The 143,355-nt window shown below is 34.5% G+C and overlaps 9 protein-coding genes, 1 non-coding gene and 1 pseudogene across 12 annotated transcripts in view; 1 reads left to right on the top strand and 10 right to left on the bottom strand.

Annotated features, from left to right (window-relative positions):
- Positions 1 to 2,710: 2,710 nt before the first annotated feature.
- LOC146935452 (small nucleolar RNA R71) lies at positions 2,711 to 2,817 on the bottom strand. Its single transcript, XR_015033656.1, has one exon. It is a non-coding gene; the product is annotated as a small nucleolar RNA R71 (small nucleolar RNA).
- A 36,644-nt stretch (positions 2,818 to 39,461) lies between these two features.
- Positions 39,462 to 44,238, bottom strand: LOC146935451 (disease resistance protein RPM1-like). The gene is made up of 2 exons (XM_085750639.1): positions 41,165 to 44,238; positions 39,462 to 39,830 (listed from the first exon to the last, which is right to left on the bottom strand). The coding sequence occupies exon 1, from the start codon at positions 44,045 to 44,047 to the stop codon at positions 41,210 to 41,212; it is 2,838 nt and encodes a 945-aa protein (XP_085606765.1). The 5' UTR covers positions 44,048 to 44,238; the 3' UTR covers positions 39,462 to 39,830; positions 41,165 to 41,209.
- A 1,821-nt stretch (positions 44,239 to 46,059) lies between these two features.
- LOC146935450 (peptidyl-prolyl cis-trans isomerase FKBP62 pseudogene) lies at positions 46,060 to 47,220 on the bottom strand (annotated as a pseudogene).
- A 13,512-nt stretch (positions 47,221 to 60,732) lies between these two features.
- Positions 60,733 to 64,882, top strand: LOC146935449 (histone-lysine N-methyltransferase, H3 lysine-9 specific SUVH1-like). The gene is made up of 3 exons (XM_085750640.1): positions 60,733 to 60,861; positions 61,356 to 63,503; positions 64,481 to 64,882. Exon 2 carries the CDS (start codon positions 61,484 to 61,486, stop codon positions 63,461 to 63,463), a length of 1,980 nt encoding a protein of 659 aa, XP_085606766.1. The 5' UTR covers positions 60,733 to 60,861; positions 61,356 to 61,483; the 3' UTR covers positions 63,464 to 63,503; positions 64,481 to 64,882.
- Positions 64,883 to 68,223: 3,341 nt separating this feature from the next.
- LOC146935448 (disease resistance protein RPM1-like) lies at positions 68,224 to 71,627 on the bottom strand. The gene is made up of 2 exons (XM_085750635.1): positions 68,729 to 71,627; positions 68,224 to 68,556 (listed from the first exon to the last, which is right to left on the bottom strand). Exon 1 carries the CDS (start codon positions 71,604 to 71,606, stop codon positions 68,766 to 68,768), a length of 2,841 nt encoding a protein of 946 aa, XP_085606761.1. The 5' UTR covers positions 71,607 to 71,627; the 3' UTR covers positions 68,224 to 68,556; positions 68,729 to 68,765.
- On the bottom strand, positions 68,224 to 124,288 carry LOC146935444 (disease resistance protein RPM1-like). 3 transcript variants are annotated; one of them, XM_085750637.1, is made up of 2 exons: positions 121,336 to 124,288; positions 68,224 to 68,556 (listed from the first exon to the last, which is right to left on the bottom strand). In XM_085750637.1, exon 1 carries the CDS (start codon positions 124,220 to 124,222, stop codon positions 121,382 to 121,384), a length of 2,841 nt encoding a protein of 946 aa, XP_085606763.1. In that variant the 5' UTR covers positions 124,223 to 124,288; the 3' UTR covers positions 68,224 to 68,556; positions 121,336 to 121,381. The 3 variants fall into 3 exon arrangements, with proteins under 3 accessions (XP_085606763.1, XP_085606764.1, XP_085606762.1); XM_085750638.1 differs by lacking the exon at positions 68,224 to 68,556 and adding an exon at positions 96,508 to 96,872; XM_085750636.1 differs by lacking the exon at positions 68,224 to 68,556 and adding an exon at positions 120,875 to 121,243.
- LOC146935447 (histone H3.3-like) lies at positions 89,576 to 91,098 on the bottom strand. The gene is made up of 3 exons (XM_085750641.1): positions 90,098 to 91,098; positions 89,863 to 89,956; positions 89,576 to 89,761 (listed from the first exon to the last, which is right to left on the bottom strand). The coding sequence occupies exons 1-3, from the start codon at positions 90,214 to 90,216 to the stop codon at positions 89,591 to 89,593; spliced, it is 384 nt and encodes a 127-aa protein (XP_085606767.1). The 5' UTR covers positions 90,217 to 91,098; the 3' UTR covers positions 89,576 to 89,590.
- On the bottom strand, positions 93,406 to 94,491 carry LOC146935446 (uncharacterized). Its single transcript, XM_085749055.1, has 2 exons — positions 94,062 to 94,491; positions 93,406 to 93,938 (listed from the first exon to the last, which is right to left on the bottom strand). Exons 1-2 carry the CDS (start codon positions 94,489 to 94,491, stop codon positions 93,406 to 93,408), a joined length of 963 nt encoding a protein of 320 aa, XP_085605181.1.
- On the bottom strand, positions 96,508 to 100,151 carry LOC146935445 (disease resistance protein RPM1-like). The gene is made up of 2 exons (XM_085750632.1): positions 97,050 to 100,151; positions 96,508 to 96,872 (listed from the first exon to the last, which is right to left on the bottom strand). The coding sequence occupies exon 1, from the start codon at positions 99,940 to 99,942 to the stop codon at positions 97,096 to 97,098; it is 2,847 nt and encodes a 948-aa protein (XP_085606758.1). The 5' UTR covers positions 99,943 to 100,151; the 3' UTR covers positions 96,508 to 96,872; positions 97,050 to 97,095.
- Positions 124,289 to 124,968: 680 nt separating the features above from the next.
- LOC146935443 (disease resistance protein RPM1-like) lies at positions 124,969 to 130,566 on the bottom strand. Its single transcript, XM_085750629.1, has 2 exons — positions 127,425 to 130,566; positions 124,969 to 125,816 (listed from the first exon to the last, which is right to left on the bottom strand). Exon 1 carries the CDS (start codon positions 130,306 to 130,308, stop codon positions 127,444 to 127,446), a length of 2,865 nt encoding a protein of 954 aa, XP_085606755.1. The 5' UTR covers positions 130,309 to 130,566; the 3' UTR covers positions 124,969 to 125,816; positions 127,425 to 127,443.
- A 12,176-nt stretch (positions 130,567 to 142,742) lies between these two features.
- The window catches only part of LOC146935442 (uncharacterized), a 1,535-nt gene continuing 922 nt past the window's right edge, over positions 142,743 to 143,355 (bottom strand). The window contains exon 2 of the mRNA XM_085750631.1: positions 142,743 to 143,355. This exon is cut by the window's right edge and continues 469 nt beyond it. Within this exon, the coding sequence (XP_085606757.1) occupies positions 143,013 to 143,355 (343 nt within the window). The 3' untranslated portion in view covers positions 142,743 to 143,012.

Below are 143,355 nucleotides of genomic sequence, written 5' to 3'. Positions count from 1 at the left end.
AAAATGCCCCTAGGGACTAAAACGACTCAAATGCAATTTTAAAATGGATTTTATCATGAAATTAAAGCAAGAGTTTATTCAGACAAATTGAAAAAGACTCAGAGACAATTTTTAGAAATTAAACAGAGTTTTAACACATGAAAAGACTAAAATGCCCCTAGGGGCTAAACTGACTCAAAATGACTTCAAATGTGATTTTTGAAATGGATTTTGACATGGAATTGAAATAGGGACTTATTCAAAGCAATTGAAAAGACTCAAACAATTTTTAAAGGACTAAAATGAGTTTGGATACAGGAAATGACTAAAATACCCTTTTTCATGAATTTTGCAAACAATATTGAAATAAGATGCAGAGGAATGTGCAATTGATCAGAGACATATTCAAATGACTTGAAATGCAAGAAAAGAAGAATTGAGCTAGTATTTTTAGGTCCAAAATTAGGGTATAACAGCTGCCCCTATTTAAGTTTCTTTGTCCGGAGAGTCAAGAGACGAAGTCTTTGATTTGACGGGACGAAGATACTTAAATATTAACATTTGCACTGTTTTTGGACGTAAAAATACGCTCTCAGATTTTTAAAATATGAATGCCATGCAACATTTTGATTATGAATGCAAGACAAACGAACTGGAGTCTACAGAGCATGTCATATCATTGGGGATTTAGGTAGACATTGTCAGGGTAGACAAACCAGGGGACAAAAGAAAGGTACAAGCTGTTCTTTGGATCGAACTAGCCACTTGACCATGAGACACAAGCAAGAGGTGAGTACAAGCTGTTCTTTGGATCGAACTTGCTGCTTGACTGGGAATAGAAATACAAGACAGGTACAAGCTGTTCTTTGGATCGAACTTGGCACTTGACCGGAAACATAGACATATAGGAAAATACAAGCTTGATGAGTCATAGATAGTCTAATTTAATGCTTTATTTAGTTTAGTTTTATTTAAGATTTGATTTAATTATATTGCATTTTATTTCCTTTTAGAATATTTTACTTTAAATTGTCTTTTATTTTATTTTAGGAACGAATATATGGTGGAAGGTGTCTTGGAGGAAAAGAAAGAGGACTGGAGCAAATACAGTGCGAAAATACAAAGATACGGAACAAAAATATGTTCCCACCAAGTCAGAAGCTTGGCACGGCCAGTGCCAACATGTGGCACGGCCGTGCCACCTCCAGAAGCCCCTTTTGCTGCTTTTTCTTCGGGCCCAAGTTACCCTGTTGCAGTTTTACTGTTTTACCCTTTTAGTTGCTTAGTTTCTAAGTCGATTGTAAAGCTATAAATAGAGTAGCTCTCCACCATAAACATTCACCTTTTACTTTGTTTATTTCAAGTATTATTTCAATAAAAAGTCTTTATTTCCTTTTTACTATCTTTGCAATTTATTTTACTGTTTATCTCTCTTCTTCCCCCATGTCTACGATGAACATGAGTGAGTAGACTTCTTCGTCTTGGGATTGTTGGGGAGTCTAATGACTCAATCCTAAACAAAACAAGCCTAAACCCTAATTTCTATGTAACCCTAATTTCTAATCTAGATTCACCGTCTTAACGTGGATTAACAATTATCAAACTGTGGAAGCGAAAGCGGAGGGTTTGATAATCGTTAATCCATCATCCCAAACATCAATTCATAAAGCGAGAGCGGAGTCTTGATGTTGGAACAAGTGAATCTAGACAATAATTGCAAAACAGTGAAATAGTCTTTGCAATTATTGAGACAAAGAGTAGTTTCAATCCTCTATGCATCTTCTAGTAATCATGTCAGCGAAATAGGCTTGGTTGCTAGAAGTAAACTCTCACCGGTTTCATCGGAAAGGTGAGGGGCTAAGGGAAACCGGTCTTTAGAAATTAGTGTGTAAACCATGAAATTAGATGTTTAGGTCTTGTCTAGTGAAGGATTTGTTATTATGATAAACCAATGGTCCCGAGGCCCCTTTATTATTATTGTTTTTACCTTCAGCAATAAAACTCCCTTTTTCTAACTTTCTCTCCTCTAATCATTCACTAAAAGTTAATTAAATTGAACAACTCCCTAGCGGAACGATACTCTTACTTACTACTATTACTTCGATAGGCCGTGCACTTGCGGTTTGGCCCTATCAAGTTTTTGGCGCCGTTGCCGGGGAGTTAACTAATTTAATTAGCTTTTTCTTAGTGATTAGAATTCTCTCTTCTTTCTCTTTTCTTTTTATTTTTAACTTTTTATTTTTCTGTTATCTTTAACTTCTTGGGTTCTCAACCTTTTATGCGAAGAACTAGAAATCAAGCGGTATTCATACCCGAGATCGAAAGGTTCTTACATAGAAGAAGGAGAGCAGCACAAAATAACATCGCCATGGCCAATCGCACTCTCAAAGAGTATGCAACGCCGTCTACGGCTGAGCCACAAGCTGTTATTGTGTACCCAACGGTTGAGGATGACAATTTTGAAATTAAGCCTGCCCTCCTTAACTTGGTGCAGCAAAACCAATTCTCGGGATCCCCCACTGAGGATCCCAATCTTCACATCTCTGTTTTCCTACGAATTAGTGGAACCATGAAGGAGAACCAAGAAGCCGTAAGACTTCATCTCTTTCCCTTTTCCTTAAGGGATAGAGCTAGCGCTTGGTTCCATTCCCTCGAAGTCGGTTCCATTACTTCATGGGATCAGATGAGGCAAGCATTCCTTGCCCGTTTCTTTCCACCATCTAAAACCGCTAAACTTAGAGACCAAATTACGCGGTTCAACCAAAAAGATGGGGAATCTCTCTATGATGCGTGGGAGCATTTCAAAGAAATGCTAAGACTTTGTCCCCACCATGGCCTAGAGAAGTGGCTTATAGTCCACACTTTTTATAATGGCTTGTCTTATACCACTAAGATGTCTGTTGATGCAGCTGCAGGTGGAGCACTTATGAATAAGAACTACACAGAGGCGTATGCCTTGATTGAAGACATGGCTCAAAATCATTACAAATGGACCGACGAGAGAGCCACCACTAGTTCTTCATCCTCCAAAAAGGAGGCAGGTATGTACGAAGTCTCTAACTATGACCACCTCGCTTCTAAAATTGATACACTAACCGAAAAACTTAAAAAACTCAATGTTAGTGCTATCAATTCTGCTTCTACTCCTTCTTGTGAAATATGTGGTATAACCGGTCATGCTGGTGTTGATTGCCAACTAGGTAGTGCTATTAATGGTGTTGAGCAAATGAATTATGCTCAATACAACCAAGGGATGCGACAAAATCAAAATTTTTATAAAAACCAAAATCCCTATGGACAAGAAGCACCACCCGGTTATGCAAACAACCAAAGATTCACTCAGAAATCCAATTTGGAAATTTTGTTGGAAAACTCTGTTGCCAACCAAAACAAACAACTTCAAGAACTTAAAAACCAAACTGGATTTCTGAATGATTCTCTTTCCAAGCTCAATACCAAGGTTGATTCTATTGCTACTCACTCTAAAATGCTTGAAACTCAAATCGCTCAAATAGCCCGACAAGCGGCTACCTTTTCCCAAACACCGGGAGTCTTTCCAGGTCAAACCGAAGCCAATCCCAAAGCCCAAGTTAATGTTATATCTTTTGGGGGTAGTAAGTTAGGCAAAACTTTTGCTAAGGTTAAAAACATTGGGAAAGAAAATGTCAAGCCCTTAGGTGATAAAGTTGTGATAGAAGAAGCAAAACCACTTGAAGAAAACAAAACTCCATCCCCCTTAAATCCTGAAAAGCTTAAACTAGAGGGTAAGTTTGAAAAATTTGTTAACATACTTAGGAAGATTTGCATTAAACTTCCCTTTGCTGAAGCTTTGTCTAGGATGCCTCTATATGCCAAGTTTTTAAAGGAAATTTTTTCAAAGAAAAGGGCTATAGAGCATAATGAGACAATAGCCTTGGCTAAGGAAACTAGTGCAATCATCCAAGAAGCACCCCCTAAGCTTAGAGATCCAGGTAGCTTTGCCATACCGTGTGAAATTGGGAATGAAACCATAAACAAAGCCTTATGTGACTTAGGAGCTAGTGTTAGTTTGCTGCCTTTGTCTCTTCTTAAAAGGATAGGGATAGGAGAGTTGAAACCTACCGAAATGGAATTAAAGTTAGCTGACCGTTCTACCATGAAACTTGTAGGATTTGTCGAGGACATACCTGTTAAGATAGAGGGGATATACATCCCCACTGATTTTGTAGTCGTTGACATTGAAGAGGACGATGACGTCCCTATAATCCTAGGTAGACCTTTCCTCGCAACTGCGGGAGCTCTCATTGATGTTAAACTTGGTAGGATAGTCTTTCAAGTGAGTGATCAAATGGTAGGATACGAGTTGGAAAATGTTATGAAGGGTCCCGCTCTTTACTCTTGTTGCATGCTTAACGATCATGTTGTGAAAGAACGTTTTATAGCGTCATCTACACAATATGATATCTTTGATCCATTCTAAGGACTCTTTCTAACCGTCAAGCTAATGACATTAAAAGAGCGCTTCGTGGGAGGCAACCCACGCATTTAATTGCTTTTGTTTTGTTTTTCTTTGTTTTAAGTGTTTTTGTAGGTAATTGTCCAAGTTGATTCGGAAAAAAATGGAAAAATTTTGAAGCCCCAGGACCAGAAAGGTGGCACGGCCCGTGCTAGGAATGGCACGGCCGTGCCAAGTTTTTAAAGCAAAAATTGGCCATGAAGTCAGAAAGATGGCACGGCCCGTGCCAATAGGTGGCACGGCCGTGTCCGACCTCTACACCCCATATATCCACAAATTTTTCTTTCTTCTTCCTCGTTCACAAACAACAACCCTCTTTCATCTTTCAAACTTCTCTCTCAACCTCCATAACCTTCAAACCTTCAAACCCTCATATCTCCCTCAAATCTTAACCAAATCACTCAATTCTTTCACCAATCAACCACAAACTTTATCCAAAACAAAAACCACCAATCAAAAACATCTTTCATCCATCCAAGCCCATAATTCACCAAAACCCTAATCTTTCACAACCTAACCCAAACACCACAAAACCTTAACCAATCTCCACATCCAAACCAACAAACCTTCCTTAAACATCAACCCCAACCTTAAACCAATCCTTTCCACCAAAAAATCTTCTCACACCCTAAACCTTCAAAACCAATTCCAACAAGGGTCAATGGCTTCAAGAAGAAGTGGTAAAGAACCAGCAAGCTCTCAAGGAGGACCTCCCCCAAAGAAGCAAGCCCAAGTGAAGAATCATGGGATCCAGTTCAAAAACAACAAGCAAAGGGACAGGTATAAAAATCTCATCTCTAAACACTTGCATCCTTCTCGTTATCCTGATCCCAATACTTTGGATGTGCTAGAGCTTTTTGATGATGTTTCTAGGCTGATAGAAAAGTTAGGATGGACTGATTTGCTGAAACCTATGCGGGGTTATGAAAATTTCACTTATGAATTCTTGAGCTCAATAGATTTTACCAAAGATAAGTTGGATTATGATAACCCTAACCATAGAGTTGTTTTCCGGTTAATGAATATTGATTATGACATGTCACTTCAGCACTTTTGTGAGGCCTTAGAATTTGCAAATGAAGGATATATTCATGATCATTGGGATCCTAGTCTAAAACCGGCTAACTATGACCCAGCTGCCTTTTGGAAACAAATCACCGGTCTTAACAAATACGTCCCTAGGGCAAACAAAGCTAGCAACATTCACAACCCCGTACTTAGGTACCTTCAGAGGGTAATGGCTTGCACTATTTGGGGTAGAACCGAGCTAGGAAACACTAGAACCGATGAGTTGTTCATGTTATGGGCAATGCTCTACAACCACCCCATTAATACTTGTTTTTATTTGATTGATCACCTAGACTTTGTCGGTACTAGACCGGCCGGTAGAGGAGACATAGTGGTGGGTGGCATCATTACATATATAGCTAGGTGTTTTGGAGTGGGTGAAGATGAGGGGATCAAACCAATTGAGGGAAACAATAGGCTTAACATAGAAACCCTTATTGCTATGAATTTCATCAAACATCGTCCACCCCTCCATTACCAACTTAAGCTAAATGTGCCAATCATGTTTTTATTGCCTAACCCATCTCGGACTACCACCGAGGTGGAAGAAAATTGGTTGTATGTTAATGATGTGCAGGTTCTTGGTGAGCAAGATGATGATGAGGGAGAAGGTGCTAACTTGCACCATGAAGAGGGGCACCATGGCCATGAAGCCAGCGAGCTTAATGAAAATCAAAGATGGACATGGATTCACAATGAAATCGAGAGGATGAGCACCGAGCAACAAAGGCAAGGTGTTGAGATCTCCGGCCTTCGCAATGAAGTTCAAAGGGGCAACCGTGTCAATGATGAAAATAATGAGATGCACCGTCCGATGATGCAACACCTCCAACTTCAAGGTGTAACGCCCTCCTTTTTATTTAATTATTTTAATTAGTTTTAGAATATATTTATATGATTGGTATGATTTACATGATTTATGTGATATTTTCTTATGTTATATGTTGGTATTTACTAGCATAATATAATTGTTATTTGGTGTAGAAATATATTTGTTATTTGTTATAGATATATTTGTTATTTGGTGTAGAAATATATTTGTTATTTGTTATAGATATATTTGTTATTTGGTGTAGAAATATATTTGTTATTTGTTAGAGATATATTTGTTATTGGTGTATTATTATTATTAAGTGGGGGAGAGATATATTTAATTTAGAAATAAATAAGATTATGAGGAATAGAGTAGTTTTGAGGTGTAAGAGAAATAAGAATGGGGTTAGAATAGAAAGAAGAATAAGTTGTTGGGCCAAAATAGATTTAGGAAGAGCGTTTAGTATTATAAATAGAGAAGCTTAGGTTAGAAAGAGTTTACCGGAAACCGCTTTTTGGAAAAGAGGAGAACAAGAAAGAAGAGAAGAGGAGAGAAAAGTCAAGAGAAGAGGAGAAGACCTTAGGAAAGAAGAACGCTGCCGCTGATTCAAGAATTAATCTAAGGTGAGGGTGAGACTATCTTGCATTAATATTAAGTTGTTAAATCATTAGATTACATCTAACAAGTTGGGGAGAGTTTGTGAGAATTTGAGAATTAGGGTTTTGAGAGAGTTCTGATGATTAGATGATGAAAATTTGTTGAATTGATGTAGAAATTGTGTAGAGACCTTAGATAATCCATAGGATGATTATTGGAAGTAGTTTTGAAGTTAGAACCATGAGATTAGGTGAAACTTGGAGAAAAATCTGCATTCAGCCCGAATTTTGATATTAAAACTGATATTGATTGGTGCGGAATTGGTCTTAGGTGTAAACACGAAAGTTGTAGGTATGGATGTTAGCTTTCTAATGCCGTTGGTCTCACGTCAATAGGATTTATAGAACTTGAGTTATGGTCAAATTACTGCACGTAGGTCACAGTGAATTTTTATGGACTTTCAGCACAACTTTTCCGAATTTAAAATAAAAACTGGTACTGATCGGTACAGAATTGGTCTTAGGCGTAAACATGAAAGTTTTAGATAATTTTGTTAGCTTTCTAGTGGCTTTGGTTTGACGTGAAAATGATGTTTGGTCTTTGAGTTATGATGAAAATACTACAGGGAGGTCTTAACAAAATTGTACGGTGACAGCATTCTCTGTTTCATGTTTTTGCGTTTTGTTCATATGTTTCTGTTTTGAATTGATCTTTTTTCTAAACATGAAAGTTGTTGATATTTGTGATATCTTTCCAGTAGCTTTGGTTTGACATGAAAATTTGTTGTGGATAATTTATTATGTTTTTACAAAGATACATAGTGAATTATTGTCGATGTTTAAATACGATGTTATATGAAGTTGTTTATGATTGATGAATATGATGTTTTAAGATGTTGTTTATTATCATTTGATATTGTTATATTATGATATGACATGAATTATTTATGTGATCCATATGTTATCAAGATGTTAAGATGTTAAGACGTTAAGATGATAAGAGTTGTTAAGTCGTTGAGTCGTTATGAAGTCATCAAGTTGTTAAGATGTTATGTTGTCAAGATATCAAGATGTTAGGATGTCATAGATGTTCATAAAGTTTCTAAGACGTAAGATGTTGAGTCCATGCATACTCATTTAAAGATGAGGGCTCATGCCCTGGAGCTTTTGCTCAACCACGACGATGGAGCTTTTGCTCAACCACGACGATGGAGCTTTTTGCTCAACCACGACGATGGAGCTTTTGCTCAACCACGACGATGAGGGCTTATGCCCTAGGAGTATATTTATGCTCAACCACGATGATGAGGGCTTATGCCCTAAAATGGTACCACATGCATTTGCATTTTCATGATGATCAAAGATGGTTTAAGAGTTGCATAGTCGAGTCTAGATGCATTGTCAGGTCAAGTTGTTAAGATGTCAAGTTATCGAGATGTTAAGATGTTAAGATGTCAAGTTGATGAGCTATTAATGAAGTGCTTTATGAATGATTATGATGCTTAAGATGATGAATGATTATGATGTGTATGATGATTGATTACGAAGTTGCTTATGATGATTGATTATGAAGTTGTTTATGATAAGATGCTATGTGATTTATGATAAGATGCTATGTGATTTATGGTATGATGCTATGTGATTTATGATATGATGCTACATGTTTACTAATGATGATATGTGATAATGTATGTGATATTATTGATAATATAAGATGAAGTATATGACTAATATAGGAAGAATAGTGACACTAGTTAAGAAAGAATAGTGACTAATTATAAGATGTTTAAGTTGTTGAATGTACTTTATATGATTTATATGCTTTATATTATTGTTTGAGAAATCTCACCCCTCTGCTTGGAAATGTTGCTCTTCGTATGGGTAACTTGCAGGTAACCAGGATTAGTTGTGGTCGTGAGTGGACTCCTCACAAGTGTGTCTTAGGTGCTCTGATACGTAACGGGATGGGATTATGTCTTCTATTTCTATTCCTTACGTATTACTTATGGATTTTTATGAATAAATGTTGAACAAGACTTATGAGATTTTTATGTTGAGGCCTGCGTGCCAAAGATTATATTTATTGTTGAACTAATTTCCGCTGCGAAGTTTTGAATTACTTATGTTAAATGATTTTGAAGAATAAATTGTTATTTATTCTGTTTATGAATTTTTAAGAAGTGTAGCATTCCGTTTAAAGTTGAAAAACTCTGATTTATTTATGAAATTTTTACGTTGGGAAAACGGGGTGTTACAATTGGTATCAGAGCAGGTCGGTCCGTTCGGCCAAGTAGAAGAGTCGTTGTGTCGTGTCGTCATGTTTTCTAGTTAGTAGTTATGTTTTATTATGCGATCATGTTTAACTGACTAACATTGATGTGGTTTTGTGATTTGTTTGAAGAAACAATAATTAAATTTATTTTCTCTTGTGCTTAAATTTCGAGGACGAAATTCTTTTAAGTTGGGGAGAGTTGTAACGCCCTCCTTTTTATTTAATTATTTTAATTAGTTTTAGAATATATTTATATGATTGGTATGATTTACATGATTTATGTGATATTTTCTTATGTTATATGTTGGTATTTACTAGCATAATATAATTGTTATTTGGTGTAGAAATATATTTGTTATTTGTTATAGATATATTTGTTATTTGGTGTAGAAATATATTTGTTGTTTGTTATAGATATATTTGTTATTTGGTGTAGAAATATATTTGTTATTTGTTAGAGATATATTTGTTATTGGTGTATTATTATTATTAAGTGGGGGAGAGATATATTTAATTTAGAAATAAATAAGATTATGAGGAATAGAGTAGTTTTGAGGTGTAAGAGAAATAAGAATGGGGTTAGAATAGAAAGAAGAATAAGTTGTTGGGCCAAAATAGATTTAGGAAGAGCGTTTAGTATTATAAATAGAGAAGCTTAGGTTAGAAAGAGTTTACCGGAAACCGCTTTTTGGAAAAGAGGAGAACAAGAAAGAAGAGAAGAGGAGAGAAAAGTCAAGAGAAGAGGAGAAGACCTTAGGAAAGAAGAACGCTGCCGCTGATTCAAGAATTAATCTAAGGTGAGGGTGAGACTATCTTGCATTAATATTAAGTTGTTAAATCATTAGATTACATCTAACAAGTTGGGGAGAGTTTGTGAGAATTTGAGAATTAGGGTTTTGAGAGAGTTCTGATGATTAGATGATGAAAATTTGTTGAATTGATGTAGAAATTGTGTAGAGACCTTAGATAATCCATAGGATGATTATTGGAAGTAGTTTTGAAGTTAGAACCATGAGATTAGGTGAAACTTGGAGAAAAATCTGCATTCAGCCCGAATTTTGATATTAAAACTGATATTGATTGGTGCGGAATTGGTCTTAGGTGTAAACACGAAAGTTGTAGGTATGGATGTTAGCTTTCTAATGCCGTTGGTCTCACGTCAATAGGATTTATAGAACTTGAGTTATGGTCAAATTACTGCACGTAGGTCACAGTGAATTTTTATGGACTTTCAGCACAACTTTTCCGAATTTAAAATAAAAACTGGTACTGATCGGTACAGAATTGGTCTTAGGCGTAAACATGAAAGTTTTAGATAATTTTGTTAGCTTTCTAGTGGCTTTGGTTTGACGTGAAAATGATGTTTGGTCTTTGAGTTATGATGAAAATACTACAGGGAGGTCTTAACAAAATTGTACGGTGACAGCATTCTCTGTTTCATGTTTTTGCGTTTTGTTCATATGTTTCTGTTTTGAATTGATCTTTTTTCTAAACATGAAAGTTGTTGATATTTGTGATATCTTTCCAGTAGCTTTGGTTTGACATGAAAATTTGTTGTGGATAATTTATTATGTTTTTACAAAGATACATAGTGAATTATTGTCGATGTTTAAATACGATGTTATATGAAGTTGTTTATGATTGATGAATATGATGTTTTAAGATGTTGTTTATTATCATTTGATATTGTTATATTATGATATGACATGAATTATTTATGTGATCCATATGTTGTCAAGATGTTAAGATGTTAAGACGTTAAGATGATAAGAGTTGTTAAGTCGTTGAGTCGTTATGAAGTCATCAAGTTGTTAAGATGTTATGTTGTCAAGATATCAAGATGTTAGGATGTCATAGATGTTCATAAAGTTTCTAAGACGTAAGATGTTGAGTCCATGCATACTCATTTAAAGATGAGGGCTCATGCCCTGGAGCTTTTGCTCAACCACGACGATGGAGCTTTTGCTCAACCACGACGATGGAGCTTTTTGCTCAACCACGACGATGGAGCTTTTGCTCAACCACGACGATGAGGGCTTATGCCCTAGGAGTATATTTATGCTCAACCACGATGATGAGGGCTTATGCCCTAAAATGGTACCACATGCATTTGCATTTTCATGATGATCAAAGATGGTTTAAGAGTTGCATAGTCGAGTCTAGATGCATTGTCAGGTCAAGTTGTTAAGATGTCAAGTTATCGAGATGTTAAGATGTTAAGATGTCAAGTTGATGAGCTATTAATGAAGTGCTTTATGAATGATTATGATGCTTAAGATGATGAATGATTATGATGTGTATGATGATTGATTACGAAGTTGCTTATGATGATTGATTATGAAGTTGTTTATGATAAGATGCTATGTGATTTATGATAAGATGCTATGTGATTTATGGTATGATGCTATGTGATTTATGATATGATGCTACATGTTTACTAATGATGATATGTGATAATGTATGTGATATTATTGATAATATAAGATGAAGTATATGACTAATATAGGAAGAATAGTGACACTAGTTAAGAAAGAATAGTGACTAATTATAAGATGTTTAAGTTGTTGAATGTACTTTATATGATTTATATGCTTTATATTATTGTTTGAGAAATCTCACCCCTCTGCTTGGAAATGTTGCTCTTCGTATGGGTAACTTGCAGGTAACCAGGATTAGTTGTGGTCGTGAGTGGACTCCTCACAAGTGTGTCTTAGGTGCTCTGATACGTAACGGGATGGGATTATGTCTTCTATTTCTATTCCTTACGTATTACTTATGGATTTTTATGAATAAATGTTGAACAAGACTTATGAGATTTTTATGTTGAGGCCTGCGTGCCAAAGATTATATTTATTGTTGAACTAATTTCCGCTGCGAAGTTTTGAATTACTTATGTTAAATGATTTTGAAGAATAAATTGTTATTTATTCTGTTTATGAATTTTTAAGAAGTGTAGCATTCCGTTTAAAGTTGAAAAACTCTGATTTATTTATGAAATTTTTACGTTGGGAAAACGGGGTGTTACACAAGGTCCTCCTTACGGACCTCAATAAACAAATGTGAGCTTTCCTCTTCCTCTCTTTCCTCCTTCTTCTTCCCTCTCCCTAATTCTTCTTCTACTCTTCTCCTTCTTTCTTATTCTTTGTAACATCTCAGACTGCTTTCAGAATTGCCGACTAACCCCACAAATCAACACGAGTCTTTTCAGCATGCTTTGTCCTCACTCACATGCTTACCGGGAAACTTCCCGGTAGGTCACCCATCCTAGTACTACTCCAAGCCAAGCACGCTTAACTGTGGAGTTCTTATGGAATGAGCTACCGAAAAGAAGATGCATCTTGTTGATATGGGTAGTACCTAACAATTCTTATAAGCCTTCCTTCAACCATGTAGTCCCATACCTACACGGCCTCCGGATCCCTCTCATTCCGATGTGATTCGGTTCCTCTTATTATCGTGGGGTCATCCTTACGGATAGTGCCCGTTCCAACTGGCGGGAACCTTTCGTATCCAACTGGCGGGATATCGAAAGCCACGACGTGGGTGTTACATTCTTCTTCTTCTTCTTCTTTTAATTTCTTTTTCTTTTGAATCATTGAGGACAATGCTTCCCCTAAGTGTGGGGGGGGGGGGGGGGGGGGGGGGGGGGGGGGCTAATAAAGTGTCTAGAGTCGTAGTGTTCCCAAACTCCCTTGAACTTTATTCTTTTGTTTTGTTTTTATAGCAAGAGGCATGACTAGTAGCTTGTTTTTAATGTAAAAAAAATGGCATGAAAATTTTTGTTTTGTCTCTTTCTTAAAGGTTGCCTCTTGTACATAAAAGTAGTTTCTTGTGTTTCTTATGTTCTTGCTATACCCATATCATGTTTTATTGTGAAATTCTCCAATGAGAAAAGCATTCGGTTGCAATCCTTGAGCAAATGTATGAATAGGTATTTTAAGGAACACGTTCTATCTTTAGTGTTAACTTAGACCCTTTAAAGTCTTAAGAGTAAAAGTAGTATAAGTTTGTGTGGGAAATTAATCTATGTTCTTAATTGTTATATCCTTAATTGTTAAAGTTAAAATGGGGCTGGAGAATGACACCAACATGTGGGGGAAAGGACAATCCCTAACTTCCTAATTGTGGTGGTGACTCCCTAATTTGAACTTAAATTAAAACAAATTCATCAATGCTAGGGGGAAAGGACAATTACATCCAAAAAGACTTCCTACGCGGAGATGAAATAAAATAAAATTTTGCAGCACTGCTTAGGGTGATTTTGAATCTAGGGGGAAAGGACAATTACATCCGAGAAGACTTCCTACGAGGATAGATAGCCCCTAAGCATCTGCAGCCCCTTGTGCTTAATTGTTAATCTAATCTAATTTTACCTTAAAATTCCCATCACTCTTATATGAAATGAAGAAAGGACTTTTCTCGGTTACTTTAGCACTAAGGATAGAACCTATTCCTCATAATATCTGTCTTATACAGGAGCAAGAAAAGGGTTGGACTGCACACACACACTCACTTGAGACTTGATGTTGGGTAGAATAGGTTCATGAGAAGTATTTGAAATTGTAATTAGTGTACTTGAAGCAAAGCCTTTCTTTTGAGACATGTGTTCTTAATATTGCCATAATAATCTTTTGTTGCTGCTATGTCTATTGCCTTTTGCTTGAGGACAAGCAAAGATTCAAGTGTGGGGGAGTTTGATGAGTCATAGATAGTCTAATTTAATGGTTTATTTAGTTTAGTTTTATTTAAGATTTGATTTAATTATATTGCATTTTATTTCCTTTTAGAATATTTTACTTTAAATTGTCTTTTATTTTATTTTAGGAACGAATATATGGTGGAAGGTGTCTTGGAGGAAAAGAAAGAGGACTGGAGCAAATACAGTGCGAAAATACAAAGATACGGAACAAAAATATGTTCCCACCAAGTCAGAAGCTTGGCACGGCCAGTGCCAACATGTGGCACGGCCGTGCCACCTCCAGAAGCCCCTTTTGCTGCTTTTTCTTCGGGCCCAAGTTACCCTGTTGCAGCTTTACTGTTTTACCCTTTTAGTTGCTTAGTTTCTAAGTCGATTGTAAAGCTATAAATAGAGTAGCTCTCCACCATAAACATTCACCTTTTACTTTGTTTATTTCAATTATTATTTCAATAAAAAGTCTTTATTTCCTTTTTACTTTCTTTGCAATTTATTTTACTGTTTATCTCTCTTCTTCCCCCATGTCTACGATGAACATGAGTGAGTAGACTTCTTCGTCTTGGGATTGTTGGGGAGTCTAATGACTCAATCCTAAACAAAACAAGCCTAAACCCTAATTTCTATGTAACCCTAATTTCTAATCTAGAGTCACCGTCTTAACGTGGATTAACAATTATCAAACTGTGGAAGCGAAAGCGGAGGGTTTGATAATCGTTAATCCATCATCCCAAACATCAATTCATAAAGCGAGAGCGGAGTCTTGATGTTGGAACAAGTGAATCTAGACAATAATTGCAAAACAGTGAAATAGTCTTTGCAATTATTGAGACAAAGAGTAGTTTCAATCCTCTATGCATCTTCTAGTAATCATGTCAGCGAAATAGGCTTGGTTGCTAGAAGTAAACTCTCACCGGACTTTCATCGGAAAGGTGAGGGGCTAAGGGAAACCGGTCTTTAGAAATTAGTGTGTAAACCATGAAATTAGATGTTTAGGTCTTGTCTAGTGAAGGATTTGTTATTATGATAAACCAATGGTCCCGAGGCCCCTTTATTATTATTGTTTTTACCTTCAGCAATAAAACTCCTTTTTTCTAACTTTCTCTCCTCTAATCATTCACTAAAAGTTAATTAAATTGAACAACTCCCTAGCGGAACGATACTCTTACTTACTACTATTACTTCGATAGGCCGTGCACTTGCGGTTTGGCCCTATCAAAGCTGTTCTTTGGATCGAACTTGTCACTTGATGGAGAATGTAAACAGATAGGCAGGTACAAACTGCTCTTTGGATCGAACTTGCTATTTGACCTGGAGGTATAGACAAAAGGATGATACAGGCTGTTCTTTGGATCGAACTTGCGGCTTGATCAATATCACAACATTTAAGTTGGTGCATACTGTTCTTTGGATCGAACTTGTCGTTTGACCGATAACAAAACATAAGCAAGGTACAAACTGTTCTTCGGATCGAACTTGCCGTTTGACTGGAAACATAGGCATATGAGCAGGTACAAGCTGTTCTTTGGATCGAACTAGCCACTTGACCAATAATCAAGATATTAATTGGAAGTTTGATTTGAAAAGATACAAATTGAGAGTAAGTTGACATTGATTTGATTTGAAAATAGACATGACCATTATTGTTGGCCCAAAAGCAAATTGAGAGTGAGACATTGAATTGAATTGAAAGTTGATATTGAAAGAGACATTGAAAATTGAAAACAATCAGGGACATAGACAAAAACATTGAATTGAGAGTTGAAATTGGATTGAATTGGAGTTTGAAATTGGATTGAATTTGGAAATTGAGATTGAATTGAATTTGAAATTGAGTTGAATTGGAAATTGAAACTGAGTTAAATTGACATTGAGATTGGATTGAAAATTGAGATTGAATTGAATTTGACAGTGGAAATTGAATTGAATTGGAATTGAGATTGGATTGCAATTGGAGATTGGATTGAAATTGGAGATTGGATTGAAATTGGAGATTGGATTGAAATTGGAGATTGGGTTGAAATTGGGATTTGAGTTAAATTTGACAGTGAAGATTGGAAATGCAACATGTATGTATGGTGTAACAGGATTACTAAATGTATGAGCACATAAAATGCATGATTATGCATGTATGAATGCTTGGAAATGCATGATTGGTTTACAATTTGGCAAGAAAGTTTCACAGAGATAGACAAAACATTGGAAGATTGGGCACGTAGTGACTTGAGCTACAACATACGCACTCGGCTATCTTCAAAGGGGATGACGTCGTTGAAAGACGTATCAAAACTGATGACATGCTGTCATTACGTAATTTTTAGGACTTATTGTGACATTTTGGTAGAGTTCTCATGCAAATTATACTGTTCTGGAGTGCAAAAAGCTGAAATATTGAAGTCTGTTTGAAGCAAATCGCGCCACGTCAATTTCCAGGCTTGCCGCGATTTAAGAAGCAAAATTTCAACATCTCTGTTTGAAGGAAATCGCGGCGCGATTATTAACACGGTGCGGCGCGATTTTGCAACTTCAGGCCCAAAACTCTATAAATACTGCACTAATCCTGAAGAACAAGGGTTACGATTTTGGAGAGAAAAGTGCGATTTTGAGACATCGGAGACGGCTAGAAGGGCGATTTCTTCAACCTTTTACCAATTCATGTATGTTTTAATTATTTCATTGATTATGCTATTTGTAAACTCGATTATGAGTAGCTAAATCTCTTAGAGATTAGATCTGAGATGAATCTTTGTAACCCTAATTGACACATGTTGCTGTGAAACTCTATTTTGTTTATGAATTCAATTCTAGTTTATTCAATTCAATTGTTCTTAATGCTTTTTATATCTTGATCACATATAACTTGATTTCATGAGAACGAATGACCACTGACCATGGCTTTCGACTTAGACCTAATTGAATTGTTCTAATAAACAGGGTTAGTCTAGGAATAGATAATCGTTTGTTAGTGATAATAGGTTAACGTTCGGTAAAACCTTCAAGAATTATTAGACCACCTAAGGAATTAGGGGCTGTAGTTTAAGAAGAGGGTCCTAACTCAAGGGATTGATTAGGGCTATTTTGTTAATCATCGTAAATTAGAAGAGGATTCATAACAAATAGGTGCAGTAGACCAATTAGGGGAACTTAGAGGATTCGAAGGATCTGATCTCATCACTCTCTCCATATTTTCTTAATCAAATCTTTATTTTCTGTTACTTGATTTAATTAAAATCAAACCAAATCTTCTGCCTAGTGGCAAACTAAAAATAAACTTTACACATCCTATTTCTATAACGCAATTGAATTATTGAAGTTAAAAACAGTCCTCGTGGGATCGATATTTTTACTACTTCGATAGTATTTGGTGCACTTGTCAAACGTCTATCAAGTTTTTGGAGCCGTTGCCGGGGACTGTTGATTTATTTCAACAAGGCAATTACGTTATAATTTAGGATTTCTGTCATTTATATTTTTGTATATATATTTATAAAAAAAGAAAAAAATATTATGCTCTTTGTTTTCTTCTCATTGTATTGTGCTACTGAAAAGTTTATCCAAGTTTTGCAGATATGATAGACAAGTTACTCCTCTATGACACAGAAGAGATTGCTAAGTTGCAGTATGAAAAATATATGCTATCTTTTAAGATCAAAATTTTGGACAACAAAATCTCGAGTTGTGGTCATTATGAGGCGAATCAACCAGGTAGTGATGGTGAAGGGAAGAAAGAGGTGATCAACATCGATTACAATACTCAACTTCAGAATATTTTAGATGATTTCTTGGTGTCAAATCAAGTTTTATTTGAAAAGTTTGATGTTCAGTGTGGTGATCTTGTTGAGAAAGCACATGAGTCTCAGAGGAAGCTGGTTCAGATGGAGATTGAGTGTCACAAGGTTGTGGTGGAAGAAAATCCAAGAGTGAGGAGTGCTGACATTTTCCCGAAGTCTGAACAAACAGGGGTTAAGGAAATCACTCGTGTGCAGATGGTTGTTTGTCCTTCTCTAAGGTGGGAGAGCTTAAATTCCAAAGGTTTAACTGTGAGTGCATGGGAGCATCTACTTCTTTGTTGCAAATTCATGGAATTCCTACCAAACAAGAGGAAGAAGAAGGATGATGTGTTCTTTCTGACATATTTGCCACCCTAACAGTGGTTGAAGCGTCAAGCTCAATGACGTAAAAGAAAGCGCTGGGTGGGAGGCAACCCACTGTTTAATTTTCAGGTATGATTTTATTGCTTTCAAAAAAAAAACACAAAAATATTTTTCTTTTCTTTTAATACAAGGCAGGAAAGTTTAAAAATTTGTTCAAAATATACCTCTTGCCAAAAAAATCATGCAAGGTACTGATGTCTTGCATAATTCTCTCCTCAAAAGCTTTTCAAAAATTCAATGAACTCAGGCATTTTTCAAGAAAACAAAATTTTTTGGCCTGAGGAAGCAAAACACACTCCCTGTTTCATCAAAATCGCGCCGCTCTGTGTATTTTGGCGTGCCGCGATTTTGTGGAACAGAAGAACACTTCCCCTATTTTAATGAAATTGCGACGCGCCTTGTATTTGGCTGCAGCGCGATTTTGCTTGGAAACTGCCCATATGTTTCAAAAACTAGCCGTTACAAACCCACCATTTCCCAACCGTTGTAAAACTAGCCGTTACTAGCCGTTTCAACACAAAATCGTGCCGCGCCTTGCATTTTGGCGTGCCGCGATTTTCACCAAACAGGCCTATAAAACCAGCCTTTTTCACCATTCTTCCCATTCCCATTTTCCCACCGTTACTCTGTCAAAATTTCCCTAGAAACATAACCACGAAATTCCTTCATTATCATCATCTTTTTCACTTCCTAAACATCATATACCCATAATCATATCACAAATTCATCAATCCAAACCACCATCAAACCACCATCATTCCCAACTTTCCCAAACTTCACAAAACTTCCCTTTCACCATCTTCCCAAACCACAAATGGCCTCCAACCAAAGAAATACCCGCTCAAAGAAAACCACCAACCCCAAATCATCCACAAGCAAATCCAAACGCCCTCGTGCCGCATCCAAACCACCCGAAAACGCCATCCATTTCATCAATGACCAAGCCCAAGAGTTTCATCAATCTATGAAGAGTTTCGAAGTCATAGGGGAGAGGAAGTTTGATTTCACAAAGCTTGTGAAGTATCCTTTGTTTGAGTCTGAATTACGAAGGAGGGGGTGGACGAGGTTGAATGAGATGATCGACGAAGCAAACAACAAAACGGTGATCGTCGAATTCTTTGCAAATGCAAGGGTGTCCGATACACCCTTTCAATCTTTTGTTCGAGGCAAGTATATTGATTTCAGCCCGGATGCTCTCAATGCATGGCTGAATGTTCAAGCACCGGAGGAGTGTTGGGTTGAAAAATTGAGGAAGGAGAGATTTGGCATTACGGAGGATACTTTTGATGAGATCATTACAACTATGTGTAGGCCTGGGTCAACTTGGAAAAAGTCCCGGATGCTTACCTATGCGGAGATGTTGTCGATACCCAAGGCGTGGGTATCCTATTTGGTCCAGACTCTTGAGAGTGCATCTTGCACTTCTGAAATTCCTCTCAAGAGGGTGCTTGCTGCCTATGCCATCATCAAGGAGCACCCTATAGATATTGGCTGCCTCTTGGCCAATAGTCTTCATGATCTAGCAACCGGAAACACCACACAATTGGGGCATGGAAGTCTAATTAATTGGTTGTGTGAGCAAGAGTTTGTGCCGGCTTATGATAGTGATCTCAACACCAGCAATATGAAGCCAATCACCGACTCGGTAATGGATGGATTTGTGAAGAAATATGAGGGATATATGAAGGAGAGAGAGAGGGAGGCAGCAAGGCAACAACAAATGGAGCAAGGAGGGAGTAGTAGCCAAGGGGGTTATGCTCCTCTTCACCCAAAGCTTGAGGAATTCATACATGTGCAAGCTAATTGGATGAATGAGACTTCGGACCAGCTGTGGGTGAACCGTCCTAGGTTCTCAGCTGCGTTTGTTGCGGAGGCTCAATTGCATATGGGTCCGATTAGTGGGTCTTATGAGAGGTTTGGAGGCTCCCGTGAGCGCATGGAGCAATATTTTACACATCAAGAAGAGTATGGTCTGCGCATGAGGAGGGAAATCACTGATGATTTCAATGCCACCGAGCAAGATCAAGGGGATGGCATCTTTGAAGGATTGAGGACACCGGGGGCTGGACACTCGGATGATGATGTGAACATGGGCTGATCTACTGATGGATTAGCATTTTCTGCTTTGTATTTTATTTTCAGTTATTTTTCTTTTTGATGTACTTTCTTTATTTTCTTTTAATGTCGAAGTCCATTCAACTTATTTTCCCTATTGTAATTGCTCCTGCACTTGTTTAATTAATGAATTTGTTTTGTTTCATGTGACCTATTCCAGTTTAGTAACAGTTGTTTGATGAAACGGTATTCCAAAAGTTCTAAAGGAGGGGTGACTTGATTCAAAGGCGAAGTGTACGGCGTTGCTAGGTAGTCACATACTCCCAGAAATCTCAGCCATAAGGTTCATTGCCAAATTTTGTTTTTCAATTTACTTATATTTAGATTAGTTTTCCATGCAACTACATTTCTAGAACTTGCATTGTTTCTCTATTATTGATTGGTCTTTGTTAATTACACACTGAGGCAAAAGTGCTTGGTCCTGTGAGCCTTTTTGAAGCCTACCCTGTTTTAATTTGTTGAATTTATCCTTTCTTAACCAATTGTGAGCCGGTAGGATTAGAACTTTTTGTTCGGTGACAAACTACATTACAAGCCTAGAGACTTTTAGGACTTGTCCCTTAATGTATTTTCTGAGTTAAGGCATTGTAGAATGTTGCTAAAGATTAAGTTTGGGGTTGCTATTGGAATTTGCAACCAACTAAGTTTAGGGTGGGGGTACTAGAGAATAAGAGAACAAAAATGAAAGAAATATGAAATTGACATGCAAAATACACACAAAAATGGTGTATCAAAAAAAAAAGAAATTGAATGATGAAAAAGGGACAAAACATTTAAAATCCGAGTAACTTCAAACTTGATTGTCCCTAAATGTTAAAAATATTCTCTAGTACCTTTGCATTGATTGTATTTCCACAAGGTGAATGATTAAAGGATTGAATTTTGTGCTCTAACTTCCGTAGGAATGCCTAACTCAAATTTTGTGTAGCCTACTTATCCAAATATATCCCACCTTTCACCTAAGCCCCATTATAACCCTAAAAACCTCAAAAGTGTGTAATGATATTGACTTTGATTGATGTTTAGAAACTTTTCAAGCGTATGGTAATATGTAGACCTGCATGTCGACTAGTAGAACCCTATTTCAAATTGATGTGTGGAGTTGTGAATTGGTGGATGTGAACAAGTCAAACTAGCTCATCTTTAGCTAGAAGGAGAATGAACTTTTGGGTACTATCGTTTTGTCAGGTAACTGTTATTTTACTGTCATTTGTCACTGTTGCAAGCAAATTCCTTGAGGACAAGGAATGGTTTAAGTTTGGGGTTGTGATGACATGCTGTCATTACGTAATTATTAGGACTTATTGTGACATTTTGGTAGAGTTCTCATGCAAATTATACTGTTCTGAAGTGCAAAAAGCTGAAATATTGAAGTCTGTTTGAAGCAAATCGCGCCGCGTCAATTTCCAGCCTTGCCGCGATTTAAGAAGCAAAATTTCAACATCTCTGTTTGAAGGAAATCGCGGCGCGATTATTAACACGGCGCGGCGCGATTTTTCAACTTCAGGCCCAAAACTCTATAAATACTGCACTAATCCTGAAGAACAAGGGTTACGATTTTGGAGAGAAAAGTGCGATTTTGAGACATCGGAGACGGCTAGAAGGGAGATTTCTTCAACCTTTTACCAATTCATGTATGTTTTAATTATTTCATTGATTATGCTATTTGTAAACTCGATTATGAGTAGCTAAATCTCTTAGAGATTAGATCCGAGATGAATCTTTGTAACCCTAATTGACACATGTTGCTGTGAAACTCTATTTTGTTTATGAATTCAATTCTAGTTTATTCAATTCAATTGTTCTTAATGCTTTTTATATCTTGATCACATATAACTTGATTTCATGAGAACGAATGAGCACTGACCATGGCTTTCGACTTAGACCTAATTGAATTGTTCTAATAAACAGGGTTAGTCTAGGAATAGATAATCGTTTGTTAGTGATAATAGGTTAACGTTCGGTAAAACCTTCAAGAATTATTAGACCACCTAAGGAATTAGGGGCTGTAGTTTAAGAAAAGGGTCCTAACTCAAGGGATTGATTAGGGCTATTTTGTTAATCATCGTAAATTAGAAGAGGATTCATAACAAATAGGTGCAGTAGACCAATTAGGGGAACTTAGAGGATTCGAAGGATCTGATCTCATCACTCTCTCCATATTTTCTTAATCAAATCTTTATTTTCTGTTACTTGATTTAATTAAAATCAAACCAAATCTTCTGCCTAGTGGCAAACTAAAAATAAAATTTACACATCCTATTTCTATAACGCAATTGAATTATTGAAGTTAAAAACAGTCCTCGTGGGATCGATATTTTTACTACTTCGATAGTATTTGGTGCACTTGCCAAACGTCTATCAAAAACCATAACTGAGAGAGCCTGATCATATCATACTTGCAATAGTACATGCTTCTTGGGGGAAGCCATTTGATCAAAATCTTGGTAGAAGTCGCAAGCTGGATAAACTTTGAAAATTGCCCCTGAAAATTCTTCGAACAAACTCGGGCAGAAGTCAACATTTTTCAGGAATTAGTAATGGATATACATTGGATGTTTCACATGGAAGTCCTTTAGACAAGGCTTTGGCAGAGGTCGCCAGTTCTCCAGAGCCAGTGTTAGATAGACTTTGAATGTCGCACCTGTGGTCAATGCTTTCATTTTCATTTTTCATTATTTCATTTTTCAATCCCATTTTTGCCTGAACCGCCCTTTCGGGTTTTCGATTCACCGGGAATAAATTCTTTTCATTGCCCCATTTTTGCCTGAATTGCCTTCATAGATTGTCAATCAGCGGGGTGCTCATTTTTGCCTAAGCCGCCCTTTCGGGTTTTCAACTTAGCGAGCTTTTTATTTGCATTTTTTTTACTTTCATTCTGTTTTTTCATTCTTGCCATTGACCACAGTTTGTCCTGGAGAGATTGTATGTTCATATTGCATGTTGAGATGGATGTTGATGCATGTTTCACCTGTTCATAAGTTCAAAGATAGTGCATGTTTGTTGTTTGCATAAAAAGATTTTTTTTAAAAAAAAGATTTTTTTGAAATTTTGCTTTAAGTATTAGCATCACAAATAGAAGAAATTTTGCAAGTAGAAGAAGTGAGAGTTCCAAATAAATGGGCACAGGCTCAAATGGATGTAGAAGAGTGGTAACCGACCGAGGGCGCAGCTCCACAGATCTAAAAAGTTTGGAAGATGGTAATCATATTTGAAAGGATACATTGAACACAATAACATTGTTCTCACTGGCAACTTTGAATTCCTTTGTTCGAACGCTTGAATGGTAGACACTTCCGGATTGCAGATGCTTTAAAACACAGATGTTTTGGAGTTGTAAGTACGTTGAACTGGAGATGCTTTGAATTTACAGATACATTGAACCACAGAGACTTTGCATTGGAGATGTCTTGAATTTGATATGCCTTGCATAGCAGAGACTTTATATTAGAGGTATTTCAAACTGGAGTCCTCTGATAGATGACGTTTTGAATCGGGGTCCTTTGATAGCTGAGATGCCCCAAGTGAGTCGTGACTGACTGATACAGTTACTTGTCTTTTCGTTTCAATCTCATTTTTGCATGAACCGCCCTTTCAGGTTTTCGGCTCATCGAGACGCTCATTCTTGCCTGAGTTGCGTACAATCTCAGCGAGCTTTTTCATATTCATTTTTTGTCCCTAATTTTTGCCTGGATCGCCGTTGCGGGTTTTCGATCCACCGGGAAGCGCATTTTGCCTAGGCCGCCCTTTCGGGTTTTCGACCTACCACGCTGTTCTTTTCATATATCTAGACAAAGTATTTCTTAACTGCATCAGTGTTCACAGGATGAGGAAGTTCAACATCATTCATGATTGTAAGAGTCATTGCACCACTGGAGAAAAACATCTTGACAATACATGGGCCTTCATAGCTCAGCATCCACTTGCCCCTGGAGTGGGCTTGAAAATATAAGACCATACTTGAACATGAGATCTCTTTCTTGAAAAGCACCGGGATGGACTTTCTTGTCGAAAGTTTGATCCATCCTCCTCTTGATATAGTTGACCATGGCACAAAGCATTAACATTCAAATCCAACAGATCACATTTGTTTGAGCATCATTTAAACACAGACAAACTCGATTTCCATGAGAATTTTCACTGACATGATCATGACTTCCACCGGGAGTACTGATTCCATTCCATATACCAGAGATAAAAGGATTGCCCCAGGTGAATCTTGTCGGACCCGATGCAGTTGCTTTGTCATAAATCCTTAATTTTTGCATAGATCGCCCTTGCGGGTCTTCGATCTATCAGGATACACTTTTTGTGTCTCTAACTTTTGCATGGACTGCTTTAGTCCATCGAGACGCTCTTTTTTGCCCAAGCCACCTTTTAGGTGTGTGACTTGTCGAGCCTTTTGAAATTTTTTTTTTATTTTTCTTTTTTTTTTTTTTGACAAAGCGTTCATTGACTGCATTGGGGTTCATAGACATGCAAACCTGTCATTATCATTTGGAATTAGGCATGCCTTTGCCCTTGTTGATGTGTATTGAAGTACGATATCCATACCAGACTAGTGGTAGCTCCCTGAATCAGTTTTTTGTAAGCAAATGTCCCTGCGGGACAATCTTCTTGATGCTCATATTTGCAGCTCAGATGACTAGAATGTTCTAGTGGACGAGAGATCTTATTGGAAAACTTCTCATCTCCAGCTCCTTCAGCTTCGAACATAGGAACTCAAAGTCGAGAGAGAGCACAGTGTTACAGTGTTCAATGGGTTTATCAATGCATGCTTTGATTTTGAATAGAAATTATGATTATGCAGGTATTCAGAAATGATCAAAGTGAAAAAAAAATTACGGTTTTTTGGTATTACCATTCTTTCCAAAGAAAGCACAATGTAAAAAAACAAAGCCGCGATAGAAACGACTTTTTATTAGTGATACAAACACATGAAGCAAAGTGCCCTAAATAAGTTCACTTTCGTCTTCGGGCGAGACGAAAGGTTTTTTTTTTTTTGAAAAACAGCAAACAAACACAATTATCAAACAAACAACCAGTAGAAAACATCAACAAAACATCTCAGTTGCGGCTGAATATCCCATGTATCAGCAGTAGGCGCCATGCCCCTGGTTCCAAATTGACTTCCATATATGGACAGAAAGATGTTATCCTCAATCAATTTCTGGACTTCCATCTTCATAGAAAAAACAATGCTCGAGCTCAAGGCTTCGTGCCCCTTGGTGCAAGGTATAGTAATGGTCGTGTCTTGCCAACAACAGGTGCATGATTTGAAAGAGAATTGTCTCGGACATTAGAAGTATTATTTTCAAAAGTTAACTCTCCCTTGTCTATCAGCTTCTTCACAATATACCTCATAGCATAGCATCCCTCAACATCATGGCCCCTAGCACCTTGGTGAAAAACACACCTGAGATCGGTACGAAATTCGGGATGCATAGGATTGGGTGGAGGCTTGCCCTTCCTAGTCTGACAATGCCCTTTAGCAATAAGAAATGGGAGCAGTGTAGCATATTGCATTGGTATAGGAGGAAAGATTTGTTTAGGTTGGGGACCCTGATGTTGCCGTTGAGGCTGTTGAGATTGTCGGAGATTCTGTTGTCCTCGATGCTGGTAAAGTTGAAACTGGGTCTGATAACTGGGACTTTGAGCAACTTTGATTACAGGTGTAACAGTAGCAACATGTTTCTGAGCAGCATGGAAGACAGGTATCACAGTTGCAGTAGATTGATGACCCAGGTTTTGGGCAGCCTTGATAATAGGTATAACAGTACCAGCATTGAAGTTCACCATACCCGCTCTTTGTTCTTTCTCTTCAGGACCATCAGTGGGATCACTTCTTCTGACCAGGTGCGTAGGCATTGGAACCTCAGAGACATGGGGAAGAGGTACTTCATCAAGACCATAAAGCACAGGCATATGTTGGGGAGTATTGGCAACCTTCGTCAGAATCAGAACAGTAACATCAGGTATTTGGGCTTGAAAGCTGGCTGGTGATGAGAGTGTCGGCTGACCCTGTGCGGCTACCAATATTGTCACCAAGGCGCTTAACCTCTCCACCTCCCCACGGAGTGTTGTTACTTCTTCGTGAAGCTCCTGGATTTCTTGTTCAAATGGACTCATTCTGATTTCTTGTTTAGCCCGAGCGTTTTGCAGTTGTAGCTTGACTTTAGGCGGCAGAGACGACCCTTTTGTAGGAAAGAGAACACGTGAGACACGGACGAGAAACTATGAATGTAAAATGATGCATGATATGTACAGATGCATATGCAAAAGACTCTTTTTGTGTTATCGAAGGGTTTTAGATAAATTAGAGCTTTTGTAAACATTATTAGGAATAAAAAAGTTCCGGATTGTAGTTGATTCCACCCCGGGTACCAAGAAGAGGTACATTAAGAAACTTTCCACCACCAAAGATAATTTCTTTGACTCTAGCAGCGGGAGTGAGCCAAACCACTTCATTAGGAGTAAGAGCCATGATCCTCTGTGAAATAGTCCAATTCTCTGGATTATCATGGAAAGACTTTGGAAGGTGCGAAATAAACCACCTATAGAGGAGAGGTACACAGCAGAGAATGTATCCACGACCCTTGCCGGATCGATCATGAATAGCGTGGTATGTGTCAGCCAACAAAGTAGGGACCGGATTCTTGGAACGGAAGATCATGATAGCATTCATATCCACGAAGTTGTCAAGATTTGGAAAGAGAATAAGCCCATAGATGAGTAGTGCAATAATAGCCTCAAGAGTGTCCTGACAAGTGGTCTTGAGGTTGGCTTTCTCAAGTAGATACTTTGAAGTGAACCCCCGGATGTGAGCCTTAGTGACAAGATTCTTGGAGACATCGGTGGTCTTGAGATAGAGATCTTTAGCAATAACCAACGGAGTAGGAGGATTCTCAAGTCCCGCGAAGGGTACCCCCTTAGCAATAGATAGATCCGTCAAGCACGAATAAGCCTCGAGTGTGGGCACTAACTGAAAGTCGGGAAAAGTGAAGCACCGATAGTCCCGATCATAGAATTGCACTAGAGTGTGTACAAGCTTCTCACCCACATTAGTCCGGAGAATGGTAAGTAAATCCCCATAACGGTGTCGGAAACCAATCGGATCCTTGATCTTGAGTGCCAAATCTCTCAAACTAGCCAAATCCACTTCCTTGAACTTGTAGGACTTAGTCTTCCCCATTCCTACAATGTTTACAAATTCAATTCGTCTAAGCCCTTCGATAAATGCATGAAGAAAGAGTTTATGCATGTATGCATGTATGCATGATTATGTTCAAGTTCGGAGAAAACATGGTGGGTTGAAATTCATAGTCAAGGAGTCATGGGTGGATACGGTGTCCGGTGAAACTAGGGCTTTGGATAATAGTAACCGGGTTCTAAAAAGGTTCCCAAGTCACAACCTCTCCGACGTATATCACGGTGTCACGAGACAACACTCGCTCCATGATTATCCGTAAGAAGGTCTAACTTGAGTGTAGTATCGCGTGACGACTAAAATTCGAGACAACACTCGGTTTAGCCTCCACACTACATCCTAGAAAATGGCCATGGATGGGTTTGGTTATCTACGGTTCATAGCGTCATGGAACAATTAGAAGCAAAGTGCCTAAACGCAACAACACGCGCCGACAACATCACCCCCAAAATGTCTCAGCTATGTGGGATTGATCGCATAATCCAAAACACGAGGCAACCCCCGGAATGAATTGTCGATTATATCCCCCCTAAATCCTAAGTTCACTCAGCCCGGGTGTAGGACTTTTGATATTCTCACCCCACACGTTTGCAAGAATTTAAACATTTATTCACATAAGAAAGCAAGTAAAAGAAGCAAGTAAAACGAAAGCGCAAGCGTGGAAATAAAGACTAGGCGTAACTCTCGAATCTCCCCAGTGAAGTCGCCAGCTATTTTATCTTGGTTTTTGGGTGTCAAACATTGATTAAGTTTGAACCTTTTTAACCGGTGATATCTCATTTTTTTCTGGGAAGGGAAAAAATAAGCAAAACCCTTGAGAATCGAGGTCCGGGAGTTGTTTTCGCAACGGGAAGGTGTTAGGCACCCATAACGACTACAGTATCCTATAGGAACCGTCTTTACTTTCAACGCGCGCGCTTTATTTTTAAATGCTATTTTGAAAGTGTTTATTTAAACCTAAGAGTTTTCTAAGTGAAGAATTGGAGGGAGAAGAAGATGTTTGAATTTTGTTTTATTTGAATTGAAGGAATTTTGATTCCTTGCCTACGTACCCGTTTAAGGGATCAAATCCACCGTAGTTCTCTTCCAAAAAAGGTTTTTGTTTTTGTTGGTTGATTTTAAGTTTGAAAATTGGATTTTGAAGAATGAGAGAGAGAGGCCTCAAGGGCATATGATTGTGAAATTACGAAGTTGAATTAGTTATTTTGGAAAAGAAGTCAAGTATGATTAATTTTCGTTGAAATTTGATTAAGAAAATAAAAGGGAAAATACAATGGGATTTTGATCCCAAGGTTTATTTTGAAAATGGTTTGAATGATATTGTTCATATTTATTTGAAAAATGATTTTTTTCTAAGTATAAATCCTAGGCATTCATCTAAACATTCAATCCTAATCATACATCTAAACATGCATAACCTAAGCATACATCTAAAGATATCTATGTGATGTGTGTGTGTGTGTGTCGGTGCTTGTGTCGGTGTACATCATTAGAGTCCATTATCCTTTACATCATGCCCTAGATACATGCTATGGTCTTGCAAGAATTAAAAATTGCATGAAGTAAAATACACCACCCTAAGTTTTTACATGCTAAGCCTTGGTAAAAATTAAAGTGCAAGAAATTAAAGTGCAAGAAATAAGAGGTGAAAATATGATGTGAGATGCTATGGAAATGAGACATGAAACAAAAGGGGTTAGTAGCACAAATGATATAGAAACTAGTATCAAAATGCATAGTAAAACTATTGTAACTTGCAAGAAAAGTAAACCAACAAGCTTGACAAAAAGTGATAAAAGAACTTGAAATTTAATGCGAAACTAAAACAAGATTAAAGCCTTGATTCTCATAATATTGGAGAAATTTTGAATGACTTGTTTCAAGACAAAAAACATGAGAATCAAAGAATTTAACCATGCCAAAATTTATAAGGTTTTTAAGTTCTTTATGCACTTTTATTTCTCAAGCTTATTTCATATTATTCACAACATAAAGGATCCACAAAAATCTAATTCAAAACAGCAAGCATACACCACATTAAGAGGCAAATTTACATATGGCATTTCACACATCTTGGAAGCAAGAATTTCAGCCAAGTCATAGAACAAGAAAATTGCAATTAAGCACATGTTTGAAGCATTTTTTAAGGCAAGAGAAGTACCAAAACATAGGGTAGAAAAAATTCCATCATAACACACATTTAGAATCATTTTCAAGTGCAAGAAAAATTAACCAAACCACAAGTAAAAGATAGAACAAATTTACAAGGCATGACACCTATTTTTTGGAGCATTTCGCAAGGACAAGGAAGATAAAAAAATGCAAAAAAATGAATATAACCACATGCTTAAACTAAATCATCATGAATATTGTAAAATATTGATCCAATGGTCCTAGTATCATAACAAATTCCCTAAGTCATGATACAAGGATCAAAAGAATCAATATATCACAATACTCGTAATAATTCACATGAGCATACTCATCGTATTCATCTCTACATTTTTAATCAACAATTAAGAACAAATATCCAAGAAACAAAAAAACCCTAACAAATATATTCTTTTTATGTTTTTCCAGAGGTAAAATAACGAGTAAAAGATCAGGAATATTCGCAAGAACATCGAAAAAACTCATGGAGATTTTTAGGAAATTTTTTACATAAACAACAAGTACACAGGGGGGTACAGCAAGCATACTGGGGGGTGAACCAGCAAAAACATAGTGAAATAGCAGAAATGTAAACGCAGCCTGGGCTTTGCAAAATTCAGTTATGGGATGGGTTCATGGGTAGTAAAAACGGGTCAAAACCATGGGTTAAGCATATAAAATTGAAGGAAGTATGTATATACGTTTCCTTCCTGAAGAAAACAAACACACATAATGCTCCTTCTTCTTTTTAGAAAACAATTGTTCACTTCTCTCTACACTATTACAGCGCCACCTATCATCATCTTCTCCGGCGAGATTGTGTTTTCTGGCGCGGTGGCCGGTGGCGGCACCACCGCGTCGGAGTTCAATATTGCTCCGATTTCAAAAATAACTGCACATTTAGGTATCCTTTTTCTCATAGAACTCAAATCCGGACTCATAATTTTGAAAACCAGTCCATATCATTCCAGATCTAAGCATAACAGACACAAAAGAAACGAATAAACGGATATTACCTTCACTGCTCCTTGGGCTCGGACTCGTTTGCTTCTTCTTTTCTTGCTAACGTTTCGAATTGTTCCACCGGTCTGATCCGTTTCTGCTTCAGTTCGATTCGAATTCACTCTCTCCTTCCCGTTTTCGCGAGCTCTTCCCTCCGGTCTCGGCTTCTTCGTTGCGGTTCTGCTACGGTTGAAACCACTCGGTCCTTTTGGTATATTGCTTCGAAAATCAAAGTATGGTTGTTGTTCAAATGTTGACTGTAACGCCCGTCTTAATTATTCGATTATTTAAAAATATATTTATATATATGATTTACGTGATTTTCATGATTGATATGTGTGAATTTTATGATCCATGAAGTTGAGTGGGTTATATGATTTATAACTGAATTATGTGGAGTATTTTGTTGTGGTGAAGTTGTTATGTTGTTATGACTTATGTTATTATTAAATAAAATAAGATATGAGAAATAAAATAAAAATATTAAAAATTGGGCTGTGTTGTGAGATGAGCAATTAGTAGTGAGAAGAGTAAAAAGGAGAGATAAATAGACAGACATAAGTTAGGAAAAATAGTACGTACGTTTTTGGAGAAAAAGGGAGAAAAGTCAGAAAGAGAGAAGAACCAAGGGAGGGCTGCGATTCTGCTATTATCAGGTAAGGGTGAGACTAATTTTCAATATTATTAAGGGTATAATTCTGTAGAATGAATTTAGCATGATTAGGTTAAGTTTTGGTGAGAATTTAAGAATTAGGGTTTTGAGGATGTTATAGATTATTGATAGTATAGAAGTTGTTAAAACTATGTATAGATTTTACAATTCATAGATTAATCCTATAACAATGTTCTAATCAGTATTTTGGGATTTGGGTAGATGAATTCGGGATTTCCATGTGAAATATTGATGTTAAGCGTTTTTGAGAATAAGTGACTAAGTGGGGTTTTGGAAAACGATTTTTTTGAGTGGGTTAAACTTGAATTTTTCTATAGAATATGATAGAGCTTAGTGTCAGGAGCGCGTAGGCGAAAACGGCATCGAAAATGGATTAACGGTTTAGGTTTTATGCACAAAAACGTGAAAGGTAGAAAATCTGATGTTGTCTGTCGAACTAAGAACGTGCCACGATGGAGGTCCAACGTGCCACGATTTTTCCAGAAACAAAACCATTTTTAGACTGTCCAAACGTGCCACGATGGTACCTCAACGTGCCACGATGAAGTGTTGACTTAGACTATTTTTGATCTATTTTCATATCTCTAAAGGGGTCCTAAGATGTATAGTAAGACCCCAAATCAATAACCTTAATGAGAGGGATTGTAATTAAGGGTTATAGTAGTAGTTTCTTTTGCCATAATGTGGTATTGTTATATGAGTATTATGTGGATTATATAAGACGTTTAAGATGTTTTAGATTATCATTGTTACTGTTATATTGTGATGTGGTTTCTGTGCTGCCATGTTGATGTCACTTACTGAATTAAGCTGTATGAGTCTATCCAAGATGTTGTCCTAAATGTTGGTTATTAATGTCATGAGGTTCTATATGTTGGTCTAAGTTGTAAGTTGTAAGAAGTTGTCCATGATTATGAGTCGTATGAGTTGTTCATGTTGTTGTCTAAGTTGTTGGAAGTTTGAGTTCATTGCATACTCATTAAAGTTGGGGGCTTTAGGCCCGGCAGCCTTTGTGCTCATTAAAGTTGGGGGCTTTAGGCCCGGCAGCCTTTGTGCTCATTAAAGTTGGGGGCTTTAGGCCCGGCAGCCTTTGTGCTCACACGTTGAGGAGCCTATTATGCTCATTATATTGTTGATTGGTACCACATGCATTTGCATATCAAGAAGTTTCATGATGTTTAAGATTGTCAAGTTGTTGTTGAGTTGATAGAGTTGCATGGTCTAAGATGAGTTGTGTTGTCAAGTTGTTGTTGAGTTGATAGAGTTGCTTGGTAAATGGTGAGTTGTGTCGTCAAGTTGAGTGTTAAGTTGATTATGATTTGTGATGAAAATTAGTAATGGTATTAGATGATTGTATTTGTTATGAAATGAAAAATATGCTAATTGTTAATTGTTGATATGTTGTTAATGTTTAAGTTGTTAAATGCATTTTATTGGATTATATGCTTAATGTATTGATTATGAAATCTCACCCCTTCTGCGTATATGTTGCCTCAACCGTGGGTAATGTGCAGGTAATAAAGATTAGAGGCGTTCGTGAGTGGACTCCTCACTTGGTGTCTAGGTGCTCTGATACGTAACGGGATGGGGGCTTGCTTTTACTTCTATTCCTTACGTGTCTCTTTTATGAACTAATTTATGAGATTTTCCAATAAGGCATGCGTGCCAAGACTTTTAAATGTTGAACTATTTTCCGCTGCAACAGTTTTAAGATTTGCATGATGTTGAATTTGAAGGATAATTATTATTATTATCTGTTTTTAAGATTTTAAGTAGTGTGTGACATTCCGTTATGAATTAAATACTCTGATTTAAATGAAATTTTTATGTTGGGAAAACGGGGTGTTACATTGACGAGATTCGAAGCTTCTTGTTATTGTGATGCTTGTGTAAACCGATTTGTTCCAGTGTGTTTGATAGTGATTTCGAAAACAGAATTGTGTTTGTGGATGATGATATTGGATGGAGGTTAGCTCGTTGGAGGAGATGAAGATGATGATGCCGCCATGTCCATGGTGATGAGCACGTTCTTGACAAAGAAGAGGAATTAAAGGGATTTGGATATTGTTATTGTCATTAGAAATGGAATGAAATGAAAAGAGTGTGGTGGTTATGGAAATTGTGGTGGTGGTTATGGAGGATATAGAAGGTGGTGGAAAATTAGTTATGGTGGTTGAAGGTTGTTGTGGTGGTTGAAGGTAGGGGAAGAAGTTAGTTATGGTGGTGGAAAGTTAGTTAGAGGTGAAGATGGAGGTGGTTAGAGTTTGTTAGGGTGGTGATGGAGGTTGTTGAAGATGAAAGTGGGAGGGAAAAATTTGAGAGAAAAAGCTTTGTGTTTTTTTTGTGAAAATGATTGAAAAATAATTAGTGATCTTGACCTTGACCATGACCTTGACTTTTATAGGTGATGAAAGGGATGCTTGCCCAATGATGTGATGCCATGTGACACTTGGACCCTAACTAACTTTGACCAACTTTGACCTGCAAAATAACAAACTACAAAGGACCAAAATGCAAATAACAAGACTTTGAGGACTAAAATGCAATTAAAACTAAAATTGATTAAAAAGGTAAATTGAAAATTAACGTAAAGTGAAACTAAAAATAGAACCAACAAAATTACTAAAATGAACCAATTACTTAAATGAGGTACTTTAAAGTAACCTCTCTCTGTCAAAATTTCGTGTGAAAAGACCAAAATGCCCCTAGGGACTAAAACGACTCAAAACGACTCAAATGCAATTTTAAAATGGATTTTATCATGAAATTAAAGCAAGAGTTTATTCAGTCAAATTGAAAAAGACTCAGAGACAATTTTTAGAAATTAAACAGAGTTTTAACACATGAAAAGACTAAAATGCCCCTAGGGGCTAAACTGACTCAAAATGACTTCAAATGTGATTTTTGAAATGGATTTTGACATGGAATTGAAATAGGGACTTATTCAAACCAATTGAAAAGACTCAAACAATTTTTAAAGGACTAAAATGAGTTTGGATACAGGAAATGACTAAAATACCCTTTTTCATGAATTTTGCAAACAATATTGAAATATGATGCAGAGGAAGGTGCAATTGATCAGAGACATATTCAAATGACTTGAAATGCAAGAAAAGAAGAATTGAGCTAGTATTTTTAGGTCCAAAATTAGGGTATAACAAGTTCCAAGGTTCGCTGCAACGTAATTCTAAGAGGCATAGACTAATTTGCCTTTTTGTTTGGTATATACAGTATAATTACTTAAAAACTCTTTAAATTAATAATTATTAATTTATCGATAAATTAATAACTCTCTAAATTAATAAATTTCTCCGGTCCTGACATTATTAATTTATAGAGTTTTAACTGTAGTTTCAATTTCACAATAGATCCCTGTCGCGTCATTGACCCGCTTTTGATTTCACGACTGAACATTTAATTCTTTTCAAAAGAAAGTGGAAAAAGGTTCAAATACCACATTTTTAGGGATTAAGGGTTCGGGGGTTAGTTATATTTAGGGAAGGTGTTAAGCACCCTAAATATTCGTAGTACTCTACGAGAACCTCTTGATTTTATTTAACTTTTGTGCTATAAACTTGCTTGCTTTAAAAATGGAATTTGAAATGATAAAAGAAAACAGAGACCTAATTTATCTACATTTTTATTGATTTGGAAAGACGCATGTCCTTTGCCTACGTACCCGTGAGGGATCAAAACCTCGTAGTTCGGGGTAGAAATTGACGTTTGATTTGTTTTGTGTTTTTAATAGCTTTTGAAAAAAGGTTTTAAAATGAAAAGCCAAAATGGCAAGAGGGCTAGGCCGAGGGCTAGGCCGCAGCCGAAGAAGCCACGGAGGGGATTTGGTGGGTCTGGATGGAGTAAAGGTAGAGAAGAGGAGGATGAGGAGGAGGAAGAGAATGATAGGATTGGTGCGGAGCGGTTTGAGGAAGATAATTGGGCTTCTGTGGTGGATGATGGTGCTGATGAGAGGCTGTTAGGGAGGAATGGGAATGAGGGTGAGGGTTTGGGTGATAAGAAGAGGAAGAAGAAAAAAGGGAAGAGAACTGGGTATTTTAGTGATGAGAGTGATCATGAGGATGATGATTGATCGTAAATGATGGATTTTTTTTATCGAGGTATGTGTAATTTATTAGCACGGATACTTCAGATTGAAAGTGTGTTCGGAGGCACTGTAACAATATCGACGCATATGGTCACATTAATGTTGGTGTCATGTATTAAGATTAATGTCGGTGCAATGCATGCGTCAGAGCTTTATAGGGTGTAATTGATGAAATTATATATATATATATATATATATATATATATATATATATGGTTTGGTTTCATAGGAAAATGGTTTTGAGCATTAACAGATTTTAATTTTTAATGTATTTATTGCAGTAGTGTTAGATATTGTGATAAACTGATAATGATAAGTGATAATGGTGAAGTAGTGATGAGCATTTTTGTGTTTGCCATATTTTGATAGCTCATGAACGATGATTGATTAGTCTTTTATTCATCTGCTTAATATCCTGTTTGTTATAAAATGGAGTAAAATATTCTGTTTGTTATGTTTTTTTGTTCTGCTAAAAATTGGAATTACAATGTATCAGTTTGTTTACTTTATGCTCATCTTGTTATATAAACTAGGTTTTTAAACTACAATTGTGATCGTACAACAATATTTGATATCTTGAAATTGTAGTTAGATATAGCTGATGCAAATGCAACTGTGGATTTGATGTAGTTGTTGAGATCTTGAAAAGCATTAAGTTGTAGCCACAATTATGGTTGCGGTCTTTGTGGAAAGCAACTTAAAAACTATTACAGTATAATAAACTCTCTAAAATAATAAATTTGTCCGGTCCCGACTTGGGCCAATGTAAAAAATTGAAAAACTCGATAAAATAATAAAATAATAATTTTTCGGGAGATCCCTTTATAATTTTCGGTCCCAAGAAAATCATAAATTAATAATTCATAGAAACTGAAAAAATATATATTAAGAATACATTGAACACATTTGTTCCTCTTGTTTACATTTACTGTACTTCAAAAGTCATTATTGATTTCCAATGCATATGAACACAGTAGTTACCAATTTACGTTGAGTCTCAAGGTTCGCTGCAACGTAATTCTAAGAGGCATAGACTAATTTGCCTTTTTGTTTGGTATGTACAGTGTAATTACTTAAAAACTCTTTAAATTAATAATTATTAATTTGTCGATAAATTAATAACTCTCTAAATTAATAAATTTCTCCGGTCCTGACGTTATTAATTTATAGAGTTTTAACTGTATACTGCTAAATGTAGAACATAACTCTTTATGTCATGCTCTGTTCCTTACTAGCGTATGTCCCAAATTCTATCTAGTTAGCATGGTCTACTAGCTGTGCCTGAGAAGTAATTGAGCAGATAATATATCATATGTTTCAACATTGACTGCAAATGCTACATGAACATAATGTCTGAGTCCACCATGAATCCATGTGTATCCACCATTGGCCTCCTTCCAATAGGGAGACTTCATAGGACATACTCTTCATGGTTCACACCCTGACTTAGCAAAACCAAGTTTATTAGGGACGGTATTTACATCAAAATCCTTTGGTCACATGCACCATTTCTGTACATGGGGCATTGATGGATCTCACATTGGTAACTGTTCCTCTAATTACCTATGCTCTTTGATGTATATTATGTATTTTGTTTGATAGGATCTCAATAGTGTTCTTTGGGCAACTGAAACTTCTGTTATAGTTATACATTAGTCTTATGGTTTTCTTGAATAATCATAATAACAAAGGAATATGAGGTAGTCTTCTGCATCTGTAAAGATTAAATTGGGGCCGGGAGTTTTGAGTGGATTAATGTTCACAGCTCTTGTTTCATTTGGGTTGGCAAAGCAATCTATATTGTTTGGTAAGAGGTTTCCACATGGTATTGTATGTTGTAGCTGAAGAATTGAAAGAAAGAAAAAAAAAACCGTGGCATAAGTATTATTCATAATTCTGCTTGTGCTGACAAATCTGCCATGTTTTTTTAGGTAAACCAATATGTGAGGTGAGGTGAAGTATAGCATTAGCTATCATTGGATAAACATTCAATAAAGTTTTGAACTTGGTGGTTTGTGAAGTCTTCCAAGTCTATCAATTTTAATTTTTGTTCTTAGAGGGTTACTTGAGTTTTTCAATCAAATCCAAGTTCCTATCAAAATATTAACATTTGATGTATGCTATAGAATTGTTAAATCACATCAATCTAAAGAACTTTATCTTGGAAACAGTTCTGATAGTGAATAAGTCTATGTAGACATGAAATGTTTCAGATTGCTGCATCTGTTTTTCCCAAGAAAATGAATTTTAATGACTGATAGAAGAGGGTATTTGTAAAATTTACTTAATGGAGTAAAAATTTTGATGTGAGCTTGAAAAAAGTTCTTTCTGGATGTGGATGCTTTTGTGAGTTATTGATTGCTAACAATTATTCTGCATATTTGGTTTATGTCAGCATTTTGTTACATGACTAGTCCTTACCTGATCAATTTTGGCTGCTATACTAGAGCTTTTTAAAATCTGTCGTGCCGTCCTGTGCCAAGCTTTCTTGAAACAATTTAATCAGATGCTGTCTTATTAGGGCTGTCATAGTTGTTGGGTGGTTTATAAGGCCTTTAACCGTTAAAACCCTTACAAGTTACTTACTATTGCTGTTTTTTTGGAACTGAATGCCAGGCATGGTTGATATCTGATGTATTTGGTTTTAGATGTGGTGTGAATTCTGATGTATTTGGTTGCTATTTGTATTGGGAACTTTGTATCTTAACTGATTAGAATTGTAACTTCTGCTGTGATCTGCTGAACTTATGGCGGTTATCTAGTTTGAAAGAATATGCAAGGAATCAAAAGCCCAAATAACATATGTCAAAATGGTTTCTATGTTGTTCCAGCATGTGCATGAGGCGAACTCGTTCTTCCACATTGATAAGGCATGCTCATCCATTTAATTTTGGACCTCAAATTTGGTTTGGTATATTATGTTCTTTTTTGTTTGGGGTATTATATGTTATTCTGTGTTGTGTATCATAATTCATTGGTGTTGAGTTTTTGCACACAATGCTTCCATCAAATGCTTCATACATAGAATCTTCTCATGACGATGAAAAATATGCAATGCTGTCTTCTCAATCTTGAAATTGCCGCTATCATGTACTTCACTGATGTTGGTAAGGTATTTTCAAGAACCACAATCGTAACAATTTACATACACCTCCGTCCCTAAGTTCCAAAATAAGCGACCATTTTACACAGATTAAGAAAAGAAGATACGCTAAAGTGTGTAACTCATAATCATTATGTTTTTTTAATGTTGGTTTATTTTTTCTTGATACATTTTGGATGCTAGTTAAAAGAAAGATAGATTATAGATTTTGTTGTTAGTATTGTATTTTTGCTATCAATGTTGCAGTTAGAAGAAATTTGTTGCTTATTATCCTTCCATATGTTCCTCTTTTTTCTTAAAAGTATTCCTCCCAATTTGTTGCTTAAACGACAAAATGCGACATTCAATGTTACCGTTGTCATCGATGGAACTCCTCTCCCATCTTCCTATCTCTTGTTTTTCCCTTTTGAAAGAGGTATAATATAACGGCTGCCTGGAAGTTAATAGATAAACAAAATCCAATCTTACGTTCTTAACGAACACAATGCCTCCGAAAGGTATTGGAAGCTTAGAATCCGCCATGGTAGTGATGCTAAGTTTAGAAGAGTGTGGTGGAAGTAGGAACGATTTCTTATAAGTGAGTTGATGGACCATGATCCTTTAGAGCATGTGGCAGTAAGTGATTTCATGAACTGTTGCAGAATTTCGAGTCATTCCACATGAGCAGCTGATCTATTAGAAAATATCCAATGATAAAACCTGATGCGTAGTCGAAGGCGAAGTGTCTGACTTTGAATTTATAAATAAATAGTTGGCGAGGAAGTCACATAGAGCTGAAATCAGGCCCGATGCGGGCAGCCAATTTAGTCAGTACAAGACTTTTTTTTGCCTTCAAAAAGATAGTAGCATCGATCTTGGTTAGCAAAATAAAGGATAGTAGAGCGAAGTGTCTGACTTTGAATTTTTAGATAAATAGTTGGTGAGGAAATGATGGATGGATGAAACCGGTTGGCTGAGACGCATACATGTCGTCCAGATTTACTTTAAATCAACTAGGCATTTAAATTTACAGCTACATAACGGTAGTAGCATCGATCTTGGTTAGCAAAATACAAATCTTCATTCATATGAAGTGGTTTTGATTATTATTATTACAAGGATTGAAGGAAAGCTCCCACCAATCTTAAACACTAGAAATGGAAAAAGTAGGAAAGAAATGTCAAACAAAAGAGGTCTGATTGTCTGAATGGAGTCCAGATATAATTCTTGGTTACAAGGTTTTGAATCAAAGTTTCCACAACAATAGTATAAAACACCAAATGACAAATAAAACAGAAAAGCCAAAGTCACGTAGCGAATGGAATCCACATTTTCCTTGATTTGTACAGGCTGAGGAGAAAATGTGTTATTTAGAATTGAAGCACCATATAAACACCTTTGAGCTGTATCATGGAGAACCCGAATTTCTGTCCACATTAACACAAGAATTAATCTAGTCAGTTATCAGTTATCTTATACAGTTGCAATTTAATTAATCATGTTAAATGAAAGCGTCCTTATAAAATTGGATGTCACTGCGAAATTGCTTTATATGATATGATAGCACATCAAAGTTTAAATCCATAAAATTACAATAAAAGTTATAACCAGTATCATTCATGAAAAGCATGTTAAGTTATTTCACAAGATATTTGTTTTTCGGATAGATAAATGTTAATAAAGTTAGTGGCTAACTGGATATGTTAGTCTCTAGAATTTGAATCATGTACCTCCCTTTTAAAACTCTTTCCATGTCTCTTAGCTCACCAGCCAAATTACATAAGTGTGATATTTGAATATTTTATGCAGAATTTCACCACAAAAATTATGAAACTTTCCGTATTTTTTAAATTATTAAACGTTCTAATTAATTTCCCTTTCCTTCAGAAAAGTCAAACGCGGCTGCCCGTATAAGTGGCAAAACTCATCAGGTTCCCTTTTGCAACCAGTTTTACCACCTGATGAGCCTACTCAGTGTTACAATGCATTCACACTCAGGCCAGAAAATGGTGTTATTGAATAATGAATTTGGTGTTTCATTCATGTGCATTTACTCTCCTATTAAATTATATATATTTTCCATTTGCATGACTCCAATTTTAGTATTTACTATGTATGCATTGTTTAGTTTAGGTTGAAACATTTGAAATCTCTGTTTTGAGTAGTATAATTTATGGAAGAGTATCAGAAATAGATTCTGTAGACTAATTTAAACAGTATCTCACTATAATTTAGACGCTTTTTGTTTTAACCATCCGGTTCCTAAGGGAAGGGTACTCCGATAATCCGGAATTCGGCCAGTAGGTAAGTAAATCTTAGAAAAAACATGTTCCACCTTAGGGGAGTTCAGTAACCACTTGAGCCCTATTACTTGGTTCACTATGTCATTTTGTGAGTGATATGCATTTGTTTTCTTTTGTCAATCTCTGAGATTTTGTTTGGATATATACTAAGGGCGAGTCGGGTTTTGGAGGGAAAAACATATTTTTCATTTCTAAATTAAACAAATTATAAGATGCTTTTAAAATTGATTGAAAATTGAAATATTATATGATTATCTATCATGTTATTCTTTATTTTATTTTTAAATCTCAAATATACATCAAGAAAGAAAGTGAGAGATGTGATGAGCAACGTCAACTTGACAAGAAATTAGATAAAGGAAAAGATGTTAAAAACATATACAAGAGAAAGAATAGTGAAAATGTCAAGCATATTAAAGATAAATAAGAGAAGCATGGCGCGATCAGAGGAGAGGTACCTTCTTATTTTGAAGCTGTCTAGATACCATAGCATTCTCTTTTGCTCAGGACTCCTTGGAGGATGATTTTATAGTGTGAATCTCATAATCATAGAATTTTGGGCCAACCCAACGACGAAAGAAAACAAGAGGAACATGCTTGATAATCCAATAGCTGTGTCCTTTGTCTGGTTCAATGCTGTTAACAAATTTATCTGGCATATCAGATAATTCAAAAATTTTGAGTTTATCCAAGTGTTTGATGCCAGAGGGTACCTCCTTCAGTTGGAGGATCTTTTCCAATCTTATATACTCAAGAGAAATCAAAGCTCCTTTCTCTATAAGAATAGAATTTGGTCTATTCAAGTAACTGAGAACCAGTTCTTTCAATTTTTGAAAACCTCCATTTTGAAAATGCAAAATTTCACCATCGTAAGCATCGTCCCACACAGATAGCTTCAGTAAATTTGGCAAGTTTTTTAGTGACTGCATTGGATCATCTTTCAGCTTGGATAAAGCCAGCTTTATCTCAACAAGATACTCCAATTTTGGGATCCATTCAGGCAATGTATCTAGTTTAGCTTTCAAATGAAGCCGCCTAAGTTTTGGTGGAGTTGACGCAAAGTTTAAGTCAATAATTTCATCCTCTGCTATTGCAGTGATATTAAGTGATTCAAGGTGTTGCATCTCTTCTACTGCAGCACTTATGGCCTCCCCATGTTCTCTTCTTACATGCCTTAAACCTAACCTTCTTAACTGCCTTAACATTTTCATCTCTTGAATGAGATCTACCCCCCCATGATCGACCTCCACATAATATAGGTTTTGAAGGGAAGTCAAGTTTTTAATACCTTTTTTCACCAACACACCAGTTGTAAATCCGAAAAGAGAATACTTTGCATCATAATTATGATGGAAAGCAAGAAGGTGCCGTAGCTTTGTAAGCTTGTTTATTTCACTTGGCATCTCATGAACAGATGTGTCTCTTAAGTCCAATGTCTCTAAGTTCTGTAGTTCACCAATAGATTTAGGAAGAACCTTTACTTTTGTATTCCTTAGGTTTAAGTACCTTAAGTGAAAAAGATTCCCAAAATTATTAGGAATATAATTCAAAGACGTACCTTGAATGTCAAGTACCTTCAATATCCTAGACTGCGAACACAGTTTCCCCATCAAATGCTCCAATGATCCATCTTTTTCAAAAACATGAATAGCACGAAAATGTGAATTGTTTGCTCTCATCAACACATTATTGGAATGAGAAGCTATTGATAGGCGTCTAGATATTCCAATTGCGACAGATTCACCTTCATGCACAAAATGACAGAAACTTAAATTCTTCATTTTTGTAATGATCACTTCCCGCAATAAATCATGGACTTGACATGTTTTAACTTTCCCTTCAAAGCCAACATTTGAGACCTGAATCAGACTTCTGTGAATCAATTCTGACAAGTATTCCTCAGCCACTTGCTCCAAAGTTCTTCTCTCATCAGATTTGACAAACCCCTCAGCTATCCATTGCCTAGTTAGTGTCCTATGATTAATGGAGTAATCCTCTGGATATATACCAAAATACAAAATGCATGGTTTTAAATAGTACGGCAGGCTGTCATAACTGAGAGATAAAATCTTTGTTAGACTAGTTAAATGGGCATTACGTCCCAATTCCAGTCTCATATTTTCACTCACGTTTTGCCATTCAATCATTGTTTTAGATTTTGTTGAAAGTAGACCACCAATGGCTACAATTGCCAGAGGTAGCTGCTTGCATTTTTGAACAATTTCTTTTGACACAGCTTCAAGCTCCGGTGGACAATGCCCACCAGGTTCAAATCTAAATACTTTCTTACAGAAGAGTTCCCATGCTTTGTTTGGAGGCAAAAGTTGCAGGTTGTGAATATGAGTTAGAAAGGATTTCTTGAAAAATTCTGCAACATGCATCATTCTAGTAGTGATTATGATCCTACTACCTTTATTGTTATTAGGCATGGCAAATTCAACCTGGTCGGAAAAATCTTCTTGCCAAACATCATCAAAGAATACCAAATACCTCTTACGTTGCAGGTATTGCCTTACTTCTATAATCAGTGACTGGTCATCCATTTTTTGCAACATCTGTGGAAGAGGGTCTTCAGTTCCTCGACAAAATTGCTCCATCATGTTTATCAACAAACCTCTCACAGTGTATGATTGAGAAACTGTGATGCAAGCACGACAATCAAAGTTTGTTGTTACCTTTTGGCTGTCAAAAATTAGCTTGGCAAGAGTAGTTTTTCCTAGACCTCCCATTCCAACCACTGAAATCACTGTGCGCTCAGATATATCTTCCAATAACCAACCAGACAATTCTTCTTTTGGGCCTTCAATGCCTACAACTTCTGTTTCTTCAATGAAAAGGGAAGACAGTCGAGGATCACGCCATCTTCCATTTTCTGTCTCTCCACTGCGGTTTCTTTGGCTTGAGGATCCTTGTTCGTGCGAAATTTGAAAGTTATACCTCTCGCTTCTTTCCTTGATTCCACGAATTGACAACTTGATGTCCTGAATCTCTGATGCAATTTTATGATGGGGAATCAAAGTTTTGATTCGGCTAGTAACCTTGTTGACTAAAGATCCACGTCCATGAGGATTGGCCCTATGTATCAACCGAAGGTATTCATCAATGACATCTTCAATGCGAAATGATACTTCTCTCAGCTGCTTCACCCAAGTTCTAACTCCATCATTTGTATCTGCTTCATCTGCTGCTCTTCTGTCTGCATCTTTGAGGAAGACTTGAATGCTCTCAAGTTCATCTTTTATGTATAAAAAATCTCTGTGTACACCACTCAGAAGCTTTGTTTCTTCTTTTAGGAATTTGAACACTTCCCCCAGGGCAAACAATACTGCAGTCTCTGCCATTTAACTCTCATATCATATTGCTAGCTGCTACCTTACAATTATGCTATTGGGATTATTGTGTATTTTTTCTCTTCTTTTTTTTCAATATGGGTACAGTAACTTTACGCGGCTGTATACAGGCCACATAAATCATAGATAAGCAAAGCAACCGAGTATGTAAGTCTAGATTCTTTTGACAAAATGTCAAGTCAAGATTATTATTAAGACCACATCCTAGAAGACCAATTTTCTCTTTTTTATAATAACTGGTGAATGTAAGCTTCTAAATAACCTTGTCAAGGGTAGGTAAGCGTGTTAGACCATAAATAAATATATCACGAGTCAATGGAATTAAGCCTTTTAGCTCCAACTCCAACTTTATCATGAATAATCAGTTATACTGTATAATTTGTGTAAAATTTGAGTTGGGAATGGCTATATCATATGTTTGTGTTTTATCTCTGGTATACTCCCTCGGTCGCAAAATAAATGTTTTTAGTTTTTTAATGCAATTTTAATTTCTTTTTTCCAATTGTAAGTGTTGTTTAAAATTGTTTCACATAGATTAAAAAAAAAATGTATAAATTTAATAACTTAACAAAGTTGCCCCTATATTGTCATAGCAATTTAGTGTACACAATATTAATTAAGGAATAAAGTTGGACTAAATTAATCAATGTTACATTAAAAGGTAAAACCACACTTATTTTGAGAGGTTTTTTTTTTGTTGACAAAGCGACACTTATTCTGAGATAGAGGGAGTATGTGTGCATAACTCTCACTTTATTATTCTCTCACTTTGCATCTTTGCATTTATGATAATTAAAATACATAAATGGTTATTAAAGGATAGAGGAATGCTATCAACACACATGAAAAACACACATTTTCATGTAGTAGTAAAAAGGATAGACAGGCAACAAAAACATAGAGAACGCACACGTACATTTATTCTAGAATACAAATCACACGACTTAGCATCCACGTCTTGTTGTCATACTCACATGTTCAACACCTTTCGGCCCCAATTTATTGTCTCATGAATCCAACTTTTTATTTCGCATTTCTTCTTATAAATATACATTTCGATGTCAGTCACTTCCGCTGCATCCATCTTAGGCTTCATATTACTCAGCATAAAGTTTTTGCGTCTAAGCTCTGGTGTTTCTGCCTCATCAATCAATTTCCAGTATTTTTTATGATTCTTCAAAAGCAACTGGCATGCTGCATTTGATAAAATACAAGAAAACTTCAAGTCCCATGCACTTTCCTTCTCCACATCACTAAAGGAAATATAAGACTCTACTAGACTGTTGACCCGTGCGCCGCACGAGTTTTCTCGACTATAATAAAGACCAATAAATAATCTTTAACCCGTAAGATCATTGATATGGTAGAAAATATTTTCTTCAAAAAAAAAAAGGCAAAAGGATAAGAATGAAATTGGTGTGCAATGCATTTTTTTAGATGGAATTTGATAAGTTAAAAGTTGCTGCAGACGTAATAAAATTAATAATAAGGATGTCAAAAACAAAAGACATGAAATTAAAAAAAATCCAAAAAAAAAGTATAAAATAGAAGGATCATACGCGATAATTGATATGGTGGAAAATATTTTCTTAAAAAAAAAAGGCAAGAGGATAAGAATGAAATTGGTGTGCAATGCATTTTTTTAGATGGAATTTGTTAGGTTAAATAATTGCAAACCTAATAAAGCAAATGAGCGGGAAAAAATTAGGTTAACTTGCTGCAGACGTAACAAATTTAATAAATAAGGATAAGGATGTCAAAAACAAAAGGCATGAAATTAAAAAAAAATCCAAAAAAAAAAAGTGTAAAATTCTTGACCAAAAAAAAAGTATAAAATAGAAGGATCATACGTGATCATTGATATGGTAGAAAATATTTTCTTCAAAAAAAAAAAGGCAAGAAGATAAGAATGAAATTAGTGTGCAATGCATTTTTTTTAGATGGAATTTGTTAGGTTAAATAATTGCAAACCTAATAAAGCAAATGAGCGGGAGAAAATTAGGTTAACTTGCTGCAGACGTAACAAAATTAATAAATAAGGATGAATTTACAGCCTGCTCTTATCTTTTAGAAGCTCTTGCATATTTCTTAGCATTGAATAGTGCATTCCCTTCTTCTTGCTTCTTACGAGCAGTTTCTATCTTTTCTTCGTTGTTCATTTCCGAGGACTCCTTATCCTTTTTGAATGATACTAGCTCAACCTCATAATACAAGGTAGAGTTAGGAGGAACCATCGCCAATTCCTGTTGCGACTCTGATGAACCAAATGCATATTGAGGTGGAATAGTCAACATTGCTACCTCACCCTTCTTCATGGTCATTACACCTCTATCAAGCCCATCAATCACTTGCTCCTCGTCAGTTTTAAATTCAAACAGTTCCGCTTCATCATCATCGTGGCCCTTCTTCAAAAATATAGTGCCATCATGGAGCATACCAATTAGTTTCAATTTCACAATAGATCCCTCATTTGGAAACTCATATCCTTCTCCTTCCTTGACAACCTCTTTCGTAAAATCAATTACTTCGGAAACAATCTTCTTCCAAGAAACTAACTCGAGAGTAATCTGCAATGTTGCATTAGGGGGAACCGAACCTTCATCACTGTGACCTAGCTTGCCCGTCTCACCAAATCCATATCGTGGCTTCACGGTCAAATCCGCTCTCTCTCCAGTCTTCATGGTCTTGACAACATTTGACAATGCAGGACAAAAATGACCATCCTTGACTGTGAACTCCACTTCATTCGATGTTTTTACAAATGTTCCATCATCAAGACATGCTTCATAATTAACTAAAACAACATCAGGATCCTTAGGGTTAGGGTTTCCTCCTTCCACCACAGTACCATACTTCAGTATCTTCTTTAACAAACAACCATCATTACATATATCAATCACAACAATTGGAAGATAACTATATATTCGATTAAGAAACTCGGGCGGGAAGATGAAAGGCTGCTACTTGATGGGCAAGTTTGAAAAACCACAACCCCATCGTGAAATAGGTAGCCCTCCTGGTCCGCACACATGCGGGTGAAGATCTATCATGGGCTCATAATTACGATGGTGAAGCCACGTCATCCCAGCAGGGCGAACATCGTCGTAGAGAAGGCGATTGTCGTTGGTCATGGGCACAGCCGCGGAGAACATTTCGAAATCCATCGTCGTTTAGAAATCTGAGAGATGAGCTATGGGGAGAAGGAGTATGATTGATTTGTTTCGATGAGGGAGATGAGCTATGGGGAGAAGGAATACGATTGAAATCTTCGGCAACGACGAGAGAGAGAGAAATAATAATAAAGGGAAACTAGGGTTAGAGAGGAAAATAATAATAAAGGGAAACTAGGGTTTCTTTCGCTTAATTTTAGTATTTGCAGCATTTCATTTCATTATGAATGAACATATAATAGTATTAAACTATATTATTAAAAAATTACAATTTTTTTTAATAGGTTGGATTTGTGGGTTCATGCAGTACCTGAGCCAAACTACTTTGAATTTAAATGGGTTAGTTCAGGTTGGATCCAAACTTGGGCGAGTTTGAATAAAATGTTTGTTCGTTTGGGTTGGATGACAGGGTCACCTGGACCTGTAACTACCCATATAAAAGATTGTGCATCAAAATAGTGAGCTTTATTATAGGGTCCCATAATATACTAAATCAAAACATTTAAAATAATATTAACAACACTCTCTTTTGAACATCCTCTCTGATACACACTCTCATTGGTTTAAATTAGAGCAAATAGTCACATTGGTCCCTGACTTTGCACCTCGCTGTCACTTTAGTCCCTGACTCAGGCTAAAATGCAAAATAGTCCCTGAATATGTATTTTTGTTATCAGTTTAGTCCTTACCGTTAAAAATTCTGTTAACTAATGATGTGTCAATCATAGGGACCAAATTGAAAGTGAAAAACTAATTGTTTTTTATTAATGATAAAAACCCAAAAAAAATAATATTCATCATCTTCATCTCTAAATCTATCTATCTTCATCATAAAGATGTTGTTCTTTTGAGTTTAAAGATGAAAAGCCATATAAGTTAATCATCAAAAACAAGTCGCAGCACATAACCAATCAGCCAAGACAACCGAATCACTACAAGCACAACAGTAAAACCACAGCAGAGACCATCTTGCTACCCATTCTTGGCTTTTTTGTTTCTGTTAACAGTTTATAAATAATCATATGTCATTGTGTATATGGATAAAAAGGTAACTCTAATTGAACATTTCAAAAAGAGACACAACTTTAAAATTAAGATGTTTAGCAACAAGAAATGATTACTACATGGAAGTGAGCCAAAACACTTGATGTACACAGCATTTATGTTATTATATTTTTCAATCACAAATAAGTCATTTTGAACAATATTAAGTAGTAATCACTATATAAACAGTGATTCATTTTCCATATGGTATGAGCAGCAGGTTGATAACAAGACACCTGATACTGATTCAATCTCATTTCTGCTCTATAGTAATTTTTAATTCAAAATTATACAGTCTAAAAAAAATAAAAATTAGGCAATAAAGCAATCTTAAAACTACTTTTAGATTATGTTGTTCTTTTGGGTTTAAAGATGAAGATAGAGATGGAGATTATGAATATTCTTTTTTGTTTTTGTTTTTATCATTAATAAAAAATAATTATTTTTTTACTTTCAATTTAGTCCCGATGATTGACACACCATCAATTAACAGAATTTTTAACAGTAAGGACTAAATTGATAACAGAGATCCACATTCAAGGACTATTTTGTATTTAATCTTGAGTCAGTGACTAAAGTGACACCGAGGTGCAAAGTCAGGGACCAATGTGACTATTTATTCGTTTAAATTATTGTGAGTCTACACTTTGAAAATTGAATCCACACAAAGTGATGGAACATACATTGATTTTATCCATTAAAAAAGTGAATGCTAGAGAGAGTGTTGAAAATTGAATGTTGCTAATAAATACAAGAGTATATTTATCTGTATATTTAACACTAGAAATGCTACTTAAAGAAAATTGTCAACGAATATGTTTCGTCAAAGGATGAATATACTCCCTCCGTTTCAAAATACATGTCCAATTTTTGCAATGTGCACTATTCACTTGACTTACTTTGACCATATTTTTTAACTAATGTATAAATACAAATATTAGCATGTAAGATGTTGTTGGATTCATCTCGACAAATATTTTCAAAATATTAAATTTTATAATTTTTTACTTTAGATAATTAAAGATATTGACGATCAAAATTGTGCATTGGCATATGTGAAGTGGTTGACTTGGACATGTATTTTGAAACGGAGGGAGTATTTATTTATTTTGAAAACATAATGCTAGAATCAAGATTATTGAATAGGAAATATAGGGTGGGGGGTGGATGTCTTAAGAGCCGGTGCCACAAATCAAAATGGGAAAAGAGTATTACTTTTCCCACCCTACTGCCTTCTCGCGCGCCCTGTAAAAATTCCAAAAATACCTCTGGTTCGGATTATGTTTTCCGAACCAGATTGTTAGTTACTTCCGGAACATAAAATTCGGACCAGATGTTGTGCGCTTTTTTGTGTCTTTCTTTGATGTCAAGGGTCTCTGTTGACCGTTATATGAACCTCACACAAGCTGAAATGTTATTGCAGGGTTCATATGAACGGTCAACAATGACCATGACACCACCGACACCCCTAAAAAACTAAAAACATTTGAAGAAATTTGAAGAAAAGAGATGAAGAGATTTCCGGAAAATTAAATCCGAACAGAAACGATATGAATATTTTGTGTTTTTCTTTGATGTCAAGGGTCTCTGTTGACCGTTATATGAACCCCACACAAGCTGCAATGCAATTGCAGGGTTCATAGGAACGGTCAACAATGACCATGACACCACAAACACTCCTACAAAACTTAAAAAATTTGAAGAGAATGGAAGAAAAGAGGTAGAGTGAAGAATGAAGGTATTTGTTGAAGATGGAAGCCTATTTATAGCCTAAAAAAAGTCCTAGGTCATTAATACAGTCAATGAAAACGTGTTAGTGGTTGTAACCGTCCAAACCCACATTGATGGCTCTCTTTCAAAAGTGCTGAATCATTCCGGATTATACATTCCGGAATGTCCTTAGCCCTACAAAGAAGTGCCAACTTTTCCCTCGTTCACCATAATCGCATTAATCCAGAAAGTATATTCTGGAAACCAAAGGTGCATTCCGGATTTTATATTCCGGAACACCTCAGTGCCATGGCCGGTGGTCTGCACCACACGTTTTTGACAGTGGTCAAGTCAAAAAAACGTGTTTTACCACGTTTTTTGACTGCATTTATGGCTTCCCAACCATTTTTCACCCACCCCTCCCTATAAATACCCTTCCAAACCCCACCATTTCTCACACCATCCCTCTCCTCTTCTTCTTCCTTCTACAACCATGGTTTTCCATCGTTGACCTTTCATAGATAAGGGCCTCGTTGAAAACTTTCAGGGTTTGTATGAACGGTCAATGACGATGGAACCGCGCTGCAACGAAGGGCGGTTCATCTGAGGGTCATGTGGGCCAGTGTGGTTATTAGCTTCGCCTGTATTGGCGTAAGTCTGAGCACCCCCACCTCCCTCAGGGGCATTGGTTTCTTCTTCCCGCCCTCCTCTACCCCCCCTCCTCCGGTTTTCCTCCAATAGCCAAGCTACTGCTATGTCCTATCACATAGCAGTGGTTAGGCTCTTAGGAGATTAGAATTAGGCTCTTAGGAGATTAGAAATAGATTTAGGATCTTATGTAATAAGCTTAAAAAGCTTGAAAATTATTGTAAAGTATTGTTCATATATTAATAAAATGAGTTGTTTTTATGTTTGTGTCTTTTTATTTCTGTTTTTTATTTTATTCGCATTTTATTTTACGAATTGTAGAGCTTAAAATTGCAAAAGTTATGCTAAAATACTATTCCGGATTTTAAAATCCGGAAACCACTGAAGAATACTAACAATCCATTTCGGAATACGAAATCCGGACCAGGGGTAAAATTGGAAAAAAAAATAGGGCGCGCGAGGAAAGACATAGGGTGGGAAAAGTAATACTCATGGGAAAATGATAGTAGGGTGGTGGTCCATGAGATAAAGGCCCACGTGTTGCTCATCCATCACAAAAGTCTTCTTCGTCCTCTAGCAGTGTCAAATACGTGAAATGGAAGTAAGACCGATAGATGAGTTAGTATCACAACTTACAAGGCAATTTGCTAACATATAAAAGATTAAATTGAAATAAGGGAACATGTAAATTATGTGGAATTAAAAGATCATATTTTAAATAAATGGAACCAATATGATATAGTGGAACAAGTTTATTGTCAAATAATTTAACAGAACATGAGACTTTGGTGTTTGAATGAAGTAAATTATGTGGAATTAAAAGATCAGATTTTAAATAAATGGAACCAATATGATATAGTGGAACAAGTTTATTGTCAAATAATTTAACTGAACATGAGACTTTGGTGTTTGAATGAAGGAAGAAAAAAAGACCAGATAACGTATGAGGAGTTGCGCCATAATCTAAAATCCAAAGAGAAGAATAGGGTCAAAAAGACGCAAAAATATTGAAAAGAGATGCCTATCACTTACCCTATCAACATTTTGAGTAAATTCATCCATGCTCCGTGTCAGGGCTCGAAATGAGTCGAACTCTTTTGTACTCGACTCGATAAAAATTGGTTAACTCGAAACACGACTCAAGTTGGATACAAACTCTTATTTTTGCTCAAGTTCAACTCGTCCAAAATTCATGAACAATTTGATTCAGCTCATTAGGTTTAGTTCATTTCCTAAAATCCATAATCTAAAAATCAATGGTTGAATTAAAATAAAAGTTATCACAAGCATGGCCTCTGTAAATTATAGAAACAAATACAAAGTTCACACCAATATGAATATATAGATAAATATAGAAAACTAAAAACATAATCAACTACGAAACCCCAAAACAAAAATACAAAAGCATATAATATTTTGACAAAACCAAGAAAATTTTACAACTAAAATTTAGAATATCCTCAAAATACTCTTCCACTTTCAAACTTCAATATATATAGCTCAAATTCATCTAATTAAATTTTTTTTTTAAGAAATCAAAATGAAATATATACCACACCAAACAGTAGACCCCAAGCACAAGATGGGCCTAGGATACCACTAAAAGTTACAAGAGTTCCGAATCAAAAAGGACAGAGATTACACAAGTTAGCCAATGCCCAGACAAAACAAATGGCTTGACCACCACCTCTGCGTACCATAGACAAACACAACATTTTTAGCTTTCAGCCACTGTAAAGATAACAATTTAACCTTATCTAACAGACGAGGAATTATAGTAACAATATTTTTGAACAACCGGTTATTACGTTCAGTCCACACTACCCAAGAACACAAAAGCCAAATAAGTTGCATGAACGAACGTTTAGCTTTACCAACACCTGTCAAATGAGTAAACTGCACCAGATGATCTGCAATAATATTAGAGTCGACTCCAACAATACTAATCCAATCGCGCACCTGCTGCCATAAAAATGCAAACGTAGAACATGATAAAAATAGATGCTCGGCCGTCTCCACGTGACCGCACCCAGAACACAAAAGATATCATCCGCGGGAATAACACCACGAAGAGCCAGGTTAGCTTTCGTTGGTAGTCGATCCTGAATAAGCCGCCACGCAAAGACCGAGACCTTCAAAGGAACCTGATGATGCCACACCAACTCAAAAGGTAATCCCAACTGAGAATCATCACCGTTTGTTAACAAATCATAGGCACCTCTCACGGAATACCCCTCTGCAGTATCAGGAAGCCACTCCCATATATCTGAAACATTAGGAACCAAAGAGACATCAAACAGTAATGCCCTACACTCCTCTAACAAAGCCTCCTCCCAAGCCCACAACCTACGCCTCCACCTCCACCCCTCCCCACCCAGGTCCATCCCCATAGAGTACAAAGAAGCCACAGTAATGGTTTTGTTCTCAGCTAAATCAAATAAACGGGGAAACTGCTAACAAAGCGGGGAACCTCCAATCCACCTATGTGACCAGAACAAAGTCTCAGCACCATCACCCACCCTCCGTCTAACACTATCACCAAACCACCCTCCACCAATGTCACCGTCACCATCACGAATCCTACCTACCTCCCGCCACCACGAGGAAACACTCCGGGCCCCCACCTCCAACCTCCCACCTACTTCGCCATAACGGGCGACTAAAACATGATACCACAACCCTTCTCTATCAACTAACATCCTCCAACACCATTTACCTAGTAAAGCAACATTAAACTCCTTCAACTTCCTAACCCCCAAACCTCCATGCTCCTTTTTAGAACACAAGGTCTTCCAACCTATCCAAGTAATTTTTCTACAATCCTCACTCCCACCCCAAAAAAATTATTCAATAAAGATTCAATGGATGAGATTATACCTGATGGAGCTTTGAAGAAGGAAAGAGCATAGATAGGCAGAGAAGTCAAAACTGATTTGAGGAGAATCAAGCGGCCACCGAAAGAAAGAAATCAACTATTCCAACCCGACAGTCTAGATTTAATGCGATTCATGATTGGTTCCCAAAACTTTAGTCTCCGCGGATTACCACCTATAGGCAGGCCTAGGTACATAAAAGGAATTTTTCCCACTTTACAACTCAACACCGTCGCAGCCTCATACAACCAAGAATCAGAAATATTAATTCCCACCAACAGGCTTTTATTAAAATTCACTTTCAAACCAGACAAAGATTCAAATATAATAAGAGCTGCTCGGAGGGCCCACACATTAGCCCAACTTTTATTTCCTAATAACAAAGTATCATCAGCAAATTGAAGATGAGAAACCACTACCTGATTCACCACACCAACCACATACCCTGAAAATAAATTATTGTCAACCATAGCTTTCATCAAAACGTTAAGACCTTCAGCCGCAATCAGAAACAAAAAAGGAGACAGGGGATCCCCCTGACGTAAACCTCTCTGTAAATGAAACTCATCAGTAGGGCTACCATTGACAAGAACAGCAGCTGTGGCAGTACTCACACATTCTCGAATCCACTTTCACCACAGAACCGGAAAAGACATACCTTTCATGACCGAATCCAAATAGCCCCAATCAACGGAATCATAGGCTTTTTCAAAATCCACTTTAAATAACATAAGCTCCTTCTTCAGATTACGAGCCTCATCAACTACTTCATTAGCTATAAGAATACCGTCTAGAATTTGTCGATTCTTAACAAAAGCAGACTGCGTCTCAGCTACCACACTATTCATCACCAACCTCAACCTGTCAGCTAACAATTTTGCTAAAATTTTATACATGCTTCCCACCAAGGAAATTGGTCGAAAATCATTTAACCGCTGAGGATTATCCACCTTCGGAATTAGCACTATGAATGTAGCATTGATACCTTTAGCCAACTTACCATTTCTGTGAAACTCGGAAACAAACCTCATCACATCATCTTTCAACTCAGTCTAGAATTCTTTAAGCTCATTTGATTCATGAACCTAATTCAACGAGTTAATTCTTGAGTCGAACTTCAACATATATTTGAATTGGTTCAGTTTATTGTCAGTCCTACTCCTCGCCATCAGGGTCGGTCCTATGCATATGCTGAGGGTGCGACAACCTAAGGCCAAGATTTGTATGGGCTCAATTTTTGTAGGGGGTGTATGTAGCTAAGTTTATTTTATAGGTGGGTGTGTATAGAAACTTGTACCAGTGGACCCAAATCTAAATCCTGCTCTTGGCCCATGATGACAATTCTGACATTTTTCCATAAAAAAAACCCTTTATGACATTTTTGTCTGCAATTGGAAAGCCATAAACATAGAACTGAAGGGTCAAAACGTCGGATCCTATCGACAAATTAAGACGACCAAACAAAATCTAAATCAATGATGCAGAAACTCTAATCAATTCATCGATTTTCAAATCCCTAATCGAATCCTTGAATGATTTCGTATGATACAACGATTTTTTGTGTTAACTATTAATTAACCTTCAATCTTTCATCTGTGCCTCACAAGTTTTTGGTCTTTCATCTATTAAGTATCTTTCATTTGTTAACGATTTTTTGGGTTAACTATTGTCTATTAACCTTTAAACTATTAGTCGTCTTTAATCTTTCATCTTCAATGACAAATAAGTAATAAGAATATTTAATAGGATTAGTAATAGTTTGTTTCACATGTTTGCAATTGGAAAGACATTGATATAACAATTTCACCTTTGTCCAAATTCCAATTATGCATAGAAGAAACTATTTAAGTTGTTCCTCGAGTGGCTTTTGGTTTGTTGATTTGTGTCATGTTATGTATTGTGTTTATTTCAGTTGTTAGGTTTGTCTCTAAGTCTGTGTTTGCTCGATTTATTCAATAAAAATGTGAGGCAATTTCTTATAATAAGTGTGAGAAAATTATTGATATAAGTGATTAAGTCTACTAAAATTTAATTAAGTGTTGATATACTTTTACTTTTTTGGTGCCATTATTCCCAGATGCTAAAATTTCAGTCGACTTCCTAGGTGTTATTGTTCTCTACTTCTAAGGTTTTTTTTGTTTGTTTTGGTTTCTATTGAGTACTTGATTTATTTTAAGGTGTCTCCCCTAAAAAACATTTATCTAGTAGTGAAAAACTTTTCAAAAGAAAATGAAATGAAGAGCTAATAAAATCACAACAACAATCTCTTAATAGATTTTATTTTTTATATTAATAATATATAATTTGAGGTGTATTTGACACACGATGTTTTTGGATGCCAACATAGCTGGAATGTCAAAATTTTGTATTATGATAACTTCGTGTGGCATCATAGCTGCAATGTCAACCTCTATAACTAGTGCATATCTCATTCATCGTTTATCAAATGATTTTCATCTATTATGCAAGGGGCATTTTCATCACCATCCACCCATGAATGTTGCTGCATGCTTATCTTCTTCACTATCTTAAGTCAACTCCAAGCCAAGATCTTTTTTTCCTTTCGGATCCAGACCTTTTCTTTCAAGGCTACTGTGATTCAGATTGAGTTAGTTGTGCAACCACTCGATGATCCAATACTGGTTATTACATTTGTCTGGGTTCTAGCATATTCTCTTGGAAGGCAAAGAAACAAAGAATGGTATGTCGTTTCTCCGTTGAAGCAAAATATAGAGCAATGACCAATGCAACATGTGAAGTTACTTGACTCTCTTATCTTGGGAAAGATATTGATCGCTCTCCTTCTACACCAATACCTTTGTTTTTTTGATGACTTTTCATCATATTGCCTTAAGTTCGATATATCACGAATGAGAGAAAGTCTTAAATCGATACAAACATAAATAAAATTATTTGGGCACACATACAACAATGAAGAAAAATTAAATAATTAATAAATTAGTCACATCATTCAACATTATTAAACCAATTTTATCTTAAAAAAAAAGTATATGCGTGAGTATGCCCAAACTTTTTACAATTGGGTTTATCTCTAAGTAAGTATTTCTCCACGTATGAACTAAACACATCGAAACTGATTGTCATGTTGTATGTTAAAAATTTCCACTGCCTTGCTACTACCATGAAACCAATTATGCAAATCAAATTATCGATTTACTTGCATCTCCTTAAGAAAAATCAATTCATGCAACTAAATGTAAGATGAGTTTATCCAACTTGCACTCTGATACTAAGGAGGCGTGTTATCAATAAAAATATCTTTCAATTAATAGGATATAAGTTAATAAGATTTGCTTTTTATTTATTTATGCTCTATTAGAATTAATAAGATATCTTTCTTTTAAGGGAAATGTTAACGAGTGCCCTCGGGCACTCTTTAAGCACTTTAAATAGTACTACCTCCGTCCTAGTTTAATTGACACAATTTTGTTTTTCACACATATTAAGAAAAATGTATAAATAAAGGGGAAAGTGAAATATATTGTATTGGAAATGATAAAAGTAGTATTATTTAGTGTTATATTGTATTGGGAATGATGAAAGTTGTATTGAAAATTGAAATGAGTCAGTTATTTTGGGACACTTTTTTTTAGAAAATGGGTCAGTTATTCCGGGACGGAGGGAGTAAGTTTTTTATAAAAAGTTGGGTAATCAATGCATTGGAAATTGTAATGGTTGACTTTTTAAATGAAGGCTTAAATATGGTATTGGTCCCTGTAAAATAGGTCAGTTTTGGTTTTAGTCCCTGCAATTTTTTTTTATAGTTTTTGGTCCCTGCAAAAATAGGCCAGTTTTGGTTTTAGTCCCTGCAAAATTTTTGTTTTTGGAAATAGTCCCTGACCCCAATTATATAATAAAAAAATTTAAAAAATATATTAAAAAATTCTGGAAAATGAAAAATTAATAAAAAATTGAAAAAAAATATTAAAAAATTTTGGAAAAATGAAAAATTAATAAAAAAATTGAAAAAAATATTAAAAAATTCTGGAAAATTGAAAAATTAATAAAAAATTTTAAAAAATTCTGAAAAAATGAAAAATTAATAAAAAAATTGAAAAAAATATTAAAAAATTCTGGAAAATTGAAAAATTAATAAAAATGAAAAAATTTTTAAAAAATAAGGAAAAAATTTAAAAATTCTGGAAAAATTAATAAAAATAAAAAATGATTAAAAAAATAAAATAATCTAATAAAATGAAAAATAATGATAAATTCTAAAAAAAATAAAAAAGATTAAAAAATTCTGAAAAAATAAAATTTCGAAATTTTCTGGAAAAAATTAAAATTCTGGAAAAATGAAATTTTCGAAATTTTAATAAAAATTCTAGAAAATTTCATTAGTATATATGTCGAGCTTAAGTTTTTTCAGTGTATTTATTTCCAAAAAAATTTCCGGGAATTTTGTGTATTTATAAACCGAGAATAAGGGAAAAAATATGTGTATTTATAAACCGAGCTTAGGTTTTTTGTGTATTTTTCGAAATTTCGAAATTTTCATTAGTATTTTTTCCGGGAATTTTTGTGTATTTATAAACCGGGAACTTTTGTGTATTTATAAATCGAGAATAAGGGAAATTTCGAATATATACTAATCAAAATTTCAAAAAATACTAATGAAAATTTCAAAAATTTCATTTTTTTAAAAATGATTAATCTTTTTAATTTTTTTCGAAAATTTCGAAATTTTTTAGATATTTTCCAGAATTTTTATTTTCATTAAAATTTTATTTAGAATTTTTCCAGAATTTTTATTATAATTTCGAAAATTTTAATTAAAATTTTTCATTAAAATTTCGAAAATTTAATTTTTCCAGAATTTTAACTTTTTTTAGAAAATTTCAAAATTTTATTTTTTCAGAATTTAGCATTATTTTTCATTTTATTAGATTATTTTATTTTTTTAATCGTTTTTTATTTTTATTAATTTTTCCAGAATTTTTAATTTTTTTTCCTTATTTTTTTAAATTTTTTTTCATTTTTATAAAATTTTCAATTTTCCAGAATTTTTTAATATTTTTTTCAATTTTTTTATTAATTTTTCATTTTTCCAGAATTTTTTAATATTTTTTAAATTTTTTTATTAATTTTTCAATTTTCCAGAATTTTTTAATATTTTTTTCATTTTTTTATTAATTTTTCATTTTTCCAGAATTTTTTTATTTTTTTATTAATTTTTCATTTTCCCAGAATTTTTGCAAGGACCAAAAACTATAAAAAAAAAATTTGCGGGGACTAAAACCAAAACTGACCTATTTTTGCAGGGATCAAAAACTATAAAAAAAATTTGCAGGGACTAAAACCAAAACTTACCTATTTTTGCAGGGACTAAAAACTATAAAAAAATTTTGCAGGGACTAAAACCAAAACTGACCTATTTTGCAGGGACCAATACCATATTTAAGCCTTAAATGAATAACTGCTAAATTGAGGATGCTTAAAGAATGCCCCGGAGGCATTCGTTAACAAGACCCTTCTTTTAATTATGATTGAATGACAATAGGAGTATAATTCTATTTATTCTGAATCTTTTGTAATTCTTTTTTACGAAATCATTTGTAATTTTTATATATTAAAGTCAACTTTTTTTACTTGAAGTAAAAAGTACTGTAAATGTGTTTTCAATATATGAAGTACATTCAAGTGGCAATGTGACATCAAATTTCACTTCTAACTATCAAAAAGGGTTTGCCCTTATTGGTAAAAGATCTTGTGTCGGAATCTAATTACATTGGTGCTGTTGTCACATTTTCACTTACCCTGTATAACGGGACACGAGCACAGACAGTCTTACTTTATTACACCACGTGTCCTATCCTAGTTGTACGACATTAGAACATGGTATGTAAGTAAAATAATCTTTTCAATGTACCTCTGAAGCACCAATACTTCAAGGATGACGTATCGTATCACCTGTGTATCCTGTACTGATACTTGTCTCATACTTTTCGATACGTATCAAAAGATTATCCGAAGATTAAATTTTATTTTTTAAAAAATAATTATCCGATACTTCCCGATAGGGATCAGGAGAGTATCCGATAATTATCTTACACCGATACCTGCCCCGATAGTTCCCAATTAATGTTAACTAAAATAACTTAACTCTTGAGTACTAATGTGTTCTTTTTTGGATATAGTGCTTTTTTTTTGGATCGATATAGTATAGTACTAATAATGTTCCTTTTGGATATAGTATAACATTGATGATACTCTTTTTATGATATATTGTGTATGTAATTGACTAATCATCACTCTCTTAATCGTCAATATTATTTATATTTATGTTAATGTGCTACGAGCTTATGACTGGTTTCTTTTGTTAATATAACGTATCTCATCCGTATCGTATCTTGATTTTTGAATTTTTTTCGTATCGACGTATCGATGCAGTATCGTATCCGTATCGTATATCGTATCCGGGCTTCACAGGTTCTCAGCTGTTCTATTTATAACAAACATTTGAATCGATAAAAGTTGATATATTTGATTAAAAATTGCATTATATAGATTAATTTTTGCTGACTAAAATATCTTTGATAAATAGGATTGAAGATAATATACTCCCTCCGTCCTATATAAGCAAAAAAAAAATATCACACTTATTAAGAAAACTAAAATATAGTAGTTTGTAATATAGTTTTTTATGTTATCTTTAAAATAAGTTTTATAGGAAGATGTAAAAACAATTTTCATTGATAGTTGATTATAGAGAAAATGAAAAAGAGAGCAAATTGAATGCACTTTGCATTTAATTTTCCTTTAGAAAAGATATTTTTTTGAAAAAACATAATTAAATATGATAAAAATTGATTTTTTTTCTTATAATTTGGGACAAAGAAAATGAGTTTTTTTTTGCTTATAATTTAGGACGGATGGAGTATAATATATGACATTGTTAAAGTCTTTTTATTTATCTTGGGGAAGACATTTATTAAGAAGTTTAAAGTCAAAATTTTATCTTAAAAATTATATATTGAAAATATTAAAACACCAAAAAGTAGTTTTTTCTATCTAAAATTTATCACTTATTTCTATTTTTGAATCCATAAAATATGTCATTATTTATTATTTTTTTGTTAAATGAGACACATCTTATATGCAAAGAAGTAGAATGTTCGGGGTTGAAAACCCAACCTAAAATAATACATTGTTTCTGTCAACTGAGTTAGGCTCCTAGAGAGAATATGTTTGTTAATCAATGATAATAATTATTATTAACCATTTCACTCAGTACACAGTTCACAAAACCTCACTCCAATTTTCTCCCTCTTTCTCACTTCACCTTCTTCCATTACATCCGTGTTTTTTCCAATCTTCAGCAATTAAGCACTTCCACAAGGTAACACATCAATTTTTCTTCAAATGCATACTCATTGTGTTGTTTTATGAATCCTGTACTTTGTGTTAATCTCTTAGGGTTTATCAATTTTATGTAAAAATCCTGGCTTGATCTCATTTTCATTTTGGGTTTTTTCTATAAAAAATGATTTTTTTTCTTGATTGTATGACCCTTTTGTCTTATTCTGCAGAAAATGATGAATTTTCAATTTTAGGTTTTGAAATGAAGTAGGAAAAGTGAAATTAAAGTTTTTTATAGTTTTTGTTTGAGGTGAAAAAGAGTGGAATTTTTAACAAAATAGGGAAAATATTAGCTACTGAAAGTTGATTGTAAAGGGTTATAATTTAGCAAATTTTAGGTTTTATCTATTTTAAGCAAAATTCCTTGCATGCCCCTTTTTTACAAATTTTAGGGTTTATTTGTAAAATATCAATTTTTTTTTCCTTTCTGAAAGCATCTTCAACATTGCATGACCTTTTTGTGTTTTTCTGCAGAAAATGATGGTTTTGAAATGAAGTAGGTAAAGAGAAATTAAAGGTTATTTGAGGTGAAAAAAGAGTGGGATTTGTAAGAAAAAGGGAAAATTTCAGCTAGTGAAGGTTGATTTTGTGTGAATTGTATAATGGAAGAAGGGTTAGGTCAACACTCAGTTCCTCCCCCGGGTTCCATTGACAAGTATAAGATTTTGGATATTAAGCCTATAAGAAGTTTGATACCTGTTTTTTCAAGGAATCCTCAAGGTCAATCTTCAGGTCAGTATCCTTCTGGGTTTTCTCCGTTTTTCCCATTTGGTGGACCTCATGATACTTCAACCGCAAAGCCAAGTAGAGCGATGCCGACTCCACTTCAAGCATTTAGGAGCCCTTTTGGAGAGGATGAGGATCTCAATGACAATGATGGTTTTAGCAACAAAAGAAGTGCGGCAGCATCACATTCAAGCCGGGTCAGATTGAAGAAGCATAAGGTATATAATGATGTTCATGTTGATATGAGTGGTTTAGTTGGTATAAGCCCAGGTCAAAGAGACAATGGTAACCGTGAAGTTGTTAATATTGTGCTCATGACATTTGATGCGCTAAGACGAAGGCTATCTCAACTTGTAGATGCCAAGGAATGGAACACAGGTTCGATCAAACGTACCGATTTAAAAGCTGGCAATATTTGTATGACCAAAGGAATTCGAACAAACACAGCGAAGAGGGTAGGATCAGTACCTGGAGTTGAGATTGGGGACATTTTCTTTTTCCGAATGGAAATGTGTGTTATCGGTTTGCATGCTCAATCGATGGGGGGGATTGATGCCTTGCATATCCAGGGTGACCGCGGGGAAGATACTTTGGCTGTTAGCATTGTTTCGTCAGGAGAATACGACGATGAAGCTGAGGATGGTGATGTTATAATTTATACCGGTCAGGGTGGGAATTTCAACAAGAAAGATAAGCATGTGTCAGATCAGAAGCTTCATAAGGGTAATCTTGCTTTGGATAGAAGTTCACGAACACACAATGAAATAAGAGTCATCCGAGGCATCAAAGATGCTGTGACTCCAGGTGCAAAAATCTATGTCTATGATGGTCTGTATAAAATTCAAGATTCATGGGTTGAAAAAGCAAAAGGAGGCGGTGGCTTGTTTAAGTATAAGTTGATAAGAGTGCCTGGACAACCTAGTGCCTTTGCCGTTTGGAAATCTGTTCAGAAGTGGAAAGCTGGTTTCCCTGCAAGGACTGGACTTATTCTTGCTGACCTCTCCTCGGGAGCCGAGAGTCTTCCAGTATCACTTGTCAATGAAGTCGATAACGTTAAGTCACCTGCCTTTTTCACATATTTCCACTCTCTTAGACATCCGAAATCATTCAGTTTAATGCAGCCTTCACATAGTTGCAGCTGTAGTGGTAAAAAAGCATGTGTCCCTGGCGATTTGGACTGCTCATGCATTCGGAGAAACGAAGGTGATTTTCCTTATATTATCAATGGAGTTCTGGCGAATCGGAAGCCGTTGGTTCATGAATGTGGCCCCACATGTCAGTGTTTTCCTAACTGCAAAAATCGAGTATCCCAAACCGGTTTGAAGCACCAAATGGAAGTCTTCAAAACAAAGGATAAAGGTTGGGGTCTTCGGTCATGGGATCCTATCCGTGCTGGTGCTTTTATTTGCGAGTATGCAGGAGAAGTTATCGATAAAGCTAGGTTAAGTCAGCTTGTACAAGAAGGAGATACTGATGAGTATGTTTTCGATACAACCCGTATTTATGAATCTTTCAAGTGGAATTATGAGCCTAAGTTACTAGAAGAAGCGACCACAAACGAGTCTAGTGAGGATTATGCTTTGCCACACCCTCTTATTATAAATGCTAAGAATGTTGGAAATGTGGCTAGATTCATGAATCATAGTTGCTCTCCAAATGTTTTCTGGCAGCCTGTCTTATATGAAGAGAACAACCAATCCTTTCTCCATGTTGCATTTTTTGCATTGAGACATATCCCACCAATGCATGAGTTAACATATGATTATGGTTCCGATCACACCGAGGGTAGCAGTGCACGCAAAGGTAGAAAGAAATGCTTATGTGGATCATCAAACTGCCGCGGTTCTTTTACTTGACATTTTGTCAGTTTCCGCAAATGCATTCATGGCTTAAAAGGTTTTAAGATCTCAATCCTCTTTCTCGCTCTATATTAGTCTTCATTTTCAAATAATATTAGTTTCTTTGTTTTTTGTTTTTATCTTAAAATTGATCCTAAATAAGAAAGTTTTTGGTTTCCAAGAGAAAATGTATGTCATACTGTCTAGATGGCAAAACAAAAGCATTAAGCTAGAGGAATTGAATTTAGTAATGTATGAATTCATGCATCATGTTTCATTGTCAACTTTTATAATTCCTCCCATATTCTGGAAAGTTGCACAAGTACCCATTCAACAACTCTTCAAGCTCATAAAAGGTGGGAAAAAATATATAAATGTTCCCTTCCACACTATGATCTTGTTTGGATAGACCTATTTGAACTTATTTACTAGCATAGACAATTTTGAGACTTTTTGAGAGAGCTTATAGAAACAACTTATGTTCATAAACTACTTTAAGCTTATTTTTATAAGCTCTCCAAGATAGCTTATGAAAACAACTTATAGCTTATATTAAAACTTTTGACTTTATTTTATCTTCTTCTATCGGAATCGCTTAAACATAAGCACTTATATGCTCTAGTTAACTTGATTATCCAAATAGCGTCTATATTCAATTCAGTTTTTTATATTGTTGCCCTTGGGATGTTGGCATGTTAGCATTTCCTGATTAACTTAAAATCAACTATGCACCTATTTTCAGATGCCATCGTAATTCACTATATTATGACATTTTGCGTATAGTATATGTTGATTACTAGTAACTATTCATTGTCTTTCTACTTTTTTCCTTACACAAGTTTGTGTGTTGATAGAAGTCTACTATAATGTCATTTTGGTTTATGAAACTTACCAAAAGTTTTAGAGTTTCAGGACTCAAAAAGTATTGGGATTTTTTTTTTTTTTACTAATTCTGATTTTTATCCTGAAACTTGCATATTATCTATCCTAGGGAATCTAATTGTATTTTCCATTTATCTTATTCTGATTTAACAGATGGATGGTAGCGTTCTGTTTGAAGATACAGATCCAGTTTAGAAGTTTCTTTAGTTGATGTAAGCTTCCAAATATCCATGCCAAGGGTAGGTAGGTTTGTGTTTGACCATAAATAAATCATGTGTGACCTGGCCCTTATTTTTGCTCCAACTTTATCATAAGTAATCAGCGAGGCTGTGTAATTTGTGTAAATTTTGAGCTGGTAATGGCCATGATATACTCACAGAAAGTGCATAACTAGTGATATCTGACTTTGTCCTCTTGGCATGGATTTGTTGAGCAGTAACTGTTGTTGCATGTAGTATCATTTGTATTATTAGATCTTTTACATTTGGGATTGTAGGAGTTAAGTTATGAAACCCTGGCATAAATCACATTTTATGCTAATTGCACTGGTTTAAACTCGTTTTTGATTCTTGTTTTGCTTCAGTTGTCGCTGTTATGACATACAATTGAGTTGTGCGAACTCAGTTCTAGTTATGTTGTTTATTAGCGAGACGCCAAGACCTAACTATATGTGCAATGATGAAGAATACTAGCAACACTCATTTTACTCTTGGTACTTATTGAGTAAAATTGATGTTGGTCCTACATTTTGGGAATGGGTCCCACATAAAGTGGTTAAAGTGAGTGCGGATAGCACTTTTTCATGCAGTGATTATTAGTTGACTGATAGATATGGAAACTCCATGTATCCATGTTTGATTTCTGCTGCCAAGAACATTTCCCTTTTACTTGATTATCGTGTTTTGGCGAGTTAAGTGGTAGATTTGGCAGAAATTTGTTACTGTTAGTGTCAAGATACCAATATTATTAGAAAATATCAAACGTCTACATTGGCCAAAAAGGTCAGACCTAAATAAAGCATATCAATAAAATGTAGACAATCTCCATCCTATACCTTGATTTTATAGGTTGAGTTAGATCCAAAACTTAATTGTATAAAAATTAAAAATATTAGATTTGTTATTAGGCCATCCCTATTTATACATAGGCTTGATCGCTCCGTGCGTGAGAGGATGTATCTGAAAAGATAAGTCTAGATAGAGACTGATAAAAGTCTAGATAATCTTCATCTTACAGGCCGATTTTATTTTGTTAAGGGCTAAGAGATCTCGTTGCCGAAACCACCAACTCTATTCAAACATACAAGAAACAAGATAGGGAAGAAAAGTGATACACAAAAATAGTCATGCCCTCAAACTATCTATAGCTAGCTTCTAAATGAGCTCGTTGATAATTTAACCAACTATGCTACTATGAACGGTCCTACTGGCAGTGTTGTTGCAATTCCTTAACTTTAAATTTAAATAATTTTTAATATAATTATTTTATTGTCTTTTTTTTTATTATTTTTTTTTAAATGAAGTTCTGTCCAATTGAGGTATTCTAACTTCAAATGCGTTGCCGGTCACTTAACTAGCTATTATTTTAATTTATACAAAATTAAGGATTTTGCCAGCATGCAAAAATAGCGAATTAAGAAAGGATGGATGGATGGATAGTAACATACACGTCCTCCTAATTAACTAAAATCAACTAAAGCATTAGCATCTATTCTTCAAAAGAAGAGGTTTTGATTATTACAAGGGTTATAGAAAAACTCCCACAAAAATTAGATGCTTTGTTGTTGCCAACATGAGGATTAGTCTTATAGTATGTCCAAATAACATAAGTTATAGGGATACTTCAAAGAGTCTTTTTTTGGTGGTGGTCGGGGTTTGAACCCCAGACCTTATATATAGAAGCGGATGTAGTGCTTTTTTGCTTATTTATTAATTTATTACCCGTTACAACTATGATTGAACTACGACTAGGAGATTTCATTGATTCGATCTCTGATCTAATTTTTTAAACATTAGTATGAATGATAAATTACTCTTGTAAAAAAGGGATTCATGAGAATATGTGCATCATTTGTAAGAGGATTTATAAAAAAAATGGTTAATGAGAAATTATTATTAATAATAGTGATGTTAATGATTAATTTATAACTGTTCTTTAAAGTTACAATGTCAAACTCTTACCACCGAACAAATATACAAACATGGATGCTAGGATTCAAAGCCATTACACACATTTGTAAGAGGATTTGATGGTAACATATCTCAACACACAAAAACAATTGGCGTGAAATAAACCGTGAAAAGTCAATAAACAAAAATGTATGGAAGTAGTTACAATTAAAGTCAGCATGAGAATTTTGTTTGATAACTATGTTATTGATGTGAAGTATCTACCATATTTTTCCATCGACGATACTTGAATTCGAGACTTTGGTTAAGGAATCGGAGTCTACTTTCACTAGGAGCAATGTAAACTTGATGTAATCCACCTCAATCAGAAGAAGGTGATTGCTACCAGTTTCCACCACCATGATCCACCTGTCAGAAGAAGAAGGTGAGTTTAAATAATGTATTTGGTGCACCATTCATATCGATTCATTCTGTGATCAAGTTATACGTATTTTCCATCTGTTAGAAGTTTGGAATCTCAGCTCTGAGTAGTATAACTTTTGAATGATCTCACGATTCAGGAACTGATTTTATAATATATTTTTCTCTAATTATCTCTTGGAAATTGATATAGTAAGTGATATGCTGCATTTGTTTTTATCTGTATAGAAATTTTAATGAGGAATGGAACAACGGTCATGGTACCGTGGTGGTGAAGTTATTTGTAGAAATAGAAAATGTTTTGTATTAAATTGTTTCAAAGTAATATTGGTCATGTGAATATATAGAAATTGTAAAAGTAAGACATAGAGAGATAACAAATCGATAAAAAAGTTCCAATCTTAACGAACAGATAGGATTTTGAAAATAAATAAACTTATAAGATTGAAACTAACTAACAAAACCAGATGCGATGACTCAAATCTTCGCTGACAGTAATTCACCTACAAAATGATAATCTATGGTAAAGTGTTTCACGCAGGAATGGAATGCGGGTTTAGAGCACATATAAGTTGCACCTGTGTTGTGTTAGTAGATTGTAGGTGCATCAATTGGAACACCTAGTTTAGAGTAACTGTTGGAGCGCATGTATCTATTGTTAGGATTCTTTGCATCAATGAAATGAAATCCATGTCACATGGTTGATTTGAGAAAATATAGAATAGGATTCAATGCTTACATTGCATATGTACTGAAGTTGGAGATTGCATATGCTGAAAAAAATTTGCTGACAGGAAAGTTAACATCCGGGTGAGCGATAATAGATAATGCAAGGAACCAACCGTACTTTGAAGTAAGCTATATTGTCACATGTTGTTTGAGTCTAGTGTAGCAGCCGAAATGATAAGCTATATTGTAACCTGATGAGTAGATGAAGATTGAAGTGTACGATTTTGGATTTATAAATAAATAGTCGGTGAGAGGAAGTCGCAGAGAGCTTAAACTAGTCCCAGGGGCAAGTTTAGACCATACCAGACCTTTGTTGAAGTTGTGGGATTTTAGATAAAAGAATGAGATAAAATAATAAGAACCTTCAATGTTACTGATACTGACTTGATTGTAGCTTGATACAAAGACTAATCACTAGTCCCTATTTATAGGGATAGACAAATTCAACCTTAAATCAAAAACAAATAATAATAAGATATAAAATCTAATCCTAAAAGGTTATAAACTAATCACAGGAAATAACTTCAGACACATAAATGTCCTCCTGATTAACATCAAATCAACTAGGTGTCTAAATTTACAGCACAACAATGATAGCAGCATTAATATCAATCTTGATTAGCAGAATAAACACATTCATTCAAATGAAGTGGTTTTGATTATTATTACAACAGATGAAGTAAAGTTCCCACCAATCTTAAAAACAGTAAAAGACTAGAAATGGCAAAACTAGGAAATAAATGTCAAAAACACGTCTGAATGGAGTCCAGATATACCTCTCGATAACAAGATTTTGAGTCAAAGCTTCTCCGACTAAATTATACAACAGCACAAATGACAAAAAGAAAAAAGAAGCCAGGGTTGCTCAGTGAACGGGATCTAGTTTTTGCTGATTATTGCAGGATGAGAGGAAATATTTTACTTTGAGCTGTATCGTGGAGAACCAAATTTCTGTCCGCATTGACACAAGAAACAATTAAGTCAGTCAGTTATCTCATACAATTATCAACTTAATTAAACACACTAAATCTTTTTCAAAAGAAAACGAAACACATAAAATAAAACGTCGTTATAAAACTGAATGCTTTATAAGAGAAGCATTTCATGATCAGAGGAAAGGTACCTTCATATTTTGAAGCTTGCAAGGCACCAAAACATTCTCAGCTTGCAAAACAATGATCAGATGAGGTAATAGTGCAGATCTCATCATCATTGAATTTTGGGTCACTCGTGTGATGAAAGGATACAAGAGGAACATGCTTGATAATCCAGTTTCCTTTGACTGTTTCAATACTCTCAACAAATTCATACGGCATTTCATTGAAGTTAATAGCTTTGAGTTTATCCAAGGACTTGATGCCTGAGGGTACCGCTATCAGTTTGGGAATTCTGTTCATGGTAAGAAATTCAAGAGAAATCAAAGTTCCTTCGTCTATAAGGACAGTTTTTACTCTATCCAAGCGACTGAGGTTCAGTCTCTTCAATTTTAGAAACCCTCCAATTTGAAAATGCAAAACTTTACCATTGTAAGCATTGTCCCATAGACCAAACTTCAGCAGATTTGGCAAGTTTTTCAGTGACTGTAGCGGATCATTTTTCAACTTAGATAAAGCAAGCTTTATCTCAACAAGATACTCAAGTTTTGGAATCCAAGCAGGCAACGTATCTAGTTTAGCTTTCAAATGAAGCCGCTGAAGTTGAGGTGGAGATGAGACAAAATTCAAGTTAATGGTTTCACCCTCACCAATTGTAGTGATGTTAAGATCTTCAAGGTGTTTCAATTCTACTACAACAGCACTTAAGGCATCTCCATGTTCTCTTCTTACACGCCTTAAAGCTAACTTCCTTAACTGCTTTAACATTTTCATCTCGTAAATGAGATCGACTCCCCTATGTTTTACATCCACATAATAAAGTATCTGCAATGAAGCCATGTTTTTAATACCTCTTTCCATCTGCACACCGGATGTAAAGCCCAACAGAGAATAATTTTCTTCATAGTTACGATGTAATGCAAGAAGGTGACGTAGCTTTGTGAGCTTGTTTATCTCACTTGGTATCTCACGCACAAGTGTGTATCTTATATCGAGTGTCTCTAAGTTCTGTAGTTCACCAATAGATTTAGGAAGAGCATGTATTTTTGTATTCTTTAGGTTTAAGTACCTTAAGTGTAAAAGACTCCCCAAATTTTTAGGCACATGATTCAATGATGTACCTTGAATGTCAAGTACCTTCAAAATCCGAGACTTTGAACCCAGTTTGCCCACGAAATGCTCCCACGACCCAGCTTTATCAAAGACATGAATAGCACGCAAATGTGAAATGTTAGTGCTCTTCAACACATCGTTGTCACTAGTGGTTATAGATAGGCGTCTAGTTTTTCCATTCGTGAGTAACTCACCATCTTCATGCACACAAAGACAAAAACTTAAATCCTTCATTTTTGTAATGATCACTTCCCGCAATAAATCATGGACTTGACATTTATCAACTTTCCCTTCAAAGTCCACATCTGAGACTTGAACCAGACTTCTCTGAATCAATTCAGACAAGTACTCCTCTGCAACATGCTCTGGAGTTCTTCTCCCATCAGATTTAACAAACCCTTCAGCTATCCATTGTCGAGTTATTCTCCCATGACTAATAGCATAGTCCTCTGGGTATAAACCAAAATACAAAATGCATGGCTTCAGGTAGTGAGGGAGGGCATCATAACTAAGAGACAAAATCTTTGTTAGACTCGTTAAATGGGTATTATGTTCCAACTCCAGGCTCAAATTTTGACACACCTTTTGCCATTCGATCATGGTTTTAGATTTTGCTGAAAGAAGACCACCGATGGCTACAATTGCCAGAGGTAATTGCTTGAATTTTTGAACAATTTCTTTTGCCACAACCTCAAGTTCCGGTGGACAACAACCGCCAAGCTCAGATCTAAATACTTTATTGCAGAAGAGTTCCCATGCTTTGTTTGGAGTCAAAAGTTGCAAGTTGTGAACATGAACTTGAAAGGATTTCTTGAAAAAATCAGCAACTTGCATCATTCTAGTGGTGATTATGATCCTACTACCTTTATTGTTGTTTGGCATAGCAAATTGAACCTGGTCCGCAAAATCTTCTTGCCATACATCATCAAAGAATATCAAATACCTCTTATGTTCTAGGTATTTCCTTACCTCTATAATCAGTGACCTGTCATCTAACTTGCGTAACTTCTTTGGAAGAGGGTCTTCAGTTTCGTGACAAAATTGCTCCATCATTTTTATCAGTAGTTCTCTCACAGTGTATGATTGAGAAACTATGATGCAAGCTCGACAATCAAACTGTGTTGTCACCTTTTGGCTGTCAAAAACTTGCTTGGCAAGAGTGGTTTTGCCTAGACCCCCCATTCCTACCACTGAAATCACAGTGCGCTCAGCTGCACCCTCCAATAACCAACCATATAGTTCTTCTCTCGGGCCTTCAAATCCTACGATTTCTGTTTCTTCAATGAAAAGAGAAGACAGTCGAGGATCACGCCATCTTCCTGTTTCTGACTCTCCATATCCGTTGCTTTGGCATGAGGATCCTTGTTCATGCGAAATTTGGAAGTTATACCTCTCGCTTCTTTCCTTGATTCCACGAATTGACAACTTGATGTCCTGAATCTCTGATGCAATTTTATGACGGGGAATCAAAGTTTTGATTAGGCTTGTAATCTTGTTGAATACATATCCACGTCCAGGAGGATTGGCCGTATGGATCAGCCGAAGGTATTCATCAATGACATCTTCAATGCGAAATGATGCTTCTCTCAGCTGCTTCACCCAAGTTTTTATTCCATCACTGGCATGCGCTTCATCTGCTGCCCTTCTATCTGCATCTTTGAGGAATACTTGAATGCTTTCTAGTTCATCTTTGATGTCTAAAAAATCTCTGTGAACACCACTCAGAAGATTTGTTTCTTCTTTTAGGAACTGAAACACTTCCGACAAGGCTGATGATACTGCAATTTCTGCCATTTCACTTGCAGAGTTGCAGTTATCCCCCAACTATGAATGGTGTGATTATTTTATCCAGTTGGTGATGCAGGCAGGCCATGCATTTTATTTTTATCAGAAAATATTTATTATTCCGTAATTCCAAAACCACACGTTATCATGCTTGATAACAAAAAAAAAAAAAAATGCTTGATCCAATTATTGACTATAAATGTGTAGATTAAGATCCTACAAGACCATTTGTCTGTTTTTTATTATAACTAATGGGTGTTAGGTAGGCGTCTTTTGACTATAAATAAACGACGAGTCTCTGGAACTGGCCCACTTTTGTCTCTAACTCCAACTTTAACATAAATAATCAAGTGAAGTTTCTTAGAAATGGTTAATGCAAAATCGACTTCTAAAATGGAAATTATCCCCACTTCTCAAGCTCAATTAACGAAAATCTTTGGACATAAATGGTTGGTGGCTGATAGCAGGTGTCCCAATGAATCTTGGAGGAGGCTCTAATACCATCTTAAAAATCGTGGTTGAGCCTAACTCAACTCCACAAATCCGGCTTATGAGGTGAGGATTGCCCCCACTTATAAACAAATTGTCAGACTATCTCCTATTCGATGTAAGACTCTTAACAAAACTGAATAATTTAGAATGGTTATATGATACACACAAGAAATTACACAACTATATGATACCCGATGAATAGACTTTTATGTTTTTAAGAAAATGACACTTACAATTATACATATTAGATATAAGGCTGTGCGTTGTGCGGATATCTTGAAATGTTTAGTTCGTGAAAAATTTAAAGAATAAATAACTATTAATTATTCACATAGTGGTGAAGTAGTTGATAGCATATGAAATCAAATATAAGAAGAGGAATGATATTTTGACAACCAATTTTCAACAATAATGGTTGAACAACATCTAATCTGATAAAAAAAATCATGTATGTAAGTTGAACAACATTTCATGAATTTGAAAGTTTTTTAGCATGTGAAACACATAGGATTGGTCATAATTTATGATTTCTATTTCTGCCTCTTTCAAAAAAAAAAAAATTGGTTCAATATGGTCACCAATTAACAAGAAAAGTTAAACTCTTATAATTTGTTGCATAGGACTGATAATATTAACTTTATCAGTGCATTATGTCACCCAATTGATTCGCTTATGATCTTAACCTATATTCTGAGAAAAAATGCATCAACATTGTTGAAACAAATGGAAATTAACATCTCTGTAAAAAGTTGCTGAAACAAGATACATACATTAAAAGATAAAAATGTTTATAGCGTTCTATGGAAGCACATTTGTAGAAACAATGAGGTTACACACTACAAAATATAACTTTCATGCAATGACACCTAATCTTAATCATCGAAAAGCATGAGAATGTTTACTATATAGTTGCACCAGTTTCTCTTGATCAGAATAAAAGAGACACTTTTTATGCAGCAAAGCTTTACAATGCTTTGTGTTAGCCCTTTAAAGAGTAGAATAAAAAGGTGCTACATAGTCGTCGAGGGCAGTTTCAGAACATGTCTTTGGCAAAATCGGAAGTATAGAATTCAAGCAATTATGCATTTATAAAATATAGCGCATTGCGTCTAAAAAAAAATCACATCAGTAAACATATATTTGAATTAATCGGTTAACAACATATTTACTTATTCAAACATATAACAAAGATTTTCAAAATAATAGTGTTCAACCCGTGCGAAGCACATATTTTTAACTAGTTTGCATATAAAAGATAATGATTTTGGGATAAGAATATTACTTATACTTCATGAGATAAGAATGTTAACCTATGATAAGAACGGGTCTGGTTATGATGCATAAGGATTTTCCTTATGCACCCTGCATAAAGATTGCTAATATGGCCCATTAATCTGTAGCCCAACAAATTTGCTTCCTACACCCCCAAAACCGAAAACAAAGAAAATTGGCAAAACAAAATTTCTCAAAAGTCACCGTCATTTCTCAAACTTCCACCACCGGAATCACATCGGAAACAACCTCCACCACCGGAAACAACAGAATCGCCGTCGTTCTTCATCATCAACACCGTCTTTCTTCATCATCAACACCGTCCTACGATTTCGATTTTGATTTCTTCGAAGATCTCTTCATTCTCACAACAACGAGTCGCTAAGATCCAAACCCTTTCGAAGAAGAAGAGACTCATGTCAATCCTTTTGCGGTTACTTCCTTTTTCACTTTCACTTTTCCGCATAATTCATTCTCAATAATCGCTTTTCGTTTTCTTGTTTTACTTCCATTCAATTTTGAAATGCTGATTATTTTTCAGTGATGAATAGTTGCGAATGTTTGTTTGAATAAGTGTTCATAATTTGTTCTGTGAAAACCAATATGCTAGAATTTGCCTCTCTTATGCTGAATTTGCCTTTAGAATTTGCGTCTCTTATGTTTGAATAAGCTTAAATGGCCTTATACTTGTTGTACCTTAATTGTTTATTCGTAGTATATCAGCTAAAATTTGCCTCTCTTATGCTGAATTTGCCTTTAGAGAGTAAAGGTTCACTTGGGCTAACATCTTTTGTCATGTCATTTGAAGTTAGATGTTACTTACTTTTGTCCATTTAAGCTCTTTTTGAGTTTATGAGTACACAAGTCTCGTTATTTAATCATTCTGTTAGAATTGATTTCTTGAGGATTTAGCTATATGCTTTTGACTGATGCATGAGTTTTAATTAGAACTAATTTCTTGAGTATTTAGTTGTTATTTTGGTAGTCTATGTAAATGGTGATCAGAACAGTGTAATTTGTTAGCTATATAAATGTTTTTGAGTGCCACTGCGAGTGTATAATATGATCAATAATTTTCTTTATTCAGTCCTTATGTATTATTTTCTATATTCAATTTTGAAATGCTGATTATTTTTCAGTGATGAATAGTTGTGATTGTTTGTTTGAATAAGTGGTCATAATTTGTTCTGTGAAAACCAATATGTTGTGTAAATGGTTTTTGGAAGTTTTACTCTAAAATCATTTTGCTGTGGAAATGGTTTCAGAGTATCTCTTGAAAAATGGGACTGAAGATTTCAAGAGATAGGTTGAGAATGTTCTCAAGAACAAAAAAGTGTTGCCAGAAGACTAGAGCATTATTAGTTTAAGTTAAGTTAGTGCATTTTGTTTTTTTTTGTTAATTGCGAGTCAAGAGTTGATGAAAGTTTTGGTTTTAAGAAACAAAAAAATGTAACTCTTCATGGATGTGCATGCTTAAACTTTTACCCATCTATTTGTGTCTCTATTATAGTCCTCACAGTTATTGTTTAATTATTTATTAGTAACATTTTATCATATTAGGGAAAAAATTGCCTATGTGTGCCTTTGTGGAAAAAATTGCCTATGTGTGCCTTTGTGGATTAGTTTTAACATGTGTAAGTAGATGTGTTAGTCTTGCCTTTCTCTTAATTTCACTTCAGATTTTTGTTATTGCATTCTTGATTTTCAATGTCTGCATCTAGGGTCTAGTTTCCTAAATAAGAGCCTTTTAGTTTTGTTTCTTAGGTCATTTGGCAACATTTACTTACCAAAAAGATATGGTAGAACATCAATCTTAGTAAATGCATAATATTAGTTTTGTTTCTTACCACATTGTACGGTATACCAGAGATATTGAAATAAGCTTATGTCGGCTTCACGTCACGTTGGCAACATACAAAAGCATGTTAGCATTTTTTCATATGCATTTTTGCCGTAATTTTCATCAAACGTCATACAAAACAAACACTTAAAATGAATGCAGTGTTAACATGTTTAAAAACCAAAAACCAACTACAAACAAATAAGTGTCCAACTAGCTCATATAGATGGGATGTGGCTCACTGTCATCCATTACATAAACCAAACATCAGTCATTCTTTTAAAAATGCTCTTCTAATTAGGGGAAAAAGTTTTTTTTTTCATGTATGATAATAGTGTATATTTCTTGATTGATTTGAAAAAGCATGTTAGAGGGTAATTTCCAATTTGTAAGTGGAAGAAGGTAATCTTCAGCAGGATTAGAACCCAAACTCAAAAGTTTGGAGATCATTTGTGTGTGCGCGTGCGCGCGCGAGCAGTAGGCAGTAGCTACAATGCAATCTGCCACACTGTCATAGTGTTTGGAGATCATTTGTTTTACAACATGTTGCAATTTTGTAAAATGGCAGTATGGATTGAAATCTTCATCTTGCTTGTGTTATGTGTTGTGCTGTATAAATCAATGATTTTTTTTTCTTTTGATTTATTTCACTTAAATGGCAGTATGAATTGAGATCATTTCACTTACTTGCTCCGTCCTTATGGTCTTAAAATATCAGCTGAGACAATATTTTCCTGCACTGTGTTTGTGATTTGAAACGGCTCTATTGGTCCATCTCTGCTAGCTATATATGTGCTCTGACCAAAATCAATGGTTGTTTTATTTCATTGGTTTTGCCGCATTTCACTTACTTGCTCCATCCTTATGACACTAATATATTTGGTTTTATTGTATGTGTGTGTGAATTATTTTGAATATAACAAAAAATTCATTATTGTTATTTTTGTTACGAAAAAACAAACAAGAGCCAGAAATATAAGTGAAAATAAGACGTAATATGGACATAGAGATTTAGAAGCCATACACCACAATGCACTTTGTTAGAACTTTGTTAAACTCTAAAAACTATGCAAAAACCATTGTGCTGTGGAAATGGTTTTGGTCAGTTGTACTCCAAAACCATTAGATGTATTTAATGGTTTTCTTTGATCATGCATGTGAAAAAAACTAAAGAGCTAGAGTCATTGCCATCATTCAGTTTTGGGCTAACACAAATGGAGGAGGAGGAAAGCATTGACACAGCTTCATCATCTGATGGTGGTAAAAATAAGGAGCAGAAAACAAGAAAATCTAAGGGTAAAGAAAAGAAGCATCAAAAAAAGAAACAACAAAATGTTGCACAAGATTCTGATGAAGAAAGTTCAGATGATGAAAATTATGGGAAGAATGACAAGGCTGCAAAAACTATGGATTTGAGAATTGGAATCTGTTCATCAATATTAAGCGACTAAAGCAATTACAAAAGTAACTATGTGGAGAAGGCAGCAACTTCATACTATGAAGAATTGATTCAAAAGCTAACACGTTAATGTTTTTTTTATTGAATTTCTGGATTTCTAGATTAGTGTTAAATTTCTTGTTAATGTTTGTATCAAGTTTTTGAATTTCTGGATTTGTATCAAGTTTATGGTGAAACAAACTTAGGGGTATGGAATACTGAAACCATAAGTATGGTTTAATGGTTTTGATAGTTAGGTGTGTCTTTTTATAGTATCTATCATATTATATTGTTCATCTTATTTAATTTTTGGCCCAATAATGTTCAATTTAATTTAATATTACTAAAATTAGGGGTATGGAATACTGAAACCATAAGTACGGTTAAATGGTTTTGATAGTGTTCTATGTGAAACCAAAATAACTGCCTAATGGTTTTAAATGAAATTATTAATTTGTTTTAAACAATTTATCTTCTAGAAAAAGAAAACATACTTTTGCTTTATTTTATGTTTGTTTTTCGTGTTAAACCTCTCGAGTTTCTACGAGAAGTGACATAATCAGTTGGTTGTGTCTTTTTATAGTATCTATCATAGTATACCGTTCATTTTATTTAATTTTTGGCCCAAGAATGTTCAATTTTATTAAAATTAGTTTTCAAAGTAACCACTTAATAGTACACATTTTGATAGTTTTCAATGTGAAACCAAAATAATTGTCTAATGGTTTTGTAATAAAAAAAATGTGATAAACATTAAAATCATTATTAAGTAACCACTTAATAGTACACACTTATAACCTATTAAATAATTGTCAAATGGTAAATAAAATAAAAGAATAGTGAAAATTATTATTGATAAATGGTTTTAAATAAAAACTATTACTGAAACCATAAGTATGGTTCAATGGTTCTGATAGTGTTCTATGCGAAACCAAAATAACTGCCTAATGGTTTTAAATGAAATTATTAATTTGTTTTAAACAATTTATCTTCTAGAAAAAGAAAACATACTTTTGCATTATTTTATGTTTGTTTTTCGTGTTAAACCTCTCGAGTTTCTACGAAAAGTGACATAATCAGTTGGTTGTGTCTAATGGTTTTGTAACAACCTATAATCATGAATACATAACAACAAAGAATGTGAATGTTATAATTTCCAATAACAAGTGCTCCACAACAAGTGCTCCTAAAAGAATAATGAAAATCATTATTGATAAATGATTTTAAATAAAAACTATTGTTGAAACCATAAGTATGGTTTAATGGTTTTGATAGTGTTCTTTGTGAAACCAAACTAATTGTCTAATGGTTTTGTAACAACCTATAACCATCAATATCAAAATGAAGAATGTTATAAAGAATGTGAAATGTATAATTTTCATTACATCATATCAAAATAATCCCAATAAAATCTAGTACAAACTTATAATAGTACAAACTAATCATAATCCAAAATATGTCTGTTGTTAAAAATTGAACATTATAAGTTCAAAACTATACAACGCATAAAAGAAAATTCAATTCATAAAACCCTAAATCCTTCCAAAATACTAATCCGCCATAACCCTAAAAGTGTAACACCCCGTTTTCCCAACGTAAAAATTTCATAATTAAAAATCAGAGTAATTCAACTTTAAACGGAATGCTACACTTCTTAAAAATTCATAAACTGAATAAATAACAATTTATTCTTCAAAATCATTTAACATAAGTAATTCAAAACTTCGCAGAGTTCATTCAACATAAAAAGTCTTTGCCACGCAGGCCTCATCAGAAAATCTCATAAGTCTTAGTTCAATATTTATTCATAAAAGTTCATAAACAATACGTAAGGAATAGAAGTAAAGTCAAGTCCCATCCCGTTACGTATCAGAGCACCTAGACACACATGTGAGGAGTCCACTCACGACGCCTCTAATCTTGATTACCTGCAAGTTACCCATACGAAGAGCAACATTTCCAAGCAGAGGGGTGAAATTTCTCAAACAATAATATAAAGCATATAAATCATGTAAAGTACATTCAACAACTTAAACATCCTATAATTCATTAATCATATCTAGCAACTTAAACTTCCTTAACTAGTATCATTATTCTTCCTACATTAGTCATATACTTCATATTATATCATCATATAAATATCATCACATATCTACAAATATTAGTCATAAGCATTATCATATATCCTTTTAATCATAGCATCTTAATCATAGACATAAACATCATCATATAACATCAAGTACTAATCATAACCATCTCATAACATTATATATCAACCATAAACATAATCACAAACAATCCATCTTAAATATAATCACGAGGAATCATCATACATCATCATTAGTAAACGTATAACATCTTATCATATTCACATATCAGCATATCATAAATCACATAGCATCTTATCATAACAACTTCATATTCAACCATCATAAACAAATCATATTCAACATCATCATCAATCCTAAACAACATCATCGTCAAACATGAACAACATCATCGTCAAACATCATCATCATCAAAATCAAACATCATCATCAAACATGAACAACATCATCGTCAAACATCAACATCATAATCAAACATCATCATCAAACATAAACAACATTCTTAATCAAACTCATCATTCACTTCATATTCAATCTTAAACAACTTCATAGTCGACTCGACACTTGACTTGACAATGCGACTCAACTTGACGATGCAACTCTTAACAACTTACCTCATCGTAAACTTCTTGATATGCAAATGCATGTGGTACCATTCAGCAACATATATGAGCGTAATTAGGCTCTTCATTAAGTGAGCATAAAGCTGCCGGGCCTAAAGCCCCCAACGTAGTTTGAGCATAAAGCTGTCGGGCCTAAAGCCCCCAACGTAGTTTGAGCATTAAGCTGCCGGGCCTCAAGCCCCTATCTTTAATGAGTATGCAATGGACTCAATCTCCCTACAACTTGACAACTTAAACAACATCATGAACATCTATGACATCCTAACATCTTGACATCTTGACAACATAACATCTTAACAACTTGATGACTTCATAACGACTCGACGACTTAACAACTCTTATCATCTTAACGTCTTAACATCTTAGCATCTTGACAACATATGGATCACATAAATAATTCATGTCATATCATAATATAACAATATCAAATGATAATAAACAACATCTTAAAACATCATATTCATCAATCATAAACAACTTCATATAACATCGTATTTAAACATCGACAATAATTCACTAAGTATCTTTGTAAAAACATAATAAATTATCCACAACATATTTTCATGTCAAACCAAAGCTACTGGAAATGTATTACAAATATCAACAACTTTCATGTTTACAACAAAGATCAATTCAAAACAGAAACATATGAACAAAACGCAAAAACATGAAACAGAGAATGCTGTCACCGTACAATTTTGCTAAGACCTCACTGTAGTATTTTCATCATAACTAACAGACCAAACATCATTTTCACGTCAAACCAAAGCCACTAGAAAGCTAACAAAATTATCTAAAACTTTCATGTTTACGCCTAAGACCAATTCTGTACCGATCAATACCAGTTTTCATTTTAAATTCGGAAAAGTTGTGCTGAAAGTCCATAAAAATTTACTATGACTTATGTGCAGTAATTTGACCATAACTCAAGTTCTATATATCGTTTTGACGTGAGACCAACGACATTAGAAAGCTAACATCCATACCTACAACTTTCGTGTTTACACCTAAGACCAATTTGGCACCGATCAATTCCAGTTTTAATATCAAAATTCGGGCTGAATGCAGATTTTCTCCAAGTTTCACCTAATCTCATGGTGCTAACCTCAAAACTGATTCTAATTATCATCCTAATGATTATCTAAGGTTTGTACACAATTTCTACATCAATTCAACAATTTTTCATCATCTAATCATCAAATCTCTCTCAAAACCCTAATTCTCAAATTCTCACAAACTCTCCCCAACTTGTTAGATGTAATCTAATGATTTAACAACTTAATATTAATGCAAGATAGTCTCACCCTCACCTTAGATTAATTCCTGAATCAGCAGCAGCGTTCTTCTTTCCTAAGGTATTCTCCTCTTCTCTTGACTTTTCTTTTCTCTTCTCTTCTTTCTTGTTCTCCTCTTTTCCAAAAAGCGGTTTAACGTAAAACTCTTTCTAACCTAAGCTTCTCTATTTATAATACTAAACGCTCTTCCTAGATCTATTTTGGCCCAACAACTTATTCTTCTTTCTATTCTATCCCCCTTCTTATTTCTCTTACACCTCAAAACTACTCTATTCCTCATAATCTTATTTATTTCTAAATTAAATATATCTCTCCCCCACTTAATAATAATAATACACCAATAACAAATATATCTCTAACAAATAACAAATATATTTCTACACCAAATAACAAATATATCTATAACAAATAACAAATATATTTCTACACCAAATAACAAATATATCTATAACAAATAACAAATATATTTCTACACCAAATAACAATTATATTATGCTAGTAAATACTGTGACACCCTAAATCCCAAAAATAATTATTACTATTATTTAATTAAAATTAGAGTTTGATTCGCAGCGGAAAATGTCAAATAAAAACTTCTCTAATGATATAGGAATTCTTCCACAAAATTTAGGATATCACATTGACTCATAACAAACATAATTCATATTTCACAATAATAATACACCAATAACAAATATATCTCTAACAAATAACAAATATATTTCTACACCAAATAACAAATATATCTATAACAAATAACAAATATATTTCTACACCAAATAACAAATATATCTATAACAAATAACAAATATATTTCTACACCAAATAACAATTATATTATGCTAGTAAATACTGTGACACCCTAAATCCCAAAAATAATTATTACTATTATTTAATTAAAATTAGAGTTTGATTCGCAGCGGAAAATGTCAAATAAAAACTTCTCTAATGATATAGGAATTCTTCCACAAAATTTAGGATATCACATTGACTCATAACACACATAATTCATATTTCACTTCATTAAAAATTATAGTAATAATAACATCGAAACTTTTTCTTTTGAAAATATTTCATTTTACATCATAGACAATGGTTTTCTTGCACAAAATTAAATAAGTAAGCATATCCCTTTTCCCGTGTCACTATCAGAGCGGTGCTTTTCCCCAAAATAACCGACGACACAAGACAAGTCCTCACGAAAAGCATGCACTTGACTCCAAGACTCATAACCTATATAACTACGGTTTCGCAACCGCAGGGCCAAGCCAGCAAACACAAACAACGAAGGGGTGAGTTCCGAGAACATGTAATAGTATAAAAAAAAATGAGAAGAACACGTAAGCAATTAAGTCAAAGTCGTTTCACATCAAAAACATAATATTCAGAACCTTGAAGAATATACTATATCATCTCAATCTATATTAGTAGAAAATATCATTACAACTTAAGAACCAAAAAAAAAAAGCTTCACAAACACATTGTCACAATTCAATTCCAACTAGTCACAACACATGTAGCCACCAATAACCATCTTCATAAGAACATCAACATTAATCACCTTCATCGTCTCACACAATTACATTAATAGACATCACAAAGTAATTCGTTAAAACATCACAACTTAACAACTTGACTCGACAACACGACTCAACTTGACAATGCACTCTTAACAACTTAACAACTTAAATCATCGTGAAACTTCTTGATATGCAAATGCATGTGGTACCATTCAGCAACGTAAATGAGCGTAATTAGGCTCTCGACATGTGAGCACAAAGGCTGCCGGGCCTAAAGCCCCCAACTTTAATGAGCACAAAGGCTGCCGGGCCTAAAGCCCCCAACTTTAATGAGCACAAAGGCTGCCGGGCCTAAAGCCCCCAACTTTAATGAGTATGCAATGGACTCAATCTTCCTACAACTTAGACAACAACGTGAACATCTTATACAATTCCATAATCATGGACAACTTCTTAATTCTTGCAACTTAGACCGACTCATGCAACTTCAAACTTTTAAATGATCAACATCATTAAACAGCACATATTAATTCATAGCATATCAACATCATAATATAACAGTATCAAATGATAATCAATCAACATTTAAGAATATCAAAAAGACATTTAGCAAAATACATATCATTCACACATGACCATTTAGAAGCACATCATTGAATATCACATCTTTAAATCACACATAATCATATTCCAATAGTTATCATATACATGTAGTATACCAATAATTACATTCAAATACATAACATCACATCTATATCAATCATTAAATAAGTCATCAATCTAAATAGTTGCAGCAATTCAAGCATAAGCACCCACAAATTTATCCATGACTTCAAGTACCACATATTCACATAATTTAAATCAAGCAACACCTTAATAATGTTTCTAATTCTTCTTTTAACCTCCCACATCTAAATTTGCACATTAATTAATTATTCTCTCAAAGGGCTACAACCATCGCGGTGAGCCCCGAATGAACTTTGGGAAATACGGCTTTCTCGTTCATCTCAATTAATTTACACTCATGATCTCGAACTCGTCTCTCTCACCCCATACCTAGATTGAAGCTTTCACAATACTCAAGAGAATAAATAGGACTCAACGGTGACAATGAACTCGAACAACCGGTTGATATGCGTCTCATCTTCATCAATTACAAATAAAATAAACACAAATCAATACAAAATAATTCATTTTATTTATCATTGATATTATGGTCTAAACTCTAAAGCCTATTTTATAATACGAATATTACGTACAGACTGATATAGATTTAGTCAAAGCAACTTTAATTGGTTTCATGCCTATTTCATCAATTGCATAACCTATAATTTAATCGATACATTTTTTTATAATTAAAATACAAATAGGTCAAAAATAGTAAAATAACCATTATAGGACAAGTACTTTATTTTGAAGGAAACCTAAAATCAAACATAGTCATAGCCACAAAAAGATATTGCCGTCAACTACCATTAAATCTTTAAAAAAAAGCATTCCTAGCTGAAAACATTCATCATATTTATATCTTTATAGCTTAATGGAATCTTAGGAAGAATGTGAATTACTTACCCTATGAAACATAGAAATTGCGTGATGCCTTTTTCCTCTCAGTGCTATACTAACGTTTCACTAGTATATCCCGTGATAGTTTCTCTCCTCTATGTTTACCAATTCGTCTTCTCGGTTCTCACGCAGTAACGACGCTAATTTACTTTCAATTTTCTTCTCACTGCTAGGTTAGGGTTTTTAAGTCTCTCTTAACCTAAATACATTGTATAATGACCAATCAACTTTAACACTGATTGGTTCATATCTTCTCTTCTACTAATTACGCCCACTCGACTATATACACCCATTCATTTATTCTCTTCACCCACTAATGGTATAAACTTTTATTTTACTCACTCATAACTAATATTATCCCCAAAAATACTCATAGTACACTACTATCTTTTTTTTTTTAAATGATTAAAATAATAAATCTATAAATAAAATATAACATTTTATATTATTTATAAATCAAATAAATACGTATAACATTATCACATCATAGCAACTACGCATATAAGGAAAAATAATCAAAATACTACTAAGACACCAAGATAATTATTTATAAAATAAATAATTAAATAAAATGATAGTTAAAAATAGTTAAAATAAAATATGCACACAATTCTTATTAATTCACACGATGTCCCAATAATAAGCATCATACATGTCAAATTAAAACCGCTTAAAATAATAAAAAGAGAATGAACATATAGAATATATATTATAAAAAATTTAGGGTGTTACAACTCTACCCCCCTTAAAAGAATTTCGTCCTCGAAATTCAGAACACAAGAAAAAATGAATATAATTATTTCTTATATATCTTAAACTATAAATTATTTCAAACACCAACTCACCATAAGCCTCACAATAATATAACAAAATATCAAAACTAGTTTTTCCCCAAAGACTCCCATCAACGAAAGAAGAACTTCAAAATAAATCAACCATAAAGCCCCAACACCAAGCTCAAAAAAAAAAAAAAATCATGACAATAGCAAACAAGTAATTGAAAATAAGAATTATCAACCCGTCATAGTTCCACTCATAACAACATAGGCTATAACCCAAATATAAATTATGAATTTCAACAAATAAAGAACCAACACCAATAACTCACTTTCTACATTGAAGTAAATCGTGACACATAGACTCCTAATACTAAATTATGGAGAGAGAACAATACATATTTACACCTTAATTAAGATAGACACTCATAAGATAAAATTGATTGATACTCACACTAATTTTTATTTTATTTTTCGAACAAATATATTTGACAAAAATAAAATGTTATTTCATTTTAACACATGTAACGTGCATTGTATGTATATTCATGGCAGCACAAGGATCAAACAAGGAAATATCACACAATAAAAACAAAATCATTATTACCTTTTGAACATGGCTAGCACAAAGTCAAGTATACTAGTTCAAGCAGCATTTTTTTTTTTATTCTAAACATTATAACCAATTTCTTCTCAAAATAGGAGGTGATCAAATACCAATTTAAGAAACTAAAATATTCAAAATAAACAAGTGTAGGAGGGGGAAAAACAATATAGATGTTCCAGTTATTCAAAAATATAGATGTTCCAGTTGGAAGGTTCTACACAAAAGGACGAAGAGTATGTTGATAGTGGAAAGAGGAACCAAATATCGTTTTTTTTTTTCTTTGAAGGAAAATGTCATTATTTATTTATTTTTATTTTTTTAACACCCAACATACTCATATATATAGAGGAGATACCATTACAAAGAATTGAGTACCTACTCTTATAGAGATCACATAAGTACAATAATAATCAATTCACGGGTCACCAAGACATGAAGTTCGCACAAGCATATTTGTTGCACAATAACATTACGTTAACACATACATATCATGCCCTTACTTTAATTATCAGGTAGGTCCATCAATTAATCAAGTTCAAATCATCATCCTGAGAAATTTTATAGACTAAAAAGAAAAAAAAAATCTCCAAAGCAACAAGAATGGTGTAAGTTAAATTACACAGGGTCAGATAGTAACTATGACATAAAATTCACTCAAGGGAGAGCTAAACTCGGTACTAATCTAGTAACAAAACAAAATACGCAAATCATAGAAAACTTAACATAGTACACACGAGAATAAGCAGAATACACACGACTGACACAAGATCCACACGATCTATTTGGACTACCTTAGATTTTTTTTTGGACATACTCGTATTAGTTTCTTAGTCTTCAATGACAACACAATGGAAGGAAAATGAAACTAAATTTTTTTTTACTATTTGCTGTTCTTTACTTGCAGTTCTTTAATGATCTGAAGAGTTGACTAAAACATTAATTTACTACAACTTAAAATTAAAATGAAAAAGATAACTCTAAGGGACTAATTAATTGCAATTTTATCACAGTAGCCTCACATGAACGAGGCAAGAAGAGCTAGCACTTATCATTCAACTATGCAACAAGTCAGCAACAAAGCAGAAACATGGATCAATACAAAAATACATTATCACAATTCACTTAGTCAGTCAAAACACAATCTTTGAGTGGGAAATAAAAGCAAAAATAAAGAAACAAGACTCGCTAGTCACTGGGCTAAAGGACAAACTGAGATAATCATAAAAAAAGTAACTCAAAGAGCACATGAAGACTAAATCAATACCAATGTAACATCTTAATAAATTGTATGTCAAGAGCCAAATGATCAAATAAAATAAAACAAATATGACAGATAAAACTGACACCTTAGTGACACTGCACCCCTCGGCCTGATTGGACAGACCTGCTCTGATACCACTAATGTGACACCCTAAATCCCAAAAATAATTATTACTATTATTTAATTAAAATTAGAGTTTGATTCGCAGCGGAAAATGTCAAATAAAAACTTCTCTAATGATATAGGAATTCTTCCACAAAATTTAGGATATCACATTGACTCATAACAAACATAATTCATATTTCACTTCATTAAAAATTATAGTAATAATAACATCGAAACTTTTTCTTTTGAAAATATTTCATTTTACATCATAGACAATGGTTTTCTTGCACAAAATTAAATAAGTAAGCATATCCCTTTTCCCGTGTCACTATCAGAGCGGTGCTTTTCCCCAAAATAACCGACGACACAAGACAAGTCCTCACGAAAAGCATGCACTTGACTCCAAGACTCATAACCTATATAACTACGGTTTCGCAACCGCAAGGCCAAGCCAGCAAACACAAACAACGAAGGGGTGAGTTCCGAGAACATGTAATAGTATAAAAAAAATGAGAAGAACACGTAAGCAATTAAGTCAAAGTCGTTTCACATCAAAAACATAATATTCAGAACCTTGAAGAATATACTATATCATCTCAATCTATATTAGTAGAAAATATCATTACAACTTAAGAACCAAAAAAAAAAAGCTTCACAAACACATTGTCACAATTCAATTCCAACTAGTCACAACACATGTAGCCACCAATAACCATCTTCATAAGAACATCAACATTAATCACCTTCATCGTCTCACACAATTACATTAATAGACATCACAAAGTAATTCGTTAAAACATCACAACTTAACAACTTGACTCGACAACACGACTCAACTTGACAATGCACTCTTAACAACTTAACAACTTAAATCATCGTGAAACTTCTTGATATGCAAATGCATGTGGTACCATTCAGCAACGTAAATGAGCGTAATTAGGCTCTCGACATGTGAGCACAAAGGCTGCCGGGCCTAAAGCCCCCAACTTTAATGAGCACAAAGGCTGCCGGGCCTAAAGCCCCCAACTTTAATGAGTATGCAATGGACTCAATCTTCCTACAACTTAGACAACAACGTGAACATCTTATACAATTCCATAATCATGGACAACTTCTTAATTCTTGCAACTTAGACCGACTCATGCAACTTCAAACTTTTAAATGATCAACATCATTAAACAGCACATATTAATTCATAGCATATCAACATCATAATATAACAGTATCAAATGATAATCAATCAACATTTAAGAATATCAAAAAGACATTTAGCAAAATACATATCATTCACACATGACCATTTAGAAGCACATCATTGAATATCACATCTTTAAATCACACATAATCATATTCCAATAGTTATCATATACATGTAGTATACCAATAATTACATTCAAATACATAACATCACATCTATATCAATCATTAAATAAGTCATCAATCTAAATAGTTGCAGCAATTCAAGCATAAGCACCCACAAATTTATCCATGACTTCAAGTACCACATATTCACATAATTTAAATCAAGCAACACCTTAATAATGTTTCTAATTCTTCTTTTAACCTCCCACATCTAAATTTGCACATTAATTAATTATTCTCTCAAAGGGCTACAACCATCGCGGTGAGCCCCGAATGAACTTTGGGAAATACGGCTTTCTCGTTCATCTCAATTAATTTACACTCATGATCTCGAACTCGTCTCTCTCACCCCATACCTAGATTGAAGCTTTCACAATACTCAAGAGAATAAATAGGACTCAACGGTGACAATGAACTCGAACAACCGGTTGATATGCGTCTCATCTTCATCAATTACAAATAAAATAAACACAAATCAATACAAAATAATTCATTTTATTTATCATTGATATTATGGTCTAAACTCTAAAGCCTATTTTATAATACGAATATTACGTACAGACTGATATAGATTTAGTCAAAGCAACTTTAATTGGTTTCATGCCTATTTCATCAATTGCATAACCTATAATTTAATCGATACATTTTTTTATAATTAAAATACAAATAGGTCAAAAATAGTAAAATAACCATTATAGGACAAGTACTTTATTTTGAAGGAAACCTAAAATCAAACATAGTCATAGCCACAAAAAGATATTGCCGTCAACTACCATTAAATCTTTAAAAAAAAGCATTCCTAGCTGAAAACATTCATCATATTTATATCTTTATAGCTTAATGGAATCTTAGGAAGAATGTGAATTACTTACCCTATGAAACATAGAAATTGCGTGATGCCTTTTTCCTCTCAGTGCTATACTAACGTTTCACTAGTATATCCCGTGATAGTTTCTCTCCTCTATGTTTACCAATTCGTCTTCTCGGTTCTCACGCAGTAACGACGCTAATTTACTTTCAATTTTCTTCTCACTGCTAGGTTAGGGTTTTTAAGTCTCTCTTAACCTAAATACATTGTATAATGACCAATCAACTTTAACACTGATTGGTTCATATCTTCTCTTCTACTAATTACGCCCACTCGACTATATACACCCATTCATTTATTCTCTTCACCCACTAATGGTATAAACTTTTATTTTACTCACTCATAACTAATATTATCCCCAAAAATACTCATAGTACACTACTATCTTTTTTTTTTAAATGATTAAAATAATAAATCTATAAATAAAATATAACATTTTATATTATTTATAAATCAAATAAATACGTATTACATTATCACATCATAGCAACTACGCATATAAGGAAAAATAATCAAAATACTACTAAGACACCAAGATAATTATTTATAAAATAAATAATTAAATAAAATGATAGTTAAAAATAGTTAAAATAAAATATGCACACAATTCTTATTAATTCACACGATGTCCCAATAATAAGCATCATACATGTCAAATTAAAACCGCTTAAAATAATAAAAAGAGAATGAACATATAGAATATATATTATAAAAAATTTAGGGTGTTACAAATACCAACATATAACATAACAAAATATCACATAAATCATGTAAATCATACCAATCATATAAATATATTCTAAAACTAATTAAAATAATTAAATAAAAAGGAGGGCGTTACAAAAAGCACCTTCACCACCCTAAGCACGTTCACCGCGAATGCGACGAGAAAGCTGAATGTCCTTTGGCATAATTGTCACCCTCTTAGCATGAATTGCACACAGATTGGTGTCCTCAAACAATCCAACCAGGTAAGCCTCAGCTGCTTCCTGGAGTGCAAGAACTGCATGGCTCTGGAATTTCAGATCTGTCTATAACAACAATATCAAAAACAAAAATTACAAATTAAATAAACCAAAGAGGAACAAGATTTCACACAAACTCGATTATGAAACTAATTAACAATATTTACCTTGAAATCTTGAGCAATTTCACGGACAAGACGCTGAAATGGAAGCTTGCGGATCAAAAGCTCAGTACTCTTCTGGTAGTACTTACGGATCTCACTGTAAATAACATCAATCGAAAATTAACAACAACGAAAACCTAAAAATCATAAACCACAAATTCAAAATTCCTAAAAATTATGAATCCAAAATTCAAATTCAAAATTGAAAACCTAAAAAATTAGGGGAAAACGAAATTACCGAAGTGCGACTGTTCCAGGACGGTAACAGTGAGGTTTTTTGACTCCTCTAGTAGTAGGAGCAGATTTCCTGCTTGTCCTCAAGGTTGTAAAATGGCAGCCAATACTTCCAGTTCTCATATGCTTTGACAACAATACTCCACTCCTGCCATAGAACTAATAAAACAACATTTTGACCTTGCAAACAACAATTGAATAGATCAAGGCAAGGAGCTATGGCCATCAAACTTGATTTTGGATAGGATAGAGGGAAATAGACATATCTAGCACAATTGATTGAAAGTACAGATGACAAGTAATGAAATTTGAAGAAATTGCAGCCATAATTAATCCAAGCAAATGAAGTTCTCTTGACAATTGTTAGACAAAGCACAAGCAACCAACAAGAAATTACAATGGATAATGCAGCTCCCACATGTCCAAGTTTCTGAGGCAAGATGAAGCAATACACTTTTTGAATAGGGGAATATGTCAAAACACTATCATGAGCCATAAAAGTAACAAGATGGTCATATATGTGAGAACTTCCTTTAACCCCATTGATGTGTATGAGTCTATTAGCAGTAAGGGCATGAATGATAACGATTGCTAGAAAGTATAGAATGGATGAAAACCATATAAGTGACACTTTCACCAAGCACTTGAACTCTTTCACTTGTTGCATGTTGCAAAGACTCCATAGATAAGCTGTTGAACCACTTGGATTTATTTTGGCTTTGTTCAATATCTTGAATTGATATGTGCAAGGAAGCTTTGAATTAACAAACTTGGGTTGCAAGAAATCAGAGAGTGAAAGGATTGGATGCTGAGCAGGTAGCACAAGTCTTAATTTCTTGACTACAACCACAAAGACTTGAACAATACTACTGATGGGGCTACCACTTGATTTAACTTTAACATGTGAATTAGCCCCCATGAAAACCCCACACCTGACATGAACCACAAAGCAGCATGAATTCCCAAACCAATTGCTAACACCCAACAAGTAAAATCAATGGAAAATGTAGCTTTAATGTGAACTAGTCTCAATTGAAATCTCAGAACCCAACAAATAAGAACATCCATACATGTGGTGGGTGGGTTAAAAATCAAGTAAAACAGCATACTTTGATTATGGAAGTGGTGAATCACAGAGTGAAGGATTGCATGGTCAAATAGCTCAATAATAAGATAGATGCAGTACTCATAATCCTCAAGAATAGTGATCACAATATTCACACTAGCACACTCAAACTCTAGCTTGCAGTTAAAAGTTGAAAAAGTCTCATGAAAATTGACACAACAAACTATAGTTTTTTTCTCTAAACCTTTGTAAACCTTCCAACCAATGGAATAATAATTCCTCTTTGCAAACAATTTTCCACATACATATTCCAACCAATACCTCAAACTTTTCATAATTTTCAGAACATGAAATCCATAACCAATAGAATTCCCATGAAGGGATTGCTTGCAATGATAGTTTGACGGGGTAGTCAAGATCCCCATGCTTAGTCATCGACGAAAACCCCTTCATCTCTATTGAAGATGTTCGAATGGTGGAGATGAAAGCCAATAATGATGACTTTATCGCTGATTCTGATTCCAGCAGTGGTGGCACAGGTAGATATGTGACCGTGTTTTGTGGTTCCGGCGAGGTCGTCGTGAAACATGAATCTGGAGGTTTTGGTGGTGGAATTGTGATCGGAGGTGGAGGCTGAGAATGTGATAGTGAGGCTGACGGCGTGGGAAGTGAATCTGTGTGATTTTCTTCTCCCACCGAGTTGAAATCAATCGAAAAATTCGAATCGAAGAAAATGAAACCCTAACATCGAGAAAACGGAAAACAAATCAGTTACGGCGGTGAACGGTGGTTACCTTGGTGGCGAGCTGCTTCCTTGGAGTCGGCGCAATCCCGCCGTGAATCAATCGAAAAACGACGTCGGAGTTACGCGCGCGAGCAAGGGTTAGTCGTATGAGGTAGGAGAAGATTGTGGGGACTGATTGTGGGGTCTGAGGTGAGAACCATGGGATCATTACAAGTGTCCAATTATCTGATGGTTGTGATTAACTTATGCATGGTGCATAAGTTATGGCTTATGCACCATAACTTTTGCCGATAAGAACACACAATAATGACCTAATTAATTGTTCGGATAAAAACGAAAGAGACATATGCTAAATAATGACCTATTTTTGACTATGATACAACGAGAACAATTAACAATGACCTAAAACACGAAAATAGAGGTTAAGATGGTTAGAGCATGGTTCTTAAATTGACTATCTCTGTTAAAAACAGACACGGTCTTTGTGCTGCTACCATTTAGATTATATAATTTGAACTGATTTTTTTCTTAAATTCTTGGTGAAAGAGGAGATATATGAGGTGTTCGAATATTATAATCCCGAAAAATAAAGAAACACGCCCTATACATGGGGTGTTTCAGATTATGAAATTTGAACTACTTATTGTGTTCGGATTGTATAATCCGAATAGGTGAAAAACTTATTTTCCATCCAAACATAGGGGGAGAGTCATTTCAGATTCTATAATAGAACATTTTCATAAAATAAAATAAAATAGGACACCTGAGAAATGCATAAGATGAGAAAGGTAAATGCCTTATTTTAATTTATGCTTGCGAACAAAATAAAATGGATGGATCCTCTAAAAAAAAAAAAAGGATGGATGAGTAACATACACGTCCTCCTAATTAACTAAAATCAACTAAGAGTAGCATCTATCTATATTGGTTAAGCGAGATAAAGTTATTTTTGCAAATGAAGAGGTTTTGATTATTTCAAAGGGTTAAAGAAAAACTCCCACCAAAATCAGATTTGCTTCCGATTTAAATATTAGTCTCATAGTGAGTTCAAATGATACAAGTTATGGAGATAGAGTCTATTCAGTCAAATCTATGTATGTAATAGGGTCTTCATTACATTAGAGACCGATTAAAGGACAATTCTATCAAGATTATTAAAGGAGCTTTCATTCACATTGATCTTGATAGTATTGTCCAAGGGAGGAGACAAAATAAGATCTTGAACTTTCTGTTATATGTAGAAGGGGATGTTATAGAGGAAATCACAAGTATGGAGGGAAAATGGATTAACATTGTATATTAAAAGATTACAAAGGAAGGATTACAAGTATATATACAGATTGTGTGAAAGAGAAGTCTCTAAATGGAAACAAGACAAAAAAGGAGTCACGTGATCAGTTGCACCAGTATCTATGATCCAAGTGCAATCAGAAGGGGAAACATTACCTGTCAGCTTAGGAAGCTGAGGATGAGTGGATGACTCACCAACATAGGCAGAGAACTAACAAATATGATGATTTGTGGATTGAGATTTGGATGAATTTAGGAGCTGTAAGAGTTGCATCATCTGCTCTGGGCTGAATTGCTGATTTGATACTACTGTTAAGGTATCTGATTGAGGAACAGATGAATTCACAGAATCATCACTAGTCAAATTGTTAACAGAGGTGCTATTCTTGGTTTTATATCCAGGTGGAAATCCATGTTTGAGATAACATTCATCCACAATGTGATGTAATCTATTACATAAAGTACATTGTTTGGGAGGACCCTGTCCTCTACCATAACTGCCTCTGCTAGAATTAACACCATTACCACGACCATAGCTAGGTATCTCTGAAGCTGCATAGAGAATCTTGGAATCACCATAAGCTACACCAAGAAGCTGATTTTCTTGTTGTAAAACCAAAGAATAGACTTTACCAATCGATGGTAAGGGTTCCATAAGCAAGATTTGGGATTTGACATTACCAAAGGAATCATTCAAACCTTTCAAGAAACATATAACATACTCTGATTCACGAAGCTTTTTAACTTTTGAAATGCATCCACAAGAACACTCAATAGTGCAAGAACAATCTTCAATCAGACGTAAATCTTCCAAATCATCCTAAAGAGATTTAAGGGCAGTGTAGAAATCAGAGATAGAACGTTCACCTTGCTTGATGGAATGGAGTTCTTGAAGCAGGTCAGAGAAACGAAAATGGTCACCTTTGGTGAACCATTCTTTCAAGTCATCCCATAGTGTTTTGGCATTATCAATGTAGACAACACTGGAAGCAATCACAGGAGAAAGGGTACTATTGATCAAAGAAACCACCATGCCATTGCATCGTTCCCATGAATCGAAGTGTGCATCATCTTCAGGGGGCATAGGAAGCTTACCATTGACGAACTTCAGCTTATTCTTTGCAAGGAGAGCGCGCTTAAGGGATTTTCTCCAAGACTGGTAATTGCTACCAATGAGAGGAGGGGAGACAAGAATAGCACCAGGATTTTCACCAGGGTGAAGATAATATGGAGAAGTAACAATGGGATAGGAATCTCCATTGTTAGAGGTCTGAGAAGTAGTAGAAATATCTTCCATGGAAAAAGGGAAGAAGAAGAAGAAGAGAAAAGGAAAATTATGATGAATGCGGAAGAACAATGTTCACTGATACCATATAGAGGAAATCACAAGTATAGAGAGAAAATGGATTAACATTGTATATTGAAAGATTACGAAGGAAGGATTACAAGTATATATACAGTGTGTGTGAAAGAGAAGTCTCTAACTAACTGTAACAGCCCTTAACCAATCATAACTACCTGTAACTAGAGTTAGTTTATCAGTTAAGTCTGGTTCTAATGTACAAAATACAGCTGGCTTGCATATCAAGTTACTATATTATTAAGGCTTAGTATCGAACAGATGTAGTGCTTTTTTGCTTATTTATTAATTTATTAAATGCTAAAACTCAATTTTTTTACCACCCAATACAACTATGAATGATAAATTAGTCTTGTAAAAAAGTGATTCATGAGCATGAGTGCATCATTTCTAAGAGTCACCATGAGATATTATTATTAATAACAGTGATGTGATGTGATGTTAATGACTAATATATAACTGTCCTTTAAAGTTACAATGTCAAATCCTTACCCCTAAACAAATAGTATATCTTGAACAAAAATGGATTTTGGGATTTAAAGCCATTACACACATTTGTAAGAGGATTTGATGGTAACATATCTCAACATACAAAAACAATTGGCTTGAAGTAAACCGTGGAAAGTCAACAAACAAAAATGTTTGGAAGTAGTTACGATTAAAGTCAGAATGAGAATTTTGTCTGATAACTATGTTATTGATGTGAAGTATCCACCATATTTTTCCATCCACAATACTCGAATTCGGAACCTTTCTTAAGAAATCAGAGTCTACTTTCACTCAGAGCAATGTAAAATTGATGTGATCCACCTCAAATCAGAAGAAGAAGGTGATTGTACTAGTTTCCACCACCAGATGATCCACCAGTCAGAAGAAGAAGGTGATCGTTTAAATAATGTATTTGGCGTACCATTCATATCAATTCATTCTCTAATCAAATTATACGTATTTCCCATTTGTTAGAAGTTTGGAATCTCAGCTCTGAGTAGTATAATTTCTGAATGATCTCATGATTCAGGAACTGATTATAGCAAGTGATATGCTGCATTTGTTTTTATCTAACCATAGTTAGTTAGCTCTAGTTAGTTATCAACCAAATAACCAACTAGTTTAGTTAAATACTCACATATAAATAGCTAGCTTACTGTTACTCAGTAAATACTGTATCACAATTTACACATAATATGTTGTTTGAGTAGATTGTAGGTGCAGTTGGAACACCGAGTTTGGAGTAGCTCCATTTGTTAAAGATATTTCAACAAAATCATTTCTCTGTTTATTCAAATCTGTCCAGTTTTGAAAGTTCTTTCTTATACCAAGAGAAAGTTTTCTAACACAATAAATTTCCCTATGAATCTTCGAAGTGTACAGCAAGCGTGATTTCAACAACTTTAGGAATGAGTTGATGGACCATGATCCTTTAAAGAGAATTTGACAGCAAGTTATTTCTTGCAGAAATTTGGTGTATTCCACATGAGCAGCAAGTCATCTACATATTTTAGAAAATATGCAGCGATAAAACCTGATACGTAGATGAAGAGCGAAGTGTATGACTTTGAATTTATAAATAAATAGTCGGTGAGAGGAAGTTGCAGAGAGCTTAAACTAGGCTCAGGTACAAATTTAGACCATACAAGACCTTTGTTGAAGTTGTGGGATTTTAGATAAAAGAATAAGAACCTTGAATGTTATTGATACCGACTTGATTGTAGCCTGATACCAAAGTCTAAAAACTAATCCCTATTTATAGGGATAGACAAATTCAACCTTAAATTAAGAACAAATCATATGGTTATAAACTAATCATAGGAAGTAACTTCATATACTCTAATACAATATTAAAGATATTGTAAGATACTACCTTTTTCAACTTTTAAAAATAATGAAGAAATGATGAATGTATGAAACCGGTTGGCTGAGACACATACATGTCCTCCACCATTAGCATCAGTCTTTGTTAGCAAAATAAACATATTCATTCAAATGAAGTGGTTTTGATTATCATTACAAGGGATGAAGAAAAGTTCAAACCAATCTTAAATAGTTAAACAACACAAATGGTAAAAGTAGGAAAGAAATGTCAAAATGACGTCCGAACGGAGTCTATATATACAAGATTTTGAATCAACACTTCCACAATCAAATTATAAAACACCACAAATGACAGAAAGATAAAAGAAGCCAAAGTCATTCAGTGAATGGAATCCACACAGTCTTTTCTTGATTATTGCAGGGTGAGAAGAAAATATTTACTTTAAACTGAAGCACTGTAGAACAAAACACGTCATCTTCGAGTAGTATCACGGAGAACCAAATTTCTGTTCGCATTGACACAAAAAACAATCAAGTCATTTATCTCATACTCAACTTAATTAAACACATTAAATCTTTTTCAAAACAAAATGAAACACATTAAATGAAATGTCGTTATAAAACTGAATGCTAGTGCAAGAATGCTTTATAAGAGAAGCATTGCTTTATCAGAGGAAAAGTACCTTCATATTTTGAAGCTCGATAGACACAAAATCATTCTCAATTTGCTTATGACTCCTTGGAAGACGAGTGAATAGTGCGAATTGCATAGTCAAAGAATTTTGGGCCACTCGAGTGATGAATGGATACAAGAGGAACATGCTTGATTATCCAGTAGTTTTTTCCTTTGTCTGGATCAATGCTTTCAACAAATTCAGCTGGCATTTCTGTGAAGTTAATAGCTTTGAGTTTATCCAAGAACCTGATTCCTGAGGATACCTCCTTCAGCTGGGGGATTCTGTCCATGGTAAGATATTCAAGTGAGATCAAAGTTCCTTCATCTATACGAACAGTATGTACTCTATTCAAGCGACTGAGATCTAGTTTCCTCAATTTTAGAAACCCGCCATTCTGAAAATGTAAAATTTCACCATCATAGGCGTTGTCCCATAGACCGAACTTCAACAAATATGGCAAGTTTTTCAGTGACTGTAACGGATCATTTTTCAACTGAGATAAAGCCAGCTTTATCTCAACAAGATACTCCAGTTTTGGAATCCATTCAGGCAATGAATCTAGTTTAGTTTTCAAATGAAGTCGTCGAAGCTGGGGTGGAGACGAGACAAAGTTCAAGTTAATTGATTCATCTTCACCTATTGTAGTGATATTAAGATTTTCAAGGTGTTTCATTTCTACTATTGCAGCACATAAGGCATTCCCATGTTCTCTTCTCACATGCCTTAAACCTAACCTCCTTAACTGCCTTAACATTTTCATCTCTTGAATGAGATCTACCCCCCCATGATCTACCTCCACATAATATAGGTTTTGAAGGGAAGTCAAGTTTTTAATACCTTTTTCCATGAACACACCAGTTGTAAAGCCCAAAAGAGAATACTTTTCTTCATAGTTACGGTGGAAAGCAAGAAGGTGCCTTAGCTTTTTGAGCTTGTTTATTTCACTTGGTATCTCATGCACAAGTGTGTCTCTTAAATCCAATGTCTCTAAGTTCTGTAGTTCACCAACAGATTTAGGAAGAGCCTGTATCTTTGTATTCCTTAGGTTTAAGTACCTTAAGTGAAAAAGATTCCCCAAATTTTTAGGAATATGATTCAAGGATGTACCTTGAATGTCAAGTACCTTCAAAATACTAGACTTTGAACAAAGCTTATCCATGATATGCTCCAACGGTTTACCTTTTTCAAAAACATGAATAGCACGGAAATGTGAATTGTTGGTGCTCATCTGAACATTGTCGGGACTAGTGACTATAGATAGGCGTCTAGTTTTTCCAACCGCCAATGATTCATTATCTTCACGCACAGAATGACAAAAACTCAAATCCTTCATTTTTCTAATGATCACTTGCCGCAATAAATCATGGACTTGACATATTTGAACTTTCCCTTCAAAGCCAACATTTGAGACCTGAACCAGACTTCTGTGAATCAATTCATACAAGTATTCCTCTGCTATATGCTCTGGAGTTCTTCTCTCATCCGATTTAACAAACCCTTCAGCTATCCATTGTCGAGTTAATCTCTTATGATTAATAGAGTAGTCCTCTGGATATATTCCAAAATACAAAATGCAGGGTTTCAAGTAGTAGGGCAGGCCATCGTAACTAAGTGATAAAATCTTTGTTAGACTTGTTAAATGAGCATTACGTCCCAACTCCAAGCTCAGATTTTGACTCACCTTTTCCCATTCAATTATTGTTTTATATTTTGTTGAAAGTAGACCGCCGATAGCCACAATTGCCAAAGGTAGCTGCTTGCATTTTCGAACAATATCTATTGACATAGCCTCAAGCTCCGGTGGACAATGCCCATCAAGATCGAATCTAAATACTTTCTTGCAGAAGAGTTCCCATGCTTTGTTTGGAGTCAAAAGCTGCAAGTTGTGAACATGAACTAGAAAGGATTTCTTGAAAAAATCTGTAACTTGCATCATTCTAGTTGTGATTATGATCCTACTACCTTTATTGTTGTTAGGCATAGCAAATTCAACCTGGTCAGAAAAATCTTCTTGCCATACATCATCAAAGAATATCAAATACCTCTTATGTTGCAGGTATTGCCTCACTTCTACAATCAGTGATTTGTCATCCAATTTGCGTAACTTATTTGGAAGAGGGTCTTCAGTTGCCTGACAAAATTGCTCCATCATGTTTATCAACAAACCTCTCACAGTGTATGATTGAGAAACTGCGATGCAAGCACGACAATCAAAGTGTGTTGCTACCGGTTGGCTATCAAAAACTAGCTTGGCAAGAGTGGTTTTTCCTAGACCTCCCATTCCTACCACCGAAATCACTGTGCGTTCAGCTACACCCTCCAATAACCAACTAGACATTTCTTCTCTTGGGCCTTCGAATCCTACAATTTCTCTTTCTTCAATGAAAAGGGAAGACAGTCTTGGATCACGCCATCTTCCATTTTCTGTCTCTCTAATGCCGTTGCTGCTTGATGATCCTTGTTCGTGTGAAATTTGAAAGTTATACCTCTCACTTCTTTCCTTGATTCCACGAACCGACAACTTAATGTCTCGAATCTCAGATGCTATATGATGACGGGTAATCAAAGTTTTGATTAGGCTTGCAATCTTGTAGAATAAAGATCCACCGCATCCTGGAAGATTGGATTTTGCCATATGCATCAGTCGATGGTATTCATCGATGATATCTTCAATGTGAAATGATGCTTCTCTCAGCTGCTTCACCCAAGTTCTTATTCCATCATTTATGTCTGCTTCATCTGCTGCCCTTCTATCTGCATCTTTGAGGAAGACTTGAATGCTTTCTAGTTCATCTTTGATGTCTGTAAATTCTGTGTGTACACCTCTAAGAAGATTTGTTTCTTCTTTTAGGAATTGGAACACTTCCGCTAGGGCAAATAATACTGCAGTTTCTGCCATTTCACTCTCATCTCATACTGCTAGGCTATTGGAATTATGTGTATATCAATCTAGTACTGTCTTTACTTTTGTTATCAGCATATGGTAACGTGATTAATGGAACATGATTAGTTTTATCAATTTAGTATTAGTATTATATGCAGACAATGTTTTCTCAAAGAAAAAAGGTTTATTATTCTGTAATTTTAGCACTGAATGTGATCATGTATGAATGATTGTTTTATGCAATGCTTTTATTTATGCTTACCCATTAAAATACAACAGGTTTAACCAATAAGAAATATAGCTTTGAGACCAGTACTGTTAGAGTTCTGCATCGGATAAAAGATGGCCTCGACATATGTTTATAAATTAGTCAATTTTCACTTCACAAGACGGTTTTGTAGGGTTGTGCTATGCCCAATCACAATTTTTAAAATGGTAACAGAGTCTCCTCCAAAATCCATTGAGCCACCTGTTACAAATTTCCGTTATTAAGATGGCATGAACATACCAATCTTCACCTCATAAACTGGTTTTGTGGCGTTATGTTAGGCCCAACCACGCATATGTCTTTCAAGTATGGTTAAATATTTAGAGTTATGTGATACTCCAATTGATTGAGTATCAATTTCTAGGAAGCAACCGAGTATATCTAATGCCATTTCTTGGATGATTATGGTTGGTTGTGACCAAATGCCATTTCTTGGTCATGTTAGCATCTGAGAATTACTCCTAAGATTAAGTCATCTGGGACCACATCCTAGAAAACAATTTTTTTCTGTTTTTATAATAACTAGTGGATGTTAGCTTCCAATTTCCAAGTAACTTGTTTAATGTAGGTGGGCGTGGTTGACTATAATGAATATTCTCACTACTACTAGGTAGGAAGTTACATAACTAATGATATGCAACCGTATGTTTATCGTTTGACATGGATTTATTGTGCAGTCATTATTGTTACATGGATAGCTAGTATCTTAATGTTATTTTTTGTATTCTTTTTAGATATGGGATTGTAGAAGACAAGTTCTAAAACCATGGTATGGATGGATCACATTTTATGGTAAAAATAGAGTCCTTGTGCTCTCTTTATCTCACAAGCATCATATTTCACTACTACAATTTTGATTTTTAATAGCGCAACTGATAAAAAGCTATTAAAAATGCAACACACAACAAATAATAGCGCTTCTGAAACGGGCACTATTATAGGCGGCTTCTAGAGAGTCTTGCAGACAAAACGCTATTATTGTGATCTTATTTCATTCAAAAACTCATTAGCATAAATCATCATTTTTTAAGCATCAACTTGTGGTTTGAAATACGTGAACATTTAATGTCATTCAAAAAGTCATTAGTAAACTATTCAAGGTTGATTTACAAACAGAAGTCAAGTTGAAATATTCTTTCTCAATCCCCGAGATCAATTTGTATGAGTTATTCAAGGTTATAATATAATCAAGTATAAGGGTCTTGTTAACCAGTGCCCCCGAGGGCACTCTTTAAAGATCCTAAATTTAGCAATTATTATTTTAAAATGTCAACTGTTATAATTTCCAATGCATTGAATACTCAATTTTCCAGAGAAAAAAAATTACCATTTAAAGTGCTTAAAGAGTACCCTAGGGACACTTGTTAACATTTTCCTATAATCAATTCAAATATGTATCTCTCACACCCCCAAACTAATTGCAGGTTCAACAAAACTTTATCAATCATACCTCTAATAAGTAAAGTTATTTTTAAATGGCATAACCACATTTTAATAATAGATGTTACACCATAAACTCCTAAGTTTCTACTCGAACATCAAGTGTTGGTTTAACAAATTGTTGAAATATTTACTCAATAAACAATAAAAGCAAAAAAATAAAAGTATGATGTAGACAAAGCTACTATCCTTCTTGTCCATATGTTGCACCATCATTAGCACCATGCATAGACACAACGATAGCAAACTTATATTAGAATTTGGAGTTATACTAACAAAATGATCATAGGTAGTCAAAAGTACAACGTTGAATATAGAGAAAAGAATACATCTAACCAAATACATCATATCTATATTTGTAGATACAATCTTCTAGTGAAGGTTACTTACATCGAATGTTCAAGTGAAGGTTAGTTACAATCTTTTATCTGCGTCCAAACCACATTATCTTTTTTTACCTCATGTTATGTTGTTAATCACATAGGCTTGACCCTTTAAAAGATATAGCAGCATACATGGGTGAAGGGAATATTCACGATGGGGTAGCCTTGGATACCCAATTTTCTTTGATATTTTTTATAAGGTAGTGTATTTTTATGTTTAGCTATTCTAATGATGTAGATTTAGTTATTCCAAATACATTTATTTGTAAAAAGTATTAGTAGAAACATGAAAGACAAAATTATCACTTGATACTTGAGTTTATTTTTCTTATTTTGACACTTTCAATATCTATCGTAACTACATACCGAGTTTTGTCAACAATGATAGATGTAAAAATCATATTCGTAAAATATTATTTTACTTTTTCTATATATTTGGCCCCTTCGTAAAATTTTGGTTAGATTCGTTATTGGTGGTATAGCGGATAACATGACAGCGTTTGTTGCAAAGACTAAAAATAAAGTGCAAAGTAAACATAAATAATCAAAAAATTAAAAATACATCAAGATTAAAGATTCCTTCATAGTTAATAATTAAAGATCCTATAGTACAAAACAGTAGAACTTACATGTGTTTATAAGTGGGGGGAATCCTCACCTCACAAGCCGATACATGTATTTATGCATATGTCTTTCAAGTATGGTTGAAGATTTAGAAATATGGGATAATTTATTGATTATCAAGTTTTAAGATGTTTTGTAGGGTTGTGTTAGACCGAACCACAATTTCTAAGATGATATCAGCATCTTCTCCAAGATACATTGGTCCACCTGCTACAAGTTTCTGCTATCGAGATATGGAATGAGCATGTGTTTATAAGTGAGAGTAATCCTCACCTTACAAGCCGATTTTATGAGGTCGGTTAGATCCAACCACAATTTCAGAAGTACGCGTATGACTTTCAAGCATGGTTGAAGATTTAGAATTATGTGATAATTTATTGATTATTCATTTCTAGGAAACAACCGAGTATATCTAAATTAAGATCATCTGGGACCAGGGACCACATACTAGAAAACAAATTTTCTTTTCTAGTGGATGTTATTTTCCAAATAACTTGTTTATTGTAGGTGGGCCTGTTTGACTATAATGAATACTGTCACTACTACTAGGAAGTTACATAACTAATTATATGCAACCATTTTTATGGATTGACATGGATTTGTTATGCCGTAATTATTGTTACATGGATACCTAGTATCTTAATGTTATTTTTTGTATTCTTTTTAGATATGGGATTGTAGAAGACATGTTCTAAAACCATGGCATGGATCGATCACATTTTATGGTAAAAATAGAGTATTTGTGTTCTCTTTATCTCACAAGCATCATACTAGCTAAATCGAGTGCCGATACTTATGGTAAAATTGAGCTTCAACAGTCAAAGGAAAGGAATGCCTATACTTTCGTTATCAGCATATGGAACGTGATGAATGGAACGGGATTACTTTTTTTTCAACTTTGTATTATATGCAGATCATGTTTGTCAAAGAAAAAAGGTTTATTATCTGTAATTTTACCACGGAATGTGATCAAGTATGAATTACTCCCTTCCCTCCGTTCCATTATAATTGTCACTTTTGCATAATTTTTTTGTTTCTAATTTAATTAACTGTCGTTTTCAAAGTTCAAAGTATCATTAATTGTGGCTTTACCTATATTACCCCTATATGTTTATTGGGGAGATTGAAATGAATGAAACTAGTATGGAGCCCATGGCAAGCACGGGTGATTATTGTTATTTGCAACTCGCCAATTCCTAGTTAAAAAAAAAGAGTTAACATGGATCATTGTAATAAAATTTTAGAATTAAAATACGTTGTATATTGTGAGGTATTTAGGCAAAGGAAAATATTTGAGGGTTATTTGAGCCATACTTACAACACATTTGTAGTCGTGGCATTATTGTCGTTGTGGGATTAGTGACTGATGTGAAATAAAATCAGACTCAAATATTGTTTCAAAAACAAATCAGGATGGCAGCCAAATTTTTGTGAATTGTTGGAAATTGAAGATATGGATATGTAAACAAATAATGAATTAGATTGTTTTCTAATTTTAGGTAACTTGACAATTACCTGTTAATACATGCAAGTTTGTTGCATAATTGTAAACATGTATGAGTATACATTTGTGTACATGTTGTAGAACTTGAATTAAGATGTACGAAAGTAAAATAAAATATTCAATCCAGACTCAAACCAAATTGTCTTCAAATCCGGGATCATTTTGTACCATATTCATTTTCGGTATGAGAATTTTGTCGCCCGCTTGGCAGTTGCCCTAAGAAAGTTCATGGCCAAATCATTGAATGTTACCCTATTTCCATTGCATAACCGAATTGTCTAATCAATGTGTTTTATTAGCATTGCATGGTATCATCTTTAAGCCTTAACTTTTGGTTTGGAATATGTAACACCCGTTTCGATTATTTAATTATTTTAATGAGTTTTAGAATATATTTATATGATTAGTGTGATTTATAAGATTTATGTGATTTATATGATTTTAGAGAAATTTATGAGACGTTGTGACTTATTTTATTGTTTAATGAAATAAGATTCGAAAATAAAATAAATATTAAGTTATGGGGTTATTTTGTGTAGAAATATATTTGTTATTTGATGTAGAGATATATTTGTTATTTTGTGTAGAAATATATATGTTATTTGGTATAGAAATATATTTGTTATTTTGTGTAGAAATATATATGTTATTTAGTGTAGAAATATATTTGTTATTTTGTGTGGAAATATATATGTTATCTGGTGTAGAAATATATTTGTTATTCAGTGAAGAGGTATATTTGTTATTTGGTGTTAAAATATTATATACATATATATTTTGATGAAATATGCTATTATTTATGTGTTTGGTGTATTAATATTATTAAGTGGGAGAGATATATATTTAATTTAGAAATAAATAAGATTATGAGGAAAAGAGTAATGTTTAGGTGTAAGAGAAATTAGATGAGGGGTTATAAATAAGAGAAGTTAGATTTAGAAAGACATAGAACGTACGATCAGTTTTTGGAGAAAACAAGGTTTAGAGAGAAGAGAAGAGAAGAGAAGAGAAGACAAAGAGAAGAGAGAAGAGGCTGCATCGATAATTCTAAGGTAAGGGTGAGACTAACATTCAATCTTATTATGTGTATGATTTGGGTGTCTTTTCATGTTTAGAAACGTTTAAACAAACTTTGGGACCAAATTTGGGCTTAGGGGATTCAAAATTGGGATTTTGGGATGAAAAATGGAGTTTTCCCGAGAGCTATATCTGACAGCATTCTCTGTTTCATGTTTTTGCATCTTTTTCACACATTTCAGTTATGAATTGGCTTTAGGTGTAAACACAAACGTTTTAGGTATGGATGTTAGCTTTATAATGCCGTTGGTTTGACTTCAAAAGGATTTATAGAACTTGAGTTATGGTCAAATTACTGCACGTAGGTCATAGTGAATTTTTATGGACTTTCAACTCAACTTTTCCGCATTTAAAATGAAAACTGGTATTGATCGGTACATAATTGGTCTTAGGCGTAAACATGAAAGTTTTAGATAATTTTGTTAGCTTTCCAGTGACTTTGGTTTGATGTGAATATGATTTTTATTTTTTGAGTTATGATGAAAATACTCCAAGGATGTCTTAGCGAAATTGTACGGTGACAACATTCTTTGTTTCATGTTTTTGCGTTTTGTTCATATGTCTGTTTTGAATTGATCTTTGTTGTAAACATGAAAGTTGTTGATAATTGTGATATCTTTCCAGTAGCCTTGGTTTGACATGAAAATATGTTGTGCATGATTATTTATGTTCTTACAAAGATGCATGATGAATTGTTGATACTTGAATACGATGATATATGATGAATTAATTGTGTGCTGTCATGTTGCTGTTAATATTATCAATGTGATATTGTTATATGAGTATTAATGTGATTTATATATGATGTTTTAAGATGCTAAGAGGTTAAGATGTTAGGACGTTAAGATGATATGAAGTTGTTAAGTCGTCGAGTCGTTATGAAGTCGTCAAGTTGTTAAGATGTCATAGATGTTCATGAAGTTTCTAAGACGTAAGATGTTGAGTCCATGCATACTCATTTATAGATGAGGGCTCATGCCCTGGAGCTTTTGCTCAACCCACGACGATGAGGGCTTATGCCCTAGGAGCTTTTGCTCAACCCACGACGATGAGGGCTTATGCCCTATGAGTATATTTATGCTCAATGACGATGAGGGCTTATGCCCTAGAATGGTACCACATGCATTTGCATTTCATGATGATTTGAGATGGTTTAAGACGTTAAGAGTAGCATAGTCGAGTTTAGATGCATTGTCAAGTCAAGATGTTAAGTTGTGATGTTTTAACGAAGTGACTATAGATGAATGATTATGAAAATGTTTATGATGAATGATTATGAAGTTGTTTATGGTGAATGGTTATGAAGTTGTTTATGATGATTGATTATGAAGTGGTTTATGATGATGATGTTATGTTGATGCTATATGATTTATGATATGATGTCTATGTCTATTAGATGATGATATGTGACGATGTTATGATTATTAATTGATGATATGTGATGATGTTATGTTTATTATTTGATGATATGTGATGATTGTTTGCGATTAGTATTTGATGATATTTGATGATGCTTTTATGAATATATTTATGATGATATATGATGACGTTTATGTTTTTACTTATGATGCTTTAAGATGATGTCTTATGATTATATTTATGAAGATATATGATGATGTTTATGATTGTATTTTTGATGATGTATGATGAAGTTTATGACTAATGTAGGAAGATTAATGATGCTAGTTAATGAAATTTAAGATGTTAGATATAATTGTTGAATTATATGCCTAATATTATTATTTTGTGAAATCTCACCCCTTCTGCTTGAAAATGTTGCTCTTCGTATGGGTAACTTGCAGGTAACCAAGATTAGTTGCGGTCGTGAGTGGACTCCTCACAAGTGTGTGTGTCTTAGGTGCTCTGATACGTAACGGGATGAGATTATGTCTTTACTTTCTGTTCCTTACGTATTACTTTATGAATATTTCAAGAATTGATGTTGAACTAAGTTTTATGAGATTTTATATTGAGGCCCTTGTGGCAAAGATTATTTAAGTTGTCAAACTATTCCACTGCGAAGTTTTAAATATTATGTTGTTGAACGTTTTGAAGGATAAATTATTATTTATTCCATTTATGATTTTTAAGAAATGTGACATTCCGTTTTATGATGAAAAACTCTGATTTTATTTATGAAAATTTTACGTTGGGAAAACGGGGTGTTACAGAATACATGAATACTTTATGTCATTCAAAAACTAATTAACATATGCATCGTTTTTAGCCTCAACTTGTGGAAATACCTGAACACTTTATGCAAATTGGATTCCCTGCTGTATATTTAAATGTAGTCATGATGACTTAAACCATCCAATCAAGATCAGACAGTTTAGAGAATAGACATATTTATTTTGTTATTTTATAATTAGTAATACTGAGCTTGAATCTGGACCATCCAATCAAGATTGATCATTCCACATCGTCTGGCTGCATGACTATAAGCTTTTATTGCTTGCAGAGAATCGCGGACCTACTTTATTTCATTCAAAAACTCATTAGCATAAATCATCATTTTTTAAGCATCAACTTGTGGTTTGAAATACGTGAACACTTAATGTCATTCAATAGGTCATTAGTAAACTATTCAAGGTTGATTTACAAACAGAAGTCAAGCTGAAATATTCTTTCTCAATCCCCGAGATCAATTTGTATGAGTTATTCAAGGTTATAATATAATCAAGTATAAGGGTCTTGTTAACCAGTGCCCCCGGGGGCACTCTTTAAAGATCCTAAATTTAGCAATTATTCTTTTAAAATGTCAACTGTTATAATTTCCAATGCATTGAATACACAATTTTCCAGAAAAAAAATTACCATTTAAAGTGCTTAAAGAGTACCACAGGTACACTCGTTAACATTTTCCTATAATCAATTTAAATATGTATCTCTCACACCCCCAAACTAATTGCAGGTTCAACAAAACTTTATCAATCATACCTCTAATAAGTAAAGTTATTTTTAAATGGCATCACCACATTTTAATAATAGATGTTACACCATAAACTCTACTCTAACATCAAGTGTTGGTTTAACAAATTGTTGAAGTATTTACTCAATAAACAATAAAAGCAAAAAAATAAAAGTATGATGTAGACAAAACTACTATCCTTCTTGTCCATATGTTGCACCATCATTAGCACCATGCATAGACACAACAATAGCAAACTTATATCATAATTTGGAGTTATACTAACAAAATGATCATAGGTAGTCAAAAGTACAACACTGAATATAGAGAAAAGAATACATCTAACCAAATACATCATATCTATATTTGTAGATACAATCTTCTAGTGAAGGTTACTTATATCGAATGTTCAAGTGAAGGTTAGTTACAATCTTTTATCTGCGTCCAAACCACATTATCTTTTTTTACCTCATGTTATGTTGTTAATCACATAGGCTTGACCCTTTAAAAGATATAGCAGCATACATGGGTGAAGGGAATTGTCACGATGGGGTGGCCTTGGATACCCAATTTTCTTTGATATTTTTTATATGATAGTGTATTTTTATGTTTAGCTATTCTAATGATGTAGATGTAGTTATTCCAAATATGTTTATTTGTAAAAAGTATTAGTAGAAACATGAAAGACACAATTATCACTTGATACTTGAGTTTATTTTTCTTATTTTGACACTTTCAATATCTATCGTAACTACATACCGAGTTTTGTCAACAATGATAGATTGAAAAATCATATTCATAAAATATTATTTTACTTTTTCTATATATTTGGCCCCTTCGTAAAATTTTGGTTAGATTCGTTACTGGTGGTATAGCGGATAACATGACAGCCATTATTACAAAGACTAAAAATAAAGTGCAAAGTAAACATAAATAATCAAAAAATTAAAAATACATCAAGATTAAAGATTCCTTCATAGTTAATAATTAAAGATCCTATAGTACAAAACAGTAGAACTTACATGTGTTTATAAGTGGGGGGAATCATCACCTCACAAGCCGATACATGTATTTATGCATATGTCTTTCAAGTATGGTTGAAGATTTAGAAATATGTGATAATTTATTGATTATCAAGTTTTAAGATGTTTTGTAGGGTTGTGTTAGACCGAACCACAATTTCTAAGATGATATCAGCATCTTCTCTAAGATACATTGGTCCACCTGCTACAAGTTTCTGCTATCGAGATATGGAATGAGCATGTGTTTATAAGTGAGAGTAATCCTCACCTTACAAGCCGATTTTATGAGGACGGTTAGATCCAACCACAATTTCAGAAGTACGCGTATGACTTTCAAGCATGGTTGAAGATTTAGAATTATGTGATAATTTATTGATTATTCATTTCTAGGAAACAACCGAGTATATCTAAATTAAGATCATCTGGGACCTGGGACCACATGCTAGAAAACAAATTTTCTTTTCTAGTGGATGTTATTTTCCAAATAACTTGTTTATTGTAGGTGGGTCTGTTTGACTAGAATGAATACCGTCACTACTACTAGGAAGTTACATAACTAATTATATGCAACCATTTTTATGGATTGACATGGATTTGTGATGCAGTAATTATTGTTACATGGATACCTAGTATCTTAATGTTATTTTTTGTATTCTTTTTAGATATGGGATTGTAGAAGACATGTTCTAAAACCATGGCATGGATCGATCACATTTTATGGTAAAAATAGAGTATTTGTGTTCTCTTTATCTACAAGCATCATACTTGATGAATGCGATCTTATTCTAAATTGAGTGCCGATACTTATGGTAAAATTAAGCTCCAACAGTCAAAGGAAAGGAATGCCGATACTTTCGTTATCAGCATGTGGAACGTGATGAATGGAGCGGGATAACTTTTTTTTTCTTTCAACTTTGTATTATATGCAGATCATGTTTGTCAAAGAAAAAAGGTTTATTATCTGTAATTTTACCAAGGAATGTGATCAAGTATGAATTATTGTTTTACGGGAAATGTTAACGAGTGCCATCGGACACTCTTTAAGCACCTTTAATAGTAAATTTTTATTAAAATTCATGTAATTAATGCATCGAAATTTGTATAATTTGACTTTCTTAAGAAATATTTACTAAATTTAGAATCCTTAGAGTGCCCCGGGACACTTGTTGACAAGACCTTGTTTTATTCAATGCCTTAATTTATGCTATCCGTTTGAAATACAACAGGTTTAACCAATAAGAAACATAGCTTTGAGACCAGTACGCATATGTCTTTCAAATTAATGCAAAAAATATGGTTGAAGATTTAGAATTATGTAATAATTTATTGATCATCAATTTCTAGGAAGCAACCGATTATGTTTAGATAAGTCTCAATATCTTATAATTACTCGGGCCTTGATATCCGTGCTTGAAGAAAATTGATTTTCTCTCTTTTGTTTTTACTCATTTCCACCTCAAACTTTCTAAGATAACTTCAACGTAAGTTAACTCACGTTCGGTGGATCTCGCATGACTTAACTCACTCTAATATTCAACGTGAGTTAACTCAATTTAACCTCCAGCGTGAGTTAACTTACGTTGATTTTAGGTAAGTTAACAAACCAGCAATTCCTAACCGATATGCTATTTTTTAAGCGCCTAAATATGCACTGTTTACAATATCCATCATCGGCTATCACTTCATTCATTTACCTCATTCATTCATTTCCAATACCTTATATTAAATTTTATAATTCACAATCATTCGCTACATTTTTTAAACACATTCATTTACTCAATGGTAAACATGTCTTAGAAATATCAATTCATTCATTTCCAAAATAAATCTTAAATAAAAATACACAAATACACAAAATCAATTCCAAATAATAGAATAAGACAAATTTATTTAGTTTTAATTTCATCTCTGCTCAAAACGGACAATAAATGAAGCGTTACGTTACATTACGTTCTCCCTAAAGATGTGGTATCATCATGATGTTTGATTTAAATTAAATTCAAGAAAGTTTGTCGAAATATTGGCATTGTAGTGTCTTATACTTAGTATAAAAATTTGCAAGTCTTTTTGAAAATGTGTTCTCTTCATTCTTTTGAGTTGAAATTCTTTACACACATATTTATTTTTAATTTAGAATTTTGAATATAAAAAATATGTTAAAAGCATTTGGTATAAATAATGTTGGAAAATTTATACTCCCTCCGCCCCTATATATAAGCACCCATTTGATTTTATTTTTGTCCCTAAATCTAAACCCATTTTCAAATTACTAGATGTATTTATTATTATTTTCCTAACATACCCCTAATTAATACTACTAACTTATCTTGAAATTTGAAAAGTCAAATTTAATACATATATAAACAAAGGACAATTTGGTAATATTAACACACAAAACAGACATATTAATTACACTTACAACTTTTCTTAAGAAATGTGAAAAAAGCAAAGGGGGGTTACATTAAGGGACGGAGGGAGTATATTTTAAACTAACTGTATCATAAAGTTTGACATGAATATGACCGAGTGATCCAGTTTATTTTTAATTTAACACAAAGCCAAACTTTTTATAGGCCGAGTCATATGACCGAGTTTTTCGGCTCAATCCCCAACTAACCAGTGACCTAGTACCATCCCCGAGTCGATGTCTCGTCCGGTTTTTAAAAGTATGAATGTAGTATTTTTTTTTTTTAAGGAAAAAACTATGAATGTAGTTGTCATCTTTAAAGTTTCTATATTTATGAAATTATTCCCATAAAAATATGAAACTACCGAACGATCCCTGTCTATTTGTCTTCCGTTTCCTTCAAAGCAGAAAGTGGTCGCCACCAGTTTCCACTGCCCAAATCTGTAACACCCCGTTTTCCCAACGTAAAAATTTCATAATTAAAAATCAGAGTAATTCCACTTTAATCGGAATGCTACACTTCTTAAAAATTCATAAACTGAATAAATAACAATTTATTCTTCAAAATCATTTAACATAAGTAATTCAAAACTTCGCAGCGGAATTAGTTCATTCAACATAAAAAGTCTTTGCCACGCAGGCCTCATCAGAAAATCTCATAAGTCTTAGTTCAATATTTAATCATAAAAGTTTATAAACAATATGTAAGGAATAGAAGTAAAGTCAAGTCCCATCCCGTTACGTATCAGAGCACCTAGACACACATGTGAGGAGTTCACTCACGACGCCTCTAATCTTGATTACCTGCAAGTTACCCATACGAAGAGCAACATTTCCAAGCAGAGGGGTGAGATTTCTCAAACAATAATATAAAGCATATAAATCATGTAAAGTACATTCAACAACTTAAACATCCTATAATTCATTAATCATATCTAGCAACTTAAACTTCCTTAACTAGTATCATTATTCTTCCTACAATAGTCATATACTTCATATCATATCATCATATAAATATCATCACATATCTACAAATATTAGTCATAAGCATTATCATATATTCCTTTTAATCATAGCATCTTAATCATAGACATAAACATCATCATATACCATCAAGTACTAATCATAACCATAATCATCAAATCATAATCATCAACTCATAAACAAACATCATCATCTAAACAATCATGAACATCAACAACAATAATCATTTAGCATCTTATAATCATCATAACAGCTTCTTAATCAAACTCATAATTGACTTCATAATCATAGTCATAAACAACTTCATGATCGACTCGACTCTTGACTTGACAATGCGACTCAACTCGACTATGCAACTCTTATCATCTTAAATCATCTTGAGTCATCATGAAAATGCAAATGCATGTGGTACCAATCTAGGGCATAAGCCCTCGTCGCTTGTGAGCATAAATATACTCCTAGGGCATAAGCCCTCGTCGCTATTGAGCATAAATATACTCCTAGGGCATAAGCCCTCGTCGCTATTTGAGCAAAAGCTCCTAGGGCATGAGCCCTCGTCTCTGGTTGAGCATAAACTCCATCGTCGTGGTTGAGCAAAAGCTCCAGGGCATGAGCCCTCATCTTTAAATGAGTATGCATGGACTCAACATCTTACGTCTTAGAAACTTCATGAACATCTATGACATCTTAACAACTTGACGACTTCATAACGACTCGACGACTTAACAACTTCATATCATCTTAACGTCTTAACATCTTAACATCTTGACAACATATGGATCACATAAATAATTCATGTCATATCATAATATAACAATATCAAATGATAATAAACAACATCTTAAAACATCATATTCATCAATCATAAACAACTTCATATAACATCGTATTTAAACATCAACAATAATTCACTATGTATCTTTGTAAAAACATAATAAATTATTCACAACATATTTTCATGTCAAACCAAAGATATTGGAAATATATCACAAATATCAACAACTTTCATGTTTCCAACAAAGTTCAATTCAAAACAGAAACATATGAACAAAACGCAAAAACATGAAACAGAGAATGCTGTCAACGTACAATTTTGCTAAGACCTCCCTGAGTATTTTCATCATAACTCACAGAACAAACATCATTTTCACGTCAAACCAAAGCCACTAGAAAGCTAACAAAATTATCTAAAACTTTCATGTTTACTCCTAAGACCAATTCTGTACCGATCAATACCAGTTTTTATTTTAAATTCGGAAAAGTTGTGCTGAAAGTCCATAAAAATTCACTGTGACCTACGTGCAGTAATTTGACCATAACTCAAGTTCTATAAATCGTTTTGACGTGAGACCAACGGCATTAGAAAGCTAACATCCATACCTACAACTTTTGTGTTTTGACCTAAGACCAGTTCCGCACCGATTAATACCAGTTTTAATATCAAAATTCGGGCTGAATGCAGATTTTCTTCAAGTTTCACCTAATCTCATGGTGCTAACCTCAAAACTACTTCCAATAATCATCTTATGGATTATCTAAGGTCTGTACACAATTTCTACATCAATTCAACAAGTTTTCATCATCTAATCATCAAATCTCTCTCAAAACCCTAATTCTCAAATTCTCACAAACTCTCCCCAACTTGTTAGATGTAATCTAATGATTTAACAACTTAATATTAATGCAAGATAGTCTCACCCTCACCTTAGATTAATTCCTGAATCAGCAACAGCGTTCTTCTTCCTAAGGTCTTCTCCTCTTCTCTTGACTTTTCTCTTCTCTTCTTTCTTGTTCTCCTCTTTTCCAAAAAGCGGTTTTAGGTAAACTCTTTCTAAAAACCTAACTTCTCTATTTATAACACCTTCTTATTTCTCTTACACCTCAAAACTACTCTTTTCCTCATAGTCTTATTTATTTCTAAACTAAATATATCTCTCACAAATAACAAATATATTTTTACACCAAATAACAAATATATCTCTAACAAATATATTTCTACACCAAATAACAAATATATCTCTAACAAATAACAAATATATTTCTACACCAAATAACAAATATATTATGCTAGTAAATACCAACATATAACATAACAAAATACCACTCATCAAAATAATCGACTAAATCATAAAAAGACATCTAATCTCAAAACTACCTCCAAATCTACTTACTCTAATAATTCTCATATTCTTATAAATAATAGAATAATGCCACTTAATAAAATACTAACACCTCATATAAATAAATAAACCACATAAATAGACTCTAACTTAATAAAAATAATTAAATAAAAAGGAGGGCGTTACAACTCTCCCCAACTTAAAAGAATTTCGTCCTCGAAATTCAAGCACAATAGAAAATAAATTTAGTCATTACTTCTTCAAACAAAACACAAAAACCACATCAAGTTAGTCAGTTAAACATGATCACATAAAAACAAAACTACTAACTAGAAAACATGACAACACGACACAACGACTCATCTACTTGGCCGGACGGACCGACCTGCTCTGATACCAATTGTAACACCCCGTTTTCCCAACGTAAAAATTTCATAATTAAAAATCAGAGTAATTCCACTTTAATCGGAATGCTACACTTCTTAAAAATTCATAAACTGAATAAATAACAATTTATTCTTCAAAATCATTTAACATAAGTAATTCAAAACTTCGCAGCGGAATTAGTTCATTCAACATAAAAAGTCTTTGCCACGCAGGCCTCATCAGAAAATCTCATAAGTCTTAGTTCAATATTTAATCATAAAAGTTTATAAACAATATGTAAGGAATAGAAGTAAAGTCAAGTCCCATCCCGTTACGTATCAGAGCACCTAGACACACATGTGAGGAGTTCACTCACGACGCCTCTAATCTTGATTACCTGCAAGTTACCCATACGAAGAGCAACATTTCCAAGCAGAGGGGTGAGATTTCTCAAACAATAATATAAAGCATATAAATCATGTAAAGTACATTCAACAACTTAAACATCCTATAATTCATTAATCATATCTAGCAACTTAAACTTCCTTAACTAGTATCATTATTCTTCCTACAATAGTCATATACTTCATATCATATCATCATATAAATATCATCACATATCTACAAATATTAGTCATAAGCATTATCATATATTCCTTTTAATCATAGCATCTTAATCATAGACATAAACATCATCATATACCATCAAGTACTAATCATAACCATAATCATCAAATCATAATCATCAACTCATAAACAAACATCATCATCTAAACAATCATGAACATCAACAACAATAATCATTTAGCATCTTATAATCATCATAACAGCTTCTTAATCAAACTCATAATTGACTTCATAATCATAGTCATAAACAACTTCATGATCGACTCGACTCTTGACTTGACAATGCGACTCAACTCGACTATGCAACTCTTATCATCTTAAATCATCTTGAGTCATCATGAAAATGCAAATGCATGTGGTACCAATCTAGGGCATAAGCCCTCGTCGCTTGTGAGCATAAATATACTCCTAGGGCATAAGCCCTCGTCGCTATTGAGCATAAATATACTCCTAGGGCATAAGCCCTCGTCGCTATTTGAGCAAAAGCTCCTAGGGCATGAGCCCTCGTCTCTGGTTGAGCATAAACTCCATCGTCGTGGTTGAGCAAAAGCTCCAGGGCATGAGCCCTCATCTTTAAATGAGTATGCATGGACTCAACATCTTACGTCTTAGAAACTTCATGAACATCTATGACATCTTAACAACTTGACGACTTCATAACGACTCGACGACTTAACAACTTCATATCATCTTAACGTCTTAACATCTTAACATCTTGACAACATATGGATCACATAAATAATTCATGTCATATCATAATATAACAATATCAAATGATAATAAACAACATCTTAAAACATCATATTCATCAATCATAAACAACTTCATATAACATCGTATTTAAACATCAACAATAATTCACTATGTATCTTTGTAAAAACATAATAAATTATTCACAACATATTTTCATGTCAAACCAAAGATATTGGAAATATATCACAAATATCAACAACTTTCATGTTTCCAACAAAGTTCAATTCAAAACAGAAACATATGAACAAAACGCAAAAACATGAAACAGAGAATGCTGTCAACGTACAATTTTGCTAAGACCTCCCTGAGTATTTTCATCATAACTCACAGAACAAACATCATTTTCACGTCAAACCAAAGCCACTAGAAAGCTAACAAAATTATCTAAAACTTTCATGTTTACTCCTAAGACCAATTCTGTACCGATCAATACCAGTTTTTATTTTAAATTCGGAAAAGTTGTGCTGAAAGTCCATAAAAATTCACTGTGACCTACGTGCAGTAATTTGACCATAACTCAAGTTCTATAAATCGTTTTGACGTGAGACCAACGGCATTAGAAAGCTAACATCCATACCTACAACTTTTGTGTTTTGACCTAAGACCAGTTCCGCACCGATTAATACCAGTTTTAATATCAAAATTCGGGCTGAATGCAGATTTTCTTCAAGTTTCACCTAATCTCATGGTGCTAACCTCAAAACTACTTCCAATAATCATCTTATGGATTATCTAAGGTCTGTACACAATTTCTACATCAATTCAACAAGTTTTCATCATCTAATCATCAAATCTCTCTCAAAACCCTAATTCTCAAATTCTCACAAACTCTCCCCAACTTGTTAGATGTAATCTAATGATTTAACAACTTAATATTAATGCAAGATAGTCTCACCCTCACCTTAGATTAATTCCTGAATCAGCAACAGCGTTCTTCTTCCTAAGGTCTTCTCCTCTTCTCTTGACTTTTCTCTTCTCTTCTTTCTTGTTCTCCTCTTTTCCAAAAAGCGGTTTTAGGTAAACTCTTTCTAAAAACCTAACTTCTCTATTTATAACACCTTCTTATTTCTCTTACACCTCAAAACTACTCTTTTCCTCATAGTCTTATTTATTTCTAAACTAAATATATCTCTCACAAATAACAAATATATTTTTACACCAAATAACAAATATATCTCTAACAAATATATTTCTACACCAAATAACAAATATATCTCTAACAAATAACAAATATATTTCTACACCAAATAACAAATATATTATGCTAGTAAATACCAACATATAACATAACAAAATACCACTCATCAAAATAATCGACTAAATCATAAAAAGACATCTAATCTCAAAACTACCTCCAAATCTACTTACTCTAATAATTCTCATATTCTTATAAATAATAGAATAATGCCACTTAATAAAATACTAACACCTCATATAAATAAATAAACCACATAAATAGACTCTAACTTAATAAAAATAATTAAATAAAAAGGAGGGCGTTACAAAATCCACCTCAGGTCAGAAGAAGAGAGAAACACTTGTGTGGACCAGGACCAAGAATTTTGGTTTGGTCACACACACAAGTTTTTTCCTTCTCTCTCTTCTCTTCTCTCTTCTCCATTTTCTCTCTAGCTTCTCTCTTCTCTCTCTTCTCTCTTTGTGTGTGACCAAACCAAAATTCTTGGTCCTGGTCCACACAAGATTTTCTCAGAAGAAGAAGGTGAGTTTGAATAATGTATTTGGAATTCTATTCATATGAGTTCATCCTTCTATCAAATTACATATATTTTCCATTTCTATGATATCATTCCAATTCTAGTATATATAATGTGTTCATAGTTTACTGATGAATGAAGCAATGGTAGTGTTAATTGATGAGTCATAATTTAGTCTATTTTAATGCATTATTTAGTTTAGTTTTATTTAGATTTGATTTTATTTTATTGCAAATTTATTTCCTTTTTGAATCTTTTACTTCAAATTGCTTTTTATTTTATTTTAGGAACGAATATATGGTGGAAGGTGTCTTGGAGCAAAAGAAAGGGGACTGGAGCAAATACAGTGCCAAAATACGAAGATACGAGACAAAAATATGTCTCCACCAAGTCAGAAGCTTGGCACGGCCCGTGCCAACATGTGGCACGGCCGTGCCACCCTCTAGGATGCTCTTTTGCTGCTTTTCTTCGAGCCCAAGTTACTCTGTTGTAGTTTTACTGATTAGCCCTTATAGTTGCTTAGATTTTAAGTCAATTGTAAAGCTATAAATAGAGGAGCACTCCATCATAAACATTCACCTCTTTTTAGAATATTTCAGTACAATTATTTTAATAAAGATTCTTTCCTTTTCTTTACTTTCTCGCAATTTATTTTATTGTTTTCTCTCTTCTTCCCCCATGTCTACAATGAACATGAGTGAGTAGACTTCTTTGTCTTGGGATTGTTGGATAAGTCTAATGACGTAATCCGAATCAATTCAAGCCTTAAACCCTAATTATATGTTACCTTGATTCCTAATCTAAATTCACCGCTTTAACATGAATTAACTATTATCAAACTGTGGAAGCGGAGGGTTTGATAATCGTTAATTCATCATCTCAAATATCAATTCATAAAGCGAACGCGGAGCTTTGATATTCGAACAAGTGAATTTAGACAAGGTTTGCGAAACATGAGAATAGTCTAGCAAACCTTGAGACATATAAAGGTTCGATCTTCAAGGGTCCCAAAGGCAATCACCCATGAGAATAGGTGTGGTTGTTGGAGGGATACACTCACTGACTTCGAGAGAAGCTTTGATACGCTAAAGAGAAACTTGTCTTTAGAAATTAAGAATAACGTAGAATTATAAGTTTAAGGCTTGATTGTGAAGGATTCGTTGTTATGACAAACCAATGATACCAAGGCTCTTTTATATTATTGTTATTTACCTTCAGCCAACTAAACCTCATTTTTATAAACTTTCTTCTCCTCTAATCATTCTTTTAAAGTTAATTAGATTGAACAACTCCCTAGCGGAACGATACTCTATTTTACTACTATTACTTCGATAGACCGTGCACTTGCTGTTTGACCTATCATTAATGCTGTGACTATGGTGATGGGTGGTGGTTTTGAGCTATTATGGTGAAATTGTTTATAGAAACAGAATAAATTATATTGATAAACTCATATAATATTGGAAATTAACTAACTAAGTCAGGTCAGCTACAATTACTCGAATCTTTGTTTTGCAGAAGTTATGATGCGAGGAAGAAAGTGGTTTAGTTTGATGGCCAGCCGGTTAAGGACTTGTTGGCATGCGAGAAACACTGAGCTGCTTCGCTACTAGTAATTCACGTATGAAATGATAATATATGGTTAAGTGTTTCAGGTGGGAATATAACACATGGTTAACACATAGATAAGTTGCACCTATGTTGTGTGAGTAGATCGTAGGTGCATCAATTGGAACACCAAGTTTAGATTCCTTGTTGGCGCGGATGTAGCTATTGTTTTGTATTTAGCCTCTGTTAAAGATATTGCAACTGTTGGTTTCATTTTACAAGATCATCAAATCGCATCGGGACCAAAGTAAATGATGTTTCTGTCTATTTGCTAAACTCAACCAGAATCACAAAATGCTGCAATCTTATGATTCTATGCATCAGTGAGATAAAGTCCATTTAACATGGTCGATTTGAGACATTATAGCATAAGTTTCAATGCTTGCATATGTCTGAAGTTGGAGATTGCATATACTGGAAAATTTTGTTGACAGGAAACGTAACATCCAAGTGAGTGATGATAGATAATGCAAGGAACCAACCAGACTTTGAAATAAGCTATATTGTCAGCTGTGACACGTTTTTGAGTCTAGTGTAGCAGCCGAGAGAAGGAATCAGGAAGTGGACAATGGTGTTGAAATCGGTTTCGATTCTGCCATGGTAACTCATCCAATATGTTAGGATACAAAATAATGGCTAATTAGAGTGGTTAAAAAAGTTCTGAGTTGTCAAAAAAGTTAGTTGGTTTGTTATTTGGATTAGTTAGAGAGTACGTGTATAAGTAGGAGAACACAAAGGTTAGAGAGTATCTTTTGAATATTGTAATTGCGAATAGAGTACTCTCTATTGTGAAGGGAAATCCTTGGAGGAGAGATTTCTCTCCTATTATCTTTAATCCTTTTTAAATCTTTCAATAAAATCATTCCTCTGTTTATTCAAATCTTTTATCTTTTATCCTTTCTCAATCTTTCAATAAACCCTGTAATTGCGAATAGAAAAAGATTTTGTATATTTCAAATTGTTGTAGAGTACATATTGGTTGTGTGAATGTATAGAAGCTGTAAAATACACAGAGACAACAAATAGATTAAAAAAAAAAAATCCAATCTTAATAAACAGATAGGATTTTAAAAAAAAATCCAATCATATTGGATGTGATGAAACCTGATATCCAATCATAAGGATAGTAGCTTCAATCTTGGTAAATAAAAATATTCATTCAAATGAAGTAGTTCTGAATTCTGATTATTTTTACAAGGATTAAAGAAAAGCTCGCACCAATCTTAAACACCACAAATGACTACTAAAGTAAGAAAGAAATGTAAAAATGACCTCAGAATGGAGTCTAAATAAAGGTATTGATTACAAGGTTTTTAATCAAACCTTTCACAACCAAATTATAAAACGCCACAAATGACAACAACAAAAAAAGAAAAGCCAAAGTCACTCAGTGAATTGAATCCACACTTTTCCTGATTATTGCTGGATGATAAGTAAATATTTTACTTTGATTTGAAGCTCTAAGAAAATACGTCAACTTTGAGATGTATCATTAAAAACCAAATTTCTGGCCACATCGACACAAGGAAAAAATCAAGTCAGTTATCTCATACACTGTCAACTTAAATAAGAAGCATTGCATGATTGGATGAAAGGTACCTTCATATTTTGAAGCTTGCTAAACACCGGAGCATTCTCAATTTGCTTATGACTGCTTGGAAGACGAGTGAATAGTGCGAATTGCATAGTCATAAAATTTTGGACCACTCGAGTGATGAATGGATACAAGAGGGACATGCTTGATAATCAAGTAGTCTTTTCCTTTGTCTGGATCAATACTTTCAACAAATTCAGATGGCATTTCAGTGAATTTAATAGCTTTGAGTTTATCCAAGGACCTGATGCCTGAGGGCACCTCCTTTAGCTGTGGGATTCTGTCCATGTCCAGATATTCAAGAGAGATCAAAGTTCCTTCGTCTATAAGGATAGAATTTACCCTATTCAAGCGCCTGAGATTCAGTCTCTTCAACTTTAGAAACCCTCCAATTTGAAAATGCAAAATTTCACCATCATAGGCGTTGTCCCATAGACCGAACTTCAATAGATTTGGCAAGTTTTTAAGTGACTGCAGCGGATCATTTTTCAAATAAGATAACGCCAACTTTATCTCAACAAGATACTCAAGTTTTGGAATCCATTCAGGCAATGTATCTAGTTTAGCTTTCAAATGAAGCGCCTGAAGTTGGGGTGGAGATGAGAGAAAATTCAAGTTAATGGTTTCATCCTCACCAATTGTAGTGATATTAAGATCTTCAAGGTGTTTCAATTCTACTATAACAGCACTTATGGCCTCCCCATGTTCTCTTCTTACATGCCTTAAACCTAACCTTCTTAACTGACTTAACATTTTCATCTCTTGAATGAGATCAACTCCCCCATGATTTACCTCCACATAATAAAGCTTTTGTAGGGAAACCATGTTTTTAATACCTTTTTCCATCTGCACACCAGATGTAAATCCAAACAGTGAATACTTTTCTTCATAGTTTCGGTTTAAGGCGAAAAGGTGACGAAGCTTTGTGAGCATGTTTATCTCTCTTGGTATCTCACGCACAAGTGTGTATCGTATATCCATTATCTCTAAGTTATGTAGCTCACCAACTGATTTAGGAAGAAACTTTATTTTTGTACTCTTTAGGTTTAAGTACCTTAAGTGAAAAAGACTCCCCAAATTTTTAGGAATATGATTCAACGATGTACCTTGAATGTCAAGTACCTTCAAAATCCTAGATTTTGAACACAGTTTGCCCACGAAATGCTCCAATGACACACTTTTATCAAAAACATGAATAGCACGGAAATGTGAAATGTCAGAGCTCTTCAACACATTGTTGTGGCTAGTGGTTATTGATAGGCGTCTAGTTTTCCCAACCACAAGTGATTCACCATCATCATGCACACAATGGCAGAAACTCAAATCCTTCATTTTTCTAATGATCACTTCCCGCAATAAATCATGGACTTGACATGTATCTACTTTCCCTTCAAAGTTAACATGCGAGACTTGGACTAGACTTCTCTGAATCAATTCAGATAAGTACTCCTCTGCAACTTGCTCTGGAGTTCTTCTCCCATCAGATTTAACAAACCCTTCAGCTGCCCACTGTTGAGTTAATCTCCAATGACTAATAGCAAAATCCTCTGGATATAAACCAAAATACAAAATGCATGGTTTCAAGTAGTGAGGCAGGCCATCATAACTAAGCGACAAAATCTTTGTTAGACTCGTTAAATGGGTATTACGTCCCAACTCCAAGCTCAAATTTTGACTCACCTTTTGCCATTCAATCATGGTTTTAGATTTTGTTGAAAGTAGACCAGCAATGGCCACAATTGCAAGAGGTAGTTGCTTGAACTTTTGAACAATTTCTTTTGCCACAGCCTCAAGCTCCAGTGGACAACGACCGCCAAGATCAGATCTAAATACTTTCTTGCAGAAGAGTTCCCATGCTTTGTTTGGAGTCAAAAGTTGCAAGTTGTGAACATGAACTTGAAAGGATTTCTTGAAAAAATCTGCAACATGCATCATTCTAGTGGTGATTATGATCCTACTACCTTTATTGTTGTTTGGCATAGCAAATTCAATCTGGTCGGCAAAATCTTCTTGCCATACATCATCAAAGAATATCAAATACCTCTTATGTTCTAGGTATTTCCTTACCTCTGTAATCAGTGACCTGTCATCCATTTTGCGTAACTTCTTTGGAAGAGGGTCTTCAGTTTCCTGACAAAATTGCTCCATCATTTTTATCAGCAATCCTCTCACCGTGTATGATTGAGAAACTACGATGCAAGCTCGACAATCAAACTGTGTTGTTACCTTTTGGCTGTCAAAAACTAGCTTGGCAAGAGTGGTTTTTCCGAGACCCCCCATTCCTACCACTGAAATCACTGTGCGTTCAGCTGCACCCTCCAATAACCAACCATATAGTTCTTCTTTTGGGCCTTCAAATCCTACAATTTCTGTTTCTTCAATGAAAAGGGAAGACAGTCGAGGATCACGCCATCTTCCATTTTCTGTCTCTCCGGTACTGTTGCTGCTACTTGAGGATCCTTGTTCATTCGAAATTTGAAAGTTATACCTCTCGCTTCTTTCCTTGATTCCGTGAATTGTCAGCTTGATGTCCTGAATCTCGGATGCAATTTTGTGACGGGGAATCAAAGTTTTGATTGAGCTTGTAATCTTGTTGAATACAGATCGGCGTCCAGGAGGATTGGCCGTATGGATCAGCCGAAGGTATTCGTCAATTACATCTTCAATGCGAAATGATGCTTCTCTCATATGCTTCACCCATGTTCTTATTCCTTCATTGGTTTCTGCTTCATCAGCTGCCCTTCTATCTGCATCTTTGAGGAAGATTTGAATGCTTTCAAGTTCATCTTTGATGTCTAAAAAATCTTTGTGTACACCTCTTAGAAGATTTGTTTCTTCCTTAAGAAGTTGGAACACTTCTCCCAAGGCTAATGTTACTGCAGTTTCTGCCATTTCACTCGTATTTGCTGCTACCTTGCAGTTATGCTGTTTGGATCATCTGTATATATTATCCTAGCTAGTATGGTGTTTGTCCACTTTTTTCTGTATAATTTATTCTCAGCTTTGGATGAAACGTGATTATTTTATTAAGTTGATGGTGGGCAGACCATGCTTTTCATAGGAAAATATTATTCCTAGGTAGGCAGACCATTTTTCTGTTTTTTATAATAGTCAGTGGATGTTAGGCAGGAGTCTTTGGAATTGGCCCACTTTTGGCTCCAACTCCAAGTTTAGCATATATAATACAGTGAAACTTTATAATTTTGAATGGCTATATACGATTCACTCTTAAATAATAAACTAGATATTGTTAATGTCATGGTCGGTCCTAAGATTTTTGATATCTTGGACGCATCAATAAAGTTGTGCTCTTTTAATTATTTGAATGTTTTTCTTCTTGTATTTTAATTTTGGAAAGATTCATTCATAACCAAGGTTATGTAAAAATATATTTTCATTAGAAATAATCAAAAGTAGTCAAAAAGAAATGTCTATATAGTACTAACTACTAATTAAAAATAATAATTTTGGTGCCCTTAAAAAAATGGTACCCTGTGTTACCTCCCTTCCGTCCACCCTCAGGCCAACAGAGGTTAGAGCAATTCACTTTACACTATCACTTACACACACATTTGTTTCACTTGATCAATTTTGATTAGAGAATAAGAGAATAACATAAAAAGAGAGAATTTTAAGATAGAGATAAAAGTTAGTGATGGAAAATATTCAACCATCACTTAATAGTGATTTCTCATTCACTTATTGTTATTTATACATCATACAACGAGTGTAACTTGCTTCACAAGCAAAGTCAATTAAAGTGTAAAAACTAACCAACTGGAAATAGTTGTAAAACTCTATCCTCTAATATTACTTGTGTCACAAGTAACTTATTCTTATAGCCTAAACCAAATTAAACGTTCAACACACCACATTAATTACGGTTAGCTAAAGCTTCCATTCCCATCCAACGCGGTAGCTTCATGAATACTTCAATCTTGACACCTTAAGTTAGAATGTCCGTAACTTGATCTTCACATCTGCAGTGTTCCAATTTCAGCTTTACTTTGCTCACTTGTCCTCTTAGATAGTGAAATCTCATTTCAATATGCCTACTTCTTCCATGTGCTATAGGATTTTTGGCTAAATTGATTGTTGAGATGTTATCAATTTTCAATGTTACTGCTTCACTATTCTCAAATACCAATTTCATCAATTTGGTTCACTAACCAAACAGCTTCATATGCACAAAGTGATGAATCAATATATTCAGCCTCACATGAGGACAATGCAATCATTGGTTCCTTTCTTGAGCACCAAGACACACATAGGACGGTAATGGATGGAAAATCTCCTCCTCAAAGCTTTAAAAGTAAAAGTATTTTGATTATGTACAACTTGTTATATATGGATTCCTCAAAGCTTTAAAAGTAAAAGTAGACTTAGTAGTGGATACACATATTTTTCTTGCCCCTTCTCTGTCGTAGTGGATACGCAATTACACACACATATTTCTCTTTCCCCTTCTAAGCAATTTGCAATAGAGCTGCACGTATTAACAAAGATGAGTCAACATGATGAAAAGGAAAATATGAGTTAACATGCACACATTTTGATCTATTCGAAAAAAATGCATAAACGGACGAAGATTATTAGTGATACTTGTAACAAAACACGTAACAGAGCAATATGTAGTGCAAAAAGCTTAGTTCAACTTTATCCATGGAATCACAATCACAACCAATTTGAATTGAAGTAGGTAGCTAATTTGGTAGTTTAATTTAAACAATCTCTCTTTCTCTAGTCTACAATTAGAACTGATATAGTTAGTGATATGTATTTGTTTTCTTTTTTCATTCGCTTCAAATATTTGCATGAAATTCCAACTATAATGCTTCATTGTTCTTTGTCTTACATTTCTTTTTAACACTCTCTTCCTTTTTATCAATAACAAAAAGAGACAGGAAGACCAATCTGAATGTAAGGGTGATACACGATCCATGGTTAAGATTGGGAAGTAAGGGGTCTTATGCTGGGAGATTGGGAAGTTTGTGGAGTACTCAAGTACCTCCTGAGGTGTGTAATTTAATATGGAGAATTTGTAGAATGTGCTTACAAAAACGAGACAAACTTCAGGGTCGTCATGTTCCTTGCCCGACAAACTGTGAATTATGTGATTTATCTGTCGAAACTGAGATGCATCTAATTTTTGAATGTTGGACTGGTGCAGGAATGCTTTCGACAGTTCAGTCACGTTTATCTCATTTTAACTAAGTGGGAGGGGTTCTGTTGGATGTCTGTGCGCGTGAATCTGAGGTAACTGTTAGTAGAGTGTTGATGGTGGTGTGTGGGATTTGGCATAAAAGAAATAATTGGATTTGGAAATACAAAATGTCAAGTGCCAATCAAATTCTGTGTTCGCACTGTTCGGTAATTTTACCGCAGTCTGAATGGCAGGGTGTTCGCGCTCCTACGCTATCTGAAGCGAGTGAAAACAACCGAAACAGCAGCAGCAGAAGCTGAAACATCAGTGGACAGAACAGACAGCTGCAGTGCAGTGTTGAAGCCAGTTTTTTACATGGGCAGAATCTAACAGGTTTCGGTTGTTGCATTCGTGAAACAGAAGGTCAGTTTGTTTGAGCATTGACAGGGTGGTATCCGCATAACATGCTGGTGTATGAGGGAGAAGCATTGGCTCTGTTGAATGCTGTGAATTGGGTGCGAGAATTTGGAGTACAAAGTGTGACATTTCTAAGTGACTCAGAAGTGCTCATAGATGCTGTTTGTGCTGTCAATGAAGGTGCATCAGAGTTCAAGTCCATTGTTAACTTAGGCGTATTTTAGTCTCAAATTGTAACTTTGAGCTTAAGTTTATTTAGAGGCAAGAAAATATCGTACTCATAATCTAGCTAGAGTGGGCTGTTTCCTATGCAGTCGCCAAGTCTGAGTTATGCTTGTTTGTTTTAATAAACAAAAAGAGGCAGAAAGACAAAAGACTAGAGATCTCATGAGTGTTGTAACATGAAATTAGATAGAGATAGACAGGAAAAACAGTGTATAAAAAGATGAACCAAAGATAGATCAAAGAATAGTGAAAAAGTTACGAATTGTAAAGATAAAGAAGAGAAGTATTTCATGATGTGTGGAAAGGTACCTTCATATTACGAAGATTTCTACACACCAGAACATTCTGAATTTGCAAATGACTCCTTGGTGGATGAGTGAATAGTGCGGATGTCATAATCGTATAAGTTTGGGCCATACCAGTGACTAATGAATACAAGAGGAACATGCTGTATAATCAAGTAGTTTTGTCCTTTGTCTGGATCAATGCTTTCAACAAATTCAGCTGGCATATCAGTGAAGTAAATATCTTTGAGGTTATGCATGGACTTGATGCCAGAGGGTACCTCCTTCAGTTGTGGAATTTTTTCCAGTGTAAGATGTTCAAGAGATAGCAGAGTTCCATTCTCAATAACGATGGAACTTATTTTATTCAAGCGTCGGAGATTCAGTGTGTTCAATTTTAGAAACCCTCCATTTTGAAAATGAAAAGTTTCACCATCATAGCAATTGTCCCACAAACAGAGATTGAGAAGATTCGGCAAGTTTTTCAGTGACTGCAGTGGATCATCTTTCAACATAGAAAAACTCAGCCTTATCTTAACAAGACACTCAAGTTTTGCAATCCAATCAGGCAACTTCTGTAGTCTACCTTTCAAATGTAGCCTCTGAAGTTGGGGTGGGGATGATAAAAAGTTCAGGTCAATGAATTCATCCTCAGCTATTGCAGTGATATTAAGATTTTCAAGGTGTTTCATTTCTACTACTGACGAACTTAAGGCATTCCCATGTTCTACTCTTACATGCCTTAAACCTAACCTCCTTAAATTCCTTAACATTTTCATCTCTTGAATGAGATCAACCCCTCCATGATCAACCTCCACATAGTAAAGATTTTGTAGGGAAGTCAAGTTTTTAATGCCTTTTCCCATCAACACACCAGTTGTAAAGCCCAAAAGAGAATATTTTGCATAGTTACGATGGAAAGCAAGAAGGTGCCGTAGCTTTGTTAGCTTGTTTATTTCACTTGGTATCTCATGCACAAGTGTGTTTCTTAAATCCAATGTTTCTAAGTTCTGGAGTTCACCAACAGATTTTGGAAGAGTCTGTACATTAGTATAACTTAGGTTTATGCACCTTAAGTGAAAAAGATTCCCCAAATTTTTAGGAATATGATTCAACGATGTACCTTGAATGTCAAGTACCTTCAAAATCCTAGACTTCAAACACAGTTTACCCATCAAATACTCCAATGATCCATCTTTTTCAAAAACATGAATAGCACGAAAATGTAAATTGTTGGTGCTCGTCAACACATTGTTTGGACTACTGGCTATAGACAAGCGTCTAATTTTTCCAACCGCGATTGATTCACTATCTTCATGCACACAATGGCAAAAATTTAAATCCTTCATTTTTCTAATGAGCACTTCACGGAATAAATCATGGACTCGACATGTTTGAACTTTGCCTTCATAGCCAACAACTGAGACCTGAACCAGACTTCTATGAATCAGTTCAGACAAATACTCTGCCGCAACTTGTTCTTGAGTTCGTCTTTCATCAGATTTAACAAACCCTTCTGCTATCCATTGTCGAGTTAATCTCTTATGATTAATAGTATAGTCCCGAGGATATATACCAAAATACAAAATGCATGGTTTCAAGTAGTAGGGCAGGCTATCGTAACTCAGAGATAAAATCTTTGTTAGACTAGATAAATGGGCATTACGTCCCAACTCCAGGTTCAGATTTTGCCTCAACATTTTCCATTCAGTCACGGTTTTAGCTTTTGTTGAAAGTAGACCACCTATGGCTACAATTGCCAGGGGTAGCTGCTTGCATTTTTGAACAATTTCTTTTGAAATGGACATCAGCTCTGCTGGACAATGCCCATCATGCTCAAATCTGAATGCTTTCTTGCAGAAGAGTTCCCATGCTTTGTTTGGTGTCAAAAGTTGCAAGTTGTGAACATGAACTAGAAAAGATTTCTTGAAAAAATCTGCAACTTGCATCATTCTAGTTGTGATTATGATCCTACAACCTTTATTGTTATTTGGCATGGCAAATTCAATCTGGTCGGAAAAATCTTCTTGCCATACATCATCGAAGAATATCAAATACTTTTTATGTTTCAGGTATTGCCTCACTTGCACAACGAGTGACTTGTCATCCATTTTGTGTAACATCTGCAAAAGAGGGTTTTCAGTTTCGCTACAAAATTCCTCCATCATGTTGATCAATAACCCCCTCACGGTGTATGATTGAGAAACTGTGATGCAAGCACGACAATCAAATTTTGTTGTTACCTTTTGACTGTCGAAAACTAGCTTGGCAAGAGTGGTTTTTCCTAGACCTCCCATTCCAACCACTGAAATCACTGTGCGCTCAGCTGTGCCCTCCAATAACCAACCAGACAATTCTTCCCTCGGCCCTTCAAATCCGACAATTGCAGTTTCTTCAATGAAAAGGGAAGACAATCGTGGATCACGCCATCTTCCATTGTCTGTCTCTCTACTGCTGTTGCTGCTGCTTGATGATCCTGGTGTCTGCGAAATTTGAAAGTTATACCTCTCACTTCTTTCCTTGATTCCACGAATTGATATCTTAATGTTCTTAATCTCAGATGCTATCTGATGACGGGGAATCAAAGTTTTGATTAAGGTTGAAATCTTGCAGAATAAAGATCCGCATCCCGGAGGATGGGCCCTATGCATCAGCTGAAGGTATTCATCAATGACATCTTCAATGCGAAACGATGCTTCTCTAAGATGCTTCACCCAAGTTTTTATTCCATCATTGGTGTCGGTTTCATCTGCTGCTCTTGTATCTGCATCTTTGAGGAAGACTTGAATGTTCTCAAGTTCATCTGTGATGTCTGAAAAATCTTTGTGCACACCACTCAGGAGATTTGTTTCTTCTTTTAGGAATTCAAACACTTCCCCCAGGGCAAATAACACTGCAGTTTCTGCCATTTCAATCTCATATCATATTGCTAGCGTATATATCATCCTATGTATATGGCGTTCTAACTGTATTTTTCCATTGCGTACACTATCTGTGAATTTTGCAAAGGAAAATTAAGCTTCAAAAGTCAATGGAAGGAATGCCATTATTTTTTATTTATTTTTTTTGGTAAGAAATGCCATTATTTTTTATCGGCCTATGGATGTGATTTATTAGTTTTATCAACTTGGTGTATACAGACCAGGTTTATTATTATGTAATTTGACAGATGAATGTGATCATGTATGTTTTCTTTTTATCCAATGCTTTATTTTATGCCATTGTTTGTTGCCCGATTGAAATTTTCAACAGGCTTATTCAATAAGAAATATAATGAAATTTCTGAGGTGATCCGTGATCCTATTCATTGTCATCTCCATCACAATGATTTTTTATGAATGAGTTAAAATGAACATATATTTTAGAATATGAAAACATAAAATATTTTCACAAACTAAACAGACTTCAATAATCTCCATGTTCATTTTAGATGATGCATCTGTTTAATTAAAGTTGTTTTTTTGTAAAATAGAAAATGCCAAATGATCCACGTTGCCGCACCATTTTTCACCCTTAAATCTTGAGATCTCATGGGTCTAAACATGCATTCTCCATACTATATATATATTTATTTATTTATTTATTCGCAAAATCCACAATTTTCAAGAGTATGTTTGGAAAATCTGGCGTGGTAGAGTACATTAATTGATCCATGAATCATCTCAATCAGATGGTCCATTAAACTTGTGTACAATGTTTAGAGGGAAATGGTTTAGTCAGGAGGCCTGACAGTGGATGGCTTGTTCATATTAGAAATAGCCGATTTTGTATATTTCAAATTGTTGTAGAGTACGTATATGTTGTTGTTTGAATATGTAGAAGCTGTAAACTAAATAGGGATAACAAATAGATAATAGAAAAATCCAACCTTAAACAAATAGTATTTTGAAAACAAATAAATTTGTAAGATTGAATCTAACTAACTAAAACAGAACACCTATATGCCCCCACAAAATGGAGGGAGATCCATTGACTCGAGTTTATGGTAAAGTGTTTCATGTGGAATGGAATGTGGATTTAGAGCACAGATAAGTTGCACCTGTTTTCTGCTGGTTGCGTTTTACAAGATCATCAAATCACCTCGGGACCAAAGTAAATGAGTTTTCTGTCTTGAGTGTCTCTTCGTCATACATACCCAACCAGATTAAAAAAATGATGTAAGCTTAGGATTTTTTATGCATCAATTAGATAAAGTCCATGTAAAATGGTTGATTTGACACATTATAGAATAGGCTTCAATGCTTGAAATTTTATTGAAGTTTGAGATTGCATATGCTGGAAAAATTTGTTGGCAGATAATGTAAAATCCGAGTGATGGATGTTAGATAATGCAAGGAACCAACCAGCCATTAGGAAGTCACCATGGGTGTTGAAATCAGTTTAGAACCTTCCATGGTAGCTCATAGCTGCTTGCAGAAGTTAGAAAGGGTCCACTGGAAGTAGGAAAAGTTTCAGCACCTAATTGGTGAGTTGATGGACCGTGATCCTTTGAAGAAAATGTGCTTGCGAGCAAGTGATTTCTTGAACCACTTGCAGAAACTTGGATTCATTCCACACAAGTAGCAAGTCCTCTACGTATATGAGAAAGTATGCAATATGATACTTGACGTGTAGATGAAGAGCGAAGTGTCTGACTTCGGTTTTATAAACAAGTAGCTGGCGAAAAGCTCAATTTGAACTGAAATCAGGCCAATTAAGGCCTTTTCAGATTTCAAATTTAATGAAGAGATGATGGATGAAACCGGTTGGCTGAGACAATACATGTCCTCTCAAGTAACTTCAAATCAACCAGTTATTTGTAGTTACAGCTAGATTATGATAGTAGCATCAATCTTGGTTAGCAAAGTTAACATATTCATTCAGATGAAGTGGTTTTGATCAACAATTGAGATTTTGCTTCATATCGAAAGATGATAGCAAGATCGTAAAACCTTAAATTGCAACCAAAATCAAAGGATTCTACTGCATTGATTTTGTAGAATCAGATAGGGGATAGCAAGATCGCAAAATCGAATATCGCGACCAAAATCAAAGGATTCTACTTAAATAATATTAAATATCAACTAGAAAGTGCATACACTACTTAAAGTTTGAAATATTAAAGCATACATAAAACAATCAAGTCTCGAATCATAAACATGAACAACTCAAAGTCTCAAATCTTAAACATAAAATACACTGGTAACAAAGCTTAAACATTAACAACTAATAGTCTCAAATCTTAAATATAAAACAACCAATTCCACAAAATACGCAAGACCTAATTGCTACAGGCCAACATTACATGCATCACAAACGCGCCAATTACAAGGCCGAACAAAATCGCTTAAACATAAACGATTTTGAACTGATTTTGCATAGTTTAGGATTCTACTCAAGATTCAGATTGGTTTGGCAGAACATAGTTGCAAATCCGTAGGATTTAACGATTCTGATCGGGATTTTAACAACAATAGTTTTGATTATTATTACAAGGGTTGAAGAAAAACCCCAACCAGCCTTAACAACAATAGTTTTCAAATAACATTATAATTTTGTGATAGTTCATTCTTGTATTTAGTATTTCTCCGTCTTCATTTTTTTTAGTAATCAAAAGAGATAGGGAAAAGAGATAGGAAAACGAAAGAAAGTTAGAGATGTGATGAGCAATGTAACATAAAATTAGATATGGACAGGAAAAATGTGTATAAAAAGAATAGTGAAGAAATAGGGAAATGTAAAGATAAATAAGAGAAGTATTGAATGATCTGAGGAAAGGTACCTTCATCTTTTGAAGCTAGCCAGACACCCGAGCATTCTCAATTTGATTTTGACTCCTTGGAAGACGAGTGGATAGTGCGGATGTCATAATCGAATAAGTTTGGGCCATACGAGTGACGGATGAATACAAGAGGAACATGCTTGATAATCGGGTAGTCTTGCCCTTTATCTGGATCAATGCTTTCAACAAATTAAGCTGGCATATCAGTGATGTAAATATCTTTGAGTTTATGCATGATTTTGATGCCAGAGGGTACCTACTTCAGTTGGGGGATTTTTTCCAGTGTAAGATGTTCGAGAGAGAGCAAGGTGCCATTGTCAATAACAACGGAGTTTACTTTATTCAAGCAACGGAGGTTCAGTGTCATCAATTTTAGAATCCTTCCATTTTGAAAATGAAAAATTTCACCATCATAGCCATTGTGCCACAAGCAAAGACTGACCAGATTCGGCAAGTTTTTCAGTGACTGTAGTTGATCATCTTTCAACATAGAAAACTCAGTCTTACCTTAACAAGACACTGAAGTTTTGGAATCCAATCAGGCAACTTTTGTAGTCTAGCTTTCAAATGGAGCCGCATAAGTTGGGGTGGGGATGATATAGAGTTCAAGTCAAGTATTTCATCCTCAGATATTATAGAGATATTAAGATTTTCAAGGTGTTTCATTTCTGCTACTTGATGACGGTGCATCAACATTAGTTTTTAGTCGCATTTATGCCTTTATTATAGCATTTAGAGAGTCAACTGCATGGAATTCATGGTGAAATCAAACCAAAACAGGAACAAGAGCTCAAGATGAGAAAACAAGGAAAATTGCCTAAGTACTAAGCATTGTGCCACGTTTATCACCTTTGTGGCACGATTGATGAGCGTGGGACAAAGGATCAGCTTCTGGAAATTTCATGGCACGAAGCAATATGCAACGTGCCACGATGCTAGGTTTTGTCTGCTGCCACGTAGGATTAATGAGCCATCGTGCCACAACCAACTCGTAACGTGGCACGATGATGGGCTTTTTCTGAAACCCTAAATTCTTTCTATAAATAGCCAGCTTCTAGCAAGGGTTAAAGGACTGATTATTATTGCGATTTTGAGCATAGAAGACGGCAGGAGACCGAAGAACAAGCCCTGAATCTCATACCAACTCTCCGTTGGTTAGATTTATGTATGTTTTCTCTAGTTTATGCTTATGATTGTTTAGTTATGAGTAACTAATCTCTTAGTTTGATTGAGCCATGATGAAACTATTGTAATATATGAATTTGTAGTTGAACTCTCTTTATTATCAATGCTATTAAGTCTTTATTCAGAACTACTTGTGTTTATTGCTTTTTATGTTATTGTTTTGTATGACTACTAGCCCTAGCTTTTTGCAATCACATGAATTGATCTTAGGAATTGAATGACTACTAGCCCTAGCTTTTGATCCTGATATAGTAATCTTGTTTAACTCAACACTAGGAACCTAGAGATAGGAAATTGAGAGTTATGTTATATGAATTAACGTTCCAACATCGCTTCCACGGTTATTCAATCTAGTTAAGAGATTAATAGGGTTATAACTTAGGAAAGGGTTTTGAGTCAAGAGATTGATCAAAACCACTTAGTTAATTTATCGTAAAGATCGAGTAGTAATTGAGAGTAAAGAGAGGTAAACTAGTCATATAAAGCAATAGCGGATTCACCGGCTTAATCATTCATCTCAATATAATTCTCTCTCACATTTTGTCCACTTTAATTAAGTCTAATTAAACCAAACTTTTCTGCCTAGGGAAATTAATACAACTTTACACATCCTAACGTATAACGCGCTTGCTAGACTTGAAATTAACACAGTCCTTGTGGATCGATATTTATTACTACTTTGATAGTTTTTGGTACACTTGCCAGATATCTATCACTACTGCAGCACATAATGCATTCCCATGTTCTCTTCTTACTCGCCTTAAGCCTAACCTCCTTAACTGCCTTAGCATTTTCATCTCTTAAATGAGATATACGCCCCCATGTTCTACCTCCACATAATAAAGATTTTGTAGCAAAGTCAAGTTTTTAATACCATTTTGCATCCTCACACAAGTTGTATATCCCAAAAGAGAATAATTTCCTTCGTAGTTACTGTGAAGAACAAGAAGGTTTCACAGCTTTTCCAATTTGTTTATTTCATGTGGTAGTTCATGCACTAGTGTTTCTCTCATAGTCACATAATTCGTAGTTCGCTTCGGTACGTGGTACGGGTTCGGGTACGCGGTACGCAAACTTTAAAGAATCAGGTACGTAGGGGGCACACATAGTCGGTACGTTATTTTGGTTCACAGTACGTGCTAACATATTAATCGGTACGTTATAAAAAATAATAATTAAATAAACAAAATAATAATACTAAAACAATTGTAACTTATGGGTAAGATTATAATTTTTTTGAAAGGGGGTAAGATTTAGCAATTTTCATTCATTATATTTTAATTCAAATAGTGCAAACAAAGGCCCATATACTGTACAGTCCAGAGGCCCAATGGAAAAAACCTAATTTCAGAAGTATCTTCTTCCTCCTTGTGACTGTAACAGAGCTGCGCTATTTCAAACCCAGATTCATGTTTCTTCCTGTTGTAACAGCGGCGGCCTCAACTTCATCATCATTTTCAGAAACTATTTCTTCCCTCTTTCCAGATCTATTTTCCAGATTTTTCTGCGGATACTCGGTACGCTTGAGGCTGCGAATTTTCATGCGAATTCCGGCGAACCAATACACGGAAGTACCGCGAATCGGTTCGCGCGAACCAATTCGCGGTTCTCCAATGAGGCAACGAATTATGTGACTATGGTTTCTCTTGAATCTAATGTCTCTAAATTCTTTAATCCTTGTGAATATGATGCTTGGATCATTTGTACATAATCCTAGTATGATGTTTTTCTTTTTTTTCTTCCTTGAATGGTGCCAAGGAAACTTTGAAAGGTGCCGAGGAAAATTAAGCTTCAGAAGTCAAAGTAAATTGCTATTGATATCAACCTATGGTAATGTGATGAAATGAAAGGTGATGATTTTTATCAGACCATGTTTTTCAAAGTAAAAAGGTTTATTAATCTGTAATTTGATAGTGATCAAGTATGAATGGTTGTTTTATTCAATGCTTTTATTTATGCAACCCTATTTGAAATTCCACAAGCTTAACCAATAATAAGAAAGCAACCCTATTTGAAATTCCATAGGCTTAACCAATAATAAGAAATATATGTTTAATCATCATACATATTTCTTTCCAATTAATGTAAACAATATTGATGAAAATTGACTCAAGAATTGGATGTTGAAGTTCTGGAAAATCGTGGCAAGTTTACAGGGAAACATGGCACGATTGGTTGGTTCAGGTCTGGGTTGCCACTGGAAAAATCGTGGAATGATGCAGGAGCATATTGCACGATGCAGACAGATAAGGTATAGTACTGCACTATTACCTACTCCATCATGGCACGATGGCAGGAAACGTGGCACGATGCTGCGTGGTTCTGAACACTATTTAAGGCTTCATTCTTCAAGTTTTTTGGGTGTGGCTTTGAGAGAGAAACTTGAGAATACAAAGGAGGTAATTTTAGGATTTGGTGTCTTTGTAGTTAGGTTCTCTTTGGTTGGGAAATATTGTAAACACCTCGGGTAGTGAGATTTCACTATGGGAAGGATCAAAAAGCTTCCTTTAGTATTTTCTTTTAGGATTCATTAAGAGTGTGGGTGACTTGAAAAAATGGGTAGAAATTAGGTTTTGTTCTTTGTGAGCTCTTGCTAATTTCTTGTAACCCCTGTGTATCACTTCCATCTTAGTGAATTAGAGAGCTGCTCTTTCCTCCAGAGTAGGTCATATTGGACCGAATTGGGTTAACAATCTTTGGTATGTTTGTTCCTTTCCTTTTGCTTATCTTTATTGCTTTGATTATGTTTGTAGTGTTGTTCTACACTAAGTCTTAGGATTCACAACAATTAGTGCCGAATTCACAAGTTTTGTTGTTGTTCTACACTAAGTTTTGTCCGAATTCACAACAATTAGTGCCTAACGTGGGGCAAAGGTGTAAACTGGTAAAGTTTGTATCATGGGTTCAAAGTGGGACATCGAGAAGTTTACCGGAAGTAACGATTTTGGTTTATGGAAAGGAATGTTAAGATGCAAGTGGTTTTAACACAACTAAAGGTGAAGTGGCTATGCCGAGAAATTTGACATAAGCGAAGAAGCGTGAGATGATAGATAAGGCAAAGAGTGCCATTGTTTTATATCGAAGATAAGGTTTTAAGGGATGTCGCAAGAGAAGCTACCGCAACGTCGATGTGGGCTAAGTTGGAGTCATTGTATATGATGAAATCGTTGCTTCATAGGCAACTCTTGAAACAACAACTCTACTAATTCAAGATGGTGGAGTCTAAATCAGTCACGGAGTAATATGGAAGTTAATATCGAAGATGATGTTAAGGCTTTGTTGTCACTCTGTTCATTACCAAAGTCTTTTGAACATTTCAAGGACATCATCCATTATGGTAAGGAGGGTACGTACCACTACTTTGGAGGAGGTCCAAGCGGCTTTGAGAATGAAGGAATTGACCAAATTCAAGGACTTGAAGGTTGATGAGGGTGTAGAATGTAACGCCCGTCTTAATTATTTGATTAATTAGAAATATATTTATATATATGATTTAAATGATTTTCATGATTGATATGTGTGAATTTTATGATTCATGCAGTTGAGTAGTTTATATGATTTATAAATAAATTATGTGGGGTATATGATGTTGTGAAGTTGTTATGACTTATTTTATTATTAAATAAAATAAGATATGAAAATAAAATAAAAATATTAGAATCATAACGGAATAAATAGAAGGAGTTAGGTTGAGAAAAGTTTTTAGGCAGAACGTACGTTCTTAGAGAAAAGGGAGAAAAAGTCAGAAAGAGAGAAGAACAAGAGGAGGCTGTCGATTTTTCTTCAATTATCAGGTAAGGGTGAGACTATCTTTCACTAATATTAAGTATGTAGATCATTAGATTGCATCTAACGTGTTTTAGGATGAGTTTTGTAAGATTATGAGAACTAGGGTTGAGTGAGAATTGATGATTAGGTGATGAAAAATCGTTGAATTGATGTAAGGGGGAGTCTCTATTCATATAAGGGTTTTGTGAACATATAGTCAGTGAAGGGCTGTGTTTTTCTTCCTTGTTTTCATGATCTTTTAATGATTTTATGTGCTCTAATTCGTTGATGTGATTTTGGCTATGTTCTTATAATTTTAATGTGTTAAATTCCTGATTTCAATACTATTAAGAAACATGCAGATTTGATTTCCTAGTGAACGTAAGTTAGTCCGTGTTGATTTCTTGAGTGTGAAGGTATAATTAGAAATAGGATTGAACCACTGGGAGTGCATTAGTTCCAATCTTACGAATAGTTTTAATAAAGTTAAATAACAGGAACATCTGTTACTTCCACATGTGTAGGCACGAAGACAATACATATATTAATATAATTTGATTCTGAAGTTATACTACACGATAAATTGAGATGATATGCGAACAGATTGAATGGATATGGTTGGTGGATTTTAGGCTTAAAGACTAGGGTATATACATACTTGATTCCAAGTTCACCACTGATAGAAGGTTGTGGTTTTACTAGTACATCTAAGGTGTGAGGTTATATATATATACAAGGAAGAAAAAGAGGGCCAATGCGTTACTACATTCTATCAGTGTTAGGAGTTCTGTGATTCATGAAGTAAAGGAAAAGTGACATTCAATATCATATATTTTAGTTTATTCCATTATATGACCATGTTAAAATATTGTAAAGTAGTTTATATAGTAATTAACATAAAACTAACTTTAAAATAATTTACTTGTGAGAGAATGGGTAATCATGATACTTAGTTTTTATTGTGGTAATTGATGAATTATTTGACTAAGTGCAATTGTGAATATTTGAAGATGAGAATATTTAAAGATGTGTTATATAATGAAGTGCTATTTGGAAGATGTGTGATTTAAAAATGTGTTATTTATGATGCTTATGTTGATGCGATGTTTAGGATGTTGATGTTTATCGTTTGATGCTGTTGACCATTGATGTCATAAAGTTGTAAGTGTCGGTCTAAGTTGTGAAGTCGTAAGAAGTTGTCCAAATTATTGGAATCATATAAGTTGTTTAAGAAGTTCAAGATGTCTAAGTTGTAGGAGTTGAGTCCATTGCATACTCATTAAAGTTGGGGGCTTTAGGCCCGGCAGCCTTTGTGCTCATTAAAGTTGGGGGCTTTAGGCCCGGCAGCCTTTGTGCTCATTAAAGTTGGGGGCTTTAGGCCCGACAGCCTTTCTGCTCACATGTCGAGAGCCTAATTACGCTCATTTACGTTGCTGATTGGTACCACATGCATTTGCATATCAAGAAGTTTCACGATGATTTAAAGTTGTTAAGTTGATAAGAGTTGCATTGTCAAGTTGATTCGTGTTGTCGAGTCAAGTGTTAAGTTGAACATGATATTTAATGATGATGATATATGATGATGATATTTGATTATGTAATGATAATATGCTAAATGATAAATGTTTGATATGTTAATAATGTTTTATGTTGCTAAATGCATTTTAATGAATTACATGCTTAATTTATTGACTGTGACATCTCACCCCTTCTGCTTGAAAATGTTGCCCTTCGTATGGGTAACTTGCAGGTAATAAAGACTAGAGGCGTACGTGAGTGGACTCCTCACATTTTGTCTAGGTGCTCTGATACGTAACGGGATGGGGGCTTGCTTTTACTTCTGTTCCTTACGTGTCTTTATGAACTTTTTATGAATAAATGTCGAACTAAAATTATGAGATTTCAGATGAGGCCTACGTGAGATTTCAGATGAGGCCTGCGTGCCAAGACTTTTAGTATGTTGAACTATTTTCCGCTGCATGATTTTAGATTTTTGATGTTAAATATTGAGAGATAATTCTTATTATCCATTTTATGATTTTCAAGAAGTATGTGACATTCCGTTATGATTTAAAATACTCTGATTTAAATGAAATTTTTAAGTTGGGAAAAACGGGGTGTCACATAGAAGGCTTGAATGTTGCAAGGGGAAGGAGTGAGCATAGAGGAAAAGGAAAGGGGAAGTCCAGGTCTAAGTCTAAGTCCCAGGGTTTTGATAAATCAATGTTCTGATGCTTTATTTGTCATAAGCACGGTCACTTCAAGAAGGATTGTCTGGATAAGGGCGCAATGGTGGTTCTTCCGTTCAAGTTGCGGTGGCGTCCAATGAAGATGGTTATGAGATTGCAGGTGCATTAGTGGTCACAAGTTGGGAACCGGAGAAGAGTTGAGTTTTGGACTCAGGATGCTCTTATCACATGTGTCATAGGAAGGAATATTTTAAGATTTTGACTCTAAAAGAATGAGGAGTTGTTTGACTAGGAAATAACAAAGCTTGAAAAGTCCAAGGCATGGGCACCGTACCGTTCGTCTAAAGATGTTTGATGACTGTGAGTTCCTTCTAAGTGATGTTTGTTCCCGAAATTAAGCGTAATTTAATTTCCCTAAGCAGGTTTGATAGTTTAGGTTATTAGACTAGAATTAAGCATGAAGTTTGTAAAATTTTTCATGGTGCAATAATTACGGTTAAAGGGTCTAAGATGAATGGTTTATACATTTTAGATGGTTCCATAGTAATTGGTCATGCATCGGTAGCTAGTGTAACACCTCATAATAATTCCGAATTTTGGCATTTAAGATTGGGGCTTTTTAGTGAAAGACGTTTAGTTGAACTAGCTAAACAAGGTTTGCTAGGAAAAGATAAATTGGACAAACTAGAATTTTGTTAGAATTGCATGCTAGGCAAGCAACATAGAGTAAAGTTTGGGAGCGGTATGTATCATTCTAGCAGACCTTTTGAGTATGTGCACTCGGATCTTTGGGGTCCTTCTAAAACATGTACGCATGGGGGAGGTTCTTATTTTCTTTCCATGATTGACTAGGAGAGTGTGGGTCTTTGTTTTGAAAAACAAGAGTGACACACTCTCATATAAAATCCAATGGGAACTAAACTGAGGGGTTTGAGAACTGACAATGACCTGGAGTTTGTTTATGAGCAATTTAATGAACTTTGTAGGTTAAAAGGAATTAAGAGGCACATGACCGTACCAAGAACACCGCAACAAAATGGTCTTGCTGAACGTATAAATAAGACCCTTTTGGACCGGGTGAGGTGCATGCTTCTAGGAGGTGGGTTACAAATAGTTTACGGGGTGAAGCAGTGACAACTGCGGTTTATTTGATCAACAGTGTCCATCAACGAGAATAGACTTCAAGACACCTGTGGAGATATGGAGTGGGAAACCGGCATAATACTAATTTTTGAAGGTTTTCGGAGCTTTGACATATGCACATATCAAGCAAGACAAACTTGAGACTATAGCTGTAAAATGTGTCTTCATTGGTTATCCAAAAGGTGTGAAGGGATACAAGTTGTGGAAATTGGATTATGGTGGAGGATTATGAGTCTTGATTAGTTGGGATGTTACCGTTGATGAGACCTGTATGGGGATGAAGTGTAAAGACCTAGAGACTTTAGTGCCAGAAACAAGTGTGGAGGAAACTTAGTTTGAGATGGAGCTTCCAAATGAAGAGAAAGAAGATATGGAAGATGAAGCTTTGGCATTGGATACAAGTGGAACTTAACCGGTAGTGGATCTTGACTATCTTTTGGCTAGAGATAGAGAAAGGTTGACCATTACGGCGCCTAGAAGTTATGGTTATGCAGACTTGGTGTCTTATGCTCTAAATGCGGCTGAAAAATTGCAAGACTCGGTGTCTAGAAACCTCACAGAGGCATTTGAGAGCAAGGAAAGCAAGTATTGGTTGAAGGCGGTGAACGAGGAGATGGATTCATTGGAGAAAAACCAAACATGGAAACTTGTGAAGCTACTTAAACACCAAAGGGTAGTTGGATGCAAGTGGATCTTCAAGAAAAAGAACGTATTTCGAGAGTTCAAGGTCCTAGGTACAAAGCAAGACTTGTGGCCAAGGGTTTCATTCACGTGGAAAGGATTGACTACAATGAAATCTTCTCACCGGTGGTGAAACATTGTTCCATAAGGATACTCGCTATTGTGAACCAATTCAACCTTGAGTTGGAACAAATGGATGTAAAGACCGTTTTCTTACATGGTGACCTTGAAGAGATAATCTACATGGAGCAACTAGAAGGTTTTGTGGAGGACAAGTCTAAGGTGTTTCTTTTTAAGAAATCTTTATATGGGTTGAAGCAAAGCCCTAGGCAATGATATCGTCGGTTTGATTAACTTTTTGAGGACTAATTTTGTGAGAAGCGGGTATGTTGATAAAAAGTTACGACACAATAATTCTGATAAACTTTTGGACTAACTTGAGGGGCATATAGAGAAATTATCTAGTATTTTTATATTAGTAGTAACATCATTGAAAACGTCTCAAGCTTCAACTATGTTTATCTCCTTTCAAACAATAAGTAGAAGATTTATTAAATATCATTAGAACTTATATTGATGAGTGGTTTTCCTAAAATCATATGTCGAAACATATCAATTGAGCTGAAGAGTAGTATTTATTTATTTATTTTTTTCCAGATTATAAAAGTCTCGTCAAATTTTTAACACCGACCGGTGCATGAAGACTCCACTTCTACTCAAAAAAGAAAATAGTACATCTGCTTCAAATGTCAAGAGAAATACACAGAAGAAGTAGCTACTAGTTTTACACAAATAAGTTGTTGCTTCAAAAGTACTCATATTTAACTACACAAGCATTAAAAAAGACAAGAAAGGTCGACGGATTATAGTTTTGCCTAGTGAGTGTTTAGGCTCTCTTCAGCAGTACAACCATTATCACCATAATTGCCAATCCCAATAGATTCTTATAATCCATGAAACTGCCTCCATCAGCGTCAGCTGAAGATTTGTCTTTCTCAACTGTTGGGAATATGTTCTGATAGAAATTGGACATTCTACTTACCATTTCAGTAACTCTCAGCTTCAATTTCTGCAGAAAAGCCATAAAATCAAAAAAATTTCCTGACGGAGACTCAGGCTTTCCCTCTTTTCCAGGAGTTTCTACAAATCCAGAACCAGCAAAAGCAGCACCATTTGTTGAATCTGCCACTGCAAGCTGTGATTCAATGAAACTAATGACTGCAGGATTT

This window comes from Medicago sativa, chromosome 3 (genome assembly GCF_051527215.1).
Source record: "Medicago sativa cultivar Bolivia chromosome 3, Bolivia_mono, whole genome shotgun sequence".
Taxonomy (NCBI): domain Eukaryota; kingdom Viridiplantae; phylum Streptophyta; class Magnoliopsida; order Fabales; family Fabaceae; genus Medicago; species Medicago sativa.
This window is presented reverse-complemented; position numbering and strand designations above follow the sequence as displayed.

Excerpts from the sequence above, each read along its gene's own strand:
- LOC146935451 (XM_085750639.1), bottom strand. The coding sequence starts at position 44,047 with ATGGCAGAGACTGCAGTATTGTTTGCCCTGGGGGAAGTGTTCAAATTC.
- LOC146935449 (XM_085750640.1), top strand. The coding sequence starts at position 61,484 with ATGGAAGAAGGGTTAGGTCAACACTCAGTTCCTCCCCCGGGTTCCATT.
- LOC146935448 (XM_085750635.1), bottom strand. The coding sequence starts at position 71,606 with ATGGCAGAAATTGCAGTATCATCAGCCTTGTCGGAAGTGTTTCAGTTC.
- LOC146935447 (XM_085750641.1), bottom strand. The coding sequence starts at position 90,216 with ATGAGAACTGGAAGTATTGGCTGCCATTTTACAACCTTGAGGACAAGC. Across the intron at positions 89,957-90,097 it reads CCTGGAACAGTCGCACTTCG|TGAGATCCGTAAGTACTACC; the intron begins GTAATTTCGTTT and ends TGTTATTTACAG. Across the intron at positions 89,762-89,862 it reads AAATTGCTCAAGATTTCAAG|ACAGATCTGAAATTCCAGAG; the intron begins GTAAATATTGTT and ends TTGTTGTTATAG.
- LOC146935446 (XM_085749055.1), bottom strand. The coding sequence starts at position 94,491 with ATGGAAGATATTTCTACTACTTCTCAGACCTCTAACAATGGAGATTCC. Across the intron at positions 93,939-94,061 it reads ACTCCATTCCATCAAGCAAG|TTAAAAAGCTTCGTGAATCA; the intron begins GTGAACGTTCTA and ends GCATTTCAAAAG.
- LOC146935445 (XM_085750632.1), bottom strand. The coding sequence starts at position 99,942 with ATGGCAGAAACTGCAGTATTATTTGCCCTAGCGGAAGTGTTCCAATTC.
- LOC146935444 (XM_085750637.1), bottom strand. The coding sequence starts at position 124,222 with ATGGCAGAAACTGCAGTAACATTAGCCTTGGGAGAAGTGTTCCAACTT.
- LOC146935443 (XM_085750629.1), bottom strand. The coding sequence starts at position 130,308 with ATGGCAGAAACTGCAGTGTTATTTGCCCTGGGGGAAGTGTTTGAATTC.